The 134,382-nt window shown below is 46.6% G+C and overlaps 3 protein-coding genes and 1 non-coding gene across 6 annotated transcripts; 3 read left to right on the top strand and 1 right to left on the bottom strand.

The window, feature by feature from the left end:
• Positions 1 to 30,330: 30,330 nt before the first annotated feature.
• On the top strand, positions 30,331 to 62,786 carry TTL (tubulin tyrosine ligase). Of its 2 annotated transcripts, XM_058278059.2 has the most exons (8): positions 30,348 to 30,569; positions 32,418 to 32,496; positions 39,721 to 39,953; positions 44,079 to 44,214; positions 45,165 to 45,434; positions 54,962 to 55,105; positions 59,578 to 59,735; positions 61,564 to 62,786. In XM_058278059.2, exons 1-7 carry the CDS (start codon positions 30,413 to 30,415, stop codon positions 59,696 to 59,698), a joined length of 1,140 nt encoding a protein of 379 aa, XP_058134042.1. In that variant the 5' UTR covers positions 30,348 to 30,412; the 3' UTR covers positions 59,699 to 59,735; positions 61,564 to 62,786. The 2 variants fall into 2 exon arrangements, with proteins under 2 accessions (XP_058134043.1, XP_058134042.1); XM_058278060.2 differs by having other exon boundaries at positions 30,331 to 30,569; positions 59,578 to 62,786.
• Positions 62,787 to 76,630: 13,844 nt separating this feature from the next.
• On the top strand, positions 76,631 to 105,526 carry POLR1B (RNA polymerase I subunit B). Of its 2 annotated transcripts, XM_004485227.5 has the most exons (15): positions 76,631 to 76,921; positions 77,924 to 78,091; positions 78,341 to 78,487; positions 82,901 to 83,033; positions 83,911 to 84,047; positions 86,331 to 86,554; positions 87,002 to 87,173; positions 89,899 to 90,070; positions 91,051 to 91,332; positions 92,715 to 92,848; positions 99,444 to 99,614; positions 100,177 to 100,333; positions 102,474 to 102,670; positions 103,036 to 103,289; positions 103,884 to 105,526. In XM_004485227.5, the coding sequence occupies exons 1-15, from the start codon at positions 76,745 to 76,747 to the stop codon at positions 104,764 to 104,766; spliced, it is 3,408 nt and encodes a 1,135-aa protein (XP_004485284.2). In that variant the 5' UTR covers positions 76,631 to 76,744; the 3' UTR covers positions 104,767 to 105,526. The 2 variants fall into 2 exon arrangements, with proteins under 2 accessions (XP_004485284.2, XP_071064796.1); XM_071208695.1 differs by lacking the exon at positions 82,901 to 83,033 and having other exon boundaries at positions 76,697 to 76,921.
• LOC111759767 (U6 spliceosomal RNA) lies at positions 96,844 to 96,948 on the bottom strand. Its single transcript, XR_002793660.1, has one exon. It is a non-coding gene; the product is annotated as a U6 spliceosomal RNA (small nuclear RNA).
• Positions 105,527 to 107,082: 1,556 nt separating the features above from the next.
• On the top strand, positions 107,083 to 110,664 carry CHCHD5 (coiled-coil-helix-coiled-coil-helix domain containing 5). Its single transcript, XM_004475732.5, has 4 exons — positions 107,083 to 107,221; positions 107,543 to 107,683; positions 107,756 to 107,894; positions 109,050 to 110,664. Coding segments are annotated over exons 1-4 (306 nt in total). The 5' UTR covers positions 107,083 to 107,219; the 3' UTR covers positions 109,074 to 110,664.
• The last annotated feature ends 23,718 nt before the right edge of the window (positions 110,665 to 134,382 follow it).

Here is a 134,382-nt window from a genome sequence, read left to right as displayed (position 1 = left end):
ATGCTATTTAGAAACCAAAATCTGGGTGCCAGGGTGCTTATTACTACTGGGTATCCTGGCATCTGGGAAATGCACACATGCACACATACATACCTACACAGACACACAAATTCTGTGTTCATACTGGTACCTCCATTTTAATCCAATACCATACGGTTCTCCCTGACCTCTCATTCCATATGTGTTATCTCCATTTTCCCTCTGTGAGAAAACTGCCTCCCCAAATCCTCAATATATGAGCTCCTTTGCTCCATGAACAGAGAGTGCATACAGCAGTGTCATACTTCCTCACCATACCAGTTTGGTGAACAGATAAACAGACCTACTAGGTGCAGTTAATATGTTCACAGTTTTTTGTCTCTAGATTGAAGGTTTATATTGAAGTACTTTGTCCAACCCACCTCAGTGTAGTTATATCATTCACTTGAAACACAATTAGATACATGTGTTTATATTTATTTACCATTTTAGATTTTTGCCCCATCCTTGATGATTTAAATGCTTTTGTGTATGTAAAAAACATGAATTTGGTTCCTGTAGCAATTTGATATTGCTTATGGATTCCAAAAATAGATACTGGATTTTGTTTGTAAACTAGTCTGTCCCTCCAAGTATATTAGATTATATTGGAGTCAGAGGTTTCACTTTTACTTGATTAAATAATGATTGAGGCTTTGATTGGGCCACGTCAGTAGGACTTTGCATCCCTGCCCCCTTGGTGGGTGGGAACTCAGAGAAAAGCCATGGTAAAAGACAGAGTTGGGAGTTTTTTGATCCTGGAGCCCAGGAAGTAGACACACAGAGAAGCAGATACAGCAGAGGCCCTGGGAAGAGAGCTGTTTGCCTGACAGTTTACAGTCGGCCTGTGGAGGAAGCAGAGCAGCTGAGTCCAGAAAGAAACAAGCCCCAGGAAGAGAGGAGCCCAGGGAGCCTGAACCCCCGCCGACGCCGGCGGCCATCTTGCTCCAGCACGTGGCAATAGATGTTGGTTAGGGAAGTAATTTATGCTTTATGGCCTGGGAACTGCAAGCTTCCACCCCAATAAATACGCTTATTAAAGGCCAACCAATTTCTGGTGTTTTGTATCAGCACCCCTTTGGCTGACTAATACAGTTCCCAAAGCCAAAACTATACAAAATGGCGTTTTCAAAGCAGCGTCACTCTCTCTCCCACCATCATTTCCTTCCATCTTGCTGACTTCTGTAAGAAACCAGTCTCATTAGTGTGCTTGATCTTTGCCATATTTCTATTTGCAAAGATAAGAGTGTGTATTTTCTCCTATCTTGCTTCTTTCTTATAAAAATGCAGCATTCTGTCATGGCTCCGAAGCAGGGAGAAGCAGACACTGAGAGGGAGGCCAGCGAGCAGGGGTCCATGGGGATGTGCTCTTGAGCAAGAGCTGTGGAAGGGAAGAGCTGGAAGCAGGACTGGGCAGAGGGAGAAGCTGAGATGCTAAACGTGGAGGCTCTGCAGACCTCCCGGGGCTGACCCTTCAGGCTCGTCAAGCAGGGAGGAGCGTTGGAGGTCCTGTCTACCCCTGGTCTTCCAGTCCCTAGGAAAGGACTTAGCCAGTTCCCGTTGGCCAGGGATGACCCACAGGAGCGATGCCGAGGGCTCCCTGCTGGCAGCATTCCTGGAGGGGAGCTGCGTGGTGCACACAGCATCTGCCACACGTCCTACATGCTCTTTTTACTCTTTGGTTTTTCTCTTAACATTTTATTCTGAAACTCACTCCAGAGCAGTTTATAAAAATCTTCCTTTTAGAGAGGACGACCAGCAAGATGGTGGCGAGTAAGGAGCGCCTAGAGGCATCTCATCCTACAGGGCAGTTAGTAATCTAAAGCTCCTGTTTGGGGCTCCAGGAGACCAGAAGAGCATCCTGCAACATCCCTGCAGGAGTGGAAGGAGGAGGACTGCCCACCTGCAGAGAAGACTGGTAAGTAGAGGCTCCATGCCCAGAGATGGGTGCCCATCCTCCACTGGGGCCAGGCCATCTTGGGAGCTGTTCTGCTGGAATTGGAAGCTCCACTTCCCCAAAACAGGAAAAAGAGACAGTCAGGCATGAACTTCAGCCACTGATTAGTAAATTCAGAGGGCTAAGGTATAATCCTAAGAACAGCTAAAGTTTGAACCCATCCAAGTCAGAAGGAGGCCGGTAGCTGCCGTTTTAACTCTGCCCCAGCATCAGGGGAAGTGGGGCTGACCAAAAATCACAGTGAAGTGGGGACCGGCTTCTTTCCATCCAGATCACATTGCAGCTCCAGCCTAAGCCCCAGCCCCACCTCCAGCAGGGAGGAAGCTGGGGGACCTGTGCCAGCCTTTCTGGGTAACCACAGGTACATTCAACTAGGACAGACAGAATAGTTGGAAGTCTATAGGGACAGTTAAAAGAACAAGCTAAGCCTCCAGATGACATAAAGGAGTTGAGACAACAAATCATAGATGTTCAAACAAATCTCCTTAATAAGTTCAATGACATGGATAAAGAGATTAAGGATGTTGAGAAGTCATTGGATGATCACAAAGAAGAATTTGAAAGCATACATGAAAAAAAGCAGATCTTATGAGAATGAAAGGTGCAATAAACGAAATAAAAAGTACACTGGAATCATACAATCTTAAAAAAAAAATTGAACAAGGTCTCAGGGAACTAAATGACAGCAAGAGACAGCAAACATACATGCCATGGGTGTCCCAGAAGGAGAAGAGAAGGGAAAAGGGAAAGAAGGAATATTTGAATAAATAAATAAATAAAATTTCCCAACCCTATTGAAGGACATAGATATACATGTCCAAGAAGCACAATGTACTCTCATCTGAATAAATACAAACAGATCAACTCCGAGATACATACTAATCATAATGTCAAATGCCAAAGACAAAGAATTCTGAGAGCAGCTAGAGAAAAGCAATGCATAACATATAAGGGAAACCCAATAAGATTAAGTGCCAATTTCTCAACAGAAACCCTGGAGCAAGCCAACAGTGGTATGATATATTTAAGATACTGCAAGAGAAAAACTTCCAGCCAAGAATCTTATATCTGGCAAGACTGTCTTTCAAGAATGAGGGTGAGATTAGAATATTCACAGATAAACAGAAACCGAGAGAGTTTGTATCCCAGGAACTGGCTTTGCAGGAAATATGAAAGGGTATGCTACAGTCTGAAAAGAAAAGACACAAGACGCCTAAAGGAGAGTCTAGATATGAAGATTATATCACTAAAAGTAATTAAAATCGTCAAAAGTGGTGAAAATAAAATATGACAGATAAAACCCAAAAGTCAAAATGGGTGAAATAAGAACTGCCTTTAGAGTAACAGTATTGAATATTAATGGACTAAACTTACCAATCAAAAGACACAGACTGGCAGAATGGATAAGAAAATATGAGCCACTTACATGCTTTCTGCAAGAGACTCATGTTAGACCATAGGATACCAATAGTTTGAAAATGAAAGTCTGGAAAAGGATACTCTGTGCATGCAGTAACAACAGCAACAGAAAAAGCCAGAGTAGCTGTAGTAGCTTGATATCGTTTATGAATCCCAAAAATACATATTGGATTATGTTTGTAAACTGGTCTGTCCTCCTGGGCATATTACGTTATATTGGATTCAGAGGCTTCACTTTTACTTGATTAAATAATGACTGGGGCTTTAACCATTTATAATAGTGACTAAAAGAATCAAATATTTAGGAATAAACTTAACCAAGGATATAAAGCACTTGTATTCAGAAAATTAGAACTCATTGTTAATGAGAAATTAAAAAAGACTTAAATAATTGGAAGAACATTCCATGCTCATGGATTGGAAGACTAAATATTATTAAGATGTCAATTCTACCCAAATTAACTTACAGATTCAATACAAATTGGGAAAAAAATTGCACCAGTGTTTTTAAAAAGAAATGGAAAACACAATTATCAAATTTATTTGGAAGGGTAAGGGGTTGTGAATAGCCAGAAAAATCTTAAAAAGGAAAGCAAAGTTGAAGGATTCTCGCTTCTTGACTTTAAATCATATTACTTAGCTACAGTAATAAAAACAGCATGGTACTGGCATAAAGACAGATATATAGACCAATGGAACTGAACTGATGCTTCAGAAACAGACCCTCGCATGTATGGTCAAATGATTTTTGACTAGCCTGTCAAACCCACCCAGCTTGGGCAGAACAGTCCATTCAACAAACGGTGCTGAGAGAACTTAATATCTACAGCCAAAAGAAAGAAAGAGGACCCCTATCTCACACCTTATACAAAAATTAACTCAAAATGCAAGAACCATAAAGTTTCTAGAAGAAATTGTAGGAAAATAACTTCAAGACCCAGTGGTAGGTAAGTGGATTTTTAAAGGAAATAAGAGAAGGAACTGAGAGGGACCACTGATGTTTATTGTATGTGGAAGTCTTAATTAGCTTTACTGCAAAAGTGTGGAAATGTGCAGAGTTGATGGTAATACATTATAGTGAGTCATAACTGGTGTATAAATGGGAATGTGGCTGAAAGGCTAGTCTAGGATGTAAATGCCAATTGAAAGAAAGTTAGAGAATAATCTAGGGACTGAATAACACAGTTAACCCAGAGGTGGATGAGAATTGTGGTTGATGGTACAGATGCAAGATTGTCCTTTGTGAGCTAGAGCAGATGTACATCAATATTGCAGGGTGGTGGGAATGTGGAGAAGCATGGGAAAAATACAGCTGGAGTGACTTATGGTCTGTGGTTAATAGTAATGTAATATTTATGCATCTAAGCCAAAGATGTACTATATTGATAATGGGAGAATATGGAAAAATGTGCCAAATGTACAGTATGGACCTGGTAATAGTCTGATGATATTATCTCATAATCCATAACAAATGTCCCACCATGGTGTGGTGTGTTGATAGAGGGCTGTTGTATGGGAATTCTCACAAGGTCATGATTGTTTTGTAAATTTACAACTTCTGTCATAGAAATATATTGAACAAATAATAATAGGGTGTGTTGGGGGAAAATACACCAAATGTAAGATAAGGTCGTCTCACGACAATGCAAGGTGCTGGGCGTGGTGTGATGTATGGGACCCCTGTGTGATATTACACATGTTTGCTGTGTAAGTTCACAACTTTCACTATACACTTATTGTGTATGTATGTTCATGCATGAATGATATAAAAATAATAATAGGGTGAGTTGGGGGAAAATATACCAAATGTAAGTTTCTTTGGTTAGTAGTAATTTTTGAGGATGCTCTTTAATCATTAGTTAAAAATGTTTCAAACAATGCAAGGTATTGGTGAGGTATGAGAGCCCTGTATGATGTTATGTATGTTTGTTTTGTAAGTTCAGAACTATTACTATACACTTACTATTTGTGTATATTTATGTATGAGTGAAATAGCTCAATAAATTTTTAGAAACATTTAAAAAATCATCCTCATTTTCATGCAGTTGCACAATTCTCAGCATGTGAATGCACTATTGCTTATTCAGTGATTCTTCTATGTATGGGCATCTGTTTCTTTCAAGGTTTTTACAATTACAAATGGTACCTATTGATGAAGGTGAAATCTTCAAGCACAGTCCCATTAGTGGATTGCTGGGTGTAAAGGTAAACATTGAGCTTTCCTAGATATTGCCAAGGTCCCCTCCATAACAATTGTACTATTTTGCATTCCCATCAGCAATATATGAAAGGACTGTTACTTCATAACCTTCCCTGCAGAGTGTAGTTTGAAACTTTTAGTTTTTGTGAGTGTTTGGATGAGAAATGGTATTTCACTGCTGTTTTCATTTATCTTATTACAAGTAGAATTGAACATATTTTCACATGTTTAATGTTTAACCATCATTAATGGATATCCTTTTAGTTAATTTTATGTACATATCTTTTGTCCATTGTTCTTTCAGGTTTTTTTTTTTTTTGGTCTTTAATCATTGTTTGTCTTTTGACCTTGCTTATGGTTAATTATTTTTGCAATTCAACAGGTTTTTTTCCCTCTGATTTTTAATTTTTAATTTTGAAATATATTTAGACTTACAGAAAGTTGTAAAGATGGGGCACAATTTCTGTACACCCTTCACCCAGGTTTCCCTAAACTTGCATAATCCTGGTACATTTTTCAAAACTAAGAAATTAAGCTTGGTACAACATCATCAACTAAACTTTCAATTTTATTTGGATGTTACTAGCTTTTTTTCCCACTAATTTCCTTTCTCTGCTCTGAGGCCCAGTCCGGGGTCCCCTGTCCATCATGTTTTCCTTGGTCTCCCCCATCTGTGACAACGGCCAGTCCCCCTGACCCCGCTGCGTCGACACCCCTCAGGCGTGCTGCTCCTGTGCTGTGTGGGGTCTGCCCCAATTGTGGTTTGTCTGCTGTTCTCTCGTGATCAGACTCAGGGTGCAGATCTTGGGAAGAGCACCACAGGGGTGATGTGCCCGTCTCCTGAGACCGCGGGGGCACTGGCGTCAGCAGGACTCGTGTGTGTGAAGCTGGCCGTGATCGCCGGGTGATGATGGCTGGGTCCGCCAGGGTTATCCCTGCAGAGTGACTGCTTTTCCTTCCCGTAATCTAGTCACTAGAAGCAAGTCCCTCTTCCTGCAGGGAGAAGCTTCAAAGAATCTGGACATAAGGAAAACCATTGCAGTAATTAATACGTATTTTGGAGAGTTACTTTGAGGCTCTCCAAATACCGTTTCTCCTTAAAGTTTCACCCATTAATTTCGGTGTGCTAGTAAAGATCTTGCCTGGAGCAGTTATTGCTGTGGTGTTCTAATGGTGGTGCCTCTCTTCCCCCACTCCTTTCACATTTATGGTTTGTCATTTTTGCATGAGTACAATGTGTACCTCCTCTTTCCTGTATTTCTGTATTTATTTATATCAGAATGGGCTCGTGAATATTGACTTGATTCTTCGGGTTACAGTTCAGTACTATTGTTATTGATTTTCCTGTTCACCTTGTCCCAGCTGTGGCCACTGGCTCTTTCCATTTGGCTCCTCTTTTCCACTGCTGCTGTGACAAGTTATCACAAACTTATGACTTAACACAACTTGAATGTATTCTCTTACAGTTTTGGAGGTCAGAAGTGTGAAGTGGGTCTCGCTGGGCTAATGCAAAGGTACTGACAGGTCTGGTTCCTTCTGGAGCATCTGGGAGAAGCTGAGAAGGGACTGCTGTGACCTCCTGGGCCCACCCGGACAGGTCCGGTCCGTAGCCTAATCACGGTCCCGTCCCTTTTGCCATGTAACTCAGTACGCACAGGTCCAGGACTCAGGACATGGGTGCACTGGGGCCCTCACTCAGCCCACCACGTGCCTTTTTGACACGACCTGCCCGTGTTTTCCCTCTGGGACTACAAGGTGCTCTAGCCCCTTGCCTTACGTTTTCCCAGCCTTCCCCCAGAACTTCTCAGCCATTTCCTGGGGGAGCTTGGAAATTCCCATTGCTGCTGGGTACCACTGCGCCTAGGACCTGTGAACAGACAGAGCCAAGAACTATATGTACCCAGCCAGCCCACGGACACACGCACACAAGGCGTGCACACACACAGACACACACGGCACACACAGGCACACACACACGCACACGAAGTCATGCCGTCTCCTTCCACAGGAGTCATTGGAAGGTCCCCCTTTGCTTGCTTGTTCCTCTTTTTCTCAGACAGTGAGAACCCAGTTCTCATTCTCTACAATGTAGTTACTTACTTGTTACGCATGTAAAATAGTTTCAAAATTGCTAACCCACTCCTCTGTGAGAAACATTTACCACTAGAGCAGTTCGTGCATGTTCTCTCTGTCTTTAGCTTTAGTCTCTTTCCCAAAGTTACTTAAGTCAGCTTCTCCCCCCATCCTTCGAGAGAGGTTATGGCATACATTTGTGGTCCAGGGAGATTCATTTATCAGCCTGCCTCCACCTGGGGTGCCCTGACATCTGGTCGATTTTTAAAATTTGCACACAGTCAGGTCCAGTCTTGGCAGTGTGCCTGGACGTGCTTCTGGGTCCTCTTAACGCCATTCACTGGTGCTTTTTCTTACACTACTTGGTGCTGGAGGCAGTAGAGCATGTTTTAGTATCCACTAGGCAGCTCCCCACCCCCAGAGCTTTTTAGCCCAGTTATGCTTGCATGCTTAATTTTTCCATATGAACCTTAGCACTGACCATTGGAATTCCTTGTAAAAAAGATCTTGTGGAATTTTATGGAATTGAATTAAATTGATAAATGAACTTAGGTAGAACTGAAATCTTTAAGATGTTGAGTCAACCTGAGAACAAGGGATGTCTTTCCACTTGTTTTGTTTTTTTATTTCTCTCCCCCCTCTCCCCGCCCCCCCCCCCCCAGTTGTCTGCTCTCTGTGCCCATTTGCTGTTGTGTTCTTCTGTGACCACTTCTATCCTTATCAGTGGCACCGGGAATCTGTGTTTCTTTTTGTTGCATCATCTTGCTGTGTCAGCCCCCCCGTGTATGGCGCCATTTCTGGGCAGGCTGCACTTTCTTTCGTGCTGGGCGGCTCTCCTTATGGGGCTCACTCCTTGCATGTGAGGCTCCCCTATGCGGGGGACACCCCTGCGTGGCAGGGCACTCCTTGCACACATCAGCACTGCATGTGCGCCAGCTCCACACTGGTCAAGGAGGCCCGGGGTTTGAACCGTGGACCTCCCATGTGGTAGGTGGACACCCTATCCACTGGGCCAAGTCTGCCTCCCTCTTTCCACTTGTTCAGGTCTACTTTTTATATCTTTCAGAAATATTTTGAAATTTCCCTAGTAAATGTTTTTTTGTGGTTTTGATAAATATATCCCTAAGATATTATTTACTTTGTTGCCATTGTAAATGGTTTTTTTTCCTACCATTAAAATCTTGTAATTAGTTATTGTTTGTGTATGTGAAGATTATACATTTCTTTGGGCTAATTTTATATCCTTTTACCATACTGAATTCTTTTTTACTTAGTTTCATCAGTCATTCCTAGGGTTTTCCATTAATATTAAGCTTATTTTTTAAGTTACAATTTCCATTTTATTTAAAATTGCATGTTTTCTAATTATATATCTGCTTATTACAAAAATCTTGAAAATCCTGAGGAAAAGAGAAAAGAAGGAAGGAGGAGGAAAGAGAGAGGGAGAGGGTGAGAGGGAAAGAGGAAGGGAAGAAAAAAGAAGGAAGGAAGGAAAGAAGGAAGAAAATAATTTAGAGATGACCATTGTCAAAATCTGGTGTGTGCCCTGCCAGTCTTAATTCTAACTCTAAATAGACTTTGTTTTGTAGCGTGATTCCCATGTAGAACAATATTGTAAACATTTCCCCTAATCAACAATTATCCATCTACACTATTTAAACATCTCTTTTATATTTTGTCTTTCACAGTAGGGCTATATAACAGTTTACTATACCAGGACATTTAGCCTGTTTCTACTTTTTCACAGTTTTAAATGGTATCACAAAACATGTTCTTATTCATGCAGCTTGGCTCATAATTCTGATTATTTCCTTAGGGTAAATTGGTAGAATTGGAATTAATGGGTCAACAGTTACCTATATTCCAAAGTCTTTTTTGTCTTGGATCTAATTTGATCAAATTACCCTCTTAAAACACCAGTTTCCATTTTCATCAGGATTGTATGAGATGACCCATTTCTGCCAATACTGAATATTATCATTCTTCTTTAATCTTTGCTAATAGGTTGAGTAAAAAATAATACCTCACCATTTTAATTTGCATTTCTTTGCTAAATATCTGGTAAAATAATTGTCGAGTATTAATAGGATTGAATATATTTTCCATATTTGAAAATCTGTTGGTGGGATGTCTGTACTCTTTCCACTTTCCTCTTTGGGAATCTGACTCTTCCTTGTTGATACAGTTACATATTGTCCCTTCTGTCCTCCCCACTGCCCGCTGTCCCTGGAGGCAGGCACTCGAATGTCTTGTCTACTGCTATAGATCAGCACCTGGGACAGTGCCTGGCACCTTAGCCAATGGTCAGTAAAGATTTGTTGGATGAAAGGGGAATATTTACGAGACCTCTTTCTATGTTAAAGGTATGCCTGGGGCATTAGCCACCAGTGGCCATATGCCAGGTACTACTCAGTGACTTGCGTGGATTATTTCTCATGTCCATAGAATATAAAAATAATTCATTCATGAATCAAGTAAGAATTAATCTAGAAACCATTAGATGGGACAAAGAATTGCTTCTTCTTGGAAAACTCCGTCAACTAATTATGAAATGTTTGCATACTGAAATTAAACCCTGAGTATTGGAAAACAACATATTAAATAGGTTTGCTTTATGTTTTATCAATTAATTTTTTTCCAAAAGCATTTAAGGAGACTATAAGACTTCAATTAGATTTTTCCTCATCTGAAAATCTGTCAGAGTAAAGAACTTGAATTCTTTGAAAGTATTACCTTTTGGCAACTTGTACAAACTCTGCGCTAGCTTTAGCCAGTTCCTCGGCCATCTTCTCCAAAGAAGCAAACGCTTCACCCTCCAAATCGTTCCTCTCCATTGAGATGATGAGACGGCAAAGTCCAACAGTCATCCGTGAGATTATTCCCACGATGGCTTCGTTCTGTATCATGGAACCGATGTCGTCCGACAGGAAGCTCTCCATCTCCTCCAGTCTGCAAAGAGAAGTCATGACACGGCTGCAACCCAGCTGACTCACACGGGAGGTACTTCTCTTTAACTTGATGTTCATCTCATTTTACTTCTTTGATGAAAAAGTAATCTACAAAATATTAGAGGGATGAAATGGGGATTCTTTGTAGAAACTTACAGTATAGACTATGTTGTGGCATAGCAGCATGTGAAAAGGTGGGATAAAGATGATGAAATAGGCTCAGAGGAAATGAACTCACAAACTGTATGGAATAGAGATCACTTAAGAAATGGGCATGGAAATTATGAAGGCACAACTGAGGTCTTTGAATATTCATAGCACTACCGTACAGTAGAGGAAGCAGGTTTTGCTTAACTTCTGCCCTATGGAGTGTCACAGAACAAGGAGGGAAAGCCAGGAAGACGGAAAGTTAGACTTCGATTGAGCAGGATCTCACATGCAAAATGCTCAAAGATCCGAGGAGAAGTACGGTTTGAGGCAGCATTGTATTCTTTCCCCGGCAATATACAATGATGGGTGCCCACTCGAGGCTATTCTATACACGTGTCATGCATTTTATGGGAGGATGGGAAGAATTCCAAGGCTTAAATTTGATCAGTTTTATTCTTTCATTCAAAATTTCCCCAAAACAGAGATTAAAAGAGGAAGGATCAGACTTTGCCTTCTGGTTAGTACATAAAAGCTTACAGCAGGTCAAGACCTCTGCTACAACATCTAGAAAAGTCATATAAATTATAACGTTATATTTTAAAAGACACCAGAGAGCTGTGGCAGCAGGATAACTAGATAGACTGAAATGCCAGAGGGGGAAGAGCTCTTCAGCCGTGAGCTAAGAGGCCCTTTACGTGGGGAGCGGGCTGGTTCTGAGTGCAGACTGCAGGGTGGGGCCTGGACCAGCGGGAGCCCAGTGCTGGGAGAAACAGAAGTCAGGAGAGCTTCGGAAGTTCCATGGGACGGGAGCAAGAAAAGGAAACCACATCTGGGCACGTTACATAGTCAGGCTGTTGGAAATGAAATAACAAAGAAAAACCCCAAGCATACACAGAAGAGACCAACTATCTCCATAGGAGCAGTATGAAGTCTGGCCGTTGGCTTCTCTTTGGAAACAAAAGAAGACGCCATTGGAATGGCATCTTTAAGGTGATGAAAGAAAATAATCGCCAACCCAGAACTGTATATGCCGTGAAAACATACTTCAAGAAACCAGTGTGTTGGGGCGATGAAACTGCTTAAGTCCGGACTTCTGTGGCTACAGACATGGTCAAAGCTGGCATTCACTTAAAAAGGGATACATTTTACTGTTTATAAATTATAACTTAATTTTTTTTTGGATGTTTAAGAAAAACAAGTTTATTCACTTTTAAAAGAACATAAGATTCACACTTGACAACAATTAACATTTACCTGCCTAAAAGCAAACCATAAAGGACTTCTTTTACTTCAAACCATCACAAAAGACATTATTTCACCCTGTAAGAAGAGTATAACTTGGGAAACGGACTTTGGCCCAGTGGTTAGGGCGTCCGTCTACCACATGGGAGGTCCGCGGTTCAAGCCCCGGGCCTCCTTGACCCATGTGGAGCTGGCCCACGAGCAGTGCTGATGCGCGCAAGGAGTGCCGACCCACATAGGGGTGGGGGAGCCCCACGCGCAAGGAGTGCACCCATAAGGAGAGCCGCCCAGCGCGAAGGAGGGAGCAGCCTGCCGAGGAATGGCGCCGCCCACACTTCCAGTGCCGCTGACGACAACAGAAGCGGACAAAGAAACAAGACGCAGCAAAAAGACACAGAAAACAGACAACCGGGGGAGGGGAGGGGAACTAAATAAATAAAAATAAATCTTTAAAAAAAAAAAAAGAAGAAGAGTATAACTTAATTTTTAAAGTGAAAAATATGAAGGTGAAACAAAGGCATTTCAGACAAGCCAAAACGGAGTGACTCACTGCCAGTAGGACTGCACTGAGAGTGAAAAAGTGGGGGCCGGAGAGAAAGATGCAGGGAAGACAAGGCAAGAGGGGCTAGCAGTGGGGCATTGTTTGTACTAAACCCTGACGGTGAGTCTTAGAGAGTCAGGACACCCGTGACCTAAGACGCGTGGGGATGGTAGTGCAGAAGGAGGAGAGGCGTGACCGCGGAAGGCCGCTAGGGTTGCAGCAGCATCAGGACAGTGGTGAAAGGAATCATCTGGGTTAGACGGTAATACAGCAAGGAGCAAAGGTCCATGAGCTTGAACTGAAATTTAAAAAACATTATGCTTATGGGATGTGTTGGCATGGGTGTGACATATTTATTGAATAATATACCGTGCAGTGTGGACTTCGTAAGGGGTCCGTCGTTTTCACCCGACAGGCAAAGGGGTCCATGGAACAGAAAAGGTTAAGAAAATCTGCTCTAGGTAACTACCTTAAAAAGTGAAAGGAGGGGAGCCGACGTAGCTCGGTGGTTGAGCGTCTGCTTTCCATGTCCGAGGTGCTGGGTTCAATCCCTGGTACCTCCTAAAAAAAAAGTGAAAGGATGTATAACAAAATAAAATTTTATTACACAAAATAAATTTTTTTATTTTAATGGCAAAAATGGAGGAAAATGGGCATAAAACAGGTGGCACAAGTAGAAAAATAACAGTAATGGAGTATATGTAAAGCCAAATATAAAAATAATTACATTAAATGTAAGTAGACTAGATACATCAAGTAAAAGACTAAAATTATCAGCCTAGAGAAAACAAATAAAATCCAAATATATATGATGCTTACAAGAGACACACACAGTTAAGGAAAAAGAGAGGTTGAAAGTAAAATTAAAAGTACACTGTAGGGGAAGTGGCTGTGGCTCAACTGCTTGGGCTCCCATCTACCATATGAGGGGCCCTGAGTTTGTGTCCCAGGGCTCCTTGTGAAGGCAAGCTGGCCCAAGCCCTGGAGAGCTGACGACCTGAGCCCACCGAGAGCTGACGCAGCAAGGTGACGCAACAAAGGGGAACAAGCAGACGCAGAAGAATATGCAGCGAATGGACACAGAGAGCAGACAGCAACCAAACGGCGGGGGCGGGGAGGGAATAAATAAAAATAAATCTTAAAAAAAAAAAAAGTACACTGTGGGGGAGCATGTGTAGCTCAGTGGTTGAGTATCTGCTTTCCATGCATGAGGTCCTGGGTTCAAGTCCTGGTACCTCATTTTTTAAAAAGTACACTATGAAGACTAGCTGACAGCAAGCTGGTGCTGCTCCCCTCAGGTCAGACTGGTAGACTAAGGACAGACGTGTTACTAGCGAGGAGGAAGGCTGTGGCACGGGAACAACAGGGCCTGGCTCGGTTACTTCAGCTCCTGTTCCCAAAGCTGAAAGCTGAGCCTCAAGAAGGCAGAGGGAAGGAACTGGTAAAAATAAGAGCAGAAATCAGTGAAATGGGGTGTGTGTGTGAAGGCCCTGTATTATAGAAAAGAACCAACAAAACTAAAAGTTGGGTTTTTGAAAAGATTAAAAACCCAAGACTGGTCAAGAACACATAGATTCAATCTCTAGTGAATGGTATGTAGTATATAAGGAATAAAAAAGAGCTCATCAGTACAGATTTCACAGATATAAAAAAAATATTAAGAGGATATTATGAACAAGTTTATGTCTACAAATTTGAAAATTTATAAAAATGGACAAAGTTCTTTAAAAATACAACTTATCATACAATAAGTTGTAGAAACAATCGTGAATCTGAATAGTCTGATATCTACTAAAGAAATGTAATCTGTGGCTTCACTAGTGTATTCTCCCAAATGTTTAAGGAAGGAAAAAGACCAATCCTATGCAAATTCTTCCAGTAACAGAAAAAGAAGGAACACATTGCGACTCATTTTGTGAGACCAACATAATCCCAATACAAAAATCAGAAGAAAAATTATGAATAAGTCTTTATGAGCATAGATGCAAAACTCCTAAATGAAATAGTATCAAATTAAATCCAGCAATATATAAAAAGGATAATGCATCACAACAAATGATATATTATTCCAGAAATGTACATTTTGATTCACATTTTAAAAGTGACCCATGTAATCCACCACATTGAAAGAATAAAGGAGAAAAAAACCCACCTGTGATCACCTAATAGATGTAGAAAAAGCATTTGATGGAATTCAACACTACTTCATGATTTTAAAAAAACCTCTTATCAAATTAGAAATAGAAGATAATTTCCTTAATCTGATAAAGACTGTACCTCCTCCAAAAACAATTTAGAGCACACTTCATACCAAATGATGAAACATTTGAAGTGTTCCTCTGAGACTGGGAATGAGGTGAGAATGTATAAAACTAAAACTAGCCACAGATGACATGATTATACACATAGACGATCCAAAAGAACCTATAGACAACTAAATTAATAAGTGAATTTAGCAAGGGCACTGGATACGAGGTTAATAGTCAAATAGTCGATTGTTCTTTTAGGTTCTAGCAAAAAGCCAATGGGGGAAAGCTCTATAGAAATCATCAAAAAGACCAAATATCTAGGACTAAATCTAATAAAAATATGCAAGACCACTACGCTAAAAACTAACATTATTGAAAGAAATTAAAGAAGATCTAAATCTTCATCTGGAAAATTTCATATTGTAAAAATAGAAAGACTCCCCAAAGAGATCTATAAATTCTATGCAATTTCATTCAAAATCCTGTCAAGACTTTGTGTAGATTGATACTTATTCTAAAATATACATGGAAATACGAAGGGCTGGAGAAGCCAACACACTCTTGAAGGAGATGAAATCTGAGGATTCACAGCCAGACGTCAAGACCTGACCGGGCTGTAGGAGTCAAAGAGGATTAGCCCAGGGGCAGCAGAACGGAGCGAGAAGGTGACGCTGCAGCACCACCGAGGAAAAGATGGTCTTTTTTGATCAGTGTTACTAGGTTGGTTGGTTACACACATAGAGAAAATATATTTATCTTGACACCTAACTTACACTTTGTACAAGTAACCAATTAATGATCTGGAATACAAGACGCCAGTCCCCTGCCTCTAGGGCTGGCAAAGCTATGATGCAGTGCGTGCCCTTTGACCTTCCCCTGTGGATCCCATCAGGTTAGACATGACCTGTGACCCATGCCCTCCACCCCCAAGACTGCTCCTGCAGGGCAGGCGCTCAGTCCATCACGAGCCTCCGACCGGCCCCGGGCGCTGCTTCTTGGGCTAAGGGCTGGGACCCTCCAGTGCCCCGTGGGCTGAGGCAGGGCTGGGCTGGCCCGTAAACCTGCTGGGGCCAGGCCAGTGGCCAGCAGCCACGGCGCTCCCCTGAGGGTCAGCCTGCGGACCGAGCCAGCACGGGAGGAAGTGTCATGAGGGATGGAGGGAGTCACACCAAGTCCTGAGGCACTGTCTAAACCTTGGGTTCTGGCAAAAGTGATCCTCCAACTCACACTTCCTGGTTTTAAAACTTAGTACCAAGTTACAGCAGTCAAAACTGCGTGATACTGGCACAAGGGCAGATGTGTAGACCAATGGAATTGAACTGAGACTCAGAAATAAACCTCACTCCTGAGACCAGCTGGCCGTTGACAAGGGCGCCAAGACCGCTACGTGGGGAGAGAATCGGATCTTGGACAAGTGTGCTGGGGAACTGGAAGTCCACACGCAAAAGCGGGAAAGTAGACCCGACCTCACACCATATACAAAAATTAACGCAGAATTGATCAAAGACCTAAATATAAAAACCAAAACTATTAAGCTTCCAGAAGAAAACCTAGGAAGCATCTTCAGAACCTTGTATTGGGCCTTGTATTGGTTTCTTAGACTTTACACACAAATCATGAACAAATCCAAAGAAAAAATATCTAAATAGGGCTTCACCAAAATTAAAAGCTTTTGTGCATCAAAGGATGTTATCAAGAAAGTGAAAAGACAATTTACAGAATGGGAGAAAACATATATCTGATAAGGGTTTTTTCTTTTTAAATACTTTCAAACTTATAGGAGAGTAATAAAAATGATATAAATTCTATACAGAGAACTCTGACATAGTCCTATCCCTCCAGACACCCAGCTCTACCAATTTAAAAATTTGCCACATGAGCCAAATCATTCTATCCATCAATCTATTGATCCATCTATCTCTCTGTCCATCCATCCATCCATTCATTCATCCATCCATCCATCTGTGAATCCATTTCCTGAAAACCTGAGTACAGGTTGTGCACATCATGCTCTTTGAACACTTATTACCGCCAAGAACATTTCCTAAGAACAAGGACATGCACTACGTAACCACCTTACATGCTGTTATCATGCCCAAGGACTTTAACATGGATGGAAAGCTTACAGCCCAAATCCCAATTTCCTTCACGTGTTCCCAAAATGTCCTTTTGGGCCTTTCTTCATTACAAGATCCTGTCCAGGATCACATATTGCATTTAATTGTCATCATCTCTTTAGTTGCTCATTCTTTTTTTAAAAAAATATTTTTATTGAAGTATCATTCATACATAAGCATGCATAAACAATAAGTGTATAGTGAAGGTTTTGAACTTACAAAATAAACATGCATTACATCAAACAGGGGTCGCATACATCATGCTCATTTTTTAAAAAATTATGGGAACATACATAAAACATAAACTTTCTCATCTCAACCACTCCCAAGCACACCATTCAGTGAGTTACTCATACTTGCTCTGTTGTGGTACCCTCATCACCTTCCAGTATTAAAACTTTTGCATCTCCAGAAACAGAAATCCTACACCTCTTACACATTATCTCCCCATTCCCCTGCCCTGAAACACTTGGCAACCTGTCCTCTAAGTTCTGTCCCTAGGAGTTTGCACATTATACTGTAGTTTCTTTGCAGTTAACATAGGGCTAAAATTTAGCATTGTAAATCTATTAACAATCTCATGTGCTTTGATACCAGCTTAATTTCAATAGTATACACAAACCATGTTCGTATGTTCCTCTGTTCCCCCACCGTTATTAGTTGTTATAACAAGTTACCTGTTTGTACATTATGAGTCTAAAATGATTTTGCCATTTAGATCCTGTAGGAAATAAAGGTGGAATTAAAAACCAAAATATAATAGTACTGGCATTTATATTTACCCATGTCATTAACCCCACGGGAGAACTTTATTTCTTTATGTGGCTTTGATCTATTATCTATTGTCCTTTCCCCTCAACCCACAGAACTCTCTTTAGCATCTCTCTCTTTTTTTTTTAAGATTTATTTATTTATTTTATTTCTGTCCCCTGCCCCGCCCCCCCCAGTTGTCTGTTCTCTGTGTTTATTTGCTGCATGCTTCTTTGTCCGCTTCTGTTGTTGTCAGCAGCACGGGAATCTGTGTTTCTTTTTGTTGCGTCATCTTGTTGTATCAGCTCTCTGTGTGTGCGGTGCCATTCCTGGGCAGGCTGCACTTTCTTTCGTGCTGGGCGGCTCTCCTTACGGGGTGCACTCCTTGCGCGTGGGGCTCCCCGACTTGGGAACACCCCTCCGTGGCACGGCACTCCTTGCGTGCATCAGCACTGCACATGGGCCAGCTCCACACAGGTCAAGGAGGTTCGGGGTTTGAACTGCGGACCTCCCATTTTGTAGATGGACGCCCTAATCACTGGGCCAAGTCTGCTTCCTCTTTAGCAATACTTGTAGGTTGTTCTGGTGGTAACAAATTCCCTCAGTTTTTGTTTATCTTGGAATGTCTTAATCTATCCCTCATTTCTGAAAGACAGTTTTGCCAGATATGGAATTCTGGAGTGGCTATCTTGTGCTTTAGCACTTTAAAAACAAGCTATCTCACTTTCTTCCTGCCTCCGTGGTTTCTGATGAGAAATTGGCACTTAATCTTATTGAGGCTCCCTTGTACTTGACATGTTAGTTCCCTCTTATGGCTTTTGGAATTCTCTCCTTCCTTTGACACTCAGAAGTTTGATTATAATATGCCATGGCATGGGTCTATTTGTGCTTGTCCTGGTTTGATTTCATTGAGCATCTTGGATATGTATATTCATGTCTTCTGTTAAGTTTGGGAAGTTTTTAGCCATTGTTTCTTTGAAAATTCTCTCTGCCCCTTTCTGTCTTTCTTCTACTTCTGGGACTCCTACAATGTGTCTATTGGTGCACTCAATGGTGTCCCACAGCTTTCTCAGGCTCTGTTCACTTTTCTTCATTCTTTCTTCCTCTGCTCCTAGACTGGATGATTTCAATTATCTTATCTTCACGTTCTCTGATCCTTTTTTCTGCCAGCTTCAATATGCTATTGAACTTAAGGGAATTTTCATTTCTGTCACTGTGACTGTATTAGTCAGGGTTTTCTAGAGAAACAGAATCAACAATAGATATCTGTCAATAGTATGTGATTCTACAAGAGTCTCTCATGCAGCCGTGGGGATGCACAAGTCCAGGTTCTGCAGGCAGACGCAACCAGGGGCTGCAATGAAAGTCCAATGAAGGTTCTTGACGAGTTCTGGGAGATGTCAGCTGTCCCAAGATGAGCTGGGAAATTCTCATTCAATGCTGGAATCATTCCCCTTTTAAGGCATTCAGCTGATAGCATTAAGCGACACTCATTGCTGATGGCAATCTTCCTGATGGATGTAATTGTAATCAGCTATCTATGATTTACCACTGCAGTAAAGTCAATGGTGACTAAAGTCCACAAATGCCCTTGTCTTACAGTTAGCCCAGTGCTTGCTTGACCAAACCACTGGGCACGGTTACCTGGCCAAGCTGACCCAATAGTTTAACCATCACAGTGGTCTTCAGCTCTGTTTGGTTTTCATAATTTCCATCTCTCTATTGGTATTTTCTTAGTGTTTATCTATCATTTTCCTTATTTCCTTTAGTTCTTTGTGTTTTCCTTTAACTCTTTCAGTGTATTTAGGATCATTTTTTTTCCAAGTCTTTATCTGTTATGTCCCAGGTCTGGTTTTCCTCACTGATGGTTTCTAATACTTTCGTTTTCTCCCTTTTCCTGGGCTGTCATTTTCTATTTCTTCGTAAGTTTTATAATTTTTTGTAAATTTTTATAATTTTGACATTTTGGTATTTTAATGTGTTATCACTGGAATTTAGGATCTAAGGCATCTATTCCTTAAGCTTGTGTCCAGCTAGTGGCATGACAGAGCTTTCCTTGAATGCCAGAACCTAACAACAAAAACAAAAAGTGGGTGGGGGAATAAATACTTTCCAGTCTTTACAGATAGACCTGTGCAAGTTCTCTTCTTCAGAGCTTATCCATACAATGAGTTTAGAGAGTAGCTCCAGGCCAAAGTGCAGGGGCCTCTCTGAAGCCTGTGTATGAGTCTTTTCTTGGGCATGTGCACGAATCCCTAGGAATTCCCCTGTTTGCATGAATACAAATGTTGCCTCTGTCCTCCTGGTCCCAGCAGTCGCTTGCTGCAGGCAGCCCGGCTTGACTGCTTTCCCACAGTGTTCTGTAGGAGACTTCTGGGAGCTGCCTTCTACAGGCAGGACAAGTTCTGGGATGGCGAGTTCCTCAGGCTGCTGCCAGGGATTGGGCGAGACGTACATGCCTCCAGGAGGTGCACCAGGATTCCTTTGCCCCCTCCAGAACCAGGACCAGGGAGCCACGCTGGGAGTGGGCCAGCACCGAGCCAGTGAGGGGTGGGGTGGGCAAGTGAGGGCACCATGAGATTCTACTTATTTTAAGTAGAATTTTTCTTGATTCTGTGCGCGCCCCAGTACGGCAGTCCTTTAAGTGTTTTCTGGAGCTTTGAGGGAGACGTTTCTGCCAGGTCTTGCTGGTTGTGGGTGGCTTTTGTTGGGGGAGGACCCTGGAAGCATCTCACTCTGCCATCTCGATCAGGGTCGGCCCCAATAGGTTTAATATTGAGGATATATAAAGAACTTCTACAACTCAACAACAGAAGACAAATAACCAAATTTAAAAATAAGCAAAGGTCTTGAATAGACATTTCTCCAAAGAAGATGGGCAAATGGTCAATAAACACATGAAAAGATAGATGCTCAAACTCATTAGCCATTAGCAAAATGCAAAATAAACCACATGAGATTCTATTTCACACTCACTAGAATAGTTACTATTTAAGAAATCAGAAAATAACAAGTGCTGCTGAGGCTGTGGAGAACTAGGAACATTTGTTCCTTGGTGGGGATGTAAATTGGTATAGCTGCTGTGGAAAACAGTTTGGCAGTTCCTCAGAAAGTTAAGTATAGAATTAACATGTGACCTGACAGTTCCACTTGTAGCTATATAACTAACAGAGCTGAAAGCAGGGGCTCAAACAGGTATTTTCACATTGATGCTCACAGCAGCATTATCCACATTTGCCAAAAGATGGAGCAACCCAAGTGTCGAACAACTGATGAAGGGATAAACAAAAAGTGGTACATACGTGCAATGGAATATCATTCAGCAGGAGAGAGAAATGAAGTGCTGGTACATGGTACAATATGGATAAACCCTGAATGCATCATATCGAGTAAAATAAGCCAGACATCAAGGGAAAAATATGATCACACTTTGATGCACTAATAGGAATATGAAAATTCATGGAGTAAGAAATTAGAATACAGGTTACCAGGGACAGGGGTGGACGGGGAGTGAGGCAGGCTGGTTTCCAGAAAGGGAAGGTGAGTCTAAGACCTGGCAGGAAAACACATGGGCATGGAACCCCACCTGGAGCCCCCCGAGGAAAGACCCCACCAGAAGGTGCCGGAAGGACCCTGCGAGAACTCCATTTGGATGAGATCTCATCCGGGTCAAGGGAAAGCCCTGGGTACTCTCAAGGGGCCTTACCATTGAGCCCCTGGGGAACTGACAGGTGGGGTAACCAATCAAAGCCGCAAGCAGCTGGGGCCCCTCCCCCTCACATTAGCAAGGGGAGGGATTACTAGCTTAGAAGGTGACCACCCAAGCCAAACCGCTCTGACTGAGCAGCCTGCACCTGCACCTGGGGATGGTCATCTGCCATTTTCTCCTGTTTCTCTTCCCTTCTCCCATTTTCTCAATAAACTACTGGCCTAACTAATCCAGCATGCTCTTAATTCTTTTATGTAGCGGAGCCAAGAACCTAGAGAAATCCATCATGCCCCGACTTTGCCGGCTTCAGGGAGTTAATTCTTAATTGGCTCAGAGCTTCTGTTTGTGATGAAGGAGGGTTTTGGTAATTCAAGGTGGTGATGGAGGACAGCACTGCAAATGTGTTCAACAGCGCTGCGTTGCATTCTTCATAGTGGCAAAAATGAGCAATTTGGGACTATGTATATGTTTCTGGCATAGAATTGTGTAATACAAAGAGTAAATCATAATGTAAACTATAGACTATAGTTAATAATATAATTATATAATAACGTATCATCAGTTTTTATGTACAGAAAAGTTCAATAATAATGCAAAGTGTTAATAGGTAAAACTGTGTGTTGAGGGGACATGGGAACTCTACTTTCTGAGTCTTTCTGTAAACCTGCAACTGCTCTAGTAAAAAAAAATTAAGAAACAGAACATTGTCCTCCAACGCGCACTTGTTTTTGCTTAAAGCATGTTGACTGTTTGGGAGCCCGAACTGTCACACCTGTTAGAAAGAAATCTTCTGGAAGAAAATAAGGCTCACCCGATTGTGGAAAAGAAAATAATTTATTCTCAATCTTGCACAACCAGAAAACGTGGCTGGCGCCCCGAACAAAGAAAAATGACACAATTTATACCCCTAAGCCTAGCACGCAAGCCCTTCCTCTGTTTCTCCATAGATTGGATGCTTCAGAAGGTACAGCCTATCCGAGAAGATCTAACTTTCCCACGCAAAAGTTTGTGATTAACGGCTTCCGCCATCACATTCCAACCATTTTAGTTTTCACCTGCTCCCCTTTGCCAAATAAGGGATGGAATTTAGTGCTGAATTGGTATTGGCTTAGCGCCTTCTTTTGCATCCTTTTTACTGGCTATAGGACTGGCTTAAGCTGCTTTCCTTTGTTCCTGCTTAACCCTTGGAGTGGGAGACTGAGGCAGTAGGCTGCCAGGTTACATTAATCAGTATTTTCTTCCTTTTGTGAAACTAAGCTAATCTTCATTTCTTACACACTCATGCCCCTGTCCTCTGGGGCTCTGCCCTTCTGCACAGCTGCTAGCGGGAAACAGGTAATGCTCAGGGAGTGAGAGGAGCTGCCGGGTCCTGGCATACCTTCTGGATTATCCCAAAGAAAAGAAAAAAGGAGGCTGTGATAGCCAGTGTTTTGTTTGTTTTTTACTTTAGTAGGTCTTGTATTCTCATTTTTAAATTATTAACTAACAAAGTTTTTAGTATTGATTCTGAAAATGTAGAATTTTAACACATCAAAATGTATTATAAATGAGGAGCAGATGTAGCTCAGTGGTTGAGTGCCTGCTTCCCATGTACGAGGTCCTTGGTTCAATACCCAGTACCTCCTAAAAAAAAAGTATTATAAACTATCCCAGAAAGCAGAGAGTTTTACCGTATAAGGAAAAGGTGTAAGAAACGAAGATTAGTTTAATTTTCACATAAAGGAAGAAAATATTAATTGATATAACCTGGGAGCCTACTGCCTCAGTGTCCTACTCCTGGGTTAAGCAGGAACAAAGGAAACCAGCTTAAGCCAGTCCTATAGGCAGTTAAAAGATGCCCAAGAAAGCGCTAAGTCAATACCGATTCAGCACTGAATTCCACTCCTTATTTGGCAAAGGAGAGCAGGTGAAACTAAAATGGTTGGAATGTGATGGGGGAAGCGGTTAATCACCAACTTTTGTGCGGGAAAGTTAGATCTTCTCGGATAGGCTGTAACTTCTGAAGTGTCCAGTCTATGGAGACACAGAGGAAGGGCTTGCGTGCCAGGCTTAGGGGTATAAATTGTGTCATTTTTCTTTGTTCGGGGCGCCAGCCACGTTTTCTGGTTGTATGCCCCTTCTTGCAAGATTGAGAATAAATTATTTTCTTTTCCACAATCGGGTGAGCCTTATTTTCTTCCAGAAGAAGATTTCTTTCTAACAAAGGGGACTGTGATTGATCACTCAGGCTACTGAATATGTCTGGAGATCAGTCAACAGCATTTAATTCAGAGCATAAGTTGTAAAAATCCTATGATTCATCTTTTAATTGACTATCATGAGTTTGGCCACAGCCAGAAAACCAACAAGGAGGAAAACATGGACATTTTTCCTTACCTTAATGGGAAGACACTTTCCATTCTCCAAGCCAAAGCGCAAATAGTTGGATTCACTCCAAATATAAGAAATCCAGTTTGTTTACCAGCAACAGGAATCTTGCATCCACACTACAATTTGAGACTGCAGTATCTCCCAGCAACTGTTAGCTGACTCTGCTACTGACGTCACACAGTATTGGTAACAAGCAAACATCATAATTTATGCATTGAGCTATTGATGGTCTGCTACTCACAGGAAGAAGTGGATTAGAGTCTGAAAAAGAAGCTAAAAGTTTTAATTAAGGCAAACATAAAAATAAGACTTGACTATAGTTCTTCAAAAAGTTTTGTTGAGGGGATCCAAAAGAAAATTAGATACTGGGATGAATGAAAGCCAAATGAGAGTCACTGAGCAGTTAAATTAATTTGGCATCTTCTTTCTAGTTTCTTCTGGTGTGGATTTTCATAAGAATCTGGTTTGTCAGTGGATATTCAGCCTGCTGTTTCTTGGTAACAACAGAAGGAATGGGGAGTTTAACTGGAGTGAAAACGGATTTAAATATGTGCTAGGTATATACCATGTGCTAGGAGGTCTCCATTTATCATCTCATTTATTCCCTAGAACAATTTCTTTAGGGAAGTTTTACTAATTTCACTTTATAGAAAAGGAAACTGAAGCTCACAGAGGTTCAACACTTTCCCCACAATCTCAGAGCTAACAAGTAGGAGGAGACTGGATCCAAATCTAGATCTAGGTGATATGAAAGTACAGTTTCTTTGTGTGTATGTGTGGCAACTCTGAGGATGGAGAGGATTGGGGCAGGTGAATGGTGCTTAATGTTTAGAATTATTTTCTATTCAATTATCACCTATTCCTTGACTTCCAAATGTTTCTAAAGATTACAGTGTATGAACTGTGTTGAATCAGGAAAGCAGAAACCACTCTAAGTATTTTAAACAGAGAGAACTTAATTAAGGGATTAATTACAAAAATGTTGACAGGACAGTGATTCGGGCTTGGAGGTACTTCTGGCTGTGGCTTTTTGAGGAGATGGGTAACTCCTTTTACATAGAAGCAACTATAAAGTTGGACAAAACTGACAAAAAAAAAATTTCAATGCTACAGAAACTGATCAAAGGCAAAAACAATCTGAGAAAGGTCTATATGCTTGAGCAGCTGTTCGATTCTGGGTAAGATCTGAGAACATTTGGGCATTCTGGTCTAGAGCTGATGCCAACCCCTCTTCCCACCAGCCCATCGCACAGGGCGTTTAACTGAAGTGAAAGCAGGACGGGCACTGGGAGGCCCTGGAGTGTCTCCTCACCCCTGAAGAGGCTGCTCAGGCGATGCTCACACCCAGTGCCTGTCCCTGAAGGTGGCTTCCCAGAGGCCAAGGGTGCAGCTCTGCCAGCCTGAAGCTGGTGCTGTGGTTGTGGCAAGCACATTTCTGGCTGAGACTGTGCCCAGGGAAAACTCAGAATCCATAGTTGCTACAATGTCCAGTTTCCTGTGCAGAGAAACAGGAAAGTATAACCCATACACAGGAAAAAAGCAGCCAATAGAAACTGCCTCTGAGTGACATGAAATGTTTCAAGGCAGCTACAGTAAGTATGTTCAAACAAATGAAGAAAACCATGTTCAAATATTTAAAGGAAAGTATAACAATGAATCAACAAGTAGAGATTCTAAATAAGGATATAGAAATTATTTTAAAATAGAAATTTTGATGTCAAGGAGTATAATAACAAATGAAAAATTCATTAGAAGAGCTAAACAGCAGATTCCAGGTAGCAGAAGAATCAGTGAATGTGAAGATGATAGTTATCCAACCTGAACAGAAGAGAGAGGAAAGATTGCAGAGAAATGAGCAGTCTCAAGGACCTATCGTGCCAGTGTTACCATCACAGGTAACTGGAGTCCCAGAAGGAGATAAAAGAGGAAGAAGGAGCAGAAAAATATTCGAAGAAACAATGGCTAAAAATTTCCCAAATTAAGTGAAAATTATCAAGCTACAGATCCACAAAAGTCAAGAAGCTCTAAGTAGGAGCTATTTGTCTCTCCATATGCAAATACCACACTTTCTTAATTATTATTGCTTTATATAGGTCTTAACATCTAGTAGCATAAGTCCTCCAGGTTTCTCTTCTTCAAGTTTGGCTTTGCTATTCTTGGCCCTTTGCATTTCTGTATAAATATTAGAATTGCCTTATTAATTTTGATGAATCTCGCTGCTGAGAGTTTGTTTGGGAACATATTGAATCAATGGGTCTATTTGGCAAGAATTGACATCTTAACAATCTGAGACTTCCGACCCATGAACATGGTATATTTTTCCATTCATTCAGCTCTTCTAAGATTTATCTCACTAGTGCTCACTGTAGAGGTCGTGCCAAGCTTTCATTAGACAGCCCTAAGTATTTATTTATTTATTTCTTCCCCCACCCCCCATTGTCTGCTCTCTGTGTCCATTTGCTGCGTGTTCTTTCTGTGTCTGCTTGTGTTCTCATTGGGCGGGAGTGATCCAGAGTGGGAGGGAGGTGATCATTCTCTTGAGCCACCGCAGCCCCCTGTTCTGCTACGTCTTCTTATTTTCTCTCCTCTGTGTCTCTTGTTGCGTCACCTTGCTGCGCCAGCTCTCCACATCGGCCAGCACTTCTGTGCAGGATGGTATTCCTGCGTGGGCAGTACTCCCGTGGGGGCTGGCACTCCATGTGGGCCAGCTCGGTTCACGGCCAGCTCGCCTTCACCAGGAGGCCCTGGGCATCAAACCCTGGGCCTCCTGTGTGGTGGACAGGAGCCCAACTGCTTGAGCCATTCCCTTTTCCCTAGCCCTAAGTATTTGACATTTATTGGTACTATTATGTATTGTTTTTTTCATAATTTTTCTCTTCATTGTTGACATACAGAAATAAATACAATTGATTTTATATATTCATCTTGTATTTTGTGACTTTGCTACATTCATTCATTCTAATTGTAGATTCTTTAGGATTTACTATGTATATGATGTCATCTGTGCATAATGACAATTTTATTTTTTCAAGACTTGCCTTACTGCACACTAAGACCTCCAGTAAAACATTAAACAGAAGAGGTGAGAGCAGACTTCTTTGTCTTCTCAATGTCAAGGGGAACATTAAGTTTGATGGCTGCAGGAGGATTTTTGTAGATTCTCATTATCTGATTAAGAAATTTTCCATCTTAATATGCTAAAAGTTTTTTTAAAATCTTGAATGGGTATTAAATAATTTTAAATGAGTTTCTTGCTTTTTCTGCACTATTGTGATGCACATATGATTTTTTCCCCTTTTTTCTGTTGCTGTGATAAATTACATTGGTCAATTTTTTACATCCTAAATCACCCTTGCACTTACGGAACAAACCTCCCTGGGTTATGCTGTATTATCCTTTTTAGATATATTGTTGGATTATATTTGCTAATATTTCTTTAGAAATTTTTGCATCTATGTGCGTGAAAGAGTTTGATCTGTAATCTTCCTTTCTTGTAAGGTATTTGTCAGGTTTTGAAATCAAGGTTATACTGGCCTCATAAAATGAGGTGAGACCTGTTCTCTTTTTTTCTCCTAGCTGGGAGAGTTTTGCTGCTGGTTTTGTTCTGTCTTTTTTTGTTTTGTTATATTGAGAAGGATTCACCAACAGAGCTATTGATCTTGTAGTTTTCTTTGTGGAAAGGATTTTAGTTCTTGTCTCCCTTCTCTTTCTCTCTTTCTCTCATTCACTCAGGTTTTTCTGAATTATAATTCATACACTATAAAATTCACTCAGTATTCGGTTCACTGAGTTGTAACAAATGCACACACCTGTTTAACTATCAGCACAAGCACACTGGTGAATGGCTCCATCCGTCCAGCACTGCCTGCTGCCCCTTTGTAGCCAACCCCAGATCCTGCCAGCCACTGATTGTTTTCTGTGGTTTTCCTTTTTCTAGACTCAATCTCTTGAAAAGATGTGAAATTATCCATATTTTGCATTTCTTTCTATCAGCTTTGATAAATTGCATTTTTGAGGTATTTGTCTATTGGATCTAAATGGTCAAATTCATTGAAAAAAGTTATTTATAATATCTTATTCTTTTAAATGTCATCAGGAACTATAGGGGTATGTCCTTTTTCATTTTTAATATTGGTTATGTGTGTTTCCTTTAATTTTTCCTACTTGCTCTTGAATGTTTAACCATTTAAATCTTTTTTTTTTTTAACTCTTGGCTTAGTTGAGTTTTTCGTTGTACATTTGCTTTCTATTTCCTAGTTTTCTTTTTTTAAAGATTTATTTTATTTACTTCTCTCCCCTTTCCCCCCTCCATTATCTGCTCTCTGTGTCCATTTGCTGTGTTCTTCTGTGTCCGCTTGCATTATCAGGTGGCAGTGGGAAAATGCGTCTCCTTTTTGTTGCGTCATCTTGCTACATCAGCTCTCTGTGTGTGCAGTGCCACTCCTGGGCGGGCTGTGCTTTTTTCACGAGGGGCAGCTCTCCTTGCAGGGTGCACACCTTGCATGTGGGGCATCCCTACGTGGCACAGCACTACTTGCATGTGGCAGCACTGAGCGTGGGCCAGCTCACCACACGGGTCAGGAGGCCATGGGTACTGAACCCTGGACCCTCCATGTGGTAGGTGGACGCTCGATCAGTTGAGTCATAGCCACTTCCCTTCCTAGGTTTCTGCTCTTATTTCATTGCTTCTACCTACTTTGGCGTTGATTTGTTGTTCTTTTTCTAGTTTCATGAAATGGAAGCTTAGATAAATGATTTTCACTTTCTTCTTTCTAATGTATGCACTGTAGGCTGTAAATTTCCTTTCAGGCACAGCTTTAGCTGCAGCCTACCAGTTGTGATTTCTTTATTGACTCGTGGATCCCTTGGAAGTGTACTACTTCATTTCCAAGAGGCGTAATTCCACTGTGCTCAAAATAATTCCAGTCCTTTGACATTTGTTGAAGCTAGCTTTCTGACCCAGCTCAGAGCCATGTTTGGTAAATTCTTTACATCTTTTTGTCCCACTATTTTCTTCTGTACGTCTTGCCTGCAGGAGCAGGCAGCCCCCGAGCTAGGTCTGGACTCCTGCGCGCTGCAGCTCCTCGCACTGGGTGGGGCTCACTCACCTGCGCAGGGGCCGGGCCTGGGGCTGGGGGGGGGGGGGGGTCCCCGCCGGGCTCGCCCCTCTGCAAAACAGGAGAACTGCTCTGCAAGGACAGCCTTCCCGCCAAGCAAACCCAGTTGAGAAAAAACAAAATGAGCCGTTAAGACTCATTAAAGAATCCCAGGAAGAGCCGGCCAGGCCGGTTTGGATCATCTCGCCGCGTTTTGGCAGTGGTTACGGCGAGCAGGATGGAGTACTGGGGCCTTGATAGCCGGGTTGATCCCACCACAGCCACGTGAAATGAGTCTCAAGGGGAAAGATGAATTTTCTTATCAAGAAAAGGGGGTAGGTGGTGCTGTACAAAAACCAAAATAAAACAACAGAAACGGAGCTCACCACGAAACTCCAGGAGGAACGAGAAGCGCGGTTGTTGGGTTGGGCAGTGCCACCCTCCCGCTGTCCCTGAGGAGAGCCACAGCGCGCAGGGCGAGCGGCCGCAGAGCGGGCGGTGCGCGAGGAGTGGGCGCGCCACGGGGACAGGGGACCTGCCCTCAGGACGACGGGCTGAAGCCACCAAGCGTCTTGCTTGGGTTCCGCAAAACGGTGCCCCCGAGACCAGGATTTGCGTGGGAGGGGAACGAGGAGCACCCGTAGAGCACGGGGCTGGAGGCCGGGAAGGCAGGGAGCGGGAGAGGCGCGCTGAGGAGCGGGCGCCGGCTGTGGGCGGCCAGGAGGCAGGCCCCCGCGGGTGCCCACGCGAGGAGGGCGCAGGGCTGGAGGCCGGCACCCTGGGGCTGCCCCATTTCTGCGCTGAGCAAGGCGGGCGCAGGCAGGGAACGCCGTCAAGTGGGGGGCCGCAGCGCGAGGGCCCGCCGGGACGAGGGCGCGAGGCCACGTCTAGGGGCTCGAGGTGGCTTCCACGAACGCGCGAGACCAGGGTGGGGCGCGGCCCCCTCTCCCTCCAGAGGGCAGTGCAGGGTCGCAGGCGCACGGCTGTCCCTCCAGGGTCTTCCTAGACCCGTCCCTGAAAGCAAGTGGAGCCGGAGGGACTCGAAGCTCCGCGCCCGCCCCGCGGGGGAAGTCGGGGCCCAGGGCACGGGGCGAGGGGCCCGGCGCCGTGGAGGGCAGGGCGGCCGCGGAGCCAGGGCGTCCACCCGAGGCAGAAGGCGCCCGCGTGCGCCCCGGGAGGTGTCGGCCGCTGCGCCCGGCGCCGGGACGCGCCGTCCTGGACTGGAGGGCCTGGCCTTCGCTTAGTGTCCACCACAGGCGAATCTGACGTTCCAGCTGGGAGACCCGCCCCGCTCGCCCCCGCGTGCCCCGCCGCTCCCGCTGCCCGCACACCCTCCGCAGCCCGGCGGCCCCGGGCGCGGCGCGCGGAATCACGGGGAGGAGGCGGGCCCGGTGGGCGGGGGCGCGCGGGGCGGGCCCGGGACGGGGCGCGGGGCGGAGGCGGGGCCGGGCCCGGGGCAGCGCGGGGCGGGGGCAGGGCGCGCCCGCGGGCCCACGCGCGGCGCCGCGCGGGCGGGCTCGGGGCGCGGGGCTCGGCGGGCTGCGGACGCGCCGCCGCCGGCGGGTGCCCCGCCATGTACACCTTCGTGGTGCGCGACGAGAACAGCAGCGTCTACGCCGAGGTCTCGCGGCTGCTGCTCGCCTCCGGCCACTGGAAGAGGCTGCGGCGCGACAACCCGCGCTTCAACCTCATGCTGGGCGAGAGGAACCGGCTGCCCTTCGGGAGGCTGGGTGAGCGCCGCCCGCCTCGCTCCTGGGCGAGGCCTCCGGCCCGCCAGGCCCGCGCTCGGCCGGGCCCCCCCTCTCCTGCTCGGGCTCGGGCCCGGGGGCGCGTGCGGCCGCCCCTGCCTGCGGACAATGGCCCGTCCCCGCCGCGGGGCCCGCGCGCTCCGCCGCCCGCGCCTGTGTGCGGAAGGCCGCGGCCGGGGAGGCGGGGGAGGGTGGAGAGGGCTGCCCGAGCCCGGGCGGCGCCCTCACCCTTGCGCGTGGGCCGCAGGCTTCCCGCGCCCCGCCCGGCTGCCGCAGAAGGGGGGCCGGCGGCTTCCTCCCCTAACCTCCCCGAGGTCCCCGCCAGGTTCAGCCGGGTGGGCCAAGAAAGAAGGGAGGACTGACGCTGCGGCCAGCTCGCTGGTCCCTGCGGGCCACCCGCGGAGAGCGGCCTTCCTCCCGGGCAGTGGGTGTGGTCGGGGCCGGCGGCCCCAGGCCTCCAGCGGGCACCCCGGGGCCGCGGCCTGGGGGCTGCGGGAGGTGGCGGGGGGCGGGGGCTGGGGGCTGAGCGCAGGGGTGGGGGTGGCCGGCCCTCCTGGCTTCTCTGGGAATTGGGGCCGGGGACACCCTTTCCCCACCACAGGAGTTGACCCGCACGGAGAGGAGCTGGGCTGTGCTCCAAGGCGGGGCTGCCTCTGCCAGACATTTCCCGAGACGGGCTGTGCCCGGAGGTCCTTCTCGTTGAAGTGTCTCCTCCAAAAGCCCTCCGCCGAGGGGCGGTTCCGGGAAGCAGAGGGACAGGCCGGAGGAGAACACCTGCTTCCCGCCCCATCCTCTCCCTGTCTGGCTCCTCCGTGGACTCTCAGAGCTTGGGTGGGGTCCCGTTAATCACAGGCAGGAAGGGCTCTGGAGCTGGGGCAGGGGTGCTGCGTCCCGGCGCTCGACCCGGAGAGGAGCAGACACCTGGGGTCCAGTCCTGATAGGTGCCACAAGTCAGCACAACAGCAGACATTGGCTTTCATACGGAAAAAGCAGTGTCACAGCCAGAGTGGTTGTGGGTCGGGTTAGAGGCGGTGGCCCTCCCCCTGAGGGTGCAGCTGGGACCCCACGAAGGAGCCACGCACTGGACAGGCTCGGGCGGCAGGCCAGCCCCTGCCTCACCCGGACTGGACGACCCTGCTAAATCATTCTTCTCTCCGGCATCTTCAGTTCAGACTCCCTTTGTTTGGAGTTATTTTGATTTTTGTGACGAAAAGTACCATGCATTTTGTTAGGATTTTAAGCAAGAATTTTAAGCTTCTGTTTTGATTTCTATCTTTTCTGCTCTTGTAGGGTAGAGGAGACCTGCAAGAGGATCTTTTGAAAATAAGCCTCCCTGTAGGATGATGCGTAGAAAGAAGTTCTCAGGGCTTCTGATTTTATAGACTTGCCTTCCCGCTCCCGTCTTCGCCTGCTGGGGCCTCCCCGGAAGCTTCATAGCTAGACGCCGGCACAGCAGCCGTTAGTCCCACTGCCCCCCGGGACTGCTGTGGAAGGCGTGACTCCAAAAGGGCTTCCTGCGCAGGCATCGCTAGGCAGTGTATGGGACCCGGGAGTGGTGAAATAGAAAGCCCCCTGACGCCCCCGCCTTCACCAGGGGAAGCAAAGGCAGCAGTGGCTCTCGGGCGGCAGACTGTGGCGTTGCCGTCATGACATGCGCTGCGGGGAGGGCAAGAGCTGTCCGTGGGTGCTGAGAAGGGGCCACGGGGACAGCCAGCGAGGTGATTCATTCTAACCACCGGTCCTGAAACAGGAGAGAGAAAAACAGGGCGTGACCCGTGTCCTCTTGCACGTGGGCGCCGCTCATTCCGCGCTGTCGCCTTCTCTTCCCAGGGCACGAGCCTGGGCTGGCGCAGTTGGTGAATTACTACAGAGGGGCCGACAAGCTGTGCCGCAAAGCTTCGCTCGTGAAGTGAGTGTTCTCGAAGACCTGCCCTTGCCAGCGTTCACGTACATGTTTTTAGTTTTCATCCTGCAGAACTTATGCAAAAATGTGGGGTTATTGCTTATTTCTAAAGGGCAAAAATGCCATTATTTAAAAAACCAACCAGTGTCTGTTCTGGGGCTTCCTCTAAGCTTCTTTGATAATAGTCCAAACCTTTGCTGTTCATGGCTTGATAAAGAACTTCGTGTCTCTGGTCTCCCCTAGAAGGGGCGTCTGAGACGGGGCTTCTTGGGTGCGTGTTTTCTGGGGCTGAGCTTTACGGAGAACTCTGGCAGAAGGCGGGGAGGAAGCGAGCAGGCAGCTGGCTTCTGCCCGCCTGGCCTCAGCCGCAACCTGGTGCCTCTCAGGAAGGAGCGGCTGCCGGGCTCTGGCGCGGGCAGTCCTGCACTGCAGTGGTGGGAGGAGGAGGATGCGGCCTCCCAGGCGTGCCTGGGCGCCACCGAGCAGCGTGGCAGCCACGCTCAGGGCCGCTGGGAAGGGGCTCTGGGCCGGCAGTCCTGTGTCCCCCCCCACCACCACCTCTGAGGCCTCACGGAGGGGAGCCTGCGGGGAGGAAGGCGGCAGCGTGCGCGTGGTTGAGTTCTGGTCCCGGCGCGTCCTCTTGGTGGCCTGGCTAAAGCCTTCTCAGCCCCAGCGCCTCCTCTGGAAGGAGCGTGAGGACCAGGCGAGGGGAGGTGAGGTGCAGTGGCTGGACCTGGGGGACACCCCGCTCTGTGGCTCATTGTCCTTCTCTGCAGCGGGGGTAGTCACATACCTGCCTCCGGGTCGCAGGAGTCACGGAGCTGATGGAGGAGGGGGCTTTGACCGCGCCTGTCGCGGCTCACCTGCTGAGTGAAAGTGCTGTTTGTTTCTGCTCCGTGTCCTCTGTAACTGGCCCCTGCTGTCGGGGAGCACTGGGTGTGGCCCCTGGAGCCACGCGTGTCCAGCCTCGTAGCTCGCTCAGCTGGAAGATGCCAGAAGCTACACCGCTCAGTGCAAGGTGCTCTTTTCCCCACTAACGTTTCATCCTGGGCTCCAGATAGTTGAGTGGTCACAGAATCTTTGCACCTTGTCGGACCCTCTGGCCCCAGGACCTCCGGTCCCCGCTCCACTCCGCCGCTGCTCCCTCGGCCTCCTGAAGCCTCGTCACTATCTCCCTGCAAATTAGGGTGACGAGGAAGAGGAGGGCAGGAGTAGCACAGCTGTTTATCTGGATTATTCATTTAGAAATTTTAATGAAAAGCTGATTCGATATATTTTTTTGCTATACTCTTTTCTTCTTTAAAGATCAAGGTAGGATTTTCGTTTTATAAATAGGAAGCGAGCATGCTGTCAGGAAACAGCGTTCTCCATGTGTGCAGACTTGAGGCCCAGGGCCTGGAGCCAAGCCCGGTCCGAGTGAGCGGGGTCCCTGTGCTTGGCTCGGCCCCCGGAGTGCGGCGTCCCCTCGTGAGGTGGTAACACTGCCCCTTGTCCCTCAGTGCGTGGTGGCACGTGACAGCACCTCTGGGTGCCTTAGGCTGGGCTGCCGTCATCCCCACAAGCTGCCCGCGCTCTCTCGGGGTTTCCGAGGGGCTCAGGTAGTTGGGAGGTGGTGGTCCCCGCTGCCGTTTGTCCCTCTCCCGCCGTGTCGTGTGACTGGCCTGGACGCCGAGCTCCCCCATTCCAGTGGCCCCACCGCCGTGGCCTCGGAGGCGCCTGGCTCTTCTGGTCTGGGTAGAGGCTTGCTTTCCTCTTGTCAGCTTTTCTTCTTGGTGGATGTGAGTAAACATTTGCGATTGCTTCCCAAACACGCTCATGGGGACATGAAAGAAATGCCAAGGACTTCCTGCAGACGCTGGCCTTGGTTCTGGGGCTTTCCAACAGAAAGAGAGTGGGGTCCATGCGTAACTCAAATTTCCTAGTAGCCATGTTAAAAGAAAGTACAAAAAGATGAGTGAAAGGATTCTTAATGATTTTATTTAAAGTAGCAAAATACGTTGTCAACATGACATGTCAGTGTTAAAGATAATTACTGAGCTATTTTACATTCTTTTTTTCATTCTGGGTGTTCAAAATCTGGTGTGTTGTTTACATAGCACTTCTTAATTCAGAACTAAATTTTCATTGGAAATACTTGCTCTGTATTTAGATTTCATAAAATTAATGGAACTATGAAAAGTAGATTTACATACCTAAGTTTTCCCACATATGTGAGAGTTTTTCAGTAACTGGATTGAATACTAGAAAATCATTTTGCACCCAGAAGTTTGACAAAACTTGCTGACTTTTCTTAGAATTGATTTGACTTTGAAGCAAAAGGTTATCAGTTTAAAACTATGTCTATACAACTTAAGTAAATTCACTAACACTTGAGTCAACTCATTAATATGGAATTCAAAGGGGGAATTGCAGAAATTGAAAAACAACTCTAAATATATCAATCAAGTAGTCATCAAATTTTTTCTGTAGTTTTAGCAGCCAGTTTGCCTAATGCAATATATTACAATTAAAATCTCTGTATATTGAGTCATGTTTGAAATGTGTAGCATCATTATTATTGATTTTTGCTATGAAGTTGTAACATAAATTCTGGTGCCTGTATAGCCTAGTCACAACCTTTTTTCTTCCTTAGAGCTTTAAATTTCTTTTTAAAAAGATTTATTTATTTCTCCCCTTTCCTTCCCACCCCACCCCCCGCCCTGTTGTCTGCTCTCGTGTCCATTTGCTGTGTGTTCTTCTGTATCCACTTGCATTCGTGGTGGCAACGGAAATCTGTGTCTCTTTTTGTTGTATCATCTTGCTGCGTCAGCTCTCTATGTGTGTGGTGCCACTCCTGGGCGAGCTGTGTTTTTCTCGTATGGGCAGCTCTCCTTGCAGGGCGCACTCTTTGCGCATGGGGCTCCCCTACGCGGGGGACACCCCTGTGTGGTACAGTTCTCCTTGTGCACATCAGCACTGTGCATGGGCCGGCTCACCACACAGGTCAGGAGGCCCTGGGTTTGAACCCTTGACCTCCTATATGGTAGGTGGATGCACTATTAGTTGAGCCACATCTGCTTCCCTTTAAATTTATCTTTATCAGTGTAATGATACGAGTCAGAAAATGTCACACTGCCATTTTTTAATCTTTGTTGAATGAAATAATAAATTATTGAATGAAAATAATTACTTGAGAAGCCCTGCTTTTATGTCTAGAAAATCTGAATTGGAGGTAACAGGACAGTGTATCTTTGTAAAGCTCTTCCAGGACTCAGTCAGTTTGGCAGGGAACACAGTACCATTCAATTCATTGTCTTCTATCTCTTTCAACAGTTCCACGAACTAGTGAATCATTGTAGCATTTGCAAGTATATAGTGAACCATTTCAACAACTGTATCAGTGACACTTTCCATAGTCTCCTACAGAAAACTCAGCACAAATGTTTTCAATATGTATCATACAGTCTAATGACATATCATCAGTCTTAAAATTCCAATATATCCAGATTTTTAACCTCACATAGCTGAAGAAGCACTGTATCACAGTAGAAACTAATTTCTCATTCGTAGATGAAATTCTTGTCAGATGTAAAAGATTTAAAAATATATACACCGTGAGTTTGACTTTTTTAGGCTGCAATTTGATGATATTTCTTCATGTATTTGGAAGTCCTTTGAGACAAAACAGACCCACAGTATTCCTCAGGTAGCGTCTCTGCTGTCACATGACTTACCCAAAGCTCAAGGAAAGTATTTGTGATTTTTCATATTTTGAATCAGTTAAGCTTTGATATTGTTAGAAAGCTTTGTACTCATGGGCAATTGTAGCTTCATTGAAGATCTTTCACTGTTTGTAAAATATCATTTTTAGTCTTCTCAAAATAATTTATTTTACCATCTTTCCATTTAAGATGGGTTTCCTTGTATAAGAATCCAAGCCATTTTTAAGTTGGCTAAATTTATAAGTTTAAACACTGTTAAAAAATTGTTTTATAAAGTTTGTTGGGGCAAGTGGACATGGCTCAACTGATGGAACATCTTCCTACTATATGGAAGGTCCAGGGTTCAAACCCAGGGCCTCCTGGCCTATGTGGTGAGCTGGCCCACGCGCAGTGCTGCGCACAAGGAGTGCTGTGCCACGCAGGGGTGTCCCCTGCATAGGGGAGCCCCATGCACAAGGAGTATGCCCTGCATTGAGCCTCCCTGTGCGGAAAATCGCAGCCCTCCCAGGAGTGGCACTGCACACAAGGAGAGCTGGCGCAGTGAGATGACACAACAAAAAACGACACAGAGGCAGCGGACTTGGCCCAGTGGTTAGGGCGTCCGTACCACATGGGAGGTCCATGGTTCAAACCCCGGGCCTCCTTGACCTGTGTGCAGCTAGCCATGCGCAGTGCTGATGTGCACAAGGAGTGCCCTGCCATGCGGGGGTGTCCCCCGCGTAGGGGAGCCCCACGCGCAAGGAGTGCGCCCCGTAAGGAGAGCTGCCCAGCGCAAAAGAAAGTGCAGCCTGCCCAAGAATGGTGCTGCACATGCGGAGAGCTGATGCAACAAGATGACGCAACAAAAAGAAACAGATTCCCTTGCCGCTGACAACAACAGAAGCAGGCAAAGAAGACGCAGCAAATAGACACAGAGAACAGACAACCAGGGTGGGGGGGTAGGGTGGAAGGGGAAATAAATAAATAAATACATAAGTCTTTTTTAAAAAAAAAAAGATTCCCAATGCCACTGAGAATGCAAGTGGACACAGAAGAACACACAGCGAATGGACACAGAGAGCAGACAATGGGGGAAGGGGAAAGAAATAAATAATAAAACAAATCTTAAAAGAAAAAAAGTTGAATATTTAATTCTGATTTCAGGCCACTAATTTTATTATTTTTTGACAATTGAGAGAAAACTGCTTATCAAATCACTATGTATTTGCTAAAAATGTTTCTTTTACACAACAAAAAAGCTTTTTCTTTTTGCTCTTCCAAGGTAAATTGCAATTGCCATTCATTGTGAAATGTGTCCTTTTTATGTTACTGTTTCACTGTAGTACTATTCTGATTCTTCATCTGTTAGATGCTTTTATTTTAAATTTAAAAGTGTCCATACTTATTTAACTAGAAAAAGTTATATTTCACTTTAGTTACCAGTCATAATTTACATAGCCATCACTGTAACTTGCACTGTCTGCATAATAAACACATTAAAACATTGCATCAGTGCACAGGAAAACAAAATTATTTGAAATGCCTCACTCCATTGTCTCTGACTAGAACAGTGAGGTGTTTATGTTCTTGACCAAGAAGTAACAAACTATGCTGCAAGGCAACAAAGGTATTTATTTGGGGTCTTAGAACTGCAATTTGAGGAGCACAGATTCAAGTAGTGTGTCAGGGTTCTCTAGGGAAACAGAACTGCCAGAAGATACTACGAGATTTTATCAAAATTGTCTCATGCAACTGTGGGGATGCACAAGTCCAAATTCTGTAGGGCAGGCTACAAGCCGGGACTCCCATGAAGGTTTCTGGTGAATTCCCCAGGAGAAGCTGGCTGAAGCAAGGATAGAAATTCACCCTTCAGACTGCTGGGATCATCACTCTTTCTTTTAAGGCCTTCAGCTGGCTGGATGAGAGGTCTCTCCTTGCCGAAGGCAATCTCCTCTGTTGATGGTAGATGCAATCAGCTATAGACGCAGTCAACTCACCGATGATTAAAGTCCAAGAGATGACCTCACAGTTCCAGGCTAGTGCTTGCACGACCACACACATGGGCACAGTCACCAGGCCAGGGTCACACGTGAGCCTCCCCGTCACACGCGACAGCCCCAGTTCTGTCTCGTCTTGGCGTTTCTAGGCAAGGGTTTCTTTAAGAAAAAAAAAGATGACCGGAGTTGTTTGTGGTGGGGATGTAGTTCACTGAGCTCGCGATCTCCTGGTTTGATCCTGGGTCCAGGCGTTGTTGGTTGGAGGAACCCCTTTCCTTGCGGCTGTTGTGCCGGCCCTGGTACTTGGTGATTCCTGGCTGAGGTTAATAAGAGTGACCTCCAGAACGGCCGCCCGGCTCCGTCTGAAATCTCTTGGCCACGGTAGCTCTGTCTCGTTTTCTTTCTGTTAGCAGTGTTTCTGCTAGAATGATGCAGGGCCTGACCTCGCTGCGACAGGACGTCAGGGGACGTGGTTGAGGGGAAACGCCCTTCCAAGCAGTAAAGCTGCGCTCAACGGGAAGGTGTTCCAGCTGCTTCGGTTAAGTGAAATTAACTACAACAACTCAGTTTTCAGTCACATGGACCACATGCTGGCTCCTGTGTGGGACCGTGTGGGCACAGAGTTTAACATTTGCTGAATTAGAAATTTTTGTTTTTAATTTTTTGGTTCCTTAGAGTTCAAGTAACTTGAATTCTGTTGCCTTGAATTTTAAAACAACTTTGCTTTTGCTCTCAGTTTGAATTATGTTTTCTTTGTTTCTGCTGTTGGCTCGTGGATGGGCGTAAGAGGAGCAGCTCTAGATCGAAGCCGGAGGCGGGGCTCCGGGGGGGCGGGCGTTCTGCGCGTGGGGGTGTTTACGGCCTTGTGATCTTGGGAATGTGCTGAGCTTCCCGACCTGTGAAATGTGGGCTAGTGCCCCCCTGCCCCGAGGGGCTCTGGAGGGGTGACGAGGTTCACGGGGAAGGGCCTGCCCGGGCCGGGCTGCGCCTTCCGTCCTGTTCTTTCCAGGGTGGGTGTGGGGTGGGGCTTAGTTAGGACCGCTGGCGACGTGTCCTCTAAGAAAGATTCCTTCTTTGTTTTGTCACCAAAGCCAGGCTGACCTAAAAAAAAGAGAGGAACTAAATTAAGTCAGTAGATGCCCAGGTTCCCGAGGGGCCTCTCACCCCGGGCAGGGTTGCTGGTTATCCTGGTAATTTCTTGGGTTCTCCGCTGCGTGTTTTACTGTGCGCCTGGCTCAACCACCACGTATTTGTTGAAAAGACACTGATTTGGGGTTACTTCCAGTTCACTTACTTAGGGGTGCATCTTAAAGGGAGTGGAGCGGGCACGAAGCCCGTCTTCGAATGAGCAGGAACCCGCGCTCAAGCCGGTGCCGGCAGCTCTGCACGGCCCGAAGCGCTCAGGGGTCTGCCGGGGACCCCGGGGCGAGTGGGAGGGTGCAGGACGGGGGCCACCGGCCCCAGTCACCCCGCGTCCCGGCGGGGCCCCTGGGTGGGGACCGGCCTTCCAAGTGGCGCGCTGAGACAGGACACTGACCCCTGCCGTCCACCAGGCTGGTCAAGACGAGCCCAGAGCTGGCCGAGTCCTGTGCGTGGTTCCCTGAGTCCTTTGTGATATACCCGACGAACCTCAAGACGCCGCCCGCCCTGGCGCCGAGCGGGACCCCCGCGCCCGGCCACGGCTCCAGGACTGACGAGCGGGAGGCCTTCCTGGCTTCTTACAGCCGGCGGAGAGCGCGCGGCGAGGGCAGCGTCTGGATCGCCAAGTCGTCGGCCGGAGCCAAAGGTGAGTGGCCGCGGCCCCTCCTCTTGCCGTGGACTGTCGGCTGCACCTGCGCTGAGAGCCTGGGCGGGGTCCTGGGGAGGTGGGCCTGGCCCGTTTTAAACGCCCTCAGTGCCATGCCGGCGGGAGAGGTGCATCTCCAGGTGGGTCTTTCCCCGGCGCCCGCCCATCGGCCTCCTCCACCCCCTCCTTCCCAGCTCGGCCACCCCAGCCCTTCCTGAACCTGGCCTGTGTCCTCGGCTGCTCTTTTCCTCACAGTCTCTGGTTAATGCAGAGCAAGTCGTGCTAGCTCTGCCGCCACGGAACCTTCTGAAGAAACTGCTTCTTGCCCTCCTGCTGCTCCCGCTCTCGGCGAGCGCTGCCTTCTCTAGTCTACGTAACTGCCGTGCCTCCTTGCTGGTTTTCATCGCAGCTCTTCGTCCGTCAGCCGAGCAGTGCTCTAATGACATCGATGTGAGCTCAGTACTCCCTGCTCAAAACTGGGCAGCAGGCTTCCCAGGACTACTGGGATAAACTCCGTCTGACATTTGCTCATCTCTGTTCTCATCTCCTGTCCCGTGCTCACTCTGCTGTAGCCTCAGGCTGCTCGGTTGCGCCTTAAATACTCTTAACTTGTCTCTGTGTCTGGAGTTGGCTTACGTGGATTATTTTCTACTTTTTCCGACTCTGTTGCCTCGGTAGAGAATGCTTTTCTAATCTACGGCAGCCTCTGGTCCATTGCCTTTTACCTTTACCTTGCTCCATTTCTCCTCCTGGCAGTCCCCTGCCGGCACTGACTTACGTATTTGTTTATCCAAATCTCCTCCGTCTGAACGTTAGCTCCTTGTCAGCACAGGCTTTTGGGCTTGTGGTCTCTGTATCCCGCCCCCTGCCCCACAGCTCTCGAGAACTGTGTGCTGCATGACTGCTGAGAAGGGGTGAGAGGCTTATCACGCTCACTCCGACTTACGGTGTACGCGGTCCCATGACGGGCACACAAACTCAGGCTCCCGATAACTGCCCTCATGAACTCTTCTAAAAACCATTCCAACTGAAACTTCCCTCTTCTTTTACTCCCTGGAAGACCATCCGGCCGTTGGCACTCATTTCTGTCCCTGGTCCAGTGGCCCTCACCTTCTGTTCCACCAGCCACGAGGTAGGAGGGTGTCACCTGGATTCTCGTGAAAGTGGGAGAGCCGGGCCCTTGCTCCAAGCCAGGCACCTCACCTCCTCTCTCCCCCTTTGACCTCAAGTGCTGTCCCCTAGTTCAGTCTAATGGGGAGTGGGGAACTGAGGAGGAAACGGACGTCCGTGCTCCAGAGCCCTTGTGGGTTTAGCCGGGCACAGGGTGGTCACGTGAGGCCCTCGTGTCCTGGAGAGACCCTGGGAGCGAGGCAGCGCCCCTGGGAAGGCGCAGTCAGGCCAGCACAGGCCGCCTGGGCGACCCCTGGACTGTCGCCAAGACCAGGTGGTCAGTGACACTGAGGGGGGGCAGGGAGACTGCAGGAACGAACGGAATGCCAAACGGAGCTTCTACTTCAGGAGTGAAGGAGATAATTAAGAACTACAAAATGAAACTAAAAGAAGGAACGGTTTTTATTCTTGTTACACAAACGCTAGCCTAGAACCTCGGGCATCCGTGGCGTAGCTGGCTCAGCCTTCAAGCCGTGTCCAGGGCCCGCCCGCCCACCACCCCACCCCGTCTCTGACCTTGACCATCTTCCTCTCACCTGGAGCCCGGCCTCGGTGGCCTGTCCTGCCCTTGGCTCTCGTCCTGCTCCGCTGCAGGCAGAGAACCCGCAAAACACAAGCCAGGCCGTGCCACGTCGGTGCCGGGCACCGTGTCCCCTGAGCCAGGACAGCACCCGGCACCTGGCACAGGTCAGCCACGTGTTCATGAACGACCGAAACAAAGAACGAGGGGTTGGCGGTGCGGGGGCTGGCGAGACGGGCACAGCGCCTGCCATCAGCAGCGTGATGGCTCACGACACATCCATTCTCAGATAAGCTCGACTTTGAGATAGAAAGAAAGAACAAAGAGACTGTGACTTTGTAGCTCCTTGAAGACCCCATAAATTTCATGGTGATTTCTCAAGGTTTTATAGGATATGAACAAACAAATGATATAAAAATGTAGATAATGAGCACATAGAAACATGCGACCCTGGACATCTAAAACTTGCAAAAGAACTGTGAATTTTAAGCTGTTTTGCACCTACGGAACAAGAAAACAGAAATCAGTAATGCCGCTGTTCCTGGTGGTTAGTGGCCGCTGACCCCTGGCAGCCGTGCCCAGCCCTTGGAAAGGCCACAGGAGACACAGCTGTAGAAGGGCATGTGCTTTGGCACACAGATCTCCTTCCTGAAAACTTATTCCAAGGAAATGATGAAAAACCAACCAGTGACCTAGAGCCAAGATGTTTGCTACTATGTTAATCTGTCGTAGCAAAGTGTTACATTTTTTCTTTCTTCCCCTGCCCCGCCCTGCTGTTCTTGCTGTCTGTGCTGATTCGCTGTGTGATCCTCTGTACCTATTGGTCTTTTTGTTTTCTCTTCTTGTCTTTCTCCTCTATGATTCACCAGGATTTCATCTTGGGGACCTCTCATGTGGAGGGAGGTTCCCAGTCAGTTGCACCACTTCAGATCCTGGTCTCTGCTGCACTTCACCTTGACTCTCCCCTTGTCTCTCTTTTGTTGTGTCATCATCTCGCTGCGTGACTTACCTGTGCGGGCACTGGCTCACTGCGTGGGCATTTGGCATGCCACGAGGGCACTGGCTTGCCACGTGAGCACTCAGCTCATCATGTGGGCACTTGGCTTGCCGCGTGTGCACTCGGCTAACCACGTGGGCACTGGCTCACCACGCAGGCACACTTTCTCTTCTTCTTGCTTTCTCTTCTTCTTTTTCATGAGCAGGCCCCAGGGATCAAACCACAGGGTAGGTGGAGGCCTTATCACTTGAGCCACATCTGCTTCCCCAGAGTATTATTTAGAAGCAACCCCATTATTCAGCAATCAGTAAACAAATCTGTAATTTTTTTTACATTGACGAAGGATATTTTTCAGCCACTAATGTAATGTGATGTTATTGTAGAAACAGTGAAAATATTGACAATATAAAGTGAAAAAAAAATATGAAATGAGTTAACTTTGAACCATCTTTGCCCACATGCAAAGGAAGGTAATATGAGAAAACTAAAATGATTATGTAAGGAAATAGGATTATAGGTAACTTCTCCAGTTTCCTTTAATGTCATGTATTTTTTTCAATGATACTAGTTTTTAAAAGTTAGAAAAAATATACCCACGTATCTCCTTACCTTCCTCCCATTATTTTTCCTACCTATCAGCATTAGGTTTATTAACTTTCAATAAGAATTAATTTACTTAAGGTAATAGTATCAAGAAAATAAGGTTGGAAAGTAAGGGAGGGAATTGGGGCACACATCACCAACAGCTGGTGGAGACCATTACAGGGCATTAGTGGGAAAGCACTGTTTTAGGCTGCTGCCTCTAGAAGCTGTGGGCAAATGATGTAGAAGAGGATTGGCGAGTGGAAATAATGAGGAACCAGGAAATCTGGGAGTGGTTCCCTCAGGAGATAAATCAGAATGAGCTCTGTCCTAGGAAAAGAAAGGAAGGGACTTTTTCAAGTTGATTTAAAGTTTCTGGTTTAAGAGGCTAATCAAATGGTAGGTATTTGAGAGAGGGGGTGGCTTTTAGGAAAGATGGATCTTTACATTAATGAGCCAAATTAAATGAATTTGTACCCAAAGCAGGAGGCCCTAGTGGAGAGGTGCTGTAGATCTCCAGTGCTCAGGAACGCTGAATACCTGTAGATGTGGAATTTCATGGCTGGAGCCTGCCAGGATAGTGCTGACCATTCTATATGGAGAGAGCCTTAGCCGGGCAACTCTGGCTGTGTGTGCGCAAGGGATTGGGGTGTGCGTGCAAGGGTTGGGGTGTGCGTGTGTGCAAGGGATTGGGGGTGTGCCTGTGCAAGGGATTGGGGGGGGAACAGACAGGAGAGCTAGCCAACCGTGGAAGCCCCGGTGGTTGTCCCGCTGTCATTACTCCCTGCTGGCCTTGGAGCAAGCATTTCCTCGTGGGATGACCTGGACGAGCTTCTGTTTGATTTTGCTCCGTTAGGTGAAGGCATTCTCATCTCCTCGGAGGCTGCCGAGCTTCTGGATTTCATAGACAACCAGGGACAGGTGCACGTGATCCAGAAGTATCTCGAGCGCCCGTTACTTCTTGAGCCAGGTCATCGCAAGTTTGACATCCGGTAATGCATCAGTGTCCACAGTTCTAGTTTTTACTAATCTGAAAAAAGTGAGGAGGGGCACATGAAATGTGGTGAAGGATTGGATTGTGTTTAATGATACCAAAATTCAGCTGAAAGGAACTGAGCTTCTATACCTAATTTTCTGGGTTTTTTTCAATGTTTATATTTCTTTCTAGAAAATGTTACTAAAGCTTATAGATTTTCCTTTCTTTTTAACATTCTCAGTAAAATGACTTGTGATTCTAAACAGAAAAGTATAAATGGATGGGGCTTGCTTGTGAAAGCTGCGTGAGTTGTGACGATTACATGATTTAGACACAGCAAGTCATGTGACCCTGTCAAATACCATGTCCTCCTGCTACTGTGGATTTCGTGAACACATTACCACATTTGTTCACTAGATTTACATTAATTCTGGCATTATTCACCAGAACTGCTGGTATTTGTTTTTTTTTTTTAAGTTCCTGAAAAAAGGGTCTGGTATGGAGAAAGAGGCAGGGTGGTCTCGGCTAAAACGGCCTCTCTCCAGCTCGCCCGAGCCCTGGCCATCGCTGCTGCGTCATGGACCGTCTCCTGGACGGCTGCGGGAAGACGTGCCGCTTCTAAAATATCAATCCTGTGTCAGATCAACTTCAGAATGAGCAGTCTTCCTCTTAAAATGATTTGAAAAGCAAACACTGCAAATGTAGGTTTCATGGCTTAGCCTTAAAAATCAGCCCTTCCCAATCTCTGCAGAATGCTGTATCTTTGGACGGGGTCAGAGACTCCTTGTCATTGTGGGGAAGTTTCTTTCCCTCGATAGAGAGAGCCCCCTTTCTTGGCTAAACTGTCATGACTGGCCTCATGTAACGTACCCCCTCTCCTGTTGCCCATCCAAAAAAGCAGTGATGTACACAATTTGGAGAGCCTTGGGATGAGTTGGGTAAAGTCGTGTTTTTGTTGACTTGCAGAAGCTGGGTCTTGGTGGACCACCAGTACAACATCTACCTCTATAGAGAGGGTGTGCTTCGGACGGCTTCAGAACCGTACCATGCGGATAATTTCCAAGACAAAACCTGCCATCTGACCAATCACTGCATTCAAAAGGAGTTCTCAAAAAACTATGGGAAGTATGAAGAAGGGAATGAAATGTTCTTTGAAGAGTTCAATCAGTACCTAACAAGTGCTTTGAACATTGACCTGGAAAGTAGTATCTTACTGCAAATCAAGCATATAATAAGGTAATGTAATTATATCGTTTTAGGTTTACTATTTCTTCGAAGGTGCTTGGGAGTCTATGCCTTTCAAGGAATTGGTTCACTTAAATTGTCAAATTTATGGTAAAAGTTACTTGTCATATTCCCTTATCCTTTTAATGTCTACAGTCACTTCTTTCATTTCTGATATTGGTGATTTGTGCTTTCTTTCTCTTTTACCTGGACAGAGTGACTGTATTTACTTTTATCAGTTTCATTAATCTTTTCAGAAAATCAGCTTTTGGCTTTGTTAATTTTTCTCTGTTGCTTTTGTTTTCAGTTTCTTTGATTTATACTCTTATTATTTCCTTTTGCTCTTTTGTGGGGTTCAATTTTCCCTTTTTCTAGTTTCTTAAACTGAAAGGTTAGATCTTTGACCTAGGATATTTCTTTTTTTAAAAAATATAAGCTTTTAAGGCTATCAGTTTCTCTCTTAAGTTCTTCATTAGCTGTATCCCACTGATTTTGAAATTTGTTTTTATTTTCATTTTATTAAAAAATTTCCAGATTTCCCTTGTGACTTTTATCTTTGACTCAATGTGCTATTTAGAAATTTGTTAATTTCCAAATTCTTGGGAATTTTCCACATATCTTTGAAGGTTTGATTTCTAGTTTTATTCTGTTATTCTCAGAGAACCTACCTCGTATGGTTTCATTTCTTTAGTATCTATTACGGTTTGTTCTATGACTCAGAATATGATGTGTCGTAGTGAATGTTCCCTGTATATCCTGCTACTGTTGGCAGAGCATTCTGCAAGTGTCAGTTAGTGCAAACTGATAGATAGTATTGTTCAAATCATATCCTTGCTGATTTTCTATTCCACTTATTCCCTCCATTCCTGAGAGATAAATACTGAAGTGTCCAACTGTAATTATGATTTGTCTATTTCTCCTTTCAATTTTATCAGTTTTGCTTCATGTATTTTGAAGATCTTTTGTTAGGTGCATATACATTTGGGCTTGCTATGTTTTCTTGGGGAATTGACCCATTTATCATTGTGTAATTTCTGTCTCTATCCCAGGTAATATTCCTTATTTTGAAGTCTACTTTGTCTGATACTAATAAAGCCATTCTGTTTTTCTTTTGATTAGTATTTGCATGATGTCTCTTCTATCCCTTCTTTTATCTTCTGTTCATGGTATTTATAGTGGGTTTCTTATAAACAGAATACACTTGGGTTTTTGTTTTATTGTTTAATCCAATATGACAATATCTTTCTCTTAATTGTTATATTTATACCATTTGCATTTAATGCAGTTATTGATAATGGTTGAATTCACATCCATATTTTATTATTTTTTATTATTTGTTGCCTGTCTCTTCCTTTTTTTTTTGTTTCTTCATTTCCCCCTTTACTACCTTCTTTTGAATTAATATATCTGTTGAGTACTTGGCTATATCTCTCTATAATATATTGATAGTGAGTTTTTCTATGGATTACAATATACTATCTAATTTTCACAGTTTTCTTACCATTAATTTACCACTTCAAATAAAATATAGAAACCTTCAACCATATAGTTCAATTAACCCTCTCTCCTCTTTATCATATCATATCTATGTACATTGAAATTTCTGCCACATGGTGTTATAATTTTTGCTATTAACAGTCATACATATTTTTTATATGTATGACAGAGATTGTCAGGTTGGATTAAACCAAAAAAACCACAAGATCCAGCTATATGCTCTATGAGAAACCTACTTTAAACATAAGAGGAGATAAGGAGTCTTTTATTTACCTAGATATTTACTAACTCTGTAGTTCAAATTCTGAGTTTCTCTCCAGTATCACATCCCTTCAGGCTTGAAGCACTTCTTTTACAGCCACTTTGCTGGTAATAAATTCTCTTATTTTTCCATTATCTGAGAATGTCTTTATTTTGCCTTATTCCCAAAGGATATTTTTCACTGGACTTAAAATTCTGGGTTAACATTTCCTTTTGGGGGAAGTCGGACAGTTTAAAGACTTTCCACTGCCGTTTGGTCTCCAGTTTCTGTTGACAAATCTGCAGTCATTTATATTATTCTGCCATAAATAATGTGACAGATTTTCTCTACCTGCTTTCAAGATTATTTTCTTTGCTTTGCTTTTTAGCAGTTTGATTATGATGTATCTGGACTTTTTCTTTGACCAAGTTTATCCTGTTTGGAGTTTTCTGAACTTCTTTAATCTATAAATTTATGTCTTGTACCAAATTGGGACGTTTTGGTCATCTTTTCTTGAAATATATATTTTTTTCTGCACCAGTTTCTTTCTCCTCTTCTTCTAGGACTCTAGAGACACAAATGTTAAACCATTTGCTACTGTCTCACAGGTCTCTGTGTTTCTGTTCATTTTTTTCAATCTTTTTTTCCTCTCTGTTCTTATAGTTTAGATAATTTCTATCTTCAAGTGCACTGACTCTTTCCTCTGTCATGTCCATCCGATCTATTTTTTTAACTTATTGAAATATATCACTCATACATAAACATACATAAACAATAAGTGTATAATAGTTGTGAACTTACAAACCAAAAATATATAACATCAAACAAACATATATAACATCTCACCCTACCACCAATAACTTGCATTGTTTTTAAACCTTTTTAACTAATGATTAAAGAGCATTGTCAAAATATTATTACTAAACAAAGTATTTTCCCCTAACCAATCCTATTATTATCTTTATATCATTTATATATGAACATACATAAAAAATTAAGTGTATAATAAAAGTTGTGAACTTACAAAGCAAACATGCATAACATCATACAGGGGTCCCATACATCAACCCTCCACCAACACCTTGCATTATTATGAAACGTTTGTTACAAATTATGAAAGAATATTGTCAAAATCTTACTATTAATCATAGTCCTTATCTGCATTTGGTGTGTTTTTCCCCCAACCCACCATATTATTATTTTTTAAATATATTTTTTTATGGCAGAAGTTGTAAACTTATAAAACAATCATGTACATATGCAGAATTCCCAAGCAACACCCCTCTATCAACACACCACACTGTGGTGGAACATTTGTTACAGATAAGATAATATCATCTGATTGTTACCATGTCCATAGTATACATTTGGCTCACATTTTCCATACTGCCCCATTATCAACACAGTACATCTTTGGCATAGATGCAAGAATATTATATTATTACTGCTAACCACAGTCCATAGGTCACTCCAGCTGTATTCTTCCCATGCGTTCCCAACACCTTGCATTAGTGATGTACATTTGTTCTTGCTCACAAAGGACACTCTTGCATCTGTACCATCAACCACAATTCTCATCCACCTCTCAGTTTACTGTGCTATCCAGTTCCTAGACTATTCTCTAACATTCTGTCAGTTGGCGTTTACGTAACCAGACCACCATTTTCAGTGACATCCCATTTATAAACTAGCTGTTACTCACTGTGTGTTACCATCCACTCTATACTTTTCCACACTTTCACAGTAAAGCTAATTTAAACTTCTATATACATTAAACATCAGTAGTCCACTCAGTCCTTCTCTTATCTCCTTTAATAATCCATCACCTACCACTAGGTCTTGAAGATATTTTCTAGTAATTTCTTCTAGAAGTTTTATGGTTCTTGCTTTTATTTTTAGGTTTATTTTTAATCCATTTTGAGTTAATTTTTGGATAAGGTATGAGATATTTAGCTATCGATGTTCAGTTCTTTCAGCATCTTTTGTTGAATGGATTGTTCTGCCCGAGCTGTGTGAGTTTGACAGGCTAGTCAAAAACCACTTGACCACACCTGTGAGGGTCTGTTTCTGAACCATAAATTTGGTTCCATTGTCTGTCTTTAGGCCAGTACCATACTGTTTTTACCACTATAGGTAGGTATTATGATTTAAAGTCTGGAGATGAGGGTTAACTTTTTTTTTATGATGTCTCTGGTTATTCAGGACTCCTTACCCTTCCAAATAAATTTAATGATCGTGTTTTCAATTTTTTCTTTAATGCTGGTGGAATTTTTATCAGAATTGCATTAAATCTGTATATCAATTTGAGTAGAATTGACATCTTAATGATATTTAGTCCTTAATCCATGAGCATGGAATGTTCTTCCAGTTATTTAGGACTTTTTTGATTTGTTTTAACATTGAGTTGCAGTTTTCTGAATACAGGTGCTTTATATCATTAGTTAAGTTTATTCCTGACTATTTGAGTTTTGTCTATTTTATTTTCACTACTCTTTCAGTTAATTTTATTGATATAATCTTCATTTCTAGACTCTCTTCCAGGCCCTTCTCTCTTGTCTTTTCTTTTCAGGTTCTAGCACACCCTTTAGTATTTCCTGAAAATCTCATCTTTTACTTAGAAATTCTCTCAGTTTCTGTTTATCTGTGAATATTCTAATTCCATCCTCATTTTTGAAAGATAGTCTTGCTGGATATAAGATTCCTGGCTAGAAGTTTTTCTCTTGTATATTTTAAATGTATCAGACCACTGTCTTCTTGCCTCCGTGGTTTCTGGTGAGAAATCAGCACTTAATCTTATTGGATATCCCTTTCTATGTTATGCATTGCTTTTTTCTTGCTGCTCTCAGAATTCTCTTTTTGTCTTTGGCCTTTGACATTCTGATGAGTATGTGTTTTGGAGTTGGTCTATTTGGAATTTTTCGGATGGGAGTACATGGTGCTTCTTGGACAGGGATATCTATGTCCTTCAATAGGGTTGGGAAATCTACCATTATTTCTTCTCATATTCCTTCTGCCCCTTTTCCCTTCTCTTCTCCTTCTGGGACACCCATGACATGTATGTTTGTATGCCTTTTGCTATTATTTAGTTCCCTGAGACCTTGTTCAATTTTCTTCATTCTTTTCTTTATCTTTTCTTTTTTATGTTCACTTTCAGAGGCCATTTCTTCAAACTCACCAATCCTTTCCTCTGCTTCCTCAAATCTGCTATTGTATGATTCCAATGTTTTTAAAATTTCATTTATTGCACCTTTCATTCCCATAAGATCTGCTGTTTTTCTATGTATGCTCTCAAATTCTTCTTTGTGCTCATCCAATGTCTTCTCTTTTTTTTTAAAGACTTATTTTTTATTTATTTCTCTCCCCTTCCCCACCCCCACCCCCCAGTTGTCCGCTGTCTGTGTCCATTTGCTGTGTATTCTTTTGTGTCTGCATGTATTCTTGTCAATGGCACGGGGAATCTGGCCTCCTGGATCCCCCAAACAGGTGCTTAAGCAGCTGCAGAGAGCTCTGGGTGTTTGCTAACTGCGCTGTGGCAGGAGCTGACTCTAGGAGCTCCTTACTCTGCCACCATCTTGGTTTTTCCCATCCAATCTATTTTTAAATGTTAGATGTAGATGCAGTTCAAAAATTTCTGTTTGGTTATTTTTTATTTCTATTTCTTTGCTGAGAACAACTGCATAGGTATTCACTTCAAGCATGTTTACTTTTTCCTCAGGGAACATAGTTTCAATACTTATTTCAAAGTCTTTTTCTGATAATTCTAACACCTGGGTCATTTTGGAGTTGGATTAGTATTTGTTGATTTTTTTCCCCCTTGAGATGTGGTTACATTTTCCTAGATCTTTGTATGTTGGGTAGTGTTAAATTTATCCTGGACTTTGAATATTATATTGTGTAGACTTTGGCTCCTATTAAAAATTCCCTGGGAAATATTGACTTTTTAATTTTAGGAGGCAATAAATCTGGTTACAGTCAGACCACCACTTTAGGTGCTCCTTCTGTGGGGGGTGGTCATAAGGCCATTTCAGTCTCACAGCCTTGGCTTTAGATCCATTCTGTGCATGCACCACTTGGGGGAGCCCAGAACTTGTGTGGGTTCATACACTGAATTGGGGCATCCCCTTTTTAGCTCCAGGGGTTTTCCCCACCATCTCTGGTCCAGAATGATGGAGCTTGGTCCAGAATGATGGGGTTTCTCTTGGCGTTTGAACTGCTCACAGTTACAGCTCCTGTAACTCATATGGATTTTGTGGAGCCTTTTCTCTCACTCTCTATGCTTCCACTCATTTTCCTTCTGACCCATCTTTCTGTTGGCTAATTCTTTCTTCAGCTGTTAAAACCTGTTAAAGTTTTTTAAAAGTTAAAATCTGTTAAATCCATCTGATTGGGTTCTTAATTTCAGTTATTGTACGTTTCAGTTCTAGAACTTCCATTTGACTCTTAGATTAGATTATACTTCTCTTGTGAAATTCTCCAATTCTTCTCATATTTTCTTGAACACATTAACTTCGGTTCTTTAACATCCCTGTCTAACTCCAAAACCTGGATTACATATGTCAGGCATCAGCAAGCTATACCCTACGTGCCAAATCTACAGTCTGCATTTGTAAGACAGTGAGCTAAGGATGCTTTTTTTAAAATATATTTTAAAGGATTCTAAAAAAATAAAGATGATGAGTATGTGCCAAAGACTTTACATAGCCTGAAAAACCTAAAATATCTACTATCTGTCCTTTACAGGAAAAGTTTGCCAACTCCTGACCTAAATGTCTTTTTCTGTTGTTCTTTTTTCTCTTAGCTCTATTTCTTAATATGCTGGGAAGTAGTTTTTTAGTGTTGATATTCATTTATTAAGGTTTGCTAAGTCCAGTAGAGAGAATTTTTAAAATTGAGGTATAACATGTATATACAGTACATAAACTTTAAGTGTTCATCTTAGTGAATTTTTTTTGAGTTATTTTTTTCCCCTTATTTCTTCCCCCCTTCATTGTATGCTCTCTATGTCCATTCACTGTGTGTTCTTCTGTGTCTGTTGTATTCTTATTAGGAGGCTCTGGGACCTTCGGGAGTGGGAGAGAGGTGATCATTCTCTTGCTCCACCTCAGCTCCCTAGTTTGCTGCATCTCATATTATCTCTTCTCTGTGTCTTTTGTTGTTGTTGTGTCATTGTGCTGCATCAGCTCTCCATGTGGGCGGCTCCACTCCTGGGTGGTCTGCCCTCCTGCGCGGGGCTGCACTCCTTGTGCGGGGGCCACTCCTTTGCACAGGGGACACCCCTGTGTGGGGCAACACTCCTAGCGCACGGCAGTATTCCACATGGGCCCGCCCGCCACACAGGTCAGGAGGCCTGGGTTTGAACCCTGGACCTCTGTATGGTAGGTGGAAGCTCTATCTGTTGAGCCATATCTTCTGTCCAGCTTAGTGAATTTTGAATTATGCACACACCCACCTAACCATGATGTACATCAAGATGTAAAACATTTCTAGCACCTCAGAAGACTCCTTTGGGCTCTCAAAGTGTATCCTTACCAAAGAGCACCCTCTTCATCAGCACAAGACGGTCCTTTCCCCCGTGCATCAGGTGCTCCACCAGGCGCTCCACCATCATCCATCAGCACGTCGTGGCTGCTGCTGTGAGGGCCTGGGTCTCCCTGTGGTCCCACTGCCTGTCAGCTGTGCCATTGCCACCAGCTGAGGACAGTACCTTTTCCTCAGTGGATTCTTACACAGAGGAATAGAATAACTATAGGTCAAGATTTGATACCAGCTAAATCAAGAGTGTTAGGAAAGGGATTCCTGTTTTAGGCAAAAGGTTTTGGGAATTTGTCAAGCCCTTCTTCATTATTCTGTGCAGGTCAGGGAGTGTTGCTATTTTGGGACTGTAAAAGGTCTTTACCATTTTCATATTTTGGTGTTATTTTTTTTCCCAGCAAGCTTCCCCCTAACTTTGTACTTCAGCTGATAAAAGTTGTCCTGATGGTGATTTACCCTCTGATGATACCAAAAACAAAAACTTTGAAAAGTGAATTATCTAATCTTGAGCTTTCAGCAGATAAAAAATTGTTTAGTTTTGGTTTGATTCTGGCTCTCACGTCTTCCTTCATGTATTGGAAAGTGATGCATCTGTCACTTGTCTTTTGCTACTGGTGGGGTTTTTCTTTTTTAACCATGAACATTAAAATTTTAAACTTTTCTTAATTATGATATTTAAAGGGTATTGTAATTTTTAAAAATAGAGTATTCTCCCATAGAATAGAGATAAGATATAAAAAAGGATGTGATGTTGTGACTTGTCAGTACAGGTTAAAAAATTACTGGGAAAAGAAAATTTTATTCCAATTGATTCCTAAATGTTGGATATGTCCAAAATTATTTTTAAAGCTTTAAACGTATCTATAGAATATTTTCCTTTTTAGAAAAAAGGTGAAGTGTGTAGGGAAAATGGGGCCCTGGCTCCAAGTTAATAGAAGTGTAGGGTCTTCTCTTTTAAAATCACGAGTCTAAATCTATCTATAAGGATACATCTTAGTCACACGGAAGCCAGTTCCCTGTACCCTCCTTAAATGTACATCTGTGTAGAAGGACAGTTATTTTCAGTAACCTGGAATCACCCACACATGTTTAGGAAGGTAGATTCACACTTAGCCCCAGTATTCAGTGTTCAGGAAAAATCAGGGAAGATCTCCATAAAGCAAAGCTGGCATAGGTTTCCAGAGCTGGTATTTATGGTAGTAAATGTATCAACCGCTTCCTAGGTGCTGGGAATTATGCCAAGGTCTTTATGTGATTATCTCACTGAACTGTTCCAGTGATCTAAGAGCAGGAATAGTCTTTGCCCCTGTTGTGTAGGTTAGGAATCAGGGCTTGATTTAGAAAGTTTAAAACACGCCTCTGAGATTCTGACCTGGCAGCCTCCCTTCACAGCTCACTGAATTACTCATCATGCTTCTGAAATTCACTTTCAGCTTTTTCTGAGTCACTAGAATTCCCCGATTTTTCAAACAGTAATTGGTGCTAATAATTTATTCTGGATTTCAGTATTTGGTTTCAGTATGTATAGCTCTTAAATCTTTCAATCAGTGAAAGCTGGCATTAGAACTGGAACTGGCGGAAGAAAGGAATGCAAGCAGCCTCCTTTTTGCACCTGCTGCTCCTCACCAAACCACAGTCCCGTTGTCGCGTGGCGAAAATACACGGGAAGGTTTCGGTTTGAAGAAGGGCCGCCTGTGCTCCGGGCTGTGCTGCTTCTGGGGCCGGGACAGGAGGCTTCCGGGGCCTCTGGAGCAAGCTGTGGACGGGTGGCATGTCCCTGCGTCACCTGTTGGTACTGAAGTCCAGGAGGGACTTAGGGGAGCGCGTCTCCCTGCATGTCTGTTGGGATGCGCTCCGTGAGCATCTGAGCCCCTCCCGGGCATCTTGGCCACCTCCGGGGGCGTCTGGCCCCCCACGGGCATTTCCCCTCCACAGGTCTCCCCCTTCCACGATGTGCCCCCTCCCACGGGGGTCTTACCCCACAGGCCTCCCCCATGGGCGCCCCCCACGGGCATCCCCCCCACAGGCATCCCTCCCCTCACAGCGTCTCCCCCCACAGGTGTGCCCCCCACGGGCCCCCCCTCCCCATGGGCGTCCCCTCCCCACGGGCCTCCCCCCCACAGGTGTGCCCCCCCTCCCCACGGGCCTCCCCCCACAGGTGTGCCCCCCCTCCCCACGGGCCTCCCCCCCACAGGTGTGCCCCCCCGGGTGTCCCGCCCCGACCCCCCCCCCGGGCGTGCCTGGCGCCCCTCACCGCCGCCGCCTGCAGGAGCTGCCTGCTGAGCGTGGAGCCGGCCATCAGCACGCGGCACCTGCCCTACCAGAGCTTCCAGCTGCTGGGCTTCGACTTCATGGTGGACGAGCAGCTCCAGGTCTGGCTCATCGAGGTCAACGGCGCCCCCGCCTGTGCGCAGTAAGCGGCGTGGGGGGCTGCCGCGTGGGGGGGCCTGGGGCCGGTGGGGGGGGCCGCATGGGGGGCGCGCTCTGTGCCCTGGCTCCCTGTCCGGGCGGGCCGGGGCCTGCGGGTCCGTGTGGGGCGGCTTGGTCTGGCGCGCTGGGCAGACGAGGAGGTGGGGGACGGCGGGGAGCCCCCGAAGGCCGCGGCCACCCCGCCCTTCACCGCCCCACGGTTGACGCCGCGGGCGTGGGGCCTGTGTGCGCGCGTGGCCCCGCCTTGCGGCCCCTCTGCCGCCGTGCCCGCCTCCAGGCCGGCACAGCCCGGGCCCACGCGCAGGCAGCCCTGCCCTGTCCTGCCCCTGCCCCTGCCGGGCAGAGCAGACGGAGGCACGACGTGGCCGGACAGGCGTGGTCAGCGGGGAAAGGGCGCAGGCAGAGCCAGAGAGGAGGCCCCCGCCCCCCCTCCAGCGTCTCGGCCCTAGTCCGCCCTCCCCGCAGCCCCCTCCCCTCCGCTGACCTCCTTGCGGTGTAGTTCCTGCCCGCGTGTGCCCACCTGGACATGCGCTGTCCCCTCCTTCTCTGTCCTGGCCCAGGCCAGGCTCCGCTGCTCCTCAGCCACCAGCTGAGTCTGCACCATGTCACTGGGCTTCCCAGCGGCACCGCTGGCCTTGGGTGGAGACCACCTCCCCGTGCCTCTGGGGCCATGCTGAGAAGGCCATGGGCAGGGGGACGGCTGGCTTCTGCCCGGTCGGTCAGCGCCTCAGGTCGCCGCTCTCTGTGGGGGACCTCGTGTCCCCGGCACCTCCAGGACATCTCCTCCCCCGAACCCCGGCTTGCTGGCCTCTGTGGACCCCCACCCCGAGCCTCGTGGCTTCCTTGGCCCTGACGCCACCAAGGTGGCTGCTTCCTCGGCTCCCCCGCTGGAGAGCGCACCGTGAGGCAGGAGGCTCCCTTCTCCTGGTCTCCAGGACGCGGTCCTCCCTGGAGACCAACGGAGTGGACAGCGTGACTATTCCTGGTTTATGCTTTTTCCTGCCTGGTTCAGCGTTTATTTGGGTTTCGTTTAAGGGCGTCTTTGTATCTCCCTTCTACTCCCTGTGAGTTTTTCTGCTTAAATACAGAACGCATTTATCACTGAGGAACACTTTCACGCACCGTAGGCGCGGCTTCTTGGAAGGAGCTTTGCTGACGTTTAAATGGAGATTGGAGGCATCCAGGGCGAGGGTGCTGTCGTGCCTGGGCCGGAATGCGGGGTGCAGTCGGCACGAGTGAGACACAGCTTGGCTGCGGGGAGGCGGGCGGTGTTTCTGCTTATTTCTGAGGCTGCCTCATGTGGCTCCATGCCAAGCCCACAGGCTCCTGGAGTAAGCACAGGGTCCAGGGGCAAGGAGCCGCCGTCCTGGGGGCTCGGGCTGCGCCTTGCTCCTGGCCTCCGGCTTCTCCTTACCAGGGCTGGGGCCGTCCTGGTCACACATGGGCCTGCCACGCTCATCAGGGTACGTGATTCCATCAGCCACAAAGCTTATTCTGAGCATTTCCTCCGGGGTGGCTGTTTGATTCTAAGCATGAGTATTAATAGCCCTCTGTGGAGATGCAGGTGGCCTGACACAGTCCTGATGAGAGGGAAGCCCTGTCAGCACTGCCCTACAGCTCTTTATTGGAGAGGCTAGACTGGCCTCCTCCTTTCTGCTTAAGAGCTGGAAGAGGGAAGTGGACTTGGCCCAGTGGTTAGGGCGTCCGTCTACCACATGGGAGGTCCACGGTTCAAACCCTGGGCCTCCTTGACCCGCGTGGAGCTGGCCCATGCGCAGTGCTGATGTGCACAAGGAGTGCCCTGCCACGCAGGGGTGTCCCCCGCGTAGGGGAGCCCCACGCGCAAGGAGTGCGCCCTGTAAGGAGAGCCACCCAGTGCGAAAGATAGTGCAGCCTGCCCAGGAATGGCGCCGCACACACGGAGAGCTGACGCAGCAAGATGACGCAGCAAAAAGAAACACATATTCCCGTGCCGCTGACAACAACAGAAGCGGACAAAGAAGACGACGCAGCAAATAGACACAGAGAACAGACAACAGGGCAGGCGGGGAACGGGAGAGAAATAAATAAATAAATCTTTAAAAAAAAAAAGCCGAGCTGGAAGACGCCCAGTCTAATGGGGGCAGGCGCGGGAGCAGCCGCCGCTGCCCCTGGTTAAACCTCCCGGGGCGTCTGTGGGCTGTGGCTTTGACCCCCTGCCCGCCGTGCCCAGGTGAGCCTCCCCACTGCAGAGCAGGGCAGGTCGCCGTGCGACCCTGCAGCCACACGTCAGAGCTCCAGCCCCCGGCACCCCCTGCGTGCCCGCTGTGCTGAGTCCTCGTGGGGGCCGGGGTGCTTAGGGCACAGGAAAAGGCGGATGTCCTCGGAGCAGTCCCGTGGGGAGGGGCAGGCGCTGCGCAGTCCAGTGTGATGGAAACCCCGCCGGCTGCGAGTGCTGCGCAGAGAAGCACGCAGGCCCTGCATTTAGGCACGGGATGTTTGGCGGGGGTGGGTGGGTTACCCTGAGGTAGGCCTGGAACCACAAGGGACCCCTGCCACACTGAGAGGCGAGGGGCAGGTAGCGCCTGCGGCCTCGTTCTTACGCCAGGGGAGGCCAACCGCGGACGCCCCCGCGCTGGTCTGTGAAGGAAAGGAGAGGGCTTGGCCGCAGCACGACGGGGTCGTCGAGGACAAGGTCCTAGCTTGGGTCCTCCTGCCATGTCTCTGTCCACGTTAAATGTCACTCGCTCTGTTTCGTGCATAGGGGGGTATGTCGGATGGCGCGCTGCCGGGTTTCCTGACGGCCAGGACGAGGCCAGGCTTAGCAGCAGGGCTCCCGGGCCCACGTTTCGGCCGCTGGCCACTGGACACTGGGCTGGCTTCCCCGGCCGGGCGTTGCTGGCAGTCCTGGGCTCCCTGGCTCTCCCTCACACGCGAGGCGTCTCCTCTCCCGCGGCTTCCCGCCTTTGCCTCCCCTGTTCTCATAACGGGCTCCAGGCCCCAGGCAGAGGCGCCTCTTTCTGTGGGGCTCACCCCGACGGGAGCGCAGACTGAGCCCGTGAGGTGGGGGGCTAGGGTTAACCCCCCCACACGCCGTGCCCACATGTGCCAGCTCCCCCAGCAGGCGCTGCCTATACCTCCTCGCTCTTTGTGTTCTCTCCTCTTCCTGCCACGCCCTGGGGACGCCATCTGGTCGTGAAGGACGTCGTGGAGCCCCGGGCGTGGCGCTGTCGGGAGCTTCCCGCGCTCGGTGCCTTGCTGAGTCCGCGTGCCCTGGGCTTGTCCACATTGTTGTCCAGCCCCCGCCCGTCTCTCCGTCAAGAGCCTCCTGGTGGCATCCCTCCTGGAGGCGAGGCCGAGTCCTTTGGCCACACGTGATTTGATTTGTGTGGACAGTCGGGTGGGCTCCTGACCTTGGCTCAGGATAGCTGGCGTCCAGGGGGCCCTGAGTGCGCGGGGCGTGCTCCCTCTAGAACACGCGTCTCCGGCTCGCCCCGTGGTCGAGTTGCCCTGACCACTGGTCAGGCCTCGGCTGTGTCCTGTGAAGTGGGCGAGGTCCTGGGGCCTGAGCAGCCACAGCCATAGGGTGGCCAGGTGCCGCGGGAAGGCGTCCAGGGGCCCTGCCTGGCCCTTTCTGCTGTGGTCACACTGCACGCACCTGCAGGTGCCGAGTCCTCTGTGTGGGTCACTCCTGTGGGCGCTGCCCCTCACTGCCAGCGGGCTGACCGCGGAGCACCTGCGCTCCCCCAGTTTGCTCGCCTCCCTCCCCCTCTCCTGCCTCCCCCTTTTGTCTCTTTCTCCTTCCTCCATCTTTCCCTCTCCCTCCTCCTCCATCTGTCTCTCCCCCTCCTTCCTTCTCCATCTGTCTCTCCTCCTTCCTCCTCTATCTCTCCTTCCTCCTCCTCCTTCTGTCTCTACCCCTCCTTCCTCCTCCATCTGTCTCTCCTTCTCCTTCCTCCTCCGTCTGTCTCTCCCTCTCCTTCGCCCCTCTTCTGTCTCTTCCTCTCCTTCCTCCTCTTTTTTTCCATCACCCTTGTCCTGTCTGTTCCCAGCTGGAGAATCTTTCCTAATGGCTTCCCCATACACCTGGGTGCTTCCCTCAGGCCTGCCTCCCCTCCATGTGTGCCCATCGTGGGCAGGTAAAAAGACTCTTATCACATCTTTTTTTCCCTAACTTTAAAAAATTCTTATCTTTTTTTTTTTAAAAGATTCATAGATCACACAAAATGTTACGTTAAAAAATACAAGAGGCTCCCACATGCCCCCTCCCCACCCCCCACTGTATCTGTTCGGCGCCCCGGTGCCCCCTCTCCCCCACCAGCCCGGGGAGCACCCTTTCTCCCTGCAGCGTTGTGGGAACGGTGAGGGCCGCTCTGTAAGTGGAGCCACGAGACGCGTTTCTAGGGCAGATCATAGTGAAGAGAAACGCATCTGCGCGTGAGCGTTGCCAACTGTGTTTCTTTAAACTCTTTGCAGGAGGCTCTATGCAGAGCTGTGCCAGGGCATCGTGGACTTAGCCATATCCAGCGTCTTCCCGCCTCCGGGCGTGGAGCAGCAGGTGCAGCAGGCACCGCCGGCCGCCTTCGTCAAGCTGTGACCGGAGCAGGGCCAGCCGCAGGGCCGGAGGAGCCCAGGTGACCGCACCGGGCGCGCCGGGGAGAGGAAGGGGTGCTTCCAAGAGCCGGCCGCTCTCCATGCTGCTGCCGAGACTCCCGGAAACCGAAGGAAACTTCTCAGAGAGGAGAGCAGAACAGAGTTCTAAGGGGAAAAAACAGGGATTTGATTGCTTTCCGCTCTCACCTTTTGAAATCTCTTGCTTTCCTTCCGGGCGGCACCGTGTGCAGCGCCTGCCCGGGCTCGCAGGGCCCTGGGTCCTCGGCTGGCGCCTTCCCCTCCGGGGCCGTAGTGCCTTAGCTCCTGCTCGCGTGTGGAGGGTGGACATCCTGGAGGCCGCTCGCCCCGCCCGGCTCTTCCCGCTCGCCCGGGTCCAGCATGCGCCCACAGCCCTCGTTTGTGAGCCGCCCTCTCGCCGGCCTTGTGTCACGTCCCAGTGGCTTTGGTCAGCATCTGTCAGGGTCAGTGCTCTCCGCATGTTTTAGGAGCAAAGCAGCAAGTCTGCCCCGAACCTGTGAGCATCAAGTAAGGATGAGAGAAAAGCACGATGCCCGCTTTATTTACAAGACTGAGTGTGCTGGGTCTTTGAAAAATGATGGTTCTCGGCTATCTTTGTTTTAACCAGAATTCTCAATGTACTTTTGCAGATTTCCCTTTTCTTCATTTTTTTTTTCTTAACCTTTGTAAAAATCTTTCCGGGAACCGGGAAGGTAGCATTCCCCATTTAATGCCCGTCTCCCGCCCGGGCCCCCCCAGGCCTAGGGCCCTGGACACGGGTAGCCCTCCCTTCGGCCTCCTGGCCTAGGGCCCTAGACACGGGTAGCCCTCCCTTCGGCCTCCTGGCCTAGGGCCCTGGACACGGGTAGCCCCCCTTCGGCCTCTTGCACAGGTCCTGGGAGGGGCTGGTGCCTGCCTGTGCTCCGGGTGTCACTGGAGAGCCTCTGCCCAAGTGTCCATCCTGCCTCCGTGGGCGGGTCCCCAACAGGCCAGGGGCGGTTCGGAGCCCCGCAGTGGGAACGCTGGACGTCGTTTCCCCCTACTGGATTGACTGGTGTGTGTGGACCTTCCAGGAGGCTGACCACTAGCGGGGGGAGAACAGGATCCCGTTTGTGTGCAGTGTGAGCTGAATACACAGACCCTTCTCATAGCATACTGGAAATCACTGGAGACCCCCCTGAAAACTGCCCTCCTCTCCACAATGTGTTCTTCATGCCCATCTGCTCCATATTCTTTCCCAGTCCACACAAGAAAACAGATTTGCAGTCAGGTGAAATTTTTTTTAAAAAGACAAAAGTAATACATCTTCAAACATCATGAGTGACTAAAGGGATAATGAAAAAAAATTAATAGATGCAGCAGTGGGAGATGTCGAGTGGTTCTCATGGGAATTTATAATTATGAACTGAAAGTCCACGTAGTTGCTTAGGATGAGGATAATGAAGGTTTGCATCTGTAGCAAAATTAGAAAGCCACTGATAAAACTCAAACCTGGAGGTGCCAGGGTAGCGGCTCGGCTCGTGTTTGGGAGCTTCTGAGAAGGGGGTAAGACCCAAACAGATCTTGGGAAACCACAGACTCAACGAGAATGTGTAAGATGCTGCATCCTTGTCAATTTTTTGTGGGCTGGTGATGGAGAAAGGCATGTAATTATCATTTGGACCCAAACTATGGGGACATTTGAGAATTTCCTAGCAGAGCTAAGCATTCAGATGTTAGGAAGTTTGTGAATCTTGATGATTTTCTTAACTGGAATCAACAACATACATGTGAGGACAGTAAGGCTTGAAAAACAACTACATCCTCACATTGTTCAAATAATATCTGTTTTATGCACTTCTTTCCACCCAGGCCGGATGGTTGGCTCAGAACTGTTCCGTCCCCTCTGTGACGTCCTTGGCACTCCCCGTCGGGCTTCACGTGCTTAGTCTGCCTAAGCGCCCCTAGTGCTGGGAGAGGAAGTATTACTTACTTGGAGATGTTGATTCCAGTCTTGGCTCTGTCATCCGATTGCAGATGTCAGCAGAGCCGCTTCACCTCTCTGTGCCTTAGTTTCTTGTCTCCTGGAAGAGACCTTTGCCTGCCCCAGGGACTACCTCGAGGACTTTCCGTGAGGACAGAACAGGTTAGGAAGATTTCAAGAGTCTTCAGCACTGAGGTTCTCAATGCTGACTAAGAGCTAGAGTTCCTTGAGAAGCTTTTACAAAAGGTTGGTGCCCACAGCTTCCCATTCCCCCGACCCTGGCCAGTTAAATCAGAAGTTCAGGCATCAGTTTGTTTTGAGATGCCTTGGACCACTGCTTGAGAAGGAAAGAGAAACACTTTATTACCTTGGAAGAACTGGATACGGCTTCAGGCTTTTTGAAAGTCCTTTTAGATAGACAGACTTCTCTCTAAGAATGGCCATGTGGTGCCACATATATTCATGGTACAAGCAAGTTTGTCTAAACAGGTTCTCTGTTGGGACATTTATTTGGTTCTCATCACAGTGTTCGGGAGCTCAAACCTGCTTTCATTTACATAAAAAAATACAGTTTATGAAGCATTGACAACAAATATAAACAGACATGAATATATAAACCTGCTAAATATGTGTTAAGGTTATTAATTAAATAATGGGAGGAAAGCCCCTTCCCTCACACTTAACGCCTGTGGTTACTGTAAGCTCCATTTTTCTAAGAACACTGATGTGCCTCAGTGACTTTGGCTGCAGTGGAGCAGGTGCTGGCGTGGTAACCAGCTGGTGTGACGTTTCACAAGCAATGCAGGACGGTTACCCGTAAGTGGGTCTTCTGGTGTGCTGGAAAAAAGCCGGGAGCAACCCAGCCAGCTCCGGCAGCACTGCCGACGCGTTCTCGTCAGCAGTCAAGGTGCCCAGCCGGGGCGGATCCAGTCCAGTCGGGGAGGCTTCCCCGGGCCGATCCCCTGGGATGCGAGAGCTGCTGAGAAGATGTAGTCAAATACGGGACTCTGACCCTGACGCAGTCTGTACCTGATAGGAACTGACTTCTGAAATAAGGCAATATTGTGGATGTTTAAAATGCCTGGCGCATTAAAGGAATGTCTCGTCTCCAGTATGTGTGTCCCTTCTGATTCTGTCATTTTACTGTGAGTGCTGACTGCGAGGACATCACTGGTTATTTAAATCCGTGATACTGTTGCACATCAAGTGTTTGCTGTAAAGGGCCAAAATAGGAAATATTTTAGGCTTTGCAAGCCATGCAGGGTATCTCTTGCATATTCTTTGCTTTTTTTTGTTGTTGTTGCAACTTATGAAACATGCAAAAACCATTCTTAGCTTATAGACTGTGTTTAAACACGCTGGATTTGGCTGCAGTTTGCAAATTTCTGTATGAGCCAACAGATTGTCCTTCACAACTGCGATGAGCTGCTCAAGGGTGAAACACTGAAACAATTTCAGCTCTCAAAGGCCCCTGGTTTCTCAGCTGTCTTGTGCATTATGTGAATCTTGATGCAATTTTGAGATGAGCCCGTGGGTGTGAAGAAGAGTGATGTTTGCTTCAAATCTGGAGGGCACCGTCAGAAATGAGGCTACTTCTGTAACTAGCAGAAGCCTAAGAAAGCCTTCTTAAGGTTTCACTTGAGGCCAGGTGTAGACAGTCCCTGAGAACCACACACCTCAAGAATTGTACTCATGGGTCGAAAGAGCTTTACGTAAATGTTGTAACTCCTGACTTCCAGTGGGATGAGCTGAGTGGATTGGACTTGGTCTGCCTTTCCCGGCGGCTTTGACACTGAGGTTAGGCGGCGGTCAGGGCCCGCCTCACCCGGCCGGAGCCGGGGGCAAGCATGCAGCCCCTGGTCGAAGCTACAGGCAAGGGTAGGATACCCGCCCTCTGTGGCTTCCCCGGCACGGAATCCGCGGCCTTGGCCGACCGCTGAGCTCACTCCTCGCTGATAAGTGCCTATCGCCACCGCTAACGCAGGCCTCTCAACCATGCTCCCCCGCTTCATCCCGCTGCGCAAGCGCCTACCCCTCCCAGCATCCCTTACATGGCCGCCAGAGCGGAGCCCACTTCCTTGTTCTTCTTCCTCCCTGCTCCTTTGTTCTCCGTTTCTCGCCACTGCCCAGGCTGATAAAGCAGTGCGCAGGCGCAAGGCGCGAAACTGAAGTCTGCTTTCCACCCCAGCAACAGCAGCCACCAATCCCTAAACCCTGCCACTTACCCCAGCAGCCTAACAAGGCATCCCAGCAAGCGCTCCACCCCGCCCCCATGACAGCCCTATAACCTCTGTACATCCCCCAATAAACGGCTCTGTCACAGCTCCACAGGGGTGTCTCGCCTCCTTCTTCCCCGCCGCCCTCCACACCTTGCACGCCTCCCCGGAGACTCGGCCAAGTCTCCCGCCTCGCCCTCGCCTCCGGGAAGAGTCGCCTGGCCCGCGGCCGCGCGTCCCTCGGCCAGGCTCAGACCGCCGCTGCCACAACTGGTGCCCCGTGTGAGGAGTCTTCGCCCTCGCGCAGCGGTCCAGCCCAGAGTCCGCTCTCCCGGACGCCTCTCCACTTCCCCTCTCCTTTCGCCTGCAAGGTAAGGGCCCCCCCTTCGCCGCCCCCACTCCGGGGCCGCCTCTCCTCGCCCCTCGCCGCCGCCGTCCCGGGGCCGCCTCCCCCCACACGCCCAATTCAGAGAGCCTCACTTTCACGACTCCTACCCCCAGCTTGTTTCTCCCCCACCTGTTCTGCTGCACGAGTCCCCGCTACCCCTTCGTGTCCTCGGCGTTGTTCTCTGTACCCTCATCTCTCTAGTTAGCGCTTGGTGTCTTGCTGAACTCGCTCCCTCGCACTGGTCCTGCTGCCGAAGAGCACTATTCTTTGCTCTCCTTGCCTCCTTTAGCCTTGTAGTCTCGGCCCTTCTAGCCTTTTTCACCCTCTAGAGCGACATCATGGGCAACAGGCTATCTGCCCGGCAAGCGCCTCAAGTCCGCGCCTTAGCGGGACTTTTAGATACTCACCGCTGCAAAGTCTCCATTCAACAACTACAAGTCTACTGGGACCTTCTCTTGCCTTTTAACTCATAGTTAACCACCTGCCATCTCTCAGACCCTGATACCTATCTGAAATTGGCCCCGCCTATCAACAAAGCCAGCCACAAGCCCGAAAATCCACACAAGATTATAAGGCAATCAACTCTGTTCCAGCAAACGCCCACCCCTTTTCACAACTGCTCAAGCTCCCTACTATCTACATGACAATGTAGCTATGAGAGAAAAACGTGGCAACATTTATGTTCTGTTTTATTTCCATGATTGCTGATAACTGATAGGAATGTTTCCGAGCACAGGTTTTCGTGTTGCAGGCAGCATAAATTCCAGAGACAATCTTGAAAGGTACAATCTAAAATATGCTATATAACAGAGGATTTAAAAGCAGCTATACTAAGAAACTAAAAATTATGAGTTAATTGTAAACTGTATGTTTCTGTTACTGTGTTGTGATTGTTCTATGTTTGTTCGTTCAATGTCAGTGTATATTTTGATACCTCCGGATAGTAAATATAAATTAATAAAAATTTATAAAAGAGCTCTATACAAATGGCCAAAAATTAAATAAGCGCTTATATTAATACTTAAGTTTATTATATCAATACATGGGCTTAAATGTTAATAAGATATCTACAATAATAAAAATTGTAAGTCTTGATTGACAAAATTAACTGTACGTCTTCATAAAAAGTTGTTCTTGCCCAAATTAAAATGAATAACTTATTTTTCTTCACAGGATAATATAAAGAATGTAAAGCTTAAATGAATATTAAAAAAGTTAAAAGTTTGTAAAAATGCTAACTGAAATGTAATAAGTTTTGCAAAAAGGCGTATTTTGTCCTAAAGTAAGATGGCTAATTTTTCATGAACTCTTGAAACTTAATTTGCAGATGGCAAGCTATAAAAGGTATTATGATAACTTTAAGTAAGGGAATGTGTTCTATAAACATAATATTTGTCTTCAATAGTCTATATAGTTATAAATAAAAAGTTTAATAAAGCATTGTTTACATTAAGGTATTAAATGGCTAATTCCAAAAAGTCATTCTTAAATATATATAAAACTAAATTGATGATAATAATAAAAAGTAATTTTATTACAGAAAAAATTAGCAGCAACCAGCCTCCCCTGCCAACTTGCTTTTAAGAAACTGTTTCTAATATTGCATGCTACTAAGTATTTAAAGAAAAGTTCATTATTTTAACAAGCTTGTTTAATGTTCACAGTATTGTTATAAGAAGTTTGCTTGATAACTTTAATGTAGGCTATATGGAATATGTTTTTATTATTAAAGAAACAGAAGATGATTTTGTCCTGAGATAAAATGATTGATTATTGGAAAAAGTAGAGTATGGGACAAAACCTGACTGAATACTGAAACTGCAGAAAGTTGATAGAAAAAAAATTTTTACAGTTAAAGTTAAATAAAATTTAACAGGTCTATCTATAAAATTTTACAGGCTTTAATGTCGGGTAGTATGCTGATGCAAAGTTGAAAATTTTTGTTCTTTCTCAAGTCCTCTCACCATTAATCTGTTTTAGTAAAAGTTCTTATCCTCAGTTGGTATACATAGAAAGTCTATCTTATGTTTCTTGTGCTTATCATTTCCTCAATGTTCTAAAAAAGAAACTTTTATCTCTTTTAAAGGAACATAACGTTCAAAACTGCTTTCTCAAGACCTAATCCTGAACAGTAGCCTTTTATTCCAAACTAATTATAAGAGATTTGTTCTTTTACCTTGAAAAAAAAATTAAAGTAATCATTAAGTTCATTTAATATGTTATAAAACAATGCTATAAAATTAACAACTTTTTCTTCCCTTAAACCCTCTATTAATTAAAATCGTATAGATAAAAGGTTTCTATAAATGCTTAAGAGTGTATAAAGTTATCAATATTTCAGCATAATATTTTAAAAAAGTACAATATAGTTATTCATAGTTTTAATTATTATAAAAAAATGTATGTCACAAAAACAACCCTTACCATAGATTAAAGTAACAACACTAGTATATAGCAATCCCAAATACTGCTAGTTTGTTGCAAAAAAGTAAAGTCCAGTTACATGGCTATCACTTTGTTTTAAAACTTCCTAAGACTTTCTTTAATGTCTTCTTGGACAAATCAAGCCAGCTACATTCCTTTATCTGTAAGAACCCAACAATAAACTTTTGCAATGCTTTTCAAGGATGTGTGCATAGCCCTCATACAGGAACAACTAGACGCGGGGCACATTGAGCCTTCTACCAGCCCCTATAACTCACCAATGTTTGTCATTCAAAAGAAGTCCACCGGGAAGTTTAGGCTTCTCCATGATTTACGGGAGATCAATAAACACATTCTCCCCATGGGGACTCCGCAACCGGGGCTCCCCCATCCAGTAGCCATCCCAGCTCACTACCATGTGGCCACCATCGACATCAAGGACTGCTTCTTTTCCATCCCGTTGCATGAGCGAGATCGCCCTCGGTTTGCCTTTACTGTCCCAGTCCCCAGTCACGCGGGCGCAGCCCATAGATACCAATGGAAAGTCCTCCCACAAGAGATGCGTAACAGCCCAGCTATCTGCCAAATGTATGTCAACCACGCAGTAGCCCCTCTGCGGGAGCGAGCCATGCTCATACATTATATGAATGATATTCTAATGGCCTCTGAGGACGCCAATGCGCTTCCTCTAATCCTCACAGACCTGGTCACGAACTTAGCTGACATTGGCCTTTCTGTTCAACCCGAAAAGGTTCAAATAACACCACCACTAGCTTTCTTGGAGTTCAGTATTGATAAGACAATCACCCCGTCCGCTCCCCAGCTAGACATCCCAGAGCGGGTCACTCTTACTGAGCTTCAACAGCTCTGCGGCCAAATCAACTGGCTCCGTTCTGCGCTGCCCATTACCACCGCGCAGCTCCAACCGCTCTTTGCATTACTAAGTGTCCTGGAAGCCCCACCGCAAGCGGTCTCCCGGCGCATCAAACTCACCCAGGAGGCAAAGGAAGCCATTGCAGCTGTTAACAGGGCGCTTGCCGCCTGCTGTCTCTGCAGATTCAGCACAGAAAAGGGCCATCTCACAGCGCTCATCCTTCCCACGCCCGGAACACCCATGGGCTGTCTGTGGCAAGATGGCCCCCTACTTTGGGCACACCCGGCCAAAAGCCGACTGAGAAAAATCTGCCCTGCAGTGCAGTTATGGATTAGCCTAGCCTCAGATCTAGTCACCCTAGCTATCCACATTTTCGGGGCGCAGCCAGAAAAAATTGTCTGGCCCCTGGACGCCAGCCAAACCAGCCTACTCATACGGGATAACCCGGACATGCAAATCCTTTTAGAAGGATTTCATGGAGAATTCAGCTGCCACCACCCTAGCCACCGACTGTTACAGGGGCTGGCCAAGCTTCCCTTCCGCAGCCCCTTCCACCTTTTCCCCTCCTCTGCACCCATCCCGGTGCCACCACCGTCTTTACAGACGCCTCTAAAACCCGATTTGCCACCCTTTCGTACACCCCTTATGCCCCAGAACCCCGCCTAGCCGGCTATGTCAACCTCCATTCTGTCCAGGTGGGAGAAGTTTTGGCAGTGTCGTACGCACTGCACGACCACCGAGACCAGCCAGTAAACATCTTTACTGACAGCCTTTACACCTTTCAGGTCTGCAGAGTCCTCGCCTTTTCTACATTTTTTCCTGGAGACTCAGCCATTGATAAAGCGCTCACTGACCTCCGAAGCATTCTAGAGCATAGACGGGACCCTTGGTTCATTAGCCACATTCGCAGTCACTCAGGCCTCCCTGGGCCCTTGGCTGACGGCAATAATATAGTAGACCAAGCTGTCACAGTCCGTAATAACCAACCAGTGTTCACCGTCTCTGCAGCCCCCCCAGGAGACGCTATCAACCAAGCTAAACTATTACACTCCAAGTTCCATTTCTCAGCTGCATCTCTGCATCATCTATGTGGCCTCCCTCTGGACACCTGCAAACATCTCGTCCGCAACTGCACAGCGTGCGCGCCTTTTGTGCCGCTCGGCCCCCTGCAACCTCAGGGAGTCAACCCACGAGGCCTAAAACCCAACTCCAGATGGCAGATGGATGTCACGCACATTCAGTCCTTTGGGCGCCTCAAGTATGTGCATGTAATGATTGACACCTTCTCAGCCATGTGCTATGCGGTCCGCCTCGCTGGGGAAACCGCCAAGCACTGTATCAAGGCCCTAAGGCAAGGAATTCTCTTCATGAGAGTCCCTTGGGACCTCAAAACAGATGATGGGCCTGCCTACCGCAGTGCCTCCTTTGCTGCCTTTCTCCAACTGTACAACATCACCTATCACTTCGGCATCCCCTACAATCCTCAGGGGCAAGCCATTGTAGAAAGCCTGCATCGCCGGCTAAAAACACAAATTGAAAAAGGGCAATACTCCCCCAGGCGCCCCTGGGGACCTGGTTACCGCCCCCTAATACACCTGAACCTGTTGACCTTCAATAAGGAGGGCCTCTCGCCCCTGCACCAGCATTGGGGACCCTCGTATAGGCCCACCCAGGCTCCTCTAGTCTATTGGAAGGACCCAGAAAGCAATGTCTGGAAGGGGCCCTCCCCCCTTCTGGCCCAGGGGCGAGGATTTGCTTGTGTCTTTCCAGATGACGCCTCACAGCCCATCTGGATCCCCGGACGAAGCGTCCGACCCGCAACCGGAACACAGGCGCCCAACCCGTCGAGAACGCCAAAAAATCTGCAAACGAGTCCGCGCCCTAACCCACGCCATCAACACCATGGATCTGACCCTGACACCTCAAAGGCACCCTCCGACACCAGCACCATCAGAGAGAGAACAAATCCAGGCACTCCTTCGCCTCTACAGACGAGCTCGAGCTAGTCCACAGGTCTCCAACAACCCCCAGTCATCGCTCGTCACCCTCCTCATAGTAATGCTCTCACTTGCCTCCTCTACACAGGCCATCAAGCCCCCTCTAAAAACCCCCCCCTCACCTCTACTGCTCTTCCTCGCTCCCCTCTTCTCGCCGGCCCTCTCCAGTCCCAGTCATCAACCCTTTAACTGGACAGTCCATATCATGGGGGAGATAGAGAAGGACCTCCTCTATAATGTTACAGCCAGAGCTCCTTCGTTTACTGCCAACGTTTGTAAATTTGTTCAATTTACAGGTTTAAACAATAATAATTGGTTACGTAATCAATGCCAAGGCAACCTCATTTCTGGCTTTTACATCTGCCCTTCCACAGGCAGGGGCTGTGCTGACCCCTCGCATTTTTATTGCCCCTCCTGGGGGTGCGAAACAATAGCCTACGGATGGTCTGGAGCTCCTAATAGAGATCAGCACCTCCAGGTGTCATGGGAAGAGTCTAGTTGGAAAGGTATAACCCTTACAGTTAAAAACCCCAATGAAGACAACTGGTTCAGTGGCCGTATGTATGGCCTCCGCCTCTACATGGAGGGCTATGATTGGGGTGTTCTCTTCTCCATACAAAAGAGACACCCCACCGCCACCAATCTGAGTGGCGTAGGCCCCAACAAAATCCTTAACCCCCCTAATCCACGGCCCTCCAGCAGTACGTCTGCAGTGGGCCCAAATCAGGTTCTCAATCCTCCACAGGCACAGCCTCCCTCTCCGCCCCGCTCTGCCTCGCCCTCTCCTTCGCCCGACACCTCCCTCACAACTGCCCCCCTTGGCTCCCACAACCCCAAGCCTCGCTTACCCCCTAGTCAGTACTCCAGCCCTCTCATCAACCTAATCAAGGCCTCGTACGCCTCTCTGAACACCTCCCACCCCAACCTCACTGCAAGCTGTTGGCTTTGTCTCTCCCCCTCCCTTCCTTTATATGAGCCGGTCGCCACAAACCTCACCTTCAGCGAATCCTCTGAAAATTCTCCTACCGGATGCAACTGGAACGCTTCCTCTGTCCCCCTAACCTTCCAATCTGTTTCCTCCACAGGGCGCTGTGTTCATTCTCGCCAAGGTTCCCATCCCCTCCTAGATGTCTGCTCCAGTTACTCCTCTCCCAACGCTTCCGCCAAATTTTTAATCCCCCATAACACCTCCCAGTGGCTTTGTACCTCCACAGGACTAACCCCCTGCCTCAACGTCGCCACCCTCAACGCCACAAATGAAACCTGTTTGCTTATTCTTCTTGCTCCTAGAGTCCTTTTCCACAGTGACGAAGGGTTCTTCTCCTCCCTTCAGAGTCAAAAATTCCCTACTCACCTCCAGAAGAGAGAACCCATCACCGTCCTCACAGTTGCTACTCTTCTAAGTCTCGCTAGAGCTGGCACAGGAATCGCGGCCCTTGCCGCACAATCCTCCTCCCTTTCCTCCCTCAGGCGAGCAGTCGATAAAGACATCACCCACCTCCAAACCGCTATCTCTCATCTCAAAAACTCTCTCAACTCCCTTTATGAAGTGGTTCTCCAAAACCGCCGAGACCTTGACCTTCTTCTTCTCAAGGAAGGGGGCCTCTGTGCCGCCCTTGGGGAGGAATGCTGTATATATGCCAACTCTACAGGCCTCGCCGAGGACAGTCTAAAAAAGGTTCGAGAGGGATTAGAGCGGCGTCAAAGAGAGCGCGAGGCTGCCCACTACTCTTCTGGAATCTTTCATACCCTTCTTCCATACCTCCTCCCCTTCCTAGGTCCGCTAATTATCATTATCCTAGCTCTCACCATAGGGCCCTGGGCCGTCAGAAGAACCGTCCAGCTCGCTAAAGACCAGGTCAACGCTGTCTTCACGTCGTTTGTGCAAGTCCACTACCAACGGCTTGCCACTGAAGATAGCCCTCCTGTCCGGTCCCGACCAGCCTGTCCCAGGAAAAAGCGTCTAAATATCCAGCTGACACCAGCCTGATTGCCAACTTGGCCCACCACGCCTGAATCTTAACCGTTCAAAACTTTCACTTCCCTGACCCCCCCCCCCTTTTTGCCCCCTCCCCAGCCTTCCTTACCGCCTATCCCGCGCTAGAAATACCACAGTTTATTTCTTAAAAAACAAAAAGGGGGAATTGAGGTTAGGCAACGGTCAGGGCCCACCTCACCCAGCCGGAGCCGGGGGCAAGCATGCAGCCCCTGGTCGAAGCTACAGGCAAGGGTAGGATACCCACCCTCTGTGGCTTCCCCGGCACGGAATCCGCGGCCTTGGCAGACCACCGAGCTCACTCCTCGCTGATAAGTGCCTATCGCCACCGCTAACGCAGGCCTCTCAACCATGCTCCCCCGCTTCATCCCGCTGCGCAAGCGCCTACCCCTCCCAGCATCCCTTACATGGCCGCCAGAGCGGAGCCCACTTCCTTGTTCTTCTTCCTCCCTGCTCCTTTGTTCTCCGTTTCTCGCCACTGCCCAGGCTGATAAAGCAGTGCGCAGGCGCAAGGCGCGAAACTGAAGTCTGCCTTCCACCCCAGCAACAGCAGCCACCAATCCCTAAACCCTGCCACTTACCCCAGCACGCCTAACAAGGCATCCCAGCAAGCGCTCCACCCCGCCCCCATGACAGCCTTATAACCTCTGTACATCCCCCAATAAACGGCTCTGTCACAGCTCCACAAGGGTGTCTCGTCTCCTTCGTCCCCGCCGCCCTCCACACCTTGCACGCCTCCGCTGGAGACTCGGCCAAGTCTCCCGCCTCGCCCTCGCCTCTGGGAAGAGTCGCCTGGCCCGCGGCCGCCGGTCCCTCGGCCAGGCTCAGACCGCCGCTGCCGCAGACACCATAAACAAACTACCACAGAGAGGGCTCTTCAGTTACCCATCGGACAAGAGGACAAGTGAAACAGCTCATTCTGTTCCTCAAGGAACTCTAAGATGAACAAGGAGATGAAAGCATACCACAAAGGGGTTGTGACTTTCAACCATATACTGCTTGCTGGGAGCACAGGAAAGCCAATGACAATCTTCACTCCAAGCTTTGTCACTCAGACTTTGCATGACATTTAGGAAAATCGAATTTACCTTAGTTTTGCAGGAAAAAACTTGTCTACCATGCCAAAGATCGTAAGGATGATCAGCAGTGTCAGTGATAGGGATGGCTCTGAGCATCAGGCTCTGCACCATGTGGTTCTCCAGGCAGTCCTGTTGGCCTTTCTGGCAGAGGTGCCTCTCAGTGGCTCCTGGCATCTGTGGGACGTGGGCACACAAGGATGAGAAGCATCCTGGAGAGGGTTCTTACTGTGTCGTAGTGAGACACACGATGACCTTTCTTCTGACAATCATTTGTATAGATTGTACTCAGAAATCTTGACAGCCCGTTTGGACATTTTTTGTTTGTGTCTTTGTATCTCATCCAATCGGTCACTTTATCTAAAGGCATGGAGGGATAAGCCTATCCAGGGATAGGTTGTTAATTATTAATACTATGCTAACCAGCATTTATAAATATTAATTTCAGTCTTTTAAAGTTAGCTACCATCTTGGATTATTGAGATAACAACTCCAAATTTGTGATCTTACGAGCCACTGAAAAACAGGTCTTCACCAAAAATTCAACTTGTATAAAATATAGCTGACATCAACTCTAGATCTTGCTGCGCTTATACTTAACAGGTATGATGAAGTTACAGAAGACCAGTGCTTGGTTTTCAACAACTGAGGGCGGGCTCTGGGGAGATGCATTTGCTCTAGACGAGAGGAGATGTGCGTGGGCCAGTGTTTCAGCTTTGGGACAGCCTTTCTGTATATGGCAACAAGCCACAGCCGCACTCAAGGGTCCAATAACTTCCCAAGAATCATCTCTTTTCTTTGCCTCCATCTGAAGTCAGAATACAGTCTGGACAAATCTCATTGCCGTGTGTGACACGAGAGTTAACTGAAACGCTTCTGTGACTCCGCTGACTTTTGGAATGAAAATTTCCAAGTAAAGTGGGATTTGTTTAGGCATTTCTCACTGTCATTCCCACCAAGAGTCTGGGTTTCATACTGCTGCTTCTCTTGGTAGGCACATTCTGTTGAGGGCTCCATGTGCATCTGAAGTCGATGCATTTTTAAGTGCTTCTTAGAACGCTGTTTTTTATAAAAATGGAAGCACCAATTAATAATGGAAATATCAGTTGGCTAGAAGTATAGGCTGTAGAAATGGTCCAAGTTGAGCAAAACCGCAAAAATCACTGAACACACAAATGCGTGAAGTTTGTGTTTTTAAAACATGAGAATGTGAATGTGTGTGTGTGTCCCCCAGGACTTCTGTGACTGGAAGCAGTACGTGGTTATGTGACATGGATCCTAACCACTCATCAGTACCTAAAAGTGAGAAAATAAAACTTTTCTCCCTATGGTCTCTGATGGAATCTCCATCTAGTATGGAAGTAGTTTGTTCTGTGTCCCACTTTGAGGTGATTTAATTGTGGCCTTGGGACCAGGAAGTAAGGAAGTCTTCAAGAAACAAAAGGATGGGCACATCTCAAAGGACCTGAAAGAGCTACCAGTGTCCAAAGCTGAACAATTTGAGCAACAAAATAACATAATATTGGATTATAGCCCAAATTGCAACATAAACATGAGTCAATCCTGATATAAATGATTGAATAATAAATGAGGTAGAAAAGACAAATATTTCTTACAGAAGAATTTCAAATATGTGTAGATATTCCCTCCTATAGAAGGTAGCATGAATTTCCACCCCACCCTCTTCGAGAATGAGCTAGACCTAATGACTTGCTTCTGAAGAATAGAGAGGGAAAGGGGAAAGTGATACTTAGGACGGTGAAGAAACAGGCAAACACGACCTTGACCAAGCGAGGAAGGTTAACATCACCAAGGATGCGGCTGCATGTGCTCCCAGTATCGTGAAGGCCATTCCACTTCTGTGGCATTCTTTCCAGAGAAAAACAGAGAAACCTAAATGGGGAGACTTTGTACAGGATACCTAAATGGTAAGACTCAAGACTTCCAGGGTTATGAAAAACAAGGAAAAACTGAGAAATTTTCACAGATCAGAGGAAACAGGAGACACGACAGTCAAACACAATGTTACACCTGGGACTGGATCCTGGACAGAAAAAGGACATTAATGGAAAAAAGAACAACAACAACAGTGAAATACAAATAAAACCTGGATTTTGGCTAATAGCCATTTCTTAATTTTGACAAATACATCATGGTACCACAAGAAGGAATAATCTAGCTCAAAATGTCAATAGTGCTAACATTGAAAACCCCTTGGACTCAGGTGATAGTGACAGAAGTGGTTAGAATCGGCCAAATTCAGATAATGTTTCTAAGATAGAGCCCAAAACATTTGTTGATATTTCAAAAATAGGTGAGAGAGAAAGCACTGCTTTAGACACCTGAAGTTTGCAACACCACCCATGGGAGGTGTTGAAAGCTGATAGGCAGATAGATAAAAATAGCATCTCTCAGGATGTTTTCTTGCAGGATAGACAGATCAAGGCAGAGCATGAGGCTCGAGAAGACAAATGGGCTAGAACTGAGCCCTGAGACACTAATATTCAGAGGTCAGAAGGCAATGAAGACTTATGAGGGAGGTAGGAGAACACTGTCTTGCAAGAAAGTGAAGTAAAGTGTTTCCAAAGGAAGGGGATGATTGAGTTAAATGCTGCTGCAAGGCTAAGATGAGGGTCCTTGTGACCCTGTAAAAAGTCCTCATGGAGTGCTGGAGATGAACTGGGTTAGAGGGTGAGCGGGAGGTGAAGAAGTGGCAGTGAAGAGACAATAAGGATGGACAACTCTTTCAAGATTTCTGGAAAGCAGAGGGGAATGGTAGCTGAAAAGGGACAAGGGATCAAATGAATTGTCCAAGGAAAGAGCTTTTAACAAGTTTGCGTTCAGATGGAATGTCCCCGTGCAAGTCCCCTTGTATTCCTGCCTTCTGGAGTAAGGCAGAGGGATTGAAGGAAGGGTTTTCCTCAGAAGGCGGAACATACGGGCATAGCTGTACCCATGTCGGGAGATTTGGTGATGTCAAGATACCACCAGGGAAACAGACTTGGCCCAGTGGTTAGGGCGTCCGCCTACCACATGGGAGGTCCGCAGTTCAAACCCTGGGCCTCCTTGACACGTGTGGAGCTGGCGCATGCGCAGTGCTGACGTGTGCAAGGAGTGCCCTACCACGCAAGAGTGTCCCCACGTAGGGGAGCCCCACGCCCAAGGAGTGTGCCCCATAAGGAGAGCCGCCCACCATGAAAGGAAGTTCAGCCTGCTCAGGAATGGTGCCGCACACACGGAGAGCTGACACAGCAAAATGAAACAGATTCCCGTGCCCCTGAAAACAGAAGCAGACAAAGAACACGCAGCAAATGGACACAGAGAACAGACAACTGGGACAGGGGAAAGGGAGAGAAATAAATCTAAAAAAAAACCACCAGAAGACAACCTAAAAATTTCTTTATTGATATGGAAATGAAAATTACCAGCTACGGGAAAAGGCCTATCAATTGGAGAGATTGCCAAGGCGCAAGAGAATGTCAAAACCCGTGAAGAATACACTTTAAATGAGGGCAGTTTGCTGTAGGTCTTTCATACCTTAATAAAGCTATTTAAAAAATACAAAAAAGGTGAAATTTAAAGTCACTTGCAGGCATTCCCTGATAAGTTCGCATTCTGGTGAAATAAGCGAATCATAAGAGACACAAAGGATGCTTGGAAGCCCCCTCCGCCCCTTTCCCGACCCCTCCAGGACTCGGGACCAAAAGTGGAGCCCGGGGCGCGTGGGTGGGGCCCGATGGGTCCTCGCGGCTCCGCACGGGCCGGAGGGTCTGCTTTTCCGCGGAGTCCACGGCCCTGGCTCGCCCGGCCGCACTCGGCACGGGACGGGAGGGAAGCGCCAGCAGGGGAAGAGCCGCCGACCGCTCCGGTCCGGCGGCCGCGGGCCGAGGGGGCGGGGCCGGGTCCCCCCTGAGGTCTTCCGCGGCTGCGCGAGCGAAGCGGCCGTGGGCCTCGCCCCGGCGCCGCACAGTTTGGGCCGGGCCCTTCCTTCCGGGGCTTTGCTTCCTAGTCGACCCGATAAACAGAGGGCAGGGCGCGGAACGGGCTGACGCACTTCCGGCGCGCCGATCGCCCTCGCGACTCAGCTGCAGGCACGCGATGGGTCCTGGCGGCAGGTGGCGCGGCCCCCCGGGCGGGCCGACCCTGAAGCACCTGACCGACCCCTCTTACGGGACCCCGCGGGAGCAGCAGAAGGCCGCGTTGCAGGAGCTGACGCGGGCGCACGTCGAGTCCTTCAACTACGCGGTGCGCGAGGGGCTCGGCCACGCGGTGCAGGTGAGCGCGGCACTCCGCGGGATCCCCTCGACGCTCGCTTCCCCTCCGGGGCGGAGCTGGTGGGGAGGGGGCGCGAGCCTGTGGGGGCTCCCAGAGCGAGGCTGGTAGCTCACAGCACAGTCTCTGGCGTTTGAGCTCCTTCGTCGTACTAGGCGCGGTGGGTACGCCCAGAGCAAGCATGCAGGAGAGGGGGTGTAAGAGGCGGCTCTTGGCCTCCCGGGACTTGTCGAGTTGCGAGGAGGAAGATTTGCCTGTGATGTTCTGGGTTTATATGTGATTGCAAACCGCAGTGTTTGAAGGATGGATCCTAGGTCCTCTGAAAGCGAGGAAGTTGCCCGCTGGGCATGTGCTTCCCATCCGTTCCTAACGCACATAACTTTAATCTCACTTGAAAACGAATCTCAAAACGTGTCTTACTGAGTAAGCACCCTCGGCAGTAAGGGTGAGGAAGACGGAGTCCTTGCGTTTGAGTTCAGGTTTCATTTCATTGGGAGGGAGAGTTGCTGGGGAGAATTGTCTTGAGACCTGATCAGCCGGGGTGTGAGTACGGTGAGTATAGGAAGTACAGGCGCCAGGTGTTTGAGAAAGGGAAAGAATAGATGAGTTGAAAGGAAGAGGAGAGTACATTCCCTTCAGGGAATGTGAAGGAGCAGAGCCACATGTTCAGGGAACACCCCACTACTTGGTGTTCTGTTGGGTAGAATTTGTATTTTTAGAAAGAGGACTTGAAATAATGTGGAGGGCTTTGATTGCCAGTCTCTGAAACTTGAATACTTGAATTCTCTTCTGCAAGTAACGTGGGACCTGTAGCAGTTTATATTCCAAAGCAATGGGATATAGCCCTTTTTATCTTTGTTTTCCCATTACAGGCATTATAATGGGACAGCACTTTATACGGGCATTATAGGCATTGGCACATGTAGAACACTTGGATGGATCTGAGTCTTAGATTAAAAGTGCCCTGGAAAGTGCAAGCAGTTGATGGTGTGAACTGTATTTCAGGCCATACCTCCCTTTGAATTTGCTTTCCAAGATGAACGTCTCTCTCTTACTATTGTGGACGCTGTCATCAGTCCACCCACAGTTCCAAAAGGGAGCATCTGCAAAGACTTCAACGTTTATCCAGCAGAATGCCGAGGCCGAAGGAGTACCTACCGTGGGAAGTTGACAGTGAGTACATGTGACATGCATGGCTCTCACATTTCTTACCGTTGGGTGAAGGCTGGTACCTAATAAGGTATATACCAGAATGCTTTCTTGGTGTTGTCATTTAAGAGAGCTCATCTTTTAAATTTAGAGTGTAAAGTAATTTAATTTGAGGTCTTCTTTCTCACTGTTTTAAAATTCTCATTTGTTCTCAAAAGATGAAGGTATTTTGTTTTTTATTAAGTAATTTTTTTCACTATTGTTTTTATTTAGGCTGATATCAGCTGGGCAGTAAATGGAGTCTCAAAAGGAGTTATTAAACAGTTTCTTGGCTATGTTCCCATCATGGTGAAGTCTAAGCTTTGCAACCTGTACAACCTTCCTCCAAAAGCCCTCATTGAGCACCATGAGGAAACAGAGGTAAGTGCTGGGGTCCAGTGCGCCGAAAGACTTCGCAACAAAAGAGAAAAGGTTTGGGAGAAAACATGAGGCTTATCCATAACAGTCGGTTTTTCTTTCTCTGCTTTAATTTCTGAATAGATAAAATGGGGCATGATATCTTTTCTCTCATGAGGATCACATGAGACAGTGTATGAAAGAGTATCTATATAACTCAAGAAACTATTGCCATGGTGGAAGAATTGGTAGGTTTTCCCTAATTTTTTGAATGGTGCATATTTAAAGCCATAATTCTAGGAATTTCTTTAACTTAGTGTTTTGAAGTAATTTCAAGCTTACAGGGAAGTTGTAAAAATAATACAAAATCAACAGAGAACTCCAAAATACCCCCTACTGGGATACCCAGATGTATGTTCTTTTAACATTCTGTCAAACTTATTATCTCATTCTGTCTTAATCTGTTTTCTAAACATTTGCGAGGTTACATCCATTCTGCTCTTTTATTGTTAGTGCTTCCACGTAGGTTTCCTGAGAACAAGGGTATTCACTTACGTAACCACTTTTTGTGTATGTGTGAATTCAAGAATGGCATCTTTGTCTTTTGAAGAAGAAACATTAGAAAGCCATTATTTTAAATACAAAATCAAAATATATGGGAGTCTTTCACACTGGAAAAATTAATGCAGTCTCAAAAGTTATGGCACATGATATACAGAAAGCAAGAAATGCTCTAGCAATGAGGCTTCGTGTTCTACCCATAGGGTAGTTTTCTTAGGTCTAAGATAATATGTGAAGATGTCCAAAATTATATTTCAAAAACAAAATTCTAGAGAGGTAACAGCCTTGAAGTGACAGCCTTCACTACTTCATTAATTTCCTTTCAGTTTTTGTTTAATGTGCTAGTGTTTACTTGATAAATCACCGTTTTGTAGTTTTTGTAAACTCATCTAAATTTAAATCTACTTTTCTATGAAAGAAAAGATGATGGCTTATAATCAAGCCAGCAAACATATGATCTCATTCTTACTGCCTTTCCTCTTACCCTATCCTTAAGTAATTCATAAAATTTACATAAAGACATATAAAAGAGAAATTGCTCTCAGTTCCTATTTATAGTTTCAAAGTAAAACATAAGGAAAAACTAAAAAGATAAGTTTCCCCAACAAAAAAAATGAAGTTGTATGTTGTTGGACGCATCATTATTGTATACTTCCTATTTAAAAGTTTGACTACAGAAAACATCAGACACAGGAAAAGAAACAAAGTATCTGTGTTATCTGTCTTCAAATTATCAAGTCATTTATTTTTAAACACCAAAGCCTATTTGCCTTACTCTATTTTTCAAGTTTCTTTTGATGACTGACAGGCATTAAATAAAAATGTAATAACAGTTTGGTCATTAATTGATCCAGTTCCATTAGTTCAGTGCAGAAGTGTATGAAAACAATATGTTCCTGCTCCCAGCACCTCTGCAGTGCACACTAAATAGGAATTTGAGAGCCACCTCGTGGGTGGACAGAGGCAGACCCTGCCTCTGTACACACAGGACTTGCGTGTCTGGGGCTGCCCACATCCTCCTGGGAAAGTAAAGGCTGTGTAGTGCACGCAAGCAGTGATGCTCAATAGAGCATTTACATATTGTACAGATAAAACCTTTGATTATATATACATTTGATAAAAATGATACGACGAGATATGGAATATGTGTTCCATTTTCATAGCATGAGAACAGGTAGATCTACTAGTTATCCTGTAGTGATTTACACGGATGATTTAGAATGTCTGGGACGTGCGTAAAGATGGCCTACGTTTGGTCTCATCATCTACTTGATTCTCACATGAGCACCACTCAAAGTTCAGTTTCTTTGGCTTGGCTGTGTATTGCCATGTGCAGAAGTCTCTGCTTTTCACATGGCTTTATGCTTTCTGAGGAGATTCCAACCAAAATGAAAAAGTGACGCTAAAAGCCCAAAGTGACTAACGGGAGGGCCACAAGGAACACAGCTGCTCCTCAGAATGTGATCAGAGCCACATTCTCAGAGGGCGGCTAGCACTTGGAGAGGGAATAGTCTGTAGCCACTATGCTGCCTGTGATGAAACTCAGGTGGTTTCTGTTCCTCCAGCTGAAGGACAGGACACTGGCCTCCAGGGTGGTCCCCGCCTGCAGCACTTCGCAGGCACTGCATGTGTGCTGTGACCACGCTTAAGTACATTTATCAAGTTCAAGAAATGTAACGTTAGTGTTGAAGCCTACAGTCTATGTTCCACTTTTTCCAGTTGTCCCAACAATGTCCTTTTGGGCCTTCTCTCCTCCATTATTAGAGCCAGTCTTGCATCATGGTACATTTAATTGTCATTGACTGCAGTTTCTATTTTTAAAAATTACGATAACTGATTTCCCATCTCCACCACTCCCAAGCACTCGATGTGTGGGATCAGTCACACTCATCATCAGCTGCCAACACTTTTCCACTCCCAACAGAAACCCTGGACCCATTCTGTATTAACTCCCATCCCTTCCCCCCACCCCTGGTGACTGTACTGTACTTTCTTTTTCCACAAATTTGCATATCCTAGCTATTTCATGTTGGGATTATATAGTATCTGTCCTTGTATCTGACTTCCTTCAGTCAATGTGATGTCCTCAATGTTGCATATATTAGAACTTCATTCTTTTTTTATGGCTGAATAATATTCTACTCTATGGATATACTACATTTTATTTACCTGTTCATCCATTGATGGACCCTTGAGTTGCTTCCATCCTTTGGCAGTTGTGAATAATGCCGCTATGTACATTGGTGTGCAAGTATCTGTGTGAGTCCCTACTTTCAGTTCTTTTGGTAATATACTTAGAAGTGGGACAGCCATTTTATGTGAAAATTGTTTAGCTTTGTGAGGAACTGCCAAATTGCTTTCCATAGCAGCTGTACCTTTTTACAATTCCACCAACAATGTACCAGAGTTCATATTTCTCTGCATCCTCTCTAGCACTTGATATTTCCTCCTTTAAAAAAAAAAAAAGCCTTTCTAGTGGGTATGAAATGGTACGTCATTGTGTTTTCATTGCTTTCCTTGATGGATCATGATGTTGAGCATTTTTTTATGTGCTTATTGACCATTTTCTTTGGAGAAATGTCTATTCAGGTTGTTAGCCCATTTTTTATTGGGTTTTCTTTTTTGTTCCTGAGTTGTAGTTCTTTATATATTCTGAATATTAAATCCTTATCTAATGTAGGGTTTATAGATATCGTCTCCCATTCTGTATGTTGTCTTTTCACTTTCTTATGTCCTTTGATGCACAAAAGGCTTTATATTTGATGATGTCTAGTTTATCTAGTTTTTCTTTTGTTGGAAATTTTTTTTTTAGAACTGTCTTAACCCATAAAACTGTTGCTCAAAGTGTGTGTTTTACTGACAGATTCAGTGAGCATATTAATTCATATACTGTTCCTTTAGTGCTTCTTTCTTCTGCTTAGGTGCCTTTGCAGTTTTAGGTGGAAGTAATCAAAATATAGACTCTGCCTTCATTGGGAAGACTGCGTTATGTTTTGGGAAGAAGGTCTGGTGTCAGATCACAGTTTACATCCAGATGTTACTGTTATTATTTGTAGCTTTGGGAACTTTAATCTTCCTGAATCTCAGTTTTCTCTGAAAATGGGAATGACAGCTAACCCACTCACTGTGATGAGGATTAAATTATAGGTAGAGCATCTAGTGTGGTGTGCCTGCTTTGTAGTAGGCAATCAGTAAATAGTAACTCTTTATTTATAGCAGAAAGATAATACTGACCAGAGCTATTAAAAATATTTTCTTATTTAGCAGAGCTAAATTTCTGGTTTACAGAGCTTTTATATACTGCAAGAAGTTTTAAAAGTTATTTGGCAAAGCATACTTGTCTAGAAGCAAAATAGTTTTTATCTTTGGACTTTTTTTTTTTTTTAAGATGCTGGGGATTGGACCCAGGACCTCCTGTGTGAGAAGCCGGTGCTCAGTCACTGAGCCATACCAGCTCCCCTGAGTTAGTTTTGTTTGCTTGCTTGCTTGTTTTGTTTTTATTTTTAGGAGGAACCAGGGATCAAACCTGGGACGTCTCAGATGGAAAGTGGGCATTCAACCACTTGAGCCACATCTGCTCTCCTTATCTTTAGATTTTTGAGTATGTTTAGAAATATCATCTTCAGACTGAAGTCATAGGGGAGAGAATGGCAGGTTTGTTTGTGGGTAGAGGAAAGTAACCTGATTTTCTTCCGTTCTCCCTCCGTGTCCCTGGACTCTTTCTTCTGTGCTTACACTGGCTGCTTCTGTGCACGATTTCATGGGGTCCTTGGTCTCTCCTGTGTGTGCCTCTTCTGCCTCCCACACCGTACCTTGCAGTTACTTTTATGTCTTCATTTCCTTTTTTTAACAAACGATAATTCATTTCTTCGGTAGGAAATGGGAGGCTATTTTATAATCAATGGCATTGAAAAAGTCATCCGAATGTTGATTATGCCACGGAGAAATTTCCCCATTGCAATGATAAGACCAAAATGGAAAGGTAGAGGGCCTGGCTATACTCAGTATGGTAAGTTCTAGTGATTATTGGAATGTCCTTTTTGAAAAATTTTTTTGAAAATTTCAAAACCATTTTTTGAAAAGCAGTTTTATCTGAATAGATTCTTTGATATTTTTCCTGTGTGTGTATTTTTCTGTTTTTCTGGTAAGCATTTCAGTGTTAAGATTTCATAGTAGGAAGCCTACTTTCTGTTATGTTGTCCCTTCACACTGAAAGAGTGTGTGTATTTATATTGCTGCTTGTGAAGATGCAGGCTGGCCTGACCTGGCCTGAGGTGGGCATGGGCCTCAGGCCTCTGCTGGTTCAGGGACCATGCCACCATTCTCGGGGTCCCTGGCCAGCACCACCACGACTGTGTCGGAGCCCTCTCGGTGCGAGTGGTCTCCACTGACTGCGTATCGCCTCCTCGGACGACCCCTACAGCTGAACAGTTTGTCCTAGTTGAGCCAGAGGCACCTGATGTGCGCGTGTGTAGTGTACGTAGAATATCAGCGTCACAGAGTCAAAGGGCCAGTTATTCTTTTGTATCAGTTGATGCAGTCTGTCTTAGTCGTCTTTGTCTGAAGTGATGTAAAAGTGTACTTTTCTCCACTTGAACTGCTGGATCAAGCCGCCGTCTCTTGACCAGACTGCAGCGTGCTCTCGACGGGCACTTGGAAGTCAGGTTAACTGCATCGCGATAGTTCATTTATATCCGCTGTTCTCAGAGCGGGAGGGGAGGGATTTTTGCCCCCAAGGGGACAATTTTGGTTGTTAGCCTTGACTAAACTTAACTTAGTGATTTGGTAATAATTCTGAGGGGGTAAATAATTCAGAAATAAAGATGATAGTTGAAGCACTGCTAGCATTACTGAGCTTCTGCCTTTACGTTCTTTTGCTTCTATAGGGCTTTCGTTGCACTGCGTGAGGGAGGAGCACTCAGCTGTCAATATGAACCTTCACTACTTGGAAAATGGCACAGTTATGTTGAACTTTATTTACCGCAAAGAACTGTTTTTTCTTCCGCTGGGATTTGCGCTTAAGGTGTGACTTACTGAATATGTTTCTTTTGTTATGAAGAGATTTGTTGGTGTTCGTATCCTGTGCAAACAGGCTGGGCTCTCCTCGTTGCTATAATTGCTATATTGGTTACTTACTGCTCCATAACAAATTACCTCAAAATGCGGCGACTTAACGCTCACTCTCCTTTTCTCGCTCACACTCTGTGGGCAGGAGCTTGGGAGAGGGCTCGCTGGCTGGTTCTGGCTCAGGGTCTCATGAAGTTTCTGTTCAGGAAGGGCTGCCGTCCTCTGGAAGGCACCCCAGGTGAGCGCACATGCTTGGCTGTCAGGCAGGAGGCCTCAGCTGCCTCCGTGTGGGCCTGTCCATGGGCTGCTCGAGGCTGCCATCTTCTGCAGGCACCCAGGAGAGAAAGGCCAAAGCCACAATGTCCTTTATGACCTTGTCCTGGAAGGAAAAGCTCGCCTACCATGTTGCCTTGGTCCTGCCCACCTGCCCCGATTCAGTGTGGGAGGCAAGGCTCCTTGGGGCCCTGTTGGCATCTGCTCTCACGCAAGTAGTGCCATAATTTAGACAGTTCACTTTGATTCAGCAGTAATGGAGTGCTGCTATTCTTTGAGTATTAAAAGGAAATAGAGGGGAAGTAGATGTGGCTGAAGTGATACAGTTTCTGCCTACCATATGGGAGGACCCGGCTTCCATCCCTGGGGCCTCCTGGTGAAAAAGAAGAGGAGAAAACGTGTCCACATGGTGAGCCAGTGCCTGCAAGTGCCCACGCGGTGAGCCAGTGCCTGCGCCAATGCCCACGCGGTGAGCCAGTGCCTGCAAGTGCCCACGCGGTGAGCCAGTGCCTGCGCAAGTGCCCACGCGGTGAGCCAGTGCCTGCGCCAGTGCCCACGCGGTGAGCCAGTGCCTGCGCCAGTGCCCACGCGGTGAGCCAGTGCCTGCAAGTGCCCACACGGTGAGCCAGTGCCTGCAAGTGCCCACACGGTGAGCCAGTGCCTGCGCAAGTGCCCAGGCGGTGAGCCAGTGCCTGCGCCAGTGCCCACGCGGTGAGCCAGTGCCTGCAAGTGCCCACGCGGTGAGCCAGTGCCTGCAAGTGCCCACGCGGTGAGCCAGTGCCTGCAAGTGCCCACGCGGTGAGCCAGTGCCTGCGCAAGTGCCCGCGCGGTGAGCCAGTGCCTGCGCAAGTGCCCGCGCGGTGAGCCAGTGCCTGCGCAAGTGCCCGCGCGGTGAGCCAGTGCCTGCGCAAGTGCCCGCGCGGTGAGCCAGTGCCTGCGCAAGTGCCCGCGCGGTGAGCCAGTGCCTGCGCAAGTGCCCGCGCGGTGAGCCAGTGCCTGCGCAAGTGCCCGCGCGGTGAGCCAGTGCCTGCGCAAGTGCCCGCGCGGTGAGCCAGTGCCTGCGCAAGTGCCCGCGCGGTGAGCCAGTGCCTGCGCAAGTGCCCGCGCGGTGAGCCAGTGCCTGCAAGTGCCCGCGCGGTGAGCCAGTGCCTGCAAGTGCCCGCGCGGTGAGCCAGTGCCTGCGCAAGTGCCCGCGCGGTGAGCCAGTGCCTGCGCCAGTGCCCGCGCGGTGAGCCAGTGCCTGCGCCAGTGCCCGCGCGGTGAGCCAGTGCCTGCGCAAGTGCCCGCGCGGTGAGCCAGTGCCTGCGCAAGTGCCCGCGCGGTGAGCCAGTGCCTGCAAGTGCCCGCGCGGTGAGCCAGTGCCTGCGCAAGTGCCCGCGCGGTGAGCCAGTGCCTGCGCAAGTGCCCGCGCGGTGAGCCAGTGCCTGCGCAAGTGCCCGCGCGGTGAGCCAGTGCCTGCGCAAGTGCCCGCGCGGTGAGCCAGTGCCTGCGCAAGTGCCCGCGCGGTGAGCCAGTGCCTGCGCAAGTGCCCGCGCGGTGAGCCAGTGCCTGCGCAAGTGCCCGCGCGGTGAGCCAGTGCCTGCGCAAGTGCCCGCGCGGTGAGCCAGTGCCTGCGCAAGTGCCCGCGCGGTGAGCCCATGCAAGTGAGTCACGCAGCAAGATGATGACGCATCAGAAGAGACAAGGGGAGAGTCAAGGTGAAGCGCAGCAGAGACCAGGAACTGGGATGGCGCAATTGACAGGGAACCATCAGAGGTCCCCAGGATCAAACCCCATTGACTCCTAGAGGAGAGAAAATGAGAAGACAAAACAGCAAAAACAGCAGGGCGGGAGGACGGGAAGGGGGAAAAATAAATGAATAAAATAAATAAGATAAAATTTTAAAGCAGGAAATAGAGAAGTGTTCCTGCGTGAGTAAAATGGTTTATTAGTAAGTGGTTAAAAAGAATTTTTTTCTCTCTTCTAGGCACTGGTCAGTTTTTCTGATTATCAGATTTTTCAGGAGCTCATCAAGGGAAAAGAAGATGACTCTTTCTTTAGGAACTCCGTTTCTCAGATGTTAAGGATTGTGGTGGAAGAGGGCTGCTCCACCCAGAAGCAGGTCCTCAGTTACCTAGGTGAACGCTTCCGAGTGAAGCTGAGCCTCCCTGAGTGGTGCGCGGACGAGCAGGCCGCAGAGTTTCTGTTGAAGTATGTGAGCCTTTCCCTGCTCCCCTCCTGGGCGGTGCTTGCTGTTGCGGTCAGCTGGCACCACGCCCTCTGCGAGTCCCAAGGAAGCTGCGGCTGGTGCCTGGTCCCCGCTGGGAGGGCTAGCTTGGTTTCTGGGGCCATCCTGCTTTTCTCTCCTTTTCGTGGTAGTTTCATTTTATTATACTTAATAGCTTTCCTCGTGTTTTTTTTTTAAGTTTAAATTAGAAATCCACATGTGGCTAGTCACCACTGTCGGACAGCACAGCTCTAGACCTTTGAGCTGTATTCTCTTCCTTTGCTAATATTGCCAGTAAAGGTAAAAAGAAAATTTTAGAAAATCAGTAAGGATTATTTTAAGTAAATGTGGGTTAGGGACCTTAGTCAAGTAGCTTACCAAGTAGTATCAGCAGCTGAATTGATTTGAGATTTTTCTTTCTGTTTTGACAGCCAGTGTATCTGTATCCACTTAAAATCCAATACGGAAAAGTTTTATATGCTTTGCCTCATGACCCGGAAGCTCTTTGCTTTAGCCAAGGGAGAGTGCATGGAGGACAATCCTGACAGTTTAATGAACCAAGAAGTTCTGACGCCCGGCCAGCTCTTCCTCATGTTTCTGAAGGTGGGTGCACGCCGCTGTCCCCGGGGCTGCTTCTGAAGGTCTTACGCTGCTGTCCCCTGGCTGGTGGTGCCGCCCATGGCCAGCAGCAGGGGTCCAGCAGGGGTCCGGCAGCGGGGTCCGGCAGGGGTCCGGCAGCAGGGGTCCAGCAGGGTCTGGCAGCGGGGTCCGGCAGGGGTCTGGCAGCGTGGTCCGGCAGCGGGGTCCGGCAGGGGTCCGGCAGCAGGGGTCCAGCAGGATCTGGCAGCGGGGTCCGGCAGGGGTCTGGCAGCGTGGTCTGGCAGGGGTCCGGCAGCAGGGGTCCAGCAGGGGTCCAGCAGGGTCTGGCAGCGGGGTCCGGCAGGGGTCTGGCAGGGGTCCAGCAGCGGGGGCCTTGAAGCTTCTTGTTTCCATTTGGAGCATCTCCTGTGACATCTTTTCTTTATTTTGTTTAGCAAAAGCGCGTCACCTAAACCAGGTTCAGAAGTTTCTTTAGTTTTTTTATACTAAGTAAAGCCATCAAATCTTGGTCATAGATTTATACTAAGTAAAGATGTACGTTAAGTAAAGATTTATACTAAGTAAAGCCATCAAATCTTGGTCATAGAACTGTGGTGGGGTCAGCCTATATATGTGCATCGAGGGTTGGCATGGCACAAAATGATTACATAAGAAAGTTGACTTAGTGGCATTTTAAATATTGAATATTAGCCCTAAAAATGTTTAATCTGTGAGGTGACATACTGACGTGGAAGATGGAGAAGGATAAACTAAAAATCTCATAACTCCTTACATAGTCAGTGATTCTTATTTAAATCCCTTACTGAGAAGGAATAGCTTTTGTTTTTGTCTCCTCCCCCATAAAACTCGCCTGGAGAATTGCACAGCTTAGGATTTCCCTGATAAAGACTAATGAGTCAGCCCAGGGTTTGTGCTGCTGTTCGAGTGCCTTCCAGGTGGAGGCCCCTTCCCATCTCCCTTCCACCTAAACTGAGCCTGGTGGGTCGGGGACCCGCAGCTGTTAAAGACGTGTCCTTAGCTGCATAGCATGACCTGCGGTGCCCTGTTTGAGCAACAGGGGAGACTAAGGAAAAACTGGGACTTCTTCAGAGAATTTAAGAGTGTCTGATTACCTTACCTTTTCACCAGTAGTTTTTAAGTTTCCAAACCTCTGAGTTTGGGACATGAAAACAATCTTCAGGTGATTGGCAGTGACACACGAATCAGACTGGTTTAGCCATTTCGTGGAGCAGTGCCATGGAGATGAGGCTGGCTGTGTGCTTCGTGCTGCCGGCAAGGTTGAGGGGTGAGGCTGGAGCTGCCCTTTGGGAACGGGCGGCACGGGCGTCCGTGGGCTCCCCTCTGACACAGGCGGTGTCTGTTCAGCGCGCAGATGAGCAGGACTTCACACGCTTACACCTTTACCAGGAAGACTGGTGAACGTCCAGGAGTGCTCCTAGGAGGGCTCTTGATCTCTTCTACTTTTATTTCCCGGTGTGCAGACTGCACACCCAAGTCCATAATCACTAATCTGCAATTCCAGATCCAAAACGTGCTAGGACTGAAAAATGAGTTTGTAGCAAAATCTGACCTGAACTGACAAGAGGCTACTTAGCATAACTATTTGTTCTGCTTAGTATAACTACTTGTGTTTCATTCTAGAAATGCATTGATTATAAGCCATCATGGCTATTAAGTGACACATGATGTAGCATCTGTGACCTTTCTAAATTTGAGAGTCGTAATGCTGAAATGCATGAAGCCTGAGGTGTTCAGTTGTCCCGTAATGCCCTGCTCCCTGTAAATCTGTTTTCTAACTTACATAGGTCAGTGGGAGAGCAACAGGCTGGGAGCTGGTCTGCCCCGTCCCTCCACTGTGCTGTCCTGTCGTTCTCCATCCCTGTTCATTCAGGTTTTCTGCTGAGGTCTTCTGAAGACCTGGTGTCTTGAGAAGAGCATGGCCCTGGAGCTGCTCCGTGTTTGTAATCTGGCCCTGTTGTCTGTGAGCTGGAAGAGTCCCCAGGGCTGAGCTTATGTTCTCGCAATTGTCAAAGAGAAGTTGGAAGTTTAGCTTTTTATTCCAGCATCCTCCCTCTTTGTTGAGGAGCTTTTGCCCGTGTCTCTTCTGAATCTCTACGGTTTTCTTTCCTCTTTTCTCTCTTTGATGTTCTATTCCTGTTCCATTTTTCAGACTTTATATGAAAAGAAAGTGATCAGTCTTTTTCTAACAGTGTATGTGTTGGGTGTAATTTGGGAACTTGATCTCTTCTTGGGAACAGAGGTGGATGTTTTAGTCCCAAAGCTTTGTTGCTTTTTGTTGCTGGGGTTGAATCAGTTCAAGAGCATTTTAATTAACAACTTTTGGGGAGCAGATGTGGCTTAAGTAGTTGAGCACCTGCCTCCCACATGGGAGGTCCTGGGTTTGCTTCCCAGTGCCTTCGAAAGAAAAAACCCCAAAAAACCAAACAGACAATGGAGGGAGCCATCTCGGCAGTGGGGGACCACCCCCCGAAATGTCAAGGGCTTCGAGGTTGAGAAACCCTGGTCTGGAGCCGGTGCCATCTTCTGTCTTAAGAAATACATTGGAAAGTTGTCCTTTAGGTTTATGGTTCAGATGTTTTCATGTCAAGTGTATGAATTAGTGGGCCTTTGTTATGGGTTGTACATCTTATGTGGGGATAAGTAGGAAACTTGTGATTGATAATTATATAGCACTTAATATTTTACATTGACTTTTTTTTTATTTCAGGAAAAAATGGAAGCTTGGTTAGTGTCCATTAGAATAGCTTTAGAAAAGAAAGCTCAAAAAACCAATGTGTCCCTAAACACTGAAAATTTAATGAAGGTTTTTAATATGGGAACAGACCTTACAAAACCATTTGAATATCTTCTTGCTACTGGGAATCTGCGTTCTAAAACAGGTGAAATTAAGTTTCATTTTAGTTGTGGTTTTTTTTTTTTCAAATTACTCAACACAGATTTACATGTCACTGAGAGAGGCTGTATTTAAAAGTAAACTTTTCACTTTTACTAAAGACAGATTTCATGTTGTGGTATAATGTGGGGGCATTTTCAGGACTTTGAGGTGGTGCTGCAGGGACAGATGCTGGACATTGTATGTCCTGTCATGGCCCACTGGGTGGACTGGGGGAGAGTGTAAACTATAATGTAAACCACTATCCATGTGTTGCAGCAGTGCTCCAGAATGTATTCACCAAAGGCAACGAATGTCCCGCGATGATAAAAAAAGTTGATATGGGAGGAGTGGGGTAAGGGGGTGGGGGTTTATGGGGACCTCTTATATTTTTTGCATGTAACATTTGAAAAAAAAAATAGAGAAAAAAAAATTTTTTTTTTGGCAAGTGAACATCAGGCTGAAGGGTGTGGGCTATGTGTCCAAGTGTGATGACCAAATAGGTTACTCTGCCTCTGTCTGAAGGCATCTTAGACCTCATAGGAGGTTGGGGGTAGTTCCAAATTCCATCCCAAAACCATCTACATTAGAATGACCTGGGATACTTAAAAAAAAAAAAGTTCATTGGGAGCCAAGGGATTTTCATTATTTCACAGATGCTGCTGCTGCAGATGATTTTAGGGTTAACAATGCTTGTATATTATCCAGCCCTCCTGGATGAATCTCATTTAGTTATTTGCTATTTTGTTGCTCATTACATCTTCTCCCACAGAGTGGGTAGTCATGGAGGCAATGGAAATATGTGAAATCTGGGGATTTTTTTTTTTTTTTAAGTTCTACTCATCAGTAGAAACCCTACAGTAACCCTACAGTAACCCACTCTGATCTGTAGAGTGCTCTTGGGTGTTGGCTTCTTATCAAGAACCTCATATAAAAACAGACTTTTAAAAAGTTCAGCCTGATTTTGGTTACTTTTATTTCATTAAGGGCTTGGCTTCCTGCAAGATTCTGGACTTTGTGTTGTGGCCGACAAGCTGAACTTCGTGCGCTATCTCTCCCATTTCCGCTGTGTGCACAGAGGGGCTGATTTTGCCAAGATGAGGACCACCACGGTGCGCAGGCTGCTCCCTGAGTCCTGGGGTTTCCTTTGTCCCGTGCACACCCCAGACGGGGAGCCCTGTGGTCTCATGAACCACTTAACTGCTGTGTGTGAGGTCGTCACGCAGTTTGTGTACACAACGTCTGTTCCAGCTTTGCTCTGCAACTTGGGTATGTGGTGCACAGTAGCAGTCTAGTTTTATGGGTTTTTTTTAACAGATGCAAAGGTAAGTTATACTTTTGGGGATTCAGAGAATTCTTGCAAGAATTCTTTTTCATTCTTATGCAAGAGTTTGCTTTCTTGCCTTCTCTACAGAATGTCAGATGTGTTCTTTGAAAATGAAAATAGGAGAAAAGAAATTAAGTGTTGAAGGTGTTTTGTTTTTTCTTTTCTTTGAAAATAGTGATGTCAGAGCATTTGAAATAGATCAACAGTTGATGTTGAAAGTTTTGAACATATTATTTTTTAACATTTTGGATCATTCTCCCTGTATCTGTTGGGTGGAGCTTTACATCTCTAAGTTGAAAGCATCAAGCAGTGATTAAAAAGGAGGTCACCTGGCCTGCCCGCGGGTCTCAGCTCCGTGGCCTTCGTTCCTGGGAGTCCCGGGGCCGCTGCCTCTGCAGGAGCTGGCCGCTGTCCTGCACACTCTTCCTCCAGTTCTGACACTGAACTTGAGTAAAGGTGTGGCCTTCCTTTGGGCATTTCGCAGTGCTCCAGTCCAGGGGGTCTCCATTGGGATTTATGTTTATACCGTGGAACCCCCAGTTCATAGGGATCGGACAGTAGATGTCTCAGGCATCCAGAGGGGCACTGAGCCAAGTCAAAATGTTCCGTTCAGAAGTACTTCTGCCAGATAGAGTGGTCTCTGAGATAGGAGCCTCAGAGAAAGTAAGAAAGAAATACGGTTCAGAGGATATAGGCAGTGTAATTCGTAGGTTGGCCCTCTACAAGAAAAAGGATAATTTGTTTGCCACCAGTGATTTAAAATTGCCAAAGTCAGAGAAGTGTAGCAAGGAGAAAAGAAAAAAGTGGAGATGTGTTTAAAAAAAAAAGCCAACCCACTGTGAAAGAGAAGAAAGGGCTTTTTGCTCTGGTATTAGGGGAAACTAGAAAATGCTGACTTAACTTTCGATAAAGATGGTCAGATTCAGATGATGGAGACACATTGGGAAACAGCAGTATTTTGTAAAATGAACTCACTGCCTTTAGAAGGTATTTGGGGTTCATGAGAGAGTGTTCATTTTATTTTAATTATATTTGTGTGGGGGTGAATTCATGTACATGGTTCAGAAATCAGAATATGAGAGGTCTAGAGTGAAAGGCCTTCTCACAGCCCTGACGCCCAGCTACATTCCTTGAGGCAGTTGGTACTGCTGGCTTCTTATGTATCCTTGCAGAAATGGTGTAGGCTTATACAAGCATTACAGAAATACATTGTCTTAGAGATAAAGATATGTACATATCTGAGATGTGAAGCAATTGCTAAGCCCATCTGTGAGAACCAAAAATGTTGAAAAAGCACCTGTGCTTGTTGTGTTCCCTTTGCCAGGGGTCACCCCAGCTGATGGCGCCCCACACCGGCCCTATGGCGAATGCTACCCCGTGCTGCTGGATGGCGTCCTGGTGGGCTGGGTGGAGAAGGAGCTGGCTCCCAGCGTCGCAGAGTCCCTCCGGCGCTTTAAGGTGACTTGTTCTGTCCCCTAATCTTCGGCTTTTCATCCTCTTTTAGTTGTTGAGGTGGCCCCAACTGTCGGGGTAGGGTGTCTGCAGCTAGTTTTAACAGTACCTGTACATTCCCTTTGGTGGCGAATCTGGCCGGGTACTAACCTTGGTTGAGGCCCCAGTCTCCTTATCTACCAAATTTGACTTTTTTTTCCTTGTAAATGCTGGCAACCTGCCCAGAATAAATGTTAGTGCCATGCAGGGGCCATCAAAATGCAGACATTTAAATACTCTTTAAGATATTCAGGATGTAAGTTGGGCCTTTGCCTTCTGGGTCTTGACTGTACATTTCCAAAGAGTCAGGAAGAATGACAGTAGCCACACCCACCAGCTGTTAGATTTTGCCCCGCTTGCTTTTTCATTTCCATGGTCTGTAAAAATGTACACCTGTTTCCTGAATCATTTGAGAGCAGTGTACAGACATTATGTCCCTTTTCCCAAAAACAGAGCAAAGGCTGTGCCTTCAGCAGCCCGAGCACGATTATCGGGGCAGGAAGGGTCACAGGTAGAATCTGCCATTGAAATGCAGCTTCCACCAGATGTCTTGGGCTCTGTCAGTAACAGCTGATTTTCTTCTCCTGGTTGCTGTTACATGCAGTTGTCCTATTTCTTTAGCTCCTTCAGTCTGGAACTTGGTTGCTTTGTGTTGTCTTTCTCATCTCAACTTCTTTCTAAGTGTGCAGGTCAGTTACTGTGTAGCCCGCCCCCTACTCTGGACTGTTGCATGCTGTCCTCACCGATAAGATCCAGGGTTGCTTATCTGGGGGCACGTGGCTCCCCAGGGCTGGGGCTGTGGGCCTCGGTCACTTCAAGGTTGACCCACCAGGCAGTTGCTCTTTTTCCCTTGTAATAAATCACTCATGGGGAGAGATTTGAAGGCTGTGTCAATGTCCTTATCAAATTTTCACCCATTATTGAAAATTTTTTGCTGAATTATTACTATTCCATTGAGAATTCTTCACTGAAGTGTTTCTGCGATAGTTACCAAATGGCTGTATTCTAATTCATCTTTTGTTTGACTTTTTTCCCCCTCTTTTTAAATAAAATTTTATTGAAGCATATCATTCATATACACATAAACACTAAGTGTATAGTAGTCATTATGAACTCAAAACAAACCTGCATATCATACAGGGCTCCCGTGCATCACCACCACCAACCTCTGGCACTGTTGTGAAACATGTTACAAGCTATGAAAGAGCATTGTCAAAATAATACTGCTAACTATAGCCAAGATCTTATGTTTCATGTACTTTCTCCCCAACCCACCCAATTATTGACACCCTGAATTAGCATTATATACTTGTTACTGTTTATGAGAGAATGTTCTCACATTTGTCCTGTTACCACAGTCCATCCTCCACCACTGGCTTCTCTGTGTTTCACAACCCCGTGTTTTGTTCATGCCATTCAGAGTGGACACTCAGTGGCTCTCGCTTCCATCTCAAGTTGTGCTAACATCACCTCAGTCAAGTTTAGAACGTTTTCATTACTCCAAAAGGAAAAATCTCAATCCCTCTTATACTGTCTTATTGTTCGTTAGTATTGAAAAAATATCTTCTTGCCATTGCTGCAAAATATTACAGTATTATTTTTGTCCATAAGTTACCTTAGTTGTAACTGCTTTAAGGGAGAGCTTTTCTTTCTCCTCCGTTTATTTATTTATTTGTATGTGTGGGGGGCCAGATTTTAAGTTCTCATTGTGTTTTATTTTTTATATTTATTTATTTCTCTCCCCTTCCCTGCCCTCCCCACCCCCATTTGTCTGCTTTCTGTCCGTTTGTTGTGTGTTCTGTGCCTGCTTGTATTCTTGTCAATGGTACCCAGAATTTTGTCTTGTTTTGTTGAGTCATCTCTGTGTGCGGTGCCATTCCTGGGCAGGCTGCACTTTCTTTCACGCTGGGTGGCTCTCCTTACGGGGCGCACTCCTTGCGCGTGGGGCTCCCCTACGCGGGGGACGCCCGTGCATGGCACGGCACTCCTTGCGCACATCAGCACTGCGCATGGGCCAGCTCATCACACGGGTCAGGAGGCCCAGGGTTTGAACCTTGGACCTCCCATGTGGTAGGCGGACGCCCTAACCACTGGGCCAAATCTGCTTCCCTCTTTCCCTCTCCTCCGTTTATTTGCTCATTTATTTACATCGGCATGGATTTTAGATGCTTGTTTTCGTGTGTGTTCTGTTAGTATTGTTTATTGTAATGCTCAAACTTTATCAGGCTTGGTCAGTGGGAACCCCTTGGGCTCACCCGTGCTCTTTGGATACGTCCCATCATTCTTTGAGCATTGCTTGCCTCCAGGCACATCTTGTACTTCCCTGCCCCAGCCCTGAAATCAGCCATTTCTCCCAAGGAGCAGCTGTGGCTCGTCTTCCTGGGCATATGCTTCTTAGAAACCAAGGTCTGGGGGATAGCACATGGCTGCCCGTGTTCCCATGCGTTCACGCGCACACACACACGTGCAGAGATGGAAAACCGTGAGTTCACACCCACTCCAGCCAACGCCAGTCATCCTCGTCTTTGCCCTTCCCTATTTGTAACTTCCTTTCCTGACAGTGAGAACCATGGCTCCCACTAAAGCCAGTGTATTTGCTTATGTGCTTAGTCCTACAAAACATGGGAAGTTATTTCCAGAGTTGATAGTCCAGGCCAATGTGGAAATATTAAGAACAGTTTAATATTTGTTTACAGATCTTTTTGTCTTTTATACTGTAAACAAAGTACTGTGTTTATAAGTTACTTGAGTGAAATTTTTTTGTTTCAGGGTGTTATTCATTTGAATACAGTTCGATTTGCTTATTTCCATTCGTATTTCATTTTAAGCCTCTCCCCTTTCATCTTTATTATTTTGGGTTGGTGAAACATTGACATGGCTCAAAAAGTTGAAATTTTACAAAAGGGTGTATTCAGAGAAGTGTCACTCCCTACTCCATCCCTTCTTCCCTCCCCTATACCTTCTATCCCATTTCCACTCAACTTGTTTCTTATATATCCATTTTTTTCCCAAAAAAACAAGCAGGTAGATGTATATTCTCTTGTTTACCACAAAAGGTAACAAGGTAGCATATTTTGCTCTATTTTTTTATTTCCTTAGGAAGTACCACGGATTGAACCTGGGACTCACGTGGGAAGCAGGTGCTCAACCACGAGCCACATGCGTTCCCCTGCACTTCCTAACAGCACATCCTGGAATCGTTTTCTATCGGTTCATAAAGATAGTCTTTTTTTTCACAGCTCCGCAGTACCCCCTTGTGTGGATGTACCATAGTTTCTTCAACCAGTCTCTGATAAATAGGTGATTAGGTTTTTTGCTTGATTTTAATTGGCTTGTTTGGTTACTAATTGAGGGTTTTCGTTTTATTAATAACAGCTTTACTGAGGAAAAACTCAGCCTTTTAAAGCGTACTCCTTTCAGCTTCAATCCCATTTATAAACCAGCCATGTTAGTTGTACTCACTGTGATGTGTTACCATCAACTCTATCCATTTCCACACTTTTACAGTCAACCTAATTAAAACTTCCACATGCATTAAGCATCGGTACCCCTTCTCAGTCCTTATCCTATCTGCTGGTAACCCATGCTCTAGGTTTTAACTCCATGCATTCATTCTTCATATTTAGTTCATATTAGTGAGACCACAACATTTGTCCTTTTGTGTCTGGCTTATTTCATTCACCATAATGTCTTCAGGGTTTGTCCATGTTATTGTTTGTGTACCAATTTTATTTCTTTCAGCAGTGTATTTTTCCATCATATGTATACACCACATTTTGTTTATCCATTTATTGGTCGATGGACAATTGGGTTGTTTCCATCTTGTGGCAATTGTGAATAATGCCGCTATGAACATCAGTGTGCAGGTGTCTGTTTGCATCACAGTTTTCACTTGGGGCTATATTCCTAGTAGAGGAATTGCCGGATCATATGGCAGTTCTATAGTTAGCTTCCTGAGAAACAAAAGTATGTAACACTTCATGAATTTTCCTGTCCTCCTTGTGTAGGGACCATACTAATCTTCTGTATCTTTCTAATTTTAGTATATGTGCTGCTGGAGTGAGCAGGAGATGTTGGTCTTTTTTCTGTGACTTTCTTTTTGGACTTTGCTTTTTTTTGTATTTGTTTGCCATGCAGAAAGTTTTTTGCTATTTAGTCAGATTCATTTGATTGCATCTGGATGTTGAGTTATGGGTGGCCTTTACCTGCTCTGTTCTCAGAATTCTTCATATTCTGCTACTTGTTTGGTGTTCATTTTTACTATTAAGATCTATGATCTACTTGGGTTTTATTCTTGTGTATGGGATGAGGTATTAATAGATATTAATTTTTTCTTTCTTGGAATGTTTATCCAGTTGTCCCAGCACCATTTATTTACTAAGTTTGCCTGCCATTGCTCCATTTGCTCATCCATATGCCAGTATGTTTTCTAGAATGCTTTAATATCTGATGGGGCCAGTTCCTCTTGCAAATTTTCATTTTCAGTGATTTCCCAGCTGCTATTTGGGTCTTTGCTTTCCCACATAGCTGCTGGTCTGGAAAGGTGTGGTAAAAGTCCTCTGCCTTTGGTCCTTTTTTTGTGGCATAGATTCTTTTTATTTATTTGTTTATTTTTTTTTTGTTTTTGAGAAGTTGTAGGTTTACAGAAAATCATGGATAAAATAGAGTTCACATATTCCATCTTATTAGTAACACCCTGCATTAGTGTGGTCCATTTGTTATAATTGAGGAAAAAATGTTTTCATAATGATGCCTGGTATACATTAGGGTTTGCTATTTGTGCTGCAGACGGGCAGGTTCTCGATAGCTTTATTTTTAACATGGAAATTGAATTTCTTTAAGCTTCCTATTACTTCTCAGGTCTGTTTTTGGTAACCTTTACTTTGTCCGTTTCATCAAAATATATTCTGATAGAGGCCTGCAAAGTAGACTCATGATTTTTTAAAACATTTCTTTTGTTTCATGGTTTTTTCCCCTTTGCCATTTCTTGCTTAATATATTTGTGCCCCCCTTTTTATTTTTTTTAAAGAATCAAGAATTTTGATTTAGTATTTTTTTTCTTTTCCCTTATTTCCACCCCCTGCCTCACCCCCCCCCCCCCCCCCCGCCCCGTTGTCTGCTTTCTGTGTCCATTCGCTGTGTGTCCTTCTTTGTCTGTTGTCTTCTCATTAGGCAGCTCCGGGAACCCAGCTGGGACCTTCCGGAGTGGGAGAGAGGTGATCATTCTCTTGCTCCACCTCAGCTCCCTAGTTTGCTGCGTCTCATATTGTCCCTTCTCTGTCTTTTTGTTGTTGTTGCATCATCTTGCTGTGTCAGCTCTCCTGTGGGCAGCTCCACTCCTGGGCGCTCTGCCCTCCTGCACAAGGCTGCACTCCTTGCACGGGGGCCACCCCTTTGTGGGGCGGCACTCCTTGTGCATGGCAGCACTGCGCATGGGCCAGCTCGCCACACGGGCCAGGTGGCCCTGGTATCGAACCCTGGACCTCCTATATTATAGGTGAAAGCTCTATCCATTGAGCCATATCTGCTTCCCTTCAGTTAAGAATTTAATTCATTTTTCAATTTTTTTTTTTAAAGATTTATTTATTTATTTAATTCCCCCCCCTCCCCTGGTTGTCTGTTCTTGGTGTCTATTTGCTGCGTCTTATTTCTTTGTCCACTTCTGTTGTCGTCAGCGGCACGGGAAGTGTGGGCGGCACCATTCCTGGGCAGGCTGCACTTTCTTTTCACGCTGGGCGGCTTTCCTCACGGGCGCACTCCTTGCGCGTGGGGCTCCCCACGCGGGGGACACCCTTGCGTGGCACAGCACTCCTTGCGCGCATCAGCACTGCGCATGGCCAGCTCCACACAGGTCAAGGAGGACCGGGGTTTGAACCGCGGACCTCCCATATGGTAGACGGATGCCCTAACCACTGGGCCAAAGTCCGTTTCCCTCATTTTTCAATTTTTATTGATAATTTGTTTAGCTGTGAATCCCAATAATTTCTTTTATGAAGGTTTTTGTTATCTTCAAAATTCTGTGAATTTTGTTGTATTTCTCCTTTCACCCAGTAGTTAAAAGATTTTTAAAAAAAATATAGAGTTGGAAGGGTCTTTCTTTTAATACATTATAAAATAAAACCAGCAATCTATTATATATATATTTATACATAATCACCTATTATTATTACATATACATGCACATACGTAGGCAAGTTTTTTTAAAGGAAGTACTGGGGATTGAACCTGGGACCTTGTCGATGCGAAGCAGCAGGTGCTCAGCCACCAAGCTGCACTCCCTCTGCTGTGTTTTATGCTCGTTTAGTGTGTCTGCTTGTGCGAGCTTCCTTTGCCTTTTGCCCAGTCTTGGCCGTCACCAGCCGCCTGGTGGGCCTGAGCCCCTGGGTAGTGAGGCCTTCGCTGTCCTGTTGTGGCCCAGGGCCTCCTGTTTGGGCCTGAGACTGGTGGACAGCTGTAGCTTGGGGCCCTGGATTGTTTTTTATATTTGACCTCCCACTCCATTCTACCTGCAGCAGATAATAATACATTATTATTTACTGACTTCTCTTTTTGTTGAAAACAGGTGTTGAGAGAGAAAAGAATCCCTCCTTGGATGGAGGTGGCCCTTATCCCCATGACAGGAAAACCGAGTCTGTACCCAGGATTATTTCTGTTTACCACTCCTTGTAGACTGGTCCGTCCTGTGCAGAACCTGGAATTAGGCAAAGAAGAGCTAATTGGAACCATGGAGCAGGTACGCAGTGTGTGCTGTCTGTGTGATGTCGAGCACAGCTCTCAGAGGCTTCTCGATGGCTGCTGTTGAGAAGCAAGTTCATTGTGTGTGATAACAGAGAGGCGTTAGGAAGTCAGGCCTCCCTTTTGCCGCCTCTGCGACTGCTCTAAGCAGCCCGCGCGTCTCGTCTTGCTCTGCTCGCGCACTGAGCCGGCGGGGAGGCTGGGGGCCCTGCGACTCCTGGTCCTCCTCGGCTCCAGAGCACCTTCGTTCCTGGCTCTGCCTCAGCTGGTGAGCTTGACACGTTCCATTAGACTCATTCACGCTCTGCCTACATCTTTATATCGTAAAACTTGGGTTTTATACTGCTTAAATTTTTTATTTCTTGCTGTTCCCCTTCACAATTGGACCAGAGTAGATCTAGAATAAAATACCTAAGGCAAACCTCCCTATGCTCCCAGAGACCTCAGTGTCCTGGATGCCGCTGCGTCTTTGCGTGCTGCACCCTGAGAGGCAGGAAGCTGATAGACAGGCCAGCAGCCTCCATTCCTTGTGCCGAGAACTTGCTCTCCCTCCTGCGCAGGTCTTCATGAATGTCGCCATCTTTGAGGATGAGGTGGTCGCTGGAGTGTCCACACACCAGGAGCTCTTCCCGCACAGCCTGCTGAGTGTGGTCGCCAATTTCATCCCTTTCTCTGACCACAACCAGAGTCCACGGAACATGTACCAGTGCCAGATGGGTAAGGCAGAATAGGAGCGCTCTTGTCATTTCCTGTTCTGAAATAGTTTAAACTTAGAGAAGAGGTGCAAAGTAGCACAGAGGTTCTGGTGGTTAGTACTTTGCCCCACTGGCCCCTTGTTTTTCCACTTGAAGGGGAGCTGCAGGCGTCCTGCCCTCTTCCCCGGTTGCTTCCATGTGTTTCCTCAGAACAAGGACGCTCACTTACAGAACCACAGCCCGGTTATTAGCTGGTACCGCCATCCCGGGTCATCGTCCTTATTCAGATGTTGAACAGTTCTCCCACTGATGCGCTTTGTGGCGAAGTTTTTTCTTTGCAGCACCCAGTCCAAAGACACACATTGTGAATTTAGTCTCCTTTTTAAATTCAGAACAGATTTTGAGCCTTTTTGTCTCCTTGACATTGACATTTTTTAAGAATAAAGACAATTCATTTTGTAGAACTTTGATTTGGGTTTGTCAGAAATCTCATGACTCACTTTTGAAGAATACAAGCCGTTACACTCATCCACGTAATTACCACTTCCAGGCTCTCCATTACTTCCTGGAGATTCATCCGTGTAATTTGCCTTCAGCCTAAAAGAGCTTCCTCTAGCACTTTTTATAGTGCGGGTGGGTTGCTGGCCATACATTCTCTTAGTTTTCATTTTTCTGGAAATGTTTTTATTTCATCTTCACCTGCAGGAAATTTTCATTGAATTTATAATTCTGAATTGACAGTTATTTTTCTTTAATACTTAAAAGACGGTGTTCCCCTGCCTTGTGGTCTCTGTCATTTATAATAAAATCAGTGATTATTCATAGTGTTATTTCTGTATGCATAATGTGTCGTTATTCTTCTGTCCTTAAGGTTTTTCTTCAGTTTCTGTTTTCTCTGAGATTTGTCTTCACTCAACATGAACATATTTTTTTTTAGTGTCATAGAATCATTGCAAATTCCAGCAACTGGGTTTTTTAGGGTCACCCTCCACTGGTTACATTTTCTTGACTGTGGGTCCTGCACTCTTGTTTCTTCATATGTGCAGTGATTTTGGGTTGTGTGTTGAACACTGTTGTAAAGACTGTACTGTTGGGTTCCCCTGAAGAGGATTGGCTTTTGGTTTTAACTGGTGGTTCACTTACCTGCACACAGTCTTCCTGCGGCAGTTGAAGCAGCCTTAGGTGGGCTGCTTGGATCTTCTCATGAATGTGTATTTCTCAGGGATCCCCGAAGATGTGGGATGAGTTCGCATATGGAACTGGACCTTCCTTTGTGGTGTTCTCCTTTCTGCTTTTCCCCGGTACTTCTCAAGACTATGTGCTCTGAACTCTTTCCTGCTTCTCCAAGCTCATATGCCATTATGACATGGGTTTCTACCCAGATTTTAGCAGCTACAGTAGCTGGGCCCTCGGGTCACGAAAAACAAAACCATAAAAGCTGGAAACTTGTCTTGTGCAGTTCCTTTTGTCCAAGTGTAAATTCCTTCTCCGGTTACTGGTGACTTTAGGTTACTCTCCAGTGCCTTCAGGTGGGGTATGTGTATGTTTATAGATCTTTTTTTCTTATTTTCTAGATTTTAAACTTTGTTGAGGGTAATCTTGTAGGAGTAACCCTCTGTTACTAGAAACTAGAAGTCTCCTTTCCTGTATATATTTTTTAACTCCACTTTGTATGTATATTTTCTTAGTTTTTTACATTATTTTTTATTTCAAAATAATAGTCTCTACAGTAAAGTAGTAGAAGAGTCTTATGTACACCCTTGGACCCCACTGTCCAGAATTAACAAATGTTGGTATTTTGCAGAGTGTGTGTGTGTTCTCCTCAGGGGTAAGATCCTGAAGAGTGTGTGTCCTTTACTGTACTTCAGTACATTACGTGTACGTGTGTGCTCATAAGCCAGATACACAACTCTTGGGGGTGTGTTATGAAGGCACAGCATGTCATGGAGCTGTGTTAAATGTGTTGATCTGCTCTCTTCTCCCACTCAGCGTGTTTTTATGGCTTGGTCCTGTTGGTGCAGAGATGTCTGCGTGTCTCCTGAGGCATGTCCTGTGCCATAATCGTAAGCACCGTTACCACTGTTAATGCACATGCAGCTGTTTGAGAGTTTTGTGTGTCATCTTTGTAACCCAGGAAGCACTGAGGTATTTTTTCCCTGTAGGTAAGCAAACCATGGGCTTTCCACTTCATACTTACCAAGACCGATCGGATAACAAGCTGTATCGTCTTCAGACTCCACAGAGTCCTTTGGTCAGACCATACATGTATGACTACTACGACATGGACAACTGCCCAGTCGGGACGAACGCCATCGTGGCTGTTATCTCCTACAGCGGCTACGATATGGAGGACGCCATGGTGAATCCCTCCTTTCAGTTTTTAAGTTGTATGCATTGTGGGCGACGGGTGCATTATCTTTGTGTCCCTGCATACCTCGTACTGGGTGTGTGAGCCTGGCCAGATGGAAGGTGGGCCAGCCTCAAGGACATTCACAGATGTCCAGACAGGCACGTGCTGTGCATACTCCACTGCACGATGCTGGTGAATGTTGAATGAACACATGAGGCTGTAAGCCACTTAAAAGTGTCTGGATTTTTATAGTATAGTGATTTGGAAAATGTGGGAAGAGGTTTAAGCTAAGTATTAAAACCCTAATGAGCTTTATTTTGGAAAATCCCCATATGACCACAGTCAATTAAATTCATGATCCCTTGGTGTTGCAGATTGTAAATAAGGCCTCCTGGGAGCGAGGCTTTGCCCATGGAAGTGTCTACAAGTCTGAGTTCATAGATCTCTCTGAAAAAATTAAACAAGGAGATGATAGTCTGGTGTTTGGAGTCAAACCTGGTGACACACGGGTTTTTCAGAAGCTAGATGATGATGGATTGCCATTTATTGGAGCAAGACTGCAGTATGGAGATCCGTATTACAGCTACCTAAACCTCAACACCGGAGAGAGCTTCGTGATGTACTATAAGTGAGTTTGGGTATTCACACTGTTTTAAAGGCCATTTCTGAGTGGAATTGCTGGATTCAGTGAGTTATCTTTTAATAGGAGAACTTTTGGAGGAAAAAACACATGGTAGCTCAGTTATTGTCTTAGGCATAACTGAATTGGCCTTGTTTAAATGAGGCAGAGTTTTCCATATCTTGCATTGCCGTTTTCTATTCCTGTTGTCAGTCTTAACAAATTTATGAGTTATCTGTGATTTCATTTAAATTCACATTCAAACTTGATTTTCTTTCTCATATGTTAGGAATATGTCCTAGCTAAAATGTCAAGTTCATTAAGACTCTTATTAAAAATAAGTTTTTGTTTTAGCATATTTTTCAACAAAGTTGGTTTCAGTGATACATCTTCAGTTGCCTGTGTTGCTATTATTCTTTCAAATGAACACAGTTCTGTAGCAACCAAATTAGTAGCCCTGCTCATAAGTACTTTTAGGAAAAACAAGTCTGTTTGTATTGGCAAATGGAAGTTAAGAATATGTTTTGCAAATAATTCTTGTGAAGCACTAATTATACATTTAAACAACTAGTTTGACTTTTTGCATGGTTTACTTTTTCCTAGAATTAAAGAAAATTGTATTGTGGATAATATCAAAGTGTGTAGTAATGACACTGGAAGTGGAAAATTCAAGTGTGTATGCATTACAATGAGAATCCCTCGGAATCCAACTATTGGAGATAAATTTGCCAGTCGCCATGGTCAGAAGGGCATTTTGAGCAGGTTGTGGCCGGCTGAGGACATGCCTTTTACTGAGAGTGGGACGGTCCCAGACATTCTCTTCAATCCGCACGGCTTCCCCTCCCGTATGACCATCGGCATGCTCATCGAGAGTATGGCAGGGAAGTCTGCAGCTTTACACGGTCTCTGCCATGATGCTACACCCTTCGTCTTTTCAGAGGAGAACTCAGCCCTAGAATACTTCGGTGAGATGTTAAGGGCTGCTGGCTACAACTTCTATGGCACTGAGAGGCTGTACAGTGGCATCAGCGGGCTAGAACTGACAGCAGACATTTTCATTGGCGTGGTTTATTATCAGCGCTTACGACACATGGTCTCAGACAAATTTCAAGTAAGAACTACAGGAGCCAGAGACAAAGTCACCAACCAGCCTATCGGGGGAAGAAATGTTCAGGGTGGGATCCGTTTTGGGGAAATGGAGCGGGATGCCCTTTTAGCTCACGGTACATCTTTCCTCCTTCATGACCGCCTCTTCAACTGCTCTGATCGTTCAGTCGCCCACGTGTGTGTGAAGTGTGGCAGTTTGCTATCTCCGCTGTTGGAAAAGCCTCCCCCTTCGTGGTCTGCCACGCGCAACAGGAAGTACAGCTGTGCCCTGTGCAACCGCAGTGACACCATTGACACCCTTTCTGTGCCTTACGTGTTTCGCTATTTTGTAGCAGAACTGGCAGCTATGAACATCAAAGTGAAACTGGATGTCGTTTAACTTGATGCTGGCTCTTAAGGTGGTTTAGAAGATCTATTAGGTTAAAACAAAAATATGTTTAATTCTGTGAAGATATTTTTACTGGGTTACTCGAGTGTTTTCAGGGGTGTTAGAATTTTCAGTGAAGACCTGGCAACTCGAAATTCAGGACTTTGGAGTTCCTATCATGTAAGGATTTTCACTGTATCTATTCAGAAACTCCATAAGCTTTATATCTTTTAAAATGATATATTGCTATGTACCAGCATCTGCAGGGAAGTCTCCTTTCCATTCAGTCCCACCTCCCCACACTCCCTGTCCTTGCTTCAGCAGGGATGACTTGTTCACAGAGCATGAGGCAGCCCAGCACAGTGCAGCACGACGCAGGCTGTATATGTAATTTCCTATTTTCTTGTAGCCATGTTAAAGTAAAAAGCAACAGGTTACACTTATCTTGATAATACATTTAATGCAATATATCCAAAATGTAATTTCAACATGTAATGGATATTAAAAATTTGAGGTTGTTTTACATCCCTTTTTCATACTGAATTTCAAATCCATGGGTATAGTCTGTTCTACACTCAGCTTTTTGGGGCATAATTTATATTGAGCTTTCACATCAGTTTATAGAGTGTCTCTTCTTTTCCTTTGTACAGTATTTCATTGTATGGATGTACTGTTATATATATACCAGTCCCCAGTTGATGGATATTTGAGTTATTCCATTCTATGGCTAGTATAAACAGTGCTGGCAGTAAATAATGGTGTATACATGTGAGCAAGTATTAAGATGTTTTTTGATGTTAAAAAGCTTCCTAAGGTAATTTTTTCCTGAATCTGGCAGGTAGGGCTAGCCTGAGAAAAATCCATTCAAGAAATATTCTGGCTTTGCTTCATGAAATTGTTTTTTAAAAAATAAGGAAAAACCCTTCAATCTATTAACTGTTACTCCCCTGCCATCAGTAGAACCCCAGGTCTAGACTTTCCCACCCCAATCCATTCTCTGTCCACTTCCCAAGCCCATAGCTGGAGTCAATTCAAGTCTCTTCCCCCTTTTTAAAGCAGCAATAAAAATGGCAATTAAAAAAATGTTTTTATTTTGAATTACACATTTCACAACTAGGAAATTGAAATTGGCGTGATGCGGAGCTTCTTCAGATTTCACTAGTGATAGGCAATCATTTGTGTGTTGTGTGCATACTTCCGTTCAATTTTATCACCTGTGTATGTATATCTACCAACATAATCAAGATACAGACCTGCTCCATCATCCAGGGCTCTTCCCCCCAATCCCCTGGGAATCACTAATCTGGTGGTCTCCATCTCTGTAATTTTGCTGTTTGATGAATATACATGATGTTTAAAGATTGGCATCTACTCATTATAATTCCCTTGAGATCCATCTAAGTTGCATGTATCATTCTTTTTTACTTAGTATCCCATGGTATCAATTCACCATGGTTTATTTAGCTAATTCATGAATTGGAAGGATATTTTGGATTGTTTCCAGTTAGGGATGATTATAAATATGCTTTAAACAGTCTTATAACAGGTTTTTGAGTGGGCATACTTTTCATTTCTCGGGGATGATGTCCAAGAGTGCAGTTGCTGCGTCCTACACTAATTGCATGGTTACTTCAGAAGAAACTTAGTATTTCCCCAGCAACGCACCACGTGATGTTTCTACGCATACTCACCAGCATTGGTATTGTCAACGTTTTATCTTTGCCATTTGGGTAAGTGTGTGGTGCTGTCTCATCATCGTTTTAATTTGCATTTCTGTAATGGCTAGTGATGTGGAAAGTCTTTTTCATTTGCGGCTGGTGGCAGTCATCGCAGGTCCTCAGCCCCCGTAACGCTCTCCCTGATTACCGGTCCCGGGGCCTAACCCCGGTCAGGTCTCTGGCTCTTGCGTTTCATGCTCGCCCTGGCTGCGGCCTGGAGGCCTCTTGAGCCCTGGGCTGCGGGGCTTCTGCCGTGTTCTCCGGCCAAGGGAGCCCACAGCGCGGGTCTGGAGATGGGAGTAGAAGGGCGGAGCGGAGCCCCAGGCTGCGCAGACGGAGGGCCGGCAGCCGAGCCGCCCCAAGGAGATACGCGACGAGGGGCCGCGGCCGCCATCCTCCGGCCGCGCGAACTGCCGAGCAGAGGCGCTGACCCGCCCCAAGTACCTACTTCCGGTGTCCCAGGGCCCGCCGGGACAGCAAAGGCCCCTTAGCCGCTGGAGCCGGAAGTGTCTGTGCATGGCGCCACCTTTCCCCCGGAGTACCTACTTCCGGCGCCCCAAGGCCCCCCGGACAGGAGAGGCCGCAGGGCCGCTGGAGCCGGAAGTGGCTGAGTAGGGGCCGGAAGTGGCGGTGCAGGGCGCCGCCGCGACAGGCCTGAGGGTTTTTTGGGCGCCGCCATGACAGCGGGACTCCGGAAGGGGAGGATCGCTTCTGTCTGAGCGGTCCCTCGCCAGGTCTGGCCTCGAGATGTGAGTAGGGCGCGCTCCCGCCCCGGCCCTGGCGCCGCGCCGCTCCTCGTCCCCGGGGGCTGGCCTTGCCCGCCCCCTCAGGGTTCCGCGCGGGCTCTCTCCGGCCCGACCCCAGCCTTGGGGAGCAGCCCTAGTCCCCCCGGCCTCCCCCACCCCGCGCGCTCCCAGGACCATAGACGCTCAGGCCCTCGCCTGTCGAGCCCCCGCCTCCCGAACCGGGTCCTCGGAACCCCCTGCCAAGCCCCCGAGGACAGGGGGCTGCCCGGATCTGGCCGGGGCCCCCGCGACCCCCGCCCGCGTGAACCCGCCCCCCGCCCCCAGGCAGGCGGCCCTGGAGGTGACCGCGCGCCACTGCGGCCGGGAGCTGGAGCTGTACGGCCAGTGCGTGGCGGCCAGGCCCGAGTCGTGGCAGCGCGACTGCCACCGCCTCAAGATGGACATCGCGCGCTGCACGTCCGCGCAGTGAGTGCGGCGCGCGGGGGCTCGGCGCGGGGCGCCCCGCCGCCCGGCCCGCCTGACCCGCTCTCCCCGCAGCCCCGCCGTGCGCCGCATCCGCCAGGCCTGCGCCGAGCCCTTCGTGGCCTTCGAGGAGTGTCTGCGGCGCCACGAGGCGGACGCGGCCCAGTGCGCCGAGCACGTGCGCCGCTTCCTGCAGTGCGCGGAGCAGGTGGAGGTGAGGGGCCCTGCTGGAGGGGTACGCTCCCCGCCGTCGGCGGCGTCCCCCCTTCCCGGCCATTCCCGACTGTTCCAGCAGGCCACGGTCTGCCCATAGCGCATTCCCCCCAGGCTCCGGCTACACGGGGGTGCGGGTAGCAGCACCTGGCTCGCCTGCCAAGTGCCAGTCCCTCCTGCCACCTGGCTTTCGTGCGGCTGTTTGCCTCTGCCCAGCCTACCCTTCCTCACCAACTCCTGGCCAGTTCCTGCCCAGCTCAGCTGCCTCTTCCCCTGGAACTCTCACCCTCACGGGTTCCCAAGGCCCCAGGATTTTTCCCTCAGGGCTGGTGTCTAGTTAGGCGTCTCATGGCCTGTGTCGGGATTCTACCCGGACCATGAGTTCATGGGCTCTTTTTATAAGGCAGTGAAAAGTGAAAGGTTCAAACTCCTGATGAAAGTATTAACGGGAAGGGCTCGACTCCTCAGCAAGTCAGTGATGACTGCATGTCGTCACACTAGTTTCTCAGCCACCTGCAGTGACGTTTCTTTCACATTGTTTAGGCATCTGAGCACTAACGACCCTAGCCTCCCATCTTAGGCCCAGGTGCTCCTTCCCTCCTGGGTGAGGAGACAGGATCTGCCTGTGGCCTCCCCCGGCTGGCATCACACCTCCCCTCTCAAGCCTCCCCATAGCTGCAGCTCACTCACTCCCTCCCTGTCCTTCCCTGAGATGCCTCCCAGTTAAAGCTCTTGCTCCCTAATCAGGCCATGAGAGTCTGTCTCCTCTCTGTTCTACAAAACATAAAGCACGTGCACACTTTCATAATGCAACGGGTGTGTTCTGTAGCTGATCGTTTAAAGTGTTACCCGTTCCTCCAGCCCCCAACACCTGCTCCTTGTCCTTCTCACTCTCTCTTCACAGGCTTTATCACCGGTTGACAGTGTCGAGTTGTCACTTGCGTTTAGGAAGCTCCCCAGTGTCAGGGCCTTGTGCTCTTGTACCACTGCTGGGCGCTGGTTCCTGGGAGAGCAGGCGTGCGGCCTTCCCTGCCACCTGGGGCAGGCCTGCCTGTTCACGTGCAGATGGCCAGGGTCTGGGGCACTCTCCCCAGCACTGACCCCGGGGCTGGGTGCAGGAGAGGTGCCGGCAGATACTGATGTGCTTTCTCCACAGGCACAGCCGCTTCCTGACTCCTGAGGACTCCCGGCTGCAGGAAAGCTCATCATGAGTGGCTCACACGGATGCACTGAGTGGCCAGGCAGACCCTGGGGGAAGCTGGGCCCTGGACACAGGACTCCCAGTAAATAAAGACTTTGTGTCCTGGGCTTTGATTCCTGCCTCCAGCTCCTGAGGGGATCCTAGGAGAGCTGACTGGGCTGAAGCCTTGGTGCTCCGTCTGCGCAGCTCCCTGTGGCTGCAGGAGGGCCTGGAGGAGCAGGGGGCACCGTCGTTGCTCAGGGTTAGGGTGGTCCCTCTTCAGTTTCCTGTGGCTGCTGCCCCCTTCCACTCTATATTCACCTAATCCCTGCTGAGGGCTCCTGAGGGCCTGGGCTCAGGGTGGTGAGGCGGCCACCAGATGATATACTTCTCCTGAGTTCAGAAAATACTGGCTTTATTGTTGGAAATGTCTCATTTGGAAGACATGGCTTCCGTTTGTGCCATGGGTTGTGTTCCTCCAGGAGCACCGCTGAGAATTCTAGGCAGATAGCTCGTTTGGGCAGTGACCCAGGCGCTGGGGCAGTCAGCGGGGAAGGCTGCATGTTATCAAGGCAGTGCTGTGGGGCCTCGGGCGCAGGACGGTAGCTTGGGGAGGCTGCGTAGGACCAGCAGTGTTGCCTGATGTGCAGCTTCTTAAAACAGCTGCTTGGTCACATGCTCCCAGCAGGGAGACCCCAGAGGGCTGGCCTTGGCTGGGTGTGTCCATGTCATGCGCCCAGAGCCACCAGTGGGACAAGTCACTTCTCTCCAGAGCTGGTCCCAAACCTGGGGCCTAGAGGTGGCTGGCTAGTGCTGACCAGACCTGCCATTCGAAGCCTAAGGCCTGAGCCTGAGCCTGAGCCTGAATGGGGGGGGGGGGGGTGCCTGGGCATATGAGTCCCCAGACAGGAAGACATCAGTTGGCTCCAGGAGCAAAGGGGAGCTACCTGCACCCAGGGTTGTGGAAGCTGCCACGTGCCAGGTGTTCAGGACAGGAGAGAACCAGGCAGTGGAGAGCGTTGCAAGCAGTTCTGGGGTGCCTGGAAAGGCTGCCTGGGGTCTGGCAACTGTTCCCAGCTCCAGTTTTGCTGGGCTGGGATTGAGCTCTCAGATCTCTGTATGGTTTTAACCAAGCCCCTTGGCTTGAGTTAGCCTGAGTGGCTTTCTGCCCCATGCATCTGAAAGAAGCTTAATTAGAATGGACTTGATTCAGAACATTCTCATTGGCCCCTCTCTTGCAATGGGCGGTGCCAGCTTCGGTATGGGGTTGAGTTCCCTGAACCCTGAGGACCAGATTCACACCAATTATACCTTGTTCTGTTGATTACAACATGTCCTGAGGCCAAAGCTTATTGAGGTGGGGAGGAAAGAGGAGCTACTGAAGGTGTAGCTTTGTGATGCTGCAGGTCCAGGTGCTGGTGGGGGCAGGGGCAGGGGTTGCAGCTCAGAAAAGGGAAGAAACGAAACAGCCCCCAAGAGTGGGTGTGCAGCCAAGCGCAAGCTCCATAGAATCCCACATATCCTTACGGTGCAAAGAATGTAAATACAGTAAGACTAATTAAAGTGGATATTACCATATTTAATTTTAAAACAGCAATGACATGTTTCTCTCTGAGCCATGATAACAATGAGATATTTTTAATGTTTTGTTTCCTTCTCCAATTATGTTCCAAAACTGCCTGCAGCCTTGAAGACTTTATATATAGAGAGAGGTAAAATTAAACAGTCACATGTGGAATTCACTGACTTTCAGCTTTGCTTATCAAGCCCCTAAAACTTAGGGGAGTGTTTAGCGTTGCAGTGATGTTGGTAAGAACCAACACAACGATTAGCAAATCCCCTTTTTTGTTTTGCCCATAGGACATTTCATATAGCAAGCAAGGAATTCATATGATAATGTGTTTCTTCATGTGGTGTGCCCAAGCTAATTCAGTGGCCACTTTTTTTGGTGAGAAAAGCAGGAAAAAATCCTTTTGATTGATTTAGAGTACTTGCCTGTCTCATCCCAGCTTGTGAGGCTGGCTGAGTGTTTGTCTGCTTTCACATCTCCTTTTCTGCTAGACTTACTCCAGCAATGTTTGGTTATTTTCTTATCCACTTGTATGTGTCCTTCCATCTGTCACTAAAATAACTTAGTCATTGTCAGTGATATCTGGGTCATCCTGGTTTGCTTGTTGCCATTTTCTGAACTCTTAGAAAAAGGGGAAACTATATTGGCAACGTTAAAAATTAAGCCGGCACTATCTACACAGAGCACAACAGTTAAGCCAAGTCGATGAGAGACTTAACAGTTAACAGCTGACTTGAGCGCTTCGGGTCAGTGGACGATTAAAACCCTGGTTCCCAGCACCGTCAGTCAGGACGGGAACAGCTCTGCGGGGACTGGGTGGCTCCTGAGCACAGACTTCCCTCCGAACACCAGACTAGCTGGCACCTCTGTTTCTGTGTCTCAACCCATCTCCGTCACCCCCTGTTCCCAGCTGAGCCCCTGATCCTGCTCAGAGCCAGCTCCACCCTCAGCCTTCCCTAACTCAGCTGGAAGTTCATTGTCCAGCTGCTCAGGTTAAGTCCTCAGAGGCCTCTAACTCCTTGCACACCAAATACAGTGCTTCAGAGAATGCTGTTGGCTCCATCCTCAAAACATCCAAAATCCTAGGCTTTGAACACTGTTAATTGTAGGAATAGATTTTGATGTTACAGTTTTGTGTTGAACCAGCGGTGAGCACTGGATGCCAGAAGACAAAAGGGTCTGTCAATAGAGTTACTGTGTGTGTGTGTGTGTGTGTGTGTGAGTGAGAGACAGACATGAGGCCTATGCGGCATGGACACCAGGGTAAAGGTTCCAGGTACCCAGCTCCGATGGGGTGCTGCCAGCTTGCAGTGTGTTGTGCTGCTCTCGGAGAAGAGCTACCTCAAGGTGCTGGTCACCCTAGGAGGTTCCAAGTTCTGTTTCAGTTTGAATCTGTGAGAGGCCTTTTTTTAGACCCAAGGGGCTAACAGAAGAAAGACCCTTTGTTACTGGATTTTGTCTACATTCTTTACTATGTTGCAGAAATGAATTTCAAGAGCATGTTGGGTGAGTTAGGCCAGTAATTTGTTCAGGTAGGGAGAAATGAGAAATGGGAAGAAATAACAGATCAGGGGTCCCAGGTAGAGAGGAAGGGGCTGAGAAGTGATAATGAGACCTGATTTACAGACTACAATTCCCCGTTATAGGTTATAAATGCCCAAGTTTTGCTTGCATGGCTGCATGGCAGAGGAAAAACGGTAAAAGCAGTACACAGAGGGCAGGACAGGTCCACAGGTGAAAGCACAAGAGAGCTCGGCCCTGTGTCTGCCTTTTTGAACTTTTGATTATCCCACCCCTTTGCTAATGGCAAGGGAGGAGTTCCAGCTCTTTACCGTTTGGATTGCTTATTTCTCCCATCAATCTCCCAGGACGACCAATGATAAAGTCCTTGGGAAGTACCCAGGGCTTCTCCTGGCTTCTGGAGGAAGTCTTCTGAGTGGCAGAATCTTGGGGTGGGTCTTCCAGCAGCCATCTTGAGGTTATTAATGTCCACATGGACTCTGCCAGGTTCCAGATCCATCTATTGATTCCCTATCTTACTAGCCTTCTTCATAATTTACAAAATGATAGGATCACTTAATCCAAAATTAGTTTATTTTACAGTTTAGGTTAAAAATTCAATTTCCTATGATAAAGATATAAATTAAGCTTTTAACTGGTATATTTGGAAAGTGGGAGGGGGGATTTGCATTACGGTTGTTGAAATGACAACCCTCATGTTTTAGATTTTCATAGGGAGCGTGTATTTATGTAACCTGTGCAATTTAAAGCCAAACTGCAAATGCAAGGGACTTGGAAAAGCCAAAACAATCTTGACAAAGAATGAAGTTGAAAAACTCATATGTCCCAATTTTAACACTTACTACAAAGCTATAGTAATTAAGACAGTTCTGGCATAGGATAGTCATAGAATCCAAAAAGAAATCCATCTGTCTATGGACAATTCATTTTGATACCAAACCAATGTTTAAAATGGAAAATAAGTGTTGGCAAGGAGGTGGAAAAATTGAAACCCCCACACATTGCTAGTAGGAATGTATGATGGTGCAGCTGCTTTGGAAAACAGTCTGGTAGTCCCTCAAAAGTTAAATGACTTTCAGGAAGATGGCAGACTAGAAAGACATGGGACTGTCTTCTTTCCCTGCCACCCCCCAATATGACTCCCCACCCCCAAAAGAGCAAGAAGACAGGCAGAAACATAATGGAAAAAATTTGGAGTTTAGATCACCAGGGGAAGACTGGACACTGCCCTGAGAAGAGAGGACAAAGGAAAAGATTCATGATTGCAAAACCGAGTTAAAAACATCAGCTCTAACTGCCTGTGCCCTCCCCCACATTATAAACACTTGAATTCTCAGGCCTTGGGGCCAGCAGCTCTGGACAAAGGGGCCTCAGGGATCCACCTTGCCAGAAAGCGGGGAGAGAGAGGCATAGCCTAAGACTGACTCAGCTTTTGATCCACAAATTTGGTCCCATGAGCTCTTCTAGGCTGGGTGGGGCAACACCACTGTTGGCCCTGGGAGCCTGCAGGGGACTGAAAAGATCAGACCCTCTCAATCTCCCTCTCTACTCAACGGGACTGGTTGTTGAGGATGCAGGTGGAAGTGGAATTATTTCCTACCCAGAGAAAGGAGGGGGCTGCCAGCAAAGGTTAGAGAACAGCCTCTGAGGAAGTTTGAATTATAAGGCTCTTAGCCTCCGGGCAGAATCTTCCATCACAGTGATCCCTGTTGTAGCAAACACTCCGAACAGGCATTGAACTGAGCTCCATCTGCTGGCAGACCAAGGAATTGCACTGCATAAATTTAAGAAAGGTTTCTTCTGGCCTTCCAGCCTCCTCCCCAAGGCCCTACAAGTCGGTCTGCAACACATTACTGGGTCCAGGGCCCAGATTTGTGTAACTAACAGGGACAATTCTAAAGACCCAGAACAGGTTGAACCAAGAATCAACAGCAGTAACAGCTTCCCACCACTAAAACCCTACAAAAGAGAAAGAAATTGAGCATCTGAGTAAACTCACCACCCTAATTGGATACCTAGACATCAGCAAAAAATTACAAGCCATTCTAAGAAAATGGAGGAAATGGCCCAAGAAAAGGAATATATCAAATGCCCAGAAAAGGTGCAGGATTTGAGACAACTAATCAATGAGATGCATACAAATTTCCAAAATCATATTAATGAGTTGAAAGACAAGGCTAAAGAGATAAAGGACATCAAGAAGACAGAGAGCAAGCAAAAAAAGAATTTGAAAACCTGAATAGAAAAATAACAGCTCATGGGAATGAAAGACATGATGGGTGAGATAAAAAACACACTAGAGACATACAACAGTAGGCTTGAATTGATAGAAGAAAAATAAGTGACAAGACAAAATAGCTGAGATAGAAGAGAGAAAAGAATGGGGGGAAAAAATAGAGCAGGGGCTCAGGGAGTTGGATAATAACACAAAACACAACAATATACACATCGTGGGAGTTCCAGATGGAGAAGAGAAGGGAAAATACAGAAAGGGCATTTGAAGAAATAATAGCTGAAAATTTCCCAACTCTTTCACAAAAGAAATGAGTTTACATGTCCAAAAGGTGCAGCATACCCAAATCAGAATAAATCCAAAAAGACCTACTCCAAGACACGTACTACTCAGCATGTCAAACATCCAAGATAAAGAGAAAATTCTGAGAGCAGCAAGGGAGAAGCAAGCCATCACATGCAAGGGACGCCCAGTAAGACTTATTGTGGATTTCTCATCAGAAACCACAGAAGCAAGAAGACAGTGGTAGATACAATTAGGGTACTGAAAGAATTATTTATTCAGTAAAATTGTCCTTCAAATATGAAAGTGAGGAAAGTGAATGTGGCTCAAGTGATAAGGCCTCCATCTACCATACAGGAGGACCCATGTTTGATCCCTGGGGCCTCCTGGTGAAAAAGAAGAGAAAGCATGCCTGTGTGGTGAGTGCCTGCATGGTGAGCCAAGTGCCCACGTGGTAAGCTGAGTGCCCATGCAAGTGCCCATGTGGCGAGCTAAGTACCCGTGTGGCGAGCTGAATGTCCATGCAGTGAGCCAAGTACCTGCATGAGTGCCCGTGTGGTGAGCTAGTGCCCATGTGGTGAGTCGAGTGCCTGTGCAGCAAGCCAAGTGCCCGCTCAGTGAGTCAGTGCTCACACAAATGAGTCACACAGCAAGATGATGATGCAACAAAAGAGAGACAAGGGGGAGAGTCAAGGTGAAGCACAGCAGAGACCTGGAAATGAGGTGCTGCAATTGACAGGGAACCTCTGTCCACATCAGAGGTCCCCAAAATTGAATCCTGGTGAGTCATAGAAGAGAAAGATGAGAAGAGAAAACAAAAAGAGAGATAGGTTCAGAAGATCACATAGCGAATGGACAACAGCAAAAACAGCAGGGTGGGGGGGAGGGGAAGAAATAATATAAGTAAAGTGCATAAAAAATATAAGGTGAGTTTAAAATATTCACAAACAGAAATGAAGAGAGTTCATTTTTTTAAATCCATCTTTGCAGGAAATATTAATGGGAGCCTTAGAGCCTGAAAGAAAAATACAGGCGAGAAAGAGGCTTGAAGGAGAGTATAGAAGATACAGTAATATTAATTTGAATGGATTAAACTCCCCAATGAAAAAATATAAGGGAGTGGATATAGCTCAAGTGGTTGAGTGCCTGCTACCCATATATCAGGTCCTGAATTCCATTCCTGGTACCTCCTAAAAACAAAAACAAGCAAACAAATAAAAAAAGCCAACTCGGGGGAGCTGGTGTAGCTCAGTGGGTGAGCGCTGGCTTCCCATATGAGGTCCTGGGTTCAATCTCCAGCCTAGTACCTAAAAAAAAAAAAAAAAAAAAAAAAGATATTGGCTGATAGAAAGGATAAAAAAACATGAGACTCATCTTAGACTCAGGGATACAATCTGGCTGAAAGTGAAAGGCTGGAAAAGATTCCATGCAAACTGTAACCAAAAAAGAACAGGGCTAGCTATACCAATGTCAGACAAAACAGACTTTAAATGCAAAAAAGTTATAGAGATACAGAAGTCCATTATATATTAATATAAGGGACAATACATCAGGAAGAAATAACAGTCATAAATATCTGTGCACCTCACCAGCATGTGCCAAAATACACGAGGCAAACTCTGGCAAGACTGAAGGAAGAAACAGACTTCACCACAATAATTGTTGGAGATTTCAACACACCACTCACATCATTGGATAGAACAATCAGAAAATCAACAAGGAAACAGAGAAATTGAGAAATATGATAAATGAGTTAGACCTAACAGACATACACAGAACGTTGCACCCAAACACATTCTTCTCAAGTGCTCGTGGATCTTTCTCCAAGATAGGCCACATGTTAGGTCACAATGCAAGTCTCAATAATTATAAAAAGACTGAATTATGCAATGCACATCCTCAGATCATAATGGAATGAAACTGGAAATCAATCATAGACAGGAAAGTGGTAAATTTGCAAATGTATGGAGGCTGACCAACACACTCCTAAATAATCAGTGGGTCAAAGAAGAAATTAAAAGTGAAAGTAGTAAATATATTGGGATGAATGAAAATGAAAACATAACTTACCAAAACTTATGGGATACAGTGAAGACAGTCCTGAAAGGGAAATTTATAGACCTGAACACCTATATTAAAAAAGAAGAAAGAGCTAAAATCAAAGATCTAAACTGAGGGAGGCAGATGTGGCTCAAGCAACTGGGCTCCCACCTACCACATGGGAGGTCCCTGGTTTGGTTCCCAGTGCCTCCTAAAGAAGACAGCGAGCTGGCACAACAGGCATGTGTGGTGAGCTGACACAACAGGAGACACTAGGAAAACATAATGAAAGACACAGCAAAGTGGGAAGCAGAGGTGGCTCAAGCAATTGGGTGCCCACCTCCCTCCTACATCAGAGGTCCCAGGTTTGGTTCTCAGTGCCTCCTAAGGAAACAAGGAAGATGAACAGATACGGTAAGCACAAACAATGAGTGAGTGGGGAGAACTAAATAAATCTTTAAAAAAAAGATCTAACTGAACAGCTGGAGAAACTAGAAAAAGAACAGCAAACCACTCCCAAAGCAAGCAGAAGGAAAAAATAATAAAGGTTAGAGCAGAAATAGATGAAGTTTAGAACAAAAAAAACAATAGAGAAAATCAACAAAACCAAAAGCTGGTTCTTTAAGAAGATCAATAAAATGGACAAACTCTTAACTAGACTAACAAAGAACAAGAGAAGATGCAAATAAATACAGTCAGAAATGGGTAAAGTTAGAACTGACCCCACAAAAGTAAAAAGGATCATACGAGGATATTATGAGGGAAATGGACTTGGCACAGTGGTTAGGGCGTCCGTCTACCACATGGGAGGTCCGCAGTTCAAACCCCCGGCCTCCTTGACCTGTGTGGAGCTGGCCCATGCACAGTGCTGATGCGCGCAAGGAGTGCCACGCCACGCAGGAGTGCCGTACCACGCAGGGGTGTCCCCGGCGTAGGGGAGCCCCACGCACAAGGAGTGCACCCTGTCAGGAGAGCCGCCCAGAGTGAAAGAAAGAGCAGCCTGCCCAGGAATGGCGCCGCCCACAGGTCCCGTGCCGCTGACGACAACAGAAGCGGACAAAGAAACAAGATGCAGCAAAAAGACACCGAGAACAGACAGCCGGGGGGGGGGGGGGGGGGGGGGGGCGGGAATTAAATAAATAAATCTTTAAAAAAAAAAGGCTATTATGAGAAACTGTATGCCAATGAACTAGACAACCTAGATGAAAGGGACAAATTTCTAAAAATGCACTGTTATTAGTCAGGGTTTTCTAGGAAAACAGAATCAACAGGATATATCTGTCAATAGTAAGAAATTTTATAAGAGTCTCTCACATGACCGTGGGGATGCACAAGTCCAGATTCTGCAGGCGGCTGCAAACCAGTGGCTCTGATGAAAGTCCAGTGAAGGTCCTTGGCTCTCTAAAGATGAGCAGGGAAATTCTCTCTCAATGCTGAAATCACTTCCCCTTTTAAGGCATTCAACTGATTGGATAAATTGTCACTCATTGCTGACGGCAATCTCCCTGATGTAAATGTAATCAGCTATGTATGCAGTGAAGTCACTGGTGACTAAAGTCCATAAATGTCCTCGTATTACAGTTAGCCCAGTGCTTGTGTGACCAAACAACTGGGAACAATTACCTGGCCGAGTAGACACGTTAGCCTAACCATCATATGCACAAACAGCCTACACTGATGCTACAAGAACTACAAGAATTTAATAAACCAATCACATAAAGAGATTGAATCAGTCATCAAAAACTTCCCAATAAGGAAAAGTCAAGGACTGGATAGTTTCACAGTGAATTCTACCAAACTTCAAAAAGAATTAACACCAATCCTGTTTAAACGCTTCCAAAAAATTGAAGAGGAAGGAAAATTACCCAAAACATTTTATGACACCAACATCACCCTAATAACAAAGCCAGATATAGATTACAAGAAAAGAAAATTACAGATCAATCTCTCTAATGAACATAGATACAAAAATTCTCAACAAAATACTTTCAAGTAGAATCCAACAGAATATCAAAAGTCTTACACATTACAACCAAGCAGGATGTATTCCTGGTATGCAAGGCTGATTCAACATAAGACAATCAATTAACATAATATACCACCTTAACAAATTGGAGGGAAAAACCACATGATCATCTCAATTGATGCAGAAAAGGCATTTGACAAAATCCAGCATCCTTTTTGATGAAAACACTTCAAAAGATAGGAATAGAAGGGAAATTCCTCACTATGATAAAAGGCATATGTGAAGAACTCACAGCCAACATTGTACCCAATGGGAATGGTTGAAAGCTTTCCCTCTAAGACAGGATGCCCACGTCACCACTGTTCAATATTGTACTAGAAGTTCTAGCTAGGGCAATTAGACAAGAAAAAAAATTAAAGGCATCCAAATAGAAGAGGAAATAAAACTCTCACTGTTATTGGATGACATGATCCTGTACTTAGAAAACCCTGAAGTATCCACGACAAAGCTACTTGAGCTAATAAGTGAGTTCAGCAAAGTGGCAGGATACAAGATCAACATGCAAGAATCAGTTATGTTTTGTACTCTAGTACTGCACAATCTGAGGAGGAAATCAGGGGGGAAATTCCATTATCAATAGCAAAAAAAGACTCAAATACCTAGGAATTAATTTAACCAAAGAAGTACAGGACCTATATGCAGAAAACTACAAAACAATGCTAAGAAATTTTAAAAGGCCTAAACAAATGGAAAGACATTCTATGTTCAGGGATTGGAAGAATAAATACCATGAAGATGTCAATCTTACCCAAACTGATTTATAGATTCAATGCAATACCAATCAAAATTCCAGCAGCCTATTTTAAGGAATAGAAATAGCAATTACCAAATTCATTCGGAAGAGAAACTGCACCCGAATAGCAAAAGCATCCTAAAAAAAAAAAAGATCAACATGGGAGGAATTTCATTCCCTGACTTTGAAATATTACAAAGCTGCAGTGGTCAAAACATCATGTTATTGGCATAAAGATAGATAGATCCATCAATGGGATAGGATTGAGAGTCCAGAAATAAATTCCCACTTCTATGGCCAACTGGTTTTCAACCAACCTACCAAAGCCATATTAACAAGACAAAACAGGCTCTTCAACAAATGGTGCTGGTAGAACATAACCAAAAGAATGAAGGAGGACCCCTCTCTCACTCCCCATACAAGAATCAATTCAACAGGATCAAAGACCTAATTCTAAAAGCTAGGACCATAAAACTACTAGAAGAAAATGTAGGGAGACATCTTAGAGACTTTGTGGTAGGTGGTGGTTTCTTGGAACTTACGGTCAAAATATGAGAAACAACAACAATAAAAAAAAACCAGGTAAATGGTCCTCCTAAAATTAAACTCTTTTGCACCTCAAAGGATTTTGTCAAAAGGGTGAAAAGGGGAGCAGATATGGCTTAAGCAGTTGAGTGCCTGCTTCCCAGCTGTGCAGTCATGGGTTCAGTTCCCAGAGTGGCTCGATGGTGGAGTGCCAGCTTCTCGCATATTATATCCCAGGTTCAATCCCTGGGCCTGGTACCTAAAAAAAAAAATGGATGAAAAGGCAGCTGACTCAATAGGAGAAAATATTTGGAAATCACATATTTGATAAGGGTTAATATCCATGATATATAAAGAGATGCTACAACTCAACAATAAGACAAATGACCTGATTAAAAAGCAAGCAAAAGACTTGAATGACATTTGTCCAAAGAAGAAATACAGATGACAAAGAAAAACATGAAAAAATGTTCACTGTCACTAGTTCTTTGGGAAATGCACAGCAAAACTACAATAAGGTATCATTTCACACCTATTAGAATGGCCCCTATTAAAAGAAAACTACAGGGAAGCAGATGTGGTTCAACTGATAGAGTGTCCCGCCTATCATATGGGAGGTCCAGTGTTCAAACCCAGGACCTCCTGACCCATGTGGTGAGCTGACCCATGCACAGTGCTGATGCGTGCAAGGAGTGCCCTGCCATGCAGGGGTGTGACCTGTGTAGGGGAGCCCCATGCTCAAGGAGTGTGCCCTGCAAGGAGAGCCGCCTTGAGCAAAAAAAAGCACAGCCTGTCCAGGAGTGGCACTGCACACTCAGAGAGGTGACGCAGCAAGATGATGCAACAAAAAGAGACACAGTTTTCTGGTGCTGCTGACAAGAATGCAAGTGGACACAGAAGAACTCAACAGTGAATGGACACAGAGAGCAGACAATGGGGGAGGGGGTTGGGTGGGAAGAAAACTACAAGTGTTAGAGAACATGTGGAGAGATAGGAATGCCTGTTCACTGGTGGTGGGAATGAAGAATGGTTCAGCCGCTGCGGAGGACTGTTTGGCAGTTCCTAAGGAAGTTGAATATAGATTTTCCACGTGACCCTGCAATACCACTATTAGGTATACACCCAGAACTGAGAGCAGTGACACAAATGGACATCTGCACACTGATGTTCATAGCAGCATTATTCATGATTGCCAAAAATTGGAAACAACCGAGGTCTCCATAAACTGAAGAATGGATAAACAAACTGTGGTGTGGTCCCACAATGAAATATTATGCAGCTGTAAATAAAAATGAAGTCATAAAAAAAAAAATGAAGTCATAAAACACATGACAACATGGATGAAACTGGAGGACATCATATTGAGTGAAGCAAGCCAGACACAAAAAGGACAGATCCTGTATGATTGATTGTGTTACTATGAACTAAAAATATCATGTAATCTTGTGGCATTAATAACTTGAATATGGATCACCAGAAAATAGAATGAGGTTAGAGAATGGAAAGCTGAGGGATACCTTGTGCAGAACTGGTAAAAAGGATGTGCACTAATCTTTGGAGATAAATAGAAAGGTGAAAGCCCAACATAATATCTGTAACTAGCAATACTAACATGTGGGTATGAGAAGTTTAAAGGGAAAGTCTAAGGTCATGTGTATTACTGAAAGGAAAGCTAAAAAATGTAGCATGGGATGGTATAACAAAACCACATGTGAAAGATGAATATGGGTAAAATTGCATATGTAAAATTGTTTTTCTTTGAAATTGAACAAATGTATGTTAATACTACAAGATGTTAATATCAGACAAAAAATTATGCTAAGTGAAAGAAACCAGATACAAAGTACTACATATTGTATAATTCCATTTATTTAGAATGTAAATATAAATCAGTTTTTAAAGATGAAGTCAGATTAGTGGTTATGTAGGGCTGTAGAAGGACTACTAAGGGGTGTAGAGTTTTTCTTTTTGGAGTAATGCAATTGTTCTGAAACTTTTTGTGGTAATGAATGTACAACATTGTGATTATACTTAAAAGCCATTGAATACACACTTTGGCTAGATCATATGGTATATGAATATATCTCAATAAAACTGCTTAATAAAGAAGTAATTGTTCAAAGTAGCCAGAAATAGGAGCTATGTACAGCAGGGAAGCCATTTTTGTTTTAAAGGTTTTATTAATTTCTCCCCCCCCCCCCCCCATTATTTTGTGCTCACTGTCTGCTTGTCTTCATTTTTTAAGGAGGTACCAGAAACTGAACCCAGGACCTCCCATGTAGAAAGGAGGCACCCAGTCACTTGAGCCACCTCTGTTCCCTTCTTGTTGTGTCTCATTGTGTTTCCTTGTTGCATCATCAAATTGTTGTGTTGTCATTTTGCTGCATTGTCATCTTGTTGTGTTAGCTCGCCGTGCCAGCCCCTTGCATCAGCACACTGTCTTGCTTGTCTTCTTTAGGAGGCACTAGGAACGAAACCCAGGACCTCCCATGTGATAGGTGGGTGCCCAAAGGATTGAGCCACATCCAATTCCCTGTTTGTTTTTTATTGTTATTATTGATATAATGAAGATGCTTGAATGATGATTGAGGTGATGAATGCCCAACTATGTGATTATACAAAATACCACTGATTGTACACTTTGGATGAATTGTATGCTCTATTAATATGTATAAATAAAATTGGATCTATGTATGTTAAAAAAAAGACAATAAAATAATAAAAAATAAAAATAAAATTGATTTGCTTAAAAAAAGACAAAAAATGGTTAAACATAGATTTGCCATATGACCAGTAATTCTTAATATGTATACCCAAGAGAATTGAAAACATCTCACACAAAAACTTGTGCACAACTGTTCTTTGTAGCATTATTTATGATAGCCAAAAAGTGGAAGCAAGCCAAATGACCTTCAACTGGTCAATGGATAAACAAAATGAGGTAAATTCATACAATGGACTTAGCCATAAAAATGAGTTGAGAAAGAGGAGTGCTGCCAAATGCTATGACAAGGATGAAACTTGAAAACATGATGCTAAGTGAAAAGAACCAGTTACAAAAGACCAAATAATGTATGTAGCTCTTTGGTATTGTTTATGAATTCTAAAATAGATATTGATTGTGTTTGTAAACTAGTCTGTTCCTCTGGGCATATTAGATTGTATTAAATTCAGAGATTTCACTTTTACTTGATTAAATTAAAATTAGGGCTTTGATTTGGCCACATTGGAGGACATTGAGAAAACTGCAAGGCAGAGAAGAGAGTTTTCAGTTTTGATGCTGGAGCCCTGGGGAGTAAATGCACAGAGAAGGAGAACACAGAGGAAGAGAGATGATTCATCAGACAGGATCCTGTGGCCCTGGGAAGAGAGATGAGCCGTTCACCTGATACTTCACAGCTGCAGGACCAGAGCCTGAGCAGCTGGGCCCAGAGAGAAACGAACCCCAGGAGAGAGACGAGCCCTGTCCCAGCCCACAGCTGAGATCAGAAGACGCTGGGGCCAGGAGCCTTAAGAGGAAGAGGAGGCTGGACGCTGCAGGCATCACCGCCATCTTGCTCAGCACGTGGCCAGTGACAGTGGGTGAGAAAGGACCTCTTATGGTACCTTGAGTTGGACTCTCTAGGGCCTGGTAACTGTAAGCTTCTACCCCAAATAAACATCCTTTATAAAAGCCAACGGAGTTCCGGTGTTTTGCATCAGCACCCCTTGGCTGACTAATACAGTGTATGGCTCAGTTTACACAAAACGAATAGGGGAACCCCTAGAGACAGAAAGGAGACCAGCGGTTGCCTGAGGGAGAGCAGGGAGGAAAGGAGAGGAAAGGCTAACAGGGCTTTTTCTCAGTCGTAAAGATGTTCTGGGATTAGATGGTCGTAGCGGTTATATACACCCAAAGCCACTGAATATTATAAAAGGGTGAATTTCATGGTATGTGAATTATGTCTCAATTGCAAAAATTACTATAAAAACAACCAAACTTTAAAAGGCAGCTCATGCAGTCAGTCAGCCAAACATTTCTTGAGCTCCTATAAAGTGCCAGGCACTGTTTTAAGTTCTGGGACGACATAGCTCAGTCAACAACACAGACATTTACTCCCTCGTGAAAGTGATAGATCAGAATAGAATATAAGGAGAAATAGTTAGCAAAAGTGCTAGAAAGAGAATCTGTAAAAAATGAAAACAGCTGCAGCTGAGTTTATCGCTGAGAATTGGCTAGAAACTTCACAATGCAGTTTCTATTGGGCCCCGAAAAAACCCTGCAGGTTCCAAACAACCACTAGCAAGTCCTCAGACCTCAGACAGCTGACGGCCAGGGGGAAAACGGCAGCTGCTTGAAATTCCTTAGGTCCCTACCCGATTGCACGTTCAATATGGAAGGTTCAAAACCAACTCAGAAGCGGAGCGGACGGGGCGAGAGCAGCCTCTGGCCGGGGGCCGCTGTGTAGGTGTGGCGAGGAGGGCCCGGCTGCCTCCTCAGTCCTGCCGACATCCGGGGTCGGGTGGCCGTGGCTGGCACGTGGACACCAGCAGCACCCGCCTTCCAGCACGACTTTCAAAACTGTCCCCAGACACTACCACGTGGCCGGGCGGGGAAGCCACTGACTGGGACGATATCCCCCCGGGGAAATTAAAGTGGTTGTAATGGCACAGAGCCCCAAGTGGTTTGGAAAGTCTTCGTAGTCCTCGAGGGTTTGCTTGCATTTCCCCAGGAGACGGAGAACATCTGGTGTGGGTACCAGCTTGTAGGATAAAGCCATACCATGAACACAAGAGACAATGAAAGTTCCTGTGGAACCCAGAACCTCTGGTCATGCAGATAGAGAGATAGATGCTGGAAACTGCATGGCTGGGTCTCATCCCGAAGACCAGAATGACTTTACATCAAAGTATCTAAACTACAGAATTTGTTCAAGCATGGCATTATAAAGGAAGTATGACTTGGGGACAGAAAGAGATTAAGAAGGAAATTTAGAGGAGGAAAACTAGAAGAGAAATGTTGAATTATAAAAGGAAGCAATGAAGAAATTCTAGATTAATAGCTTTGGAACTATTGTGTTTGTTCAATGTCAATGTGTATGCTATAATTGTTTTAGTGTGTGTGATCAAAGAAGAGAAAGAAAGGAAAAGAAAGAGAGAACAGGGAAAAGAAAAAGAGAAAGAAAAAGGAAAAGAAAGTGAGAGAAAAAGGAAATGAAAGGTAAAGTAAAAGAGAAAAAGAGAAAAAGGAAAAGAAAGGAAAAGAGAGAGAAAGAGAAAAGGAACAAAAGGAAAAAGAGAAAGAGAAAAAAGAAAAGGAAGGAAAAAATAAAAAGAGAAAGAAAAGGAAGAAAGAAAGAAAAAAGAAAAGAAGGATAAAATGAAAGATGTAAAAGTTAAGTGAATATTGAAAAAGGTAAAAAAGTTTGTGGGAATGCTAACTGAAATGTAATAAGGTGTATTTTGTCTTAAAATAAAATGATTAATATGGAGATATGCAGGACACAACTAATATGCATATAGCAAGTTGTGAAAGTATCGTGGTAGCTTTCAGTGAGATTATGTGTTTTGTAAAAGTAAAACAAGCCTGAATGAGTACAAAAAGTGCAAAAACTGTGGACTTTTGCAGTTCTTCCTCAAGGCTTTCTGCCCTGGCCTGATGACAATGAATCTGGCTGCAGAGAAGAAACCTGTGGCAGTGACCCTACTAAGAAACATCAGAGACAATGGTATTTTAAGGGCCTTGAATAGGCAAACAATTGGGACAAGCTGCAAGGTCCCTGCTGCTCTATCAAATTCTTAAATGTTGTTTAGTTGGGTAAGACAAAACTATAGTCCCCGCTGTAATTGATAAAGTAGAATGTTTTCTCATGTTAATAGAATTTGTAATATTGTTGTAATATTGAAAATCTTTAGCCCTCACTAAGATGTGTAAATTGGGAAAGGTCCTTCAGGGAGTAGGAGGACCTCCAGCAGGCTGCTTTAAAACATAAAAAAAGAGGGAGATGAGGCCAGCACTAGCACTGGCCCACACGGCCTTGCTGGCTGGGAATCTTAAGCCCATGAGAAATGAAAGTCCGTTCATTAATGTCTGTGAGTCGGAAGTCTTATTGTTTGTTGTTGCAGTTATGTATAAAATGCTTGAATACTAATCAGAACTTTAATAATGAAACATTGTGTACTTAAGTGATTTGATGAGCTGTAAGTGATATATAAATGTACCTTGTTTAATGTATATGTAAATCTCTTGTTTTAAGTTTGAACAATCCTGGAACTGAATATTGAGAAAAAATTTAATGAGTATTGTTCAAACCTAAAAGTGAAAATATCACACAAGAAGCTTTGTTAATCAGTGAAATATCATTTGCGTAGACTTTGCAAAAACAAAAAGGGGGAAATGTTGTGGGAAACTGGCTTACTTGTTCCTTATTGTAAATATTACACCTGCTCTATTGTAGATGTTACAGTTGTTAGATGTTGCAGTTTTTCCCTATTATTGTAGATGATGTTGCAGTTCTAATAGTAAACAGCTACTTGGTAGTTTCCAATAAATATGAGGTGGAAACTAGGGTCGAGGCTCTCAGTTCCAGAAGCTGTGAGTCCCCTGGTCCCATTTTTATCTCCTCTCTTGTGTGTGTCTCTCTCTGTCCCTTTGTTTTGTAAAGTTCTTGTGTTGCCTTCCTTTCGAGCAAACCTATCACTGAGTTGATCACAGCAGTTGAGCACCTGCTTCCAATGTACGAGGTCCTGGGTTATATCTCTGGTACCTCCTTTAAAAAATACTGTGGAACACCAACCATTAAAATAATGAGGTCTCAATCCATAAACAGTAAACAGGTTAATGGAATAGAGAGGATATCTTGGGAGGGGGGTGCCCACTTTTAAATGTAAATTTAGCCTACAATTTTAAGTCAATGGAGAAAGAGTTTAACTCTTAATAATGATGTTAGAAAAACAATTTTTTTAGAAGAATGATCAAGATGATTAAAGAGGTAAGTATAAAATAGTGAGTTTTAAAATTCCTCATATATAAAGAACTTCCACAATGTAACAATAAAAAGACAAACAACCCAATTTTAAAATGGGTGAACAGAATGAAAATGAAAACACAACATACCAAAATATATGGGATGCAGCAAAGGTAGTGCTAAGAGGCAAATTTATAGCTCTAATACTTACATAAAAAAAGAAGAAAGCTCTCAAACCAGAGACCCAACCTCACAACAGGAGGATGTAGAAGAAGACGAGCAAACTAAATCCAAAGCGAGCAGAAGGAAAGAAATAACACTGATTAGAGTGGAGACGAATGAAATAGAAAATAAAAAACAGCAGAGGGCGCTGTGGGCTTCTCCTACCGTTTTCAAGCAGTGTCTTGATTTGGCACTTGCCCAGTTACTGCAAACTTAATTGTCTTCCAGAGTTTTGAGGGAAATGTACCTGCCAATTTTTGTGAGTTGTTCAAAGATTCTGTGGGAGAATGGCACTCTGGACTTCTTTAAATCTTTCCGGAAATTAAATGTTAAGATGTTTCTTGACAACAATATAAAGTTATATTCTCTCAATCTTTGTCTTTCAAGTGGAAATTTTCAGTCATTTTATTAAATACGTTTTATTACAATTTATAGCGTAAACAGTAATCTGGGTTATTTTGTGCTTGATATTTGTCTTCTATTTTTGTTCCTCTCTGGCTTCTTTTGGATTGATTACTTTTCTAAATTTTTTTTCCTTTGTACAAATGTGGGCCTAATAATTTTAATCTAGCTATTTTGAAATTCGTAATTAGCTTATTAAGGTCTAACAGTGATAGCTTTACTGTCCTTCAAACAACACAGGGACCTTTGAGTGGTGACCTCACCCTATTCCTTACTGGGTGCACATTCTCCTCCTAAACCCAGCAGACATGTTACTGCTCTTTGCACCATCCGTGTTTGTACTTCATTCTTCCAGCATCTCAGATCTCCTTCCTGGGATTGTCTTGCTCCTGCCTGAAGCTCTACTGGGGGCAAACCTCTATCTTCCTAGCTTCGGATGTTTTTATTTTCCCCTTATTCTTGACATTTATTTTGGATGGGCATTGAGTTCTAGCTGGTGGTCTGAGACTGCTCTCCTTAGAAAGGCAGCAAGGCTGGACTGTGGGTGGGGTCTGGGAATGGCTTTGTTTTGTTCTTTTAAGGTTTATTTTATTTATTTATGCCCCCACTCCCCATTGTTTGCACTTGCTGTCTGTTCTCTCTGTTCATTGTGTTCTCATCTTTTTAGGAAGCACTGGGAACCGAACCCAGGACCTCCCATGTGGTAGACAGAAGCCCAACTGCTTGAGCCACGTCCACTCCCCTGGGAATGGGTTTTGAGAGGGTTCCCACCATTCCTAGAACTGGTGACAGCAGCTCACTGTGCCAGACACTGTTGGACGATGGGTTTATGTGGAGCCCTTGGTTTTCTTTTGGGATCTGGGCACATGCCAGAAGGAAGGTGCCTACATGACCAGCCCCAATGAAACCCTTGCTCAGTGAGACATTTCACCCATGTTGTCACAACTCGTTGCTGGAAGAATTCATCACATCCTGCAAGACTCCACCGGGAAATAATTTAGGGAAGCTGCACCTGGTTTCCCTGGGACTCTGCCCCTCACGCCTCTCCCTTTCGCTGATTTTCCTTCATCTCCTGTTGTAATAAAGTATAGCTGAGGGTGCAACTCCATCTGCTCCCTGCGAGTCCTTCTGGTGAGCCACTCAACCTGGGGGGCTTGTGGACCCCTGACACTGAGTCATGTTATCCCATTACACGGAAGATGCTACCCCGTTGTCTTCTGGCACCCATCCCGGCTGGCAGGATGGTTTTAAGTGCCACCCTTCTAGTCTCGGCACAGGCATGGCATTGGCACGTGGCAGGAACGCAAACGTTTGTATGAAGTTGATGGAGAATGGGAAAACACGGGAAGCACGGACCAGAGCAGCCGAGGCCTCCCTGCCCACCACTGCCTATGACCGGCGGCCGACAGATCCTCACGTGCTCACGAGCTGCTGCGCAAGGCCAGGGCCCGACCTGCCAAGAACATCAGTCCACACGGGTGGAAGGTTAAAATACTCTTCTCGAGAAGCCTGGGCCGCTCTGAGGCAGGGGCTGTGGCTGCTGGACTCCACGGTTGCCTTGGGGCAGGTGAGCGTGGAAGGTGGGGCCCCGGGGGCTGGGGGCCTGGGTGGCGGGTTTGCTGGCCTCGGGGTGCTCCTCTGCAGCGAGCCTCTGCTCGGCGCCTGGACCTCTCTGTCCACCGCTTGGCACGGCCGCTCCAGCAGGCCCCTCACAAGGCATGGCTTCTGCTTTCCGGGCAGTGCACCTGCGTCAGGGTGGCAGAGCCTGCATCGCGGGACCAGGCCCGTGGGGGCAGCCCTTTGCCCAGCGTTCTCTTTGTCTCACATGAGCAACCAGGAACTCAACAGTAAGACGCTAATGGCCACCAGCTGTGTCCACCGAAAGTTCACCTCCAAGTTCCCACGACCGGTACCCGTCGACGTAACCCTGTTAGGAAGTCGGGTCTTTGCAGGTGCAGTCTAGGGGTTTGAGGTGATGTCACCTGGATTTAGGGCTGGCCCTGAGTCCAGTGCTTGGTCTCCTTGTAACGAAAGGACAGAGAGGGGAGGGCTGCGTGCAGAGGAGGCTCGAGCTGTGCTGCCACAAGCCCAGGGGCCTGAGGTCCCCGGAGAGGACGGAGCAGAGGCTCCGGGCTGGGAGAGCGCCCAGTTGTGCTGTTTGAAGCCACCGAGGCTGAGGCGCTTTGTGAGGGCAGCCCCAGGGCAGGCGCTCCAGGGCTGAGTCTCTCCGCAGCACCCCTGGGCGCGGCACCTGCGTCCCCGCGACATCCCAGCCTTCTCCCTCCAGTGGCCACGCGGTTCCGGAGCACAGCAGGTGGCTGGAGCACAGGGCGGCCGGTGCCTGGCTGACCCGTAGACCCAGCTGTTCCTGAGAGCCTCGGGGGGGCCTCCCCGGCCACCGCTGGGCAGTGCCAGGACCTGCAGCTGTGCACATGGGGGCGTCGGGCGGAGCTCCACACGGCACGTGGGGCTTGATGAGGTTTTTTTCAGGATGGAGGGCGAGGAGTGTGGCAGGTGCAGCTACTGTCCCCGATCAGGTGCCTTGTGTCATCGGAGGGAGGCTTCCCTGGCGGGCCTGGCCCAGCAGGTGGCCCTCCAGAGGTGGTGCTGGCCCAGAAGCACGACGCTGCCAGGGTGAGCTGGTGAGAGGCCGTGAGGCCAGAGCCACGCCCGTCCTTGCAGAGCCGGCGCAGCCCTGGCGGTTGGTCAGCCCTACCCCCCCGGGGCCGGGATTCTGCCTGCTGCGGGAGGGCCCTGCGCTCCCCGGGGAATGCGGCAGAGCCCCTAGAGCCGACGCGCAGGCCTGCGCCAGCCCTGAGCCTGACCACAGTGGCGGGATCAGCACCTGCCGTCGTGAGCCCGCGTTTGTGGCCTCCTCACGCAGCAGCAGAAGAGCGGCTGGCGTGGGGCAGAGACCCCGGCCCGGCCCTCCAGAGAAGGTGGGAATTGCCTTGCGGCAGCCGCCTCAGGACACAGCGCCGTGCTGGTAACACGTGGCCGCAGTTAGTGACAAAAGCGTACCCACTGGTGGCAGACTTGGCCCAGTGGATAGGGTGTCCATCTACCACATGGGATGTCCACGGTTCAAACCCCGGGCCTCCTTGACCCGTGTGCAGCTGGCCCATGCACAGTGCTGATGCGCTCAAGGAGTGCCCTGCCATGCTGGGGTGTCCCCCACGGAGGGGAGCCCCATGCACAAGGAGTGCGCCCCGTAAGGAGAGCCACCCAGTGCGAAAGAAAGTATAGCCTGCCCAGGAATGGTGCCGCACACACGGAGAGCTGACGCAACAAGATGACGCAACAAAAAGAGACACAGATTCCCATGCCGCTGACAACAACAGAAGCGGACAAAGAAAACACAGCAAATAGACACAGAGAACAGACAACCGGGGCGGGGGGAGGGGAGGGAGGGGAGAGAAATAAATAAATAAATCTTTAAAAAAACAAAACAAAACAAAACAAAACGCACCCGCTCTGTCTCACAGGAGTCGCCCACGGCCCAACGGGGGCCAAGCGCCCCCCAGGGTGACAGTCAGGCTCGTTTGCAATTCCCTTCCACGGCTCTTTGGCCCTTTCATTTGAACCTACAATTAGCACAACACCCCCTAAAGGCCTGTCCCAGAGACTTCCACCTCCAGTCGGTTCCTACCGGCCGAGCCCCGAATCTCAGCAGAGGTGCAGCCAACGCCTGCTCTGCAGTTAACTGGACTCGCCCAGGACAAGTAACAAAAGGATGATGACGACAACGCCCAAAAAACGTATCCACAACCGCAAGCCAGACGGTGCCCTCCATCTGCCCCACGGGATCTAAGCCCCCTCAATCAGAAACAGAGGGGAACCAGCACCCCACAACGCTCAGGACTGAGGAATGAGCAAACGTAAGGGGGAGTGCAAATACAGACTAAAGCAGACTCACCATTATTCTAGCAATGGAGGACTTGCATCGTTGATATAAAGCAGTGGTCACCAGAGGTTCTGGGGGGAGGGGGAGGGAAGAACGGGTGCAACATGGGGCATTTTGGGGACATTGGAATTGTCCCTGCACAACATTGCAATGACAGATACAGGCCATTATACATTTTGTCAAAACCTATAAAAATGTGCAAAGTGTAACCCATGATGTGAACTATAGACCACGGTTAGTGGCAGTGCTTCAGTACGTGTTCATCAGTTGTAACAAACGTACCACACGAATGAAAGACGTTGGTAATGGGGAAAGTGGGGAGGGGAAGGGGCGAGGTAGCGGGAACTGGGGATTGACCCCGGAACCTTTTATGTGGGAAGCCAGTGTACGACTACTGAGCCACATCAGCTCCCTGAGTTTTGTTTTCTTTTTAGGCCAGTAAAAAGAATTTATTTGGGAAATGGGGGAAAGAACAGAGCTTGCTGAGAAACAGGAGAGGAAGACGGAAATACAGCCCAAGATTTGGTGCAGGCCCCCCTAGGCAGGAGAGCCCCCGATTGGGGTTTCCACTGGTTTGCTTATTTGTTTTTTTGTGTGTGTTTCCTAAGAGGCACCAGAGACCAAACCGGGTACCTCCCATGTGGGAAGAAGGTGCTCAACCATTGAGCCACATCCACTCTCCCTCCCCCCCATATTTCCATGCCCCACCCGTGAGATGGCCCCCTCGTCTCTGCTCGTTGTCGGCTTGTTGCCTGCTCTTGTCTCTACTTGTTGTCTGCTCGTCTTCTCCAAGAGGCACTGGGAACCAATCCTGGGACCTCCCACGTGAGAGAGAGGCACCCAACTGCTTGAGCCACCTCTGCTCCCTGCTTTGTTGTCTCTCTCATTGTGTTTCTTCTTTGTGTCTCCTTGTTGTGTCAGCTTGCCATGCCAGCCTGTTGCACCAGCTCACTGTCTTGTTTATCTTCTCTAGGAGGCACAGGGAACCGATCGCAGGACCTCCCACATGGTAGGTGAGAGCTCAGTAGCTTAAACCACCTCCCCTATATTTTTGATGTAACATTTAGGTAGTCTAAAGCTTCTTTAAAAATAAAAATTTTTTTGAAAGGGTGGGCATTGGAGGAAGAAAAGAAGAGTGAGATGGCTTTAGTTATACGGTTTGGTTCTCTTTCAGCCAGATGGGTTCCCGTGTCCGGGAACGCTGGGGCCGTTGCCTCGAGGCCACCTCGTTCTCACAGGCTCAGTCCCGCAGTGCCGTCACGGGCGACAAGGTGCGGAGCTGATGAAAGGCGGGCGGAGAGACCAGCCGGCGGCTTCGGGGGTGGTTTTAGGGCTGTGGCTGGCAGGGCCCACTCGGGGACCCGTGACGGCTGAGAGGTCCCCGTGCCCGGCGCCAGCAGGCCTGTCGGTGCCGCCTCTTCTGTGCGGGGGCGGTTTACAGACAACACTTCTCTCTATGGGGGTGTCCTCCGGGTGCGGCCCCATGGCCTGGCAGACCCCTGCGTGGCCACTGCCCGTGGGGTTGCCCCGCCCTGCTCTCTGTTCCCTGGGGGTCTGTTTGCTGTTGGCTTTGTTTTGTTTGTTTGTTTGTTTGTTGTTTTGTTTTTCTGTTCCTTGGGTGTTGGACCGTCTTACCCAAGGTAGTCTGTCCTAAGCCCTTCCCACTGGAACCACGACGTGCCTCGTGGCACGGAGCCACCTCTGGCAGCTCCAGGCTTGCCCCGGCCTCGGCCGGCCTGCCGGACAAGCGTGGGGGGTTTGGAGAGCCTCAGCCGGCAGGTGAACTGTCCAGCAAGCTCCGGTGCCTCGGAGCCTGAGACGCGTTCCAGGGCCACGTCTCTGCCACGGCACGTGGAGCTGCAGGGGAGGGGACGGCTGCGGCGTGGAGCCTGCCCACGGGGAGGGCCGCCACGGGCTTTTCCCCCCAGCCACGCAGGGCTGTCGTAAAGCGGTACCGTGGTTTCAGGCACCGCCTCTGCCCTCAGCTGAGCCCCACTTACCGCACGAGCCTGGGGAGGGGCTCAGGCTGCAGCCCACTCCTCACCCAGGAGTGGCACTGCCTGCAAACAAGGGACCCTCGCAGCCCCTCTGTGTGCCCCGCCCAAGCGCTCACCCGTGCAGCCGCTGGACTCTAACCCAGTTAAACCAGTCGTCAGCACGCAGCCGCTGACCGCACGGGGACTTGCCACCAGCGTCCGGGGGCTGGAAAGACTCGGCAGCCCTGGCGGCCACCAAGCCCCAACCCACCTTGGCCGTGCACGGGGTCTGCCTGGTCCTGCTCGTTCTTACAGGAAGGTTCCGGAAGACGGGGCCGGAGCCTGTGGGCCAGCACGAGTCACACAGCCAGGCCTCGGCCTGGGCGTCGAGCCCCGGGCCCTTCTCTTTTTGCCCGTGGTGGACAGCAGGGCCGACGGGCTCCCCCCGCCACAGCCCCTGGGCTCCCTGCCATGGCGCTCTCGGCCTGGCAGTGTGGGAAGCGGCCAGCCCCGCCCGGGGACCCCTGGCGTAACACCAGGACACACGGGCCCCTGCGCTGGTCCTTCAGCTGGTTTTCCTTCCCCTTAGGGTGAAGGACATCTGCCGTGGCAATGTCCGTGGATGAAGAGGAGATTTCACCGTCCCCAGCAGCCTGGCTGCCTGGCTGGCACACTGGTCCATCTGGCCCTGGACGGCGCGTGGCCCCCTGGACACGGTGTCCTTCACTATAAAGCCGGGCTGGGGTCGGAGGGGCGCAAGGGCAGCCGCACGGCCCTCCTGCTGCCCACGGGTGCTTGTGCCACAACTGGACGTCGCCTCCCGCAGGAGCCCTGCCTGGTCTTTCTGCAGTCCCCCCCACGCCCGCGTCCGCAGCCGCCGTGGGCCTGTCCTCAGTGACCAGGTGGCCCCTAGGGACTCAGGGGCTTT

Source organism: Dasypus novemcinctus, chromosome 17, assembly GCF_030445035.2.
Source record: "Dasypus novemcinctus isolate mDasNov1 chromosome 17, mDasNov1.1.hap2, whole genome shotgun sequence".
Classification (NCBI taxonomy): Eukaryota; Metazoa; Chordata; class Mammalia; order Cingulata; family Dasypodidae; genus Dasypus; species Dasypus novemcinctus.
Note: the sequence above shows the minus strand (reverse complement) of the source record. Positions and strands in the feature narration are given on the sequence as shown.

What these genes read in the sequence shown, in the direction of transcription:
- CHCHD5 (XM_004475732.5), top strand. An exon ending in GCGCGCTGCACGTCCGCGCA is followed by an intron (nt 107,684 to 107,755) that starts GTGAGTGCGGCG and finishes CTCTCCCCGCAG; the next exon opens with CCCCGCCGTGCGCCGCATCC. An exon ending in AGTGCGCGGAGCAGGTGGAG is followed by an intron (nt 107,895 to 109,049) that starts GTGAGGGGCCCT and finishes CTTTCTCCACAG; the next exon opens with GCACAGCCGCTTCCTGACTC.
- TTL (XM_058278060.2), top strand. Translation starts at nt 30,413, where the DNA reads ATGTACACCTTCGTGGTGCGCGACGAGAACAGCAGCGTCTACGCCGAG. An exon ending in GCTGCCCTTCGGGAGGCTGG is followed by an intron (nt 30,570 to 32,417) that starts GTGAGCGCCGCC and finishes TTCTCTTCCCAG; the next exon opens with GGCACGAGCCTGGGCTGGCG. An exon ending in CATCGCAAGTTTGACATCCG is followed by an intron (nt 44,215 to 45,164) that starts GTAATGCATCAG and finishes GTTGACTTGCAG; the next exon opens with AAGCTGGGTCTTGGTGGACC.
- POLR1B (XM_004485227.5), top strand. Translation starts at nt 76,745, where the DNA reads ATGGGTCCTGGCGGCAGGTGGCGCGGCCCCCCGGGCGGGCCGACCCTG. An exon ending in AGTCCCTCCGGCGCTTTAAG is followed by an intron (nt 92,849 to 99,443) that starts GTGACTTGTTCT and finishes TGTTGAAAACAG; the next exon opens with GTGTTGAGAGAGAAAAGAAT. An exon ending in CATGTACCAGTGCCAGATGG is followed by an intron (nt 100,334 to 102,473) that starts GTAAGGCAGAAT and finishes TTTTCCCTGTAG; the next exon opens with GTAAGCAAACCATGGGCTTT.